Source organism: Pipistrellus hanaki (genome assembly GCF_964339955.1).
Source record: "Pipistrellus hanaki genome assembly, chromosome: 12".
Lineage (NCBI taxonomy): Eukaryota > Metazoa > Chordata > Mammalia > Chiroptera > Vespertilionidae > Pipistrellus > Pipistrellus hanaki.
Genome location: NC_140514.1, coordinates 8057129 through 8179024, shown reverse-complemented (window position 1 = coordinate 8179024; position 121896 = coordinate 8057129). Strand labels below are relative to the sequence as shown.

The window sequence follows — 121896 nt, the reverse complement described above, 5'->3', positions numbered from 1 at the left end:
TGTTGCTCTCTCACATCAATGTCTCTCTCTTTCTCCTGCTCCCTTTCTTTCTCTCTGAAATCAATAAAAAACATATTCTCAGGTGAGGAATACAAAAACAAAACAAAAAGAATTAAAAAACAGGGCAGACTTTGGGAGACTACAACAGTGCCTTCAACACTGAGACAGGTTTCCCAGAGAAAAACCTGCTTCCGTGAGCGCTGGCAGAGGAAGCTGTTGGCTAAGGAGTTTTGAGAGAGGGTAAGGAAGAAGCTCATCAGAGCCCATTATGAAGAACTCAGGGCCAGGAAAAGGCAGCCATGACCCCTTCACCCTCATGCTCACAAACACAAGTAGAGACGCTGGCTGATCTTGGTAGGACTCAATGGGTATTCAGGGTAGGTATTGAGCCTTGGGTCGACCCAATGTAGGCCTGGATGGCAAATTGGTGTGGTGCCTGAGCAGGGGCCACACTGACAGAAGTGAGGAGGCTGGACACACACTGACAGGGACCTGATGCTCCTGGAGCTAGGGTGGGTGGTATGCCTTGAGGAGCCTTCCGGACACTTCAGTAATACTTACAATGTTTTGCAGGAAATGATACTTTTTTTTTTTTCTTCTTCTCTCTGCTCAATGATCATAGCTAACTTTACAGAAAAGCCCAGGTCTGGTGCCATTACAAGATCTCCACTCCCAGGAGAAGCCAGACTTTTAAATTGTGGGTGGAGTCTAGAGAAGGGTGTGGTATGCAAATCAGTCTGCTTTCCTGGAACCCGCGCTGCTCCCCAAATGGAAAAGCTGTCCGTTCCCAGGGTCACTGGGAGGTTGGATGGCTAGAAAGCTCCAAGGCTGCAGCAGCTTGGCGATCTCTACAGGACTTTCCACGAGTCTTCAATTCTTCTTTAGTGCAGCAAACAGGATAGACTCTATCGCTAAGGTGCTGAGAATTTTTGAAATGAACATAATCACTACTTTACAGCAGAGCTTCCCCCCCAGTAATCCTGTGCTTTAATCTCTTCCTTTGGAAGTTAAATCACAACTTAAACCTCTTTGGGTTCAGCTTTTTGTGTTCTTCATTCTTGCGAGGGCAGGGCGGGCTGAGGCAGCGGTGAAGGAGGCGCTTAGTAGGACCAGTGCATTCTTTGTGACTCCGCCTTACCTCTGCCTGGGGGCGGGGCGGGGTGTAAATAGAAAAAGACTCTGCCGCTGAAACCGGTTTGGCTAGGTGGATAGAGCGTCTGCCTGCGGACTGAAGGGTCCGGGGTTCGATTTCCGGTCAAGGGCATGTATCTTGGTTGCGGGCACATCCTCAGTAGGGGGTGTGCAAGAGGCTGCTGATCGATGATTCTCATCGATGTTTCTAACTATCCCCCTCTCTTCCTCTCTGTAAGAAGAAAAGAAAAAGACCCTGCCTTGCGTTGTTTAAAGAGCAGGGTTCTAGTATTTCTTAAAAAAAAAAAAAAATCAATAAAATATATTTAAAAAAAAAAAAAAAGAAGAAAAGAAAAAGACCCTGCCTTGCGTTGTTTAAAGAGCAGGGTTCTAGTATTTGTTTTTCTTTCTTTCTTTCTTTTAAAGCTTACTGTGTGCCAGACACCGAACAGATCTGTTTGATCACACCTGTCACTCATTCTTACAGCCATGCGAAGTGTGACCCAAGTTCAGCGCGTCTCGCCCTCGGTATCTCTGACATTCTGACTCAGGTCACCGCGACCTCGTCCCCAGGCACCCTCCCGTCCACCCCCCGCCCGGGCTCCGCGCTCAGACCCGGCCGCCCGGGGCGATGGCGGGGTCGCCGGGGTGCTCGGCCCGGCGGGGGGCGAGGGCTCCACCCGCGCGCCTTCGCGGGGAAGGGGGTTTCCCATCCCCCTTCCTAGGGGGCTGGCCAGACCCGCCAACCATAGAGTCGACAGAGCCCAGAGCGCCCCTCCCCTGGCCGCCGAGCTGACGTCACGCCGTGAGGCGGGGCCTGCCGGGAGGGGCGGGGCCTCCGGAGAGCAGCCGGCTAGGGAAGGGGCTGCCCGTGCCTGCAGCGCCCCACAGCGGCCACGGCCGGAAGCGGCCTCGTCGGCCCTGCGGCGCCGGAGCCCCTGACGCACGGAGCTCGAGAGCGAGCACGGGAGAGAAAGGGGCAGACATGGCGGCTCCGCTCGGCTCCCGCTGAGGAGGGCGAAGCGGGTGGAGGGCTGAGCCGGCTGCCGGCCTGCCTGGCGCGCTGCTCCCGCCTCCTCGCCGCTCGCCTTCTCCCGTCGACTGCGCGTCGCCCGCGCTCCTGTCGCCTGTCGTCCTCGTCTGCGCTCCTGCGGCGTCCGGGCTCGTCTCCCGGGCCGGCTCCCGGGCCCTGACGCCCGGCCGCGGGCCGCCGTGCACGGCTCCCCGGGCGGCGGCGGCGGGCGCGCGGGGACCGTCCTGCTGGCCGGACCATGGTGAACACCCGGAAGAGCTCTCTGCGCCTTCTCGGGTCCAAGTCGCCCGGGCCCGGGCCCGGAGCCGGCGCCGAGGCCGGGGCGACGGGAGGCAGCAGCCATTTCATCTCCTCTCGGACCCGCTCCTCCAAGACCCGCGCCGCCAGCTGCCCGGCCGCCAAGGCCGGCGGGGGAGGCGGCGCCGGCGGCGCTGCGGACGAGGCCCGGGTAAGCGCGCGCGGCCGCGTCCTGGTCCCCGCGGCCCCGCGGCCCGGGCTGCGGGCGGGCGGGCGGGCGGGCGGGCGGGCGGCCGCGCTTTGTCTGCGGGGCGGGCGGGAGCCTCCGCGGAGCGGCCTCCCGGCGGCCGGAGCGCGGCGCGGGCGGCGGCGGCGGCACCGGCACCGGCGCGGGCAGGGCCGCGGCAGCCCCGCCGGCCGTGCCTTTGTGTGGGCGCCGCGCGGGGCCCCGGGCGGCTCCGGGGGGCCGGGGGCCGGGCCCTGTCCCGCCGGGAGGGGAGCGCGCGCCGGGGAGCGGGGCCGGGGGCCGGCGTCCCGGGGGCCGGGGCGAAGGGAAAGTTCTCCGCGGTGTCAGCCCCGCAGCGGCGGGCCGGCCCCGGGCCCCCGGCCCCGGCCCCGGCCCCCGGCCCGCCCGTTGGCGGTGGTTCCCGCCGGCGAGGCGGTGCTCGGACGCGGAGGAAAGTTTGCGGCTGCCGCCCGGACACCAACTTTCAACACACACCCCGCGCCGCCGCCGCCGCCTCTCCCGGCGGGAGGGGTCGGACCGGGTCCCGGAGCCGGAGGGTCCGCCTCTGCCCGCGGACCCGGGTTCGAGTTCGGGCTTTGAGTCCGAGAAGGGGGCCTGCCCGGCCCGAGGAAGGTAGTCCTCTGCGAAGCGGATGTTTTCTTGGATGTCTGCCTTTTATTTTTTATTCTTATTATTTTGGTCCGGGTTCGTTAGTTACCGTCCTTGTCACGGTTGCCAAAGTGGTTAGTTGAAGAAGGCCGTGAATTTAGTTTTTATGATTTTAAGTGGTTGACATTTTAATACGGTGTATACAACTCTAAGGTAGCACACTAGGTGGGATCGCTTTGGAGGAATCGGTACGTTTGTATGTGATGAGATTGGTCGGATTCAGGCAGGAGTCTTGTTTTTGTCCAGAAAGAGGTTGGTTTACCGAGGGTAATTTGGCTGGGAAGTGCTATTCACTTCAAATGTGCCTGTCCATCCACCCCCGTTTTTGTTAATTCTTCTTGGGAGAAAAGCAATGTTTTATTTTTTTCTACAAGACTCTCTACAGGATTGTGGCTTATATAGGTGCTTTTCCCCCTCTGTATCTCAGTGACTTTTCCCTCTGTATTTCACGCTCCCTCTCTGGCCCAAATCAGAATGAGCGGAGGTAAATACAACGCATAGTTTACGGTATAATTTTGAAGTATATTTACTATATCTTTGAAAATACTTTTGGCTTTTATTTTGCAAGAACCTGGAAGATATTTTCAAAATTGTCTTCAATAGACAATTCGGGGGCTTGCTGATCTCTTAGGTTGAAATAAAGCCAAGTCTGAAATTTGTGAAAAACTAGGCTTTCTGTAGAAATTATTCCAAACGTGTACAAACTTATTGACTTACTAAAGCTAAAATATACTTTAAAATGAAGATAAATTTAAGAAAGTCTTCACTTAAAGGGCAAATAAAATATTTAAAGTATGAGCATTTAATTGTATAATGCTATATGAGTGCCTCATCTATTAGAGCTGTGTCTAATTCATCTGATGCAATTACTGGCTCGTCTGTCTCTGATCAGTTTGTGGCTGCATTTTTGAATTCATGGATATCATGCTGTCCTTACCCCCTGAGGAATGAGGTGAGGTAATTTGTCAAGCAGCTGTTATGGAGATGTTAAAAGGCAAGCAATCAATAATCTAATGTAGAAATGACTATCGGGTAGCTTTTAAATTGCTAGAATGAAATAAATTAAAGCTCTTTCTAGAAGGATGCTAATGAAACTTTGTTTCAAGAATCCTTTTAAAATGTTTTAAAGATGATAGATAACAGGCTCATGAAGATTTACTTTGAAACTATTTGTTTTTCCGTTTTAAGAGGATTTGTATCCTGGCTGTAGTAGATGATGGAGTGATGGAATGACTCGCTCTGAGAAATTTTAAATAATCCTCTATGATTAGTCCTTCAGAAGAGGATACGTTGTGATTCTGATTTTCCAAGTTTATGGGTTATATATTTGGGGAGCAGGTTGTACACCTCTTCGTTGTGTATTTCTGAAGTGGATTGATTTGAGCATGGCAAGCTCTTCCTCCCTAGTTGGTTTTGTTTTACACGAGTTGAGCAGTCCTGGTTCACCCTTTCTGGTGCAGGACTTGCCAGAGGGCGGTGAGAGCACCTTCTGTGTCTGTGGCATCGAAAGCATTTGCTAGTGCCCGCAAAGACTCATTTGATGGGAATGGAGTTCCTCCTGTGTATTCTTCTTTATGAGATTCATAACTGAGGAGGTTCCCCTTTCTCTACTTTTGTGTTATGTTCTTCATACTTGATGCTGATTCCCCCCCTTCTTTCCCATCAGACTCTTTTTAGATTGCTTCATCCACTGTGTCTAGAAGACATTTCATTTGGTTTAAAAACCATCGGACCACGAGCTATGCCTATAGTTTTGCTTTTCCCCAAGTATGTGTAGGATGGGGAAATAAACATGATACTTTCCATAGGTTATTTTCTTGTGCCCACACTTCTTAAATGTGAGATTGACTTGTGTTTTGCAGTTACCTGTGATTACTTACATGTACTTGGTTTTTTTTGTTTTGTTTGTTTGTTCATTTAACGTGTATGAAGTTTGACCTCTTTTAGGCTAGTTAATCTGACCGTCAGTAATTAACACTTATTTGCTCCACCTCAGAGTCATTCTCAGCAGACTGCATTCACAGAGTTGGAAAGCAGTCTTTGAAAAATATTTCATCTCTTTCATCTTTCTGTCAGGTTTGTTTGCAGGTGCTTTTGGCTTTGTCACTAGCTTTTTGTACTTTTTGAGATGGTCATTGACTCTGAGTCCACATGTTAGTTGAGAGGATGGAAATATTTTGAGTAACTTTATAAGTAAGCTTGCTTCATTTTACTTTTACTTTTTTTTTTTTTTTACTTTTTAAATATATCTTACGGATCTCTTACAAAGAGAAGAGAGAGGGACAGAGAGTTAGAAACATCGATGAGAGAGAATCATCAATCAGCTGCCTCCTGCACACCTCCTGGGGATGTCCCTGTAACCAAGGTACATGCCCTTGACCGGAATTGAACCTGGGACCCTTAAGTCTGCAGGCCAATGCTCTATCCACTGAGCCAAACCGGTCAGGGCCATTTTACTTTTATTTAAAAAAATCTGTGGATCCTTCTTTAATATCACTCTACAATTATTATTCTTTTCCAGCACTCATACATTTGCCAACATAACACAGAGTGGTGGGAGTTGAGGATTAAACATGGAAAGGAAGCCTGAGAGGGAGATGTAATGTTTATTATTCCTTATGTCAAGGAATACCATATAGATGATATTGAGTAATATGGTAAGCAGTGTCCTCTGTCACAATTTTGAACCATAGTAGCAGTGGAGTTCCTAGGAGTTCGAACACTAGATACACGTAAGGTTTTTTTTTAGGTCGTGGCTGAAACAACACCTGTAGAAGTGAATGCATATTAATTCCTAAATTGTTTTTTCTGGCCCTCTTTTACCCATCCTTTGAAATGTCCTTGATTGCATGTTTCTTAAATACATAATCATAGATAAACCAGTAACCTCTGGAAACCAGCTAGACAGGTGGTGGGATTACAGCTTGTTATGAGAACTCAAGAGCCCAACCACTGCCTGCACCTGAACAGTGATCTTGTCTCTTCCAGGCTCACTTCAGAGAAGGGCTGCACGACTTTGGTTGTGTACTTAGCGTTTCTTTTTGGACATACACAATGGAGTTTCATTACTCAGTGTGTTATGGACTGATTTCTTGATATTTGGGTTTTTAGTTTTGTACCAGGAGTGTTTTATATTTCTGTTAATGTCCCTTCCCTGGGGGAGGATTTTTGTGAAAAATGAGTCACTGAGGCTTTTTGGATAAAAAGTTCTATGGAAGTGCAAAGTTAGGGAAAAAACCATACATAAAATGTGTTAACTTTATTTAAATATCAGCTAGAGATTTTCAGAGAGTTAAGTATTTTATGTGGTGTATATCAAACAATAGAAAAGATATCACATTAAAGTTAATAGGCTGTAATTTGTGTTATCTTTTAAATACTTTGAGTATATGTTATAAGATTACAAACTTCAGGTTCTTTTGAACTCTATTTTGGTATTAGTTTTTTTTTTTCATTTTTAAAAAATATCTCATTGATTTTTTTTTTTTTTTACAGAGATGAAGGGAGAGGGATAGAGCTAGAAACATCAAAGAGAGAGAAACATCCATCAGCTGCCTCCTGCACATACCCCACTGGGGATGTGCCCTCAACCATGTACATGCCCTTGACCGGAATTGAACCTGAGACCCTTCAGTCCACAGGCCGATGCTCTATCACTGAGCGAAGCGAAACGGGTTAGGACAGGTTTTTTTTTTTTTTTCTTTTCACTTTTATTTTATTTTAATTTTTATTATTATTATTTTTTATTTCTCCAATCTCTATTTTCTTCTTTTTTCTATTATTAAATTATTATCTGTGTACATATTTTAACATTGCCCCCCCCCCATACATACCCTCCCTCCCCAGAGTTTTGAGGACAGTTTTTTTTTTTCATTTTTAGATTGTTATTGTAGTTTTATCTGCAGGTAGTGTGTGTGTGTGTGTGTGTGTGTGTGTGTGTGTGTATATATATATATATATATATATATATATATATATATATCTATGGTATATCTTTGGTTAAATTCCCTCCCTCCCCCCAGTTCTTTTTATTACAGTAGGCTATAAGATCCATGAGAGCAGTCTCTGTCTTATTTTCACCCAATTGTTGTATTTCCAGGCTTGGTGCAGCATTTGACACATAGAAATAAATATCTGTTAAATGAATGAAATAGCATAGCAAGGAGCGTCTCTTTTGTGAAAATCAAGATGATCAAACTTTGAGAATAGAGGATAAATAAAACACAGTTCCTATTTTTAGGAATCTAAGTATGCACAGTGTTATATATATGATAAATTATTATTTTGTATTTTTGTTAATCCTCATCTGAGGATATATTTTTAAAAATAATGTTTTTATTGATTTTAGAGAGAGGTAGGGAGAGGAAGAGAGAGAAGCATCAATGAGAAACATCTATTTGCTGCCTCCTGTACGTCCCCTTCTGGGGATCTAGCCCACAACTCGGGAATGTGCTCTTTGATGTTCTTTAAGGACAGACAGTTTCCTGGCTGGCTTGGCTCAGTTGGTTGGGTTTGCTGGTCAGATTCCTGGTCTGGGCATATATGTGGGGGTTTCTTGGGGGAGGTGTTGTGCAGGAGGCAGCTGATTGATGTTTCACTCTCACATCGGAGTTGCTCTCTCCCTCTCCCTCTCTCTGAAAAAAAATCAGTAAAAAACAGAGAGGTTGTCATGATCACAGCTGTATCCTCAGGGCCTACAGTAGTGCCTGCTAGATATTGTTCAGTAGTTTTTGAGCGAATGAAGGACAAGTGTGCCTCATTTTAAATTATCTTTATATGGACAATCTTCATTTTTACTTACCGCATTTTGCCTGTCTGACCATTTGGTGGTAACCTAATAAGGAGAGGAGTAAATCATGCCAAGGTTAATGCTGTTTCATTTAATCCATGCAACAACTCTGTAAGACAGATGAATGGGTACTCCTATTTTGCAGCTAAGGAAACTGAGTTGCTGAAGAGATTAAATGGCCAGTAGAAGGTCAAATAGGTAATATCTAAATCTAGTTCTGGTTCAGTGGCCAGTAGAAGGCCAAGTAGTAGGGATAATACCTAAATCTAGTTCTGTCTTCTCCACTTGTATATCACGGTCTCATGTGTATTTGTCACTACTCTTTGATGCTGTCCAGTCAGTGGACAAATACTTGAAAAAGTGAAGAAGGCAGCTGTTGTATAGTCAGGGAATACTGTGCATGCTGTGCATAGACAGATTTTTACTAGACTATCTGGAGTTGTGTCTAGGATTGCATTGGGAGTGAAAGTGGGAACAGTAGCCTGTAGGGATATGAAATATAGAGCAGTGATTTTCAGTAATTGCTTGCTGCTTGATTTCAGGGGGTGGGTGTAGGGAGAGGAGCAGGCATATTGTGAGATCATTTAGCAATATCCTTGCTTCCCAATATTTTAAAAATGGCTTGGGGAAAAAAATCCCTCTAAAGAGACTAGTTTGGGGCTTGTGGTCTCCAATAGAGGTGTACTTTGCTACCATCTTTCCCTCTGCTTGGTGATACTGATTTATCAGTGTGTACATTTTCTTTTATGCTCTGGGAATTATTTATCTCTGGGCTATGCACATGTTTTCCATTTGAGAAAAATGTTCATACTTGAAACATCTTGAAAAGACATTATATGGCATATTTATGTATGAAGATAGATATTGGTGAATTAAACATCTTTAGTATTATTAGTTGGTGTCTGTATTCTTGGACCCATATCGGGATCTCTGAAGCAGTGGGGCTTCAGATACTCATAAAATATGTTCTCTAAACTTGCCAGACAGGTACTAGGGAGGCAATTAAGCCTAACTTTTGGTGGTGGTGTTGCTTTTTTACTTGGTTCTTATATTTAACAAATATTTATTGGGCAGCTACAATATTAAAATGTAAGTGCCATGTGGGCAAGTACTTTAGTCTCTTTGGTTCACTGTTCTAGGGCTGCCATGTTGCAACAGTCAAAGAGGCACCATTCATGCTCTAGTCTGTGCAACTCCTCTTGCAGTGCATTCCTTGTGTGTTATATGCTGCAGATAATATCCTCAGACAGTGTCCTTTGGGGACTTGGTTTGGGAATATGAGATACTCAGGAATGAAGTAGAGCATTCATGTACTTAAAATATATAAAGCCTCACCTTAGCCAGTTTGGCTCAGTGGATAGAGCATCGGCCTGCGGACCAAAGGGTCTCTGGTTCTATTACAGTGGAGGGCATGTACCTCTGTTGCAGGCTCCTCCCCGGCCCTGGCCCTGGCCAGGCTTATGCAGGAGGCAGTCAATTTTCTCTGACATTGATATTTATCTCTGTTGTTCCCTCTCTCTAAAAATCAATGGAGAAATATCCTCTGTGGGGATTAAAAAAAAAATAGCTCTAGTTTCTACTTCTAGGAGTAGTATATATAGGTTCCTATATCTTCAAACCCTGCAAGATTTGGAATTTTTTTTTTTTATTGATTTCAGAGAGGAAGGGAGAAGGAAAGAAAGATGGAAACATCAATGATGAGAGAGAATCATTGATTGGCTGCCTCCTGCACCCTCAACCTGGGCATGTGCCCTGACCAGGAATGGAACTGTGACCTCCTGGTTCCTAGGTGAAACTCAACCACTGAGCCACACTGGCTGGGCAAGATCAGTAACTTTTAAGCTTTCTTGTTTCATAGTAAGGGATACTGTTTATATTGTGGCCCTGTACACACATATAATTTTAAGTCACTGATAAAAAATACTTTTGGAAAATAAGAAAATATAGCAAAACCAGCACAAAATAGAAAAATGGGCAAAAAATATCAATAAGCATTTCAGAAGTGAGGAAATTAAAAAATACTAATTCTATTTTATTTATTTAAATTAGAAAATACTAATTTTTGTGGCAGTGCCATATTATTTCCATGATTGTGACATTAAGAGTTGTTTATATTCATTAGTAATCAAAGAAGAGCAATTAAAAATATACAAAATTCTGCCCTCGCTGGTTTGGCTCAATGGATAGAGTGTCAGTGGACTGAAAGGTCCCAGGTTCAATTCCAGCCAAGGGCACATGCCTGGGTTGCAGGCTTGACCCCCAATAGGGGATGTGCAAAAGGCAGCAGATAAATGATTCTCTCTCATAATTGATGTTTCTATCTCTCTCTTCCTCTCGCTTCCTCTCTGAAATCAATAAAATATGTATTAAAAAAATATATATATATATATAGAATTGCAGGCTCGATTCTGGTCAAGGGCATGTACCTTGGTTGCAGGCACATCCCCAGTGGGGGGTGTGCAGGAGGCAACTGATCGATGTTTCTCTCTCATTGATGTTTCTGACTCTATTGCACTCCCTTTCTCTGTAAAAAATCAATAAAATATATTTAAACAAAATAAATATTTCAAACAATATGGACGTTCATAAAAAAAAAAAAGGATGTTCCCCTGTTCCCTTAATTCCTCCAGTTTGTTCTTCCTAGGGATAAACACTGTTAAAACTGGTGTATATCTTTTTAGACTATTGCACACATGTCTGTATTTATATGTGTATATTTTTGACAGAAAAAGAATCATACTCATATTATATACTACTTAAGTTAGTTAATTAAAAATATATATCTTATTGATTTCAGAGAGGAAGGGAGAAGGAGAAAGAGATAGAAACATCAGTGATGAGAGAGAATCATTGATCAGCTGTCTCCTGCACACCTCCGAAATCCAGGCATGTGCCCTTGGCCGGAATCGAGCCTGGGACCCTTCAGTCCATAGGCTGATGCTCTATCCACTGAGCCAAACCGGTTTCGGTGTGTTATATACATTCTTAAGTATCCATTTTTCTTCTTTAAAAAAAAAAAATATTTTATTGATTTTTACAGAGAGGAAGGGAGAGAGATAGAGCTAGAAACGTTGATGAGAGAGAAACATGGACCAGCTGCCTCTTGCACACCCCCTACCAGGGATGTGCCCGCAACCAACGTACATGCCCCTGACCAGAATCGACCCGGGACCCTTCAGTCCGCAGACAGACGCTCTACCACTGAGCCAAACTGGTTTCGGCAGTATCCATTTTTCTTAATGGCTTTCTAATATTTTGTCATATCGTTCTGTGATCCAGTCTTTTGGCCGTTCTCTGTATAGGTTGCCCCCATATTTTTTTTTATTTTTTATCTTCACCCAAGGATATGTTTTTTGATTTTAGAGTCAGAGAGAAACATTGACTGGTTGCCTCCTGTACCCACAACCTAGGTGTGTGCCCTGACTGGGAATCAAACCTGCAACCTTTTGTGTATAGGACCATCTGGCCAGGGCACCTCTCTGTTTTTAATATTATAGTGTAGTAGGAAGTGATCTTTCTCTTTAAGGTGAAGTGGAATTATTGGATTAATGATATATGTATTTTAAATTTTTACAGGTTTTACCAAATTATACTATTAAACAGGCTAAAGCAGTATGTACCCTACTCCCCAATACTCTAAGCACCCTAAGTTTTTATAACTTTTACTGGTTGATTTAAGGAGTTAGGCTTTAACTATCTTACACAATAATAGATGCTTAATGCATTTTCTTTGTGGAAGGAATGAATCACTAAAGATAATTAATAAACTTATGAGGTACTATTAATCCTACAAAGCCTTGAAACAAGTTTCTTTATTTGAGGTTATCTATTTATAACTTGTACTACATCACCTGGTTCTTCTAACAATTTTATGAGGTAAATTTTTGAATTACAATGGTAGTGCTGTAGTATAAGACTGGTTTTGTCAAACTTTTAAGCCTGGCATTTTTCAGTGCTCACATTGTGTCTGTCTGCCTGTCTGTCTCTCATTTTAACTATGTGATATTTTCAGATTAAAAAAATTATCAGGAAGAAAAATGCATTTTAAATTATAATGGTCTATTTTTACCTTTTTACAATGCCTAAGCTTATTTCTTTGTATTTTTTCCCTTTCTATATTCTTTAATAATGATTGTTTAGATATATTAAACTAGTAAGCCAGTACTCTTGTGATATTTGAGGAAAATTGAGGACATTGTGTGTCCTTGAGTTTTAGGACTTTGTAGAATAGTACTGGCCCTGAGTAAATAAGTAGCAGTGAGAGTTTCGTTTTCTGCAGTCATGGTAACTGCTGCCTCTGTGCATTCGTTTTACAAATGAAAGAAAAAGAAATTGACTCTACTTCTGAGCTTTCAACAAGAATGCTTATTTTTTTTTAAAAAGGCTGTTCTATAAAGGAAATTGGGAAACATTGATTGCACCCATATACTTTCTGATCTAGCCTAGGGGATAGTGTTCCGCATTCTTTTTCCTGTCTCTCCTAGGATCTTTTTTGCATCAGTTATCTTTCTCTTTAAAATTTAATTTTATTTTAATCTCTTTTTTGATTCATTTTCTTCTGTTTACAAGAAACCAGGCCATCTTATCTTTTCCAAAAGGAAATCCTTTTCTGACTTCTTTGACTTTGTGACCTCCTTAGACCTTTTTTTATTGTCTTAATTCTGAGACTTCCTCTAAAACGAACTCTGTGGTCATCACCTATACTTTCTTACCACCCAGTTCTTCATCTAGTGATTTCCAGTCATCATTTTGCAGAAATTGTCATATCATAAGGTACAGTGACTAATTTACTTAGTAGATTACCAGTGCACAGGTTTATAGTTCTTCTGTTTGGTCTTTTTGGAGCAAATTTCTCTTCTCCCTGTTTTAGTGAGACACTATTTTTCTTTATATGAGATCCTTTTTGCTCATCCCTTTAATGTAAGCATTTTAAAAGATTTTGCCTTTTTGTTTTTTCATTCTTATATTACCTATGATTCTTTTATTACCATTTCATATCTCTAGTCCTCATCTTACTCAGAGCTGCATTTCCTATAACCTGATAGACATCTCCCTAGATTTTGGGCTAGAATTCTAAACCTAACTTTAAAAATCAGAATTCAGCCTTACACTTCTTCCTTAAACATTTGTCCCCTGCCTTCTCCCTACACCCACTAAAAATCATCAACCACTTTTTATACTTGCCTTATTGTCTTAATTTGAATAGAGGTTTCACCAAAATCTTAGTTATTTTGCTTTCTGGAATCAATTTCTTATTTTCTCCTTTTATAATTCTAGATGAGGCCACCATCAAGTCTTGAATTAATTTAGTGGCCTGCTAATTTATTTGTTTCTTTCAGTTTCTTATTTTTTAATACTATGTTTGGAAATATTCTTTTAGTCTTTCATTAAAGTCCGGGCTCTGGATTTCTGACAAATTCTGATCTGGACCTGAAGCCTTCCCTGAAAACCTACGTACAGTGGTGCCTCGCATAACGAACGCCTCGCACAGCGAACTTTGGACAGGTTTTTCATGAAACCATCGGCCAAAAAGCAGAAAATGGATGAAGATGTGCAAGATTCGGTAGACTCTACTTAGTCTGTCTTAAAATTAAAAAAATGTGTGTTTTTTTTAAAAAAAAATTATGTTTTTGATGTATCTAAATAAAAATATGTCATCTTAGCATATTTTTTTTATGTCATCTTAGCATATTTTATGCTACAGAACGAATTATTTTTTTAACATGTATTGTTATGGGAAAACGATTTTCACATAACGAACTTTTCGCATAACAAGCTTGCTCCTGGAACGAATTAAGTTCGTTGTGTGAGGCACCACTGTAGCATAAAATTTCCTGTTTCATTGTTTTCAAGGTCTTTTGTCTAATTGTATGTGATTTGTGGTAGAATAGTGGTCAGTATTTGTGATAGTTGATGAGACTTGAGGAGAAAATGATTTTTTCAAGTTGGAGAAATTATCTATTTTAGAAGATTAGAGTTTAGAGAAAAAAGTCACTTAGGTTGGATGACTATCTTTTCATTGTACTTTTACTTTCGTAGCGTTTGACACTGTTACTAGTGGTATAGTACTATCTATTGTTTCTCTGACCATTCGCTCCATTATTATGTTGTTATGAAATAAAGTCCACATTATTTATGGTGTTTTCCTTCATCTCTACTAGCAGTTCTTATTTTTAATTTTTTGCTTTCAGAGAATTGTATAGTTTTAGTACTTAATATAATATGCTATATATCATCACTGTGACTTTTTGTGAACCCCATAAATTGTATATTGATTTCAGATAGGTTTTAAAACTATTTCCCCACTGGTCCCATGTCTTATATACACAGTAGGTTCTCAATAAACGTTTGTTAAGTGAAATTATTCCCTTAGTCTGAGATGCCTTTTTTATTCATGGATTGAAATGACTCTGACAGATTGCTAAATGACTGTGGGTAGATTGCAAAATCTCTCTTAAACTTTTTGGCTTGAAACTAGTAACGCCTTTCCTCAAAGGATTAGGTTATAATTAACTAGTAAAATTCTTTGAAGATGAAAAAGTTAAAGTTGAATCTATGATTATCCTATTAAAGGTAAGCTTTTAGTATCAGTTTTGTAGGTAAAAGCTTTCCCAAAGCTTGAAGTTAATAAAATGGTGCTGAAGTAATCACTTTGCACATATGTACATCTTGTTAATTTGCTTTACTTAAATCTCTAGATATCCTTGGAGGGATCTCTTTGTAATGCTATTTATTCTGAGGTTTCTGTTACAGAGCCAAGTAAAGATTGAAACCCTTCCATAAGAGAAGCACTATAGTCAGTACAGCGGTTAGGATGATGTGCCTCATACTTAAAACTGCATTATATGCCAGAGGTCCTCAACTTTTGTATACTAAGAATCATTTGGAGGCCCTCATTAAAAATCTCACCTCAAGAAATTCTAGTTTAACAGGTTATGTCTCTTCAGTGAGCAATTCAGGTGACTTCTGGTTCAGGTAGTATGTGGACAACACTATGAGAGATGCTCTGAATGGAACTGAAAAAAGCCAGTAGAATGAGAGACTGGCCAATAAACATAAACTCCTAAAATAGATAATCAGAGTCATGTAATCACTCAAATTGTTTCAAATTATATAATAAATATTTTATTAATTTTTATTTGGGAAAATCTTGCCTTTTTTTTTTTTTTTTTTTGGCTTGCTGTTGTGTGGAATTAAAAGGAAATAGGATGGCCTGGCCGAGTTTGCTCAGTGGATAGAGTTTCGGCTTGCGGATTGAAAGGTCCCTGGTTGGATTCTGGTTAAGGGCGTGTACCTTGGTTGCGGGCACATCCCTAGTAGGAGATGTGCAGGGGGCAGTTGATCGATGTTTCTTAACTCTATTCCTCTCCCTTCCTCTCTGTAAAAAAATCAATAAAATATATTAAAAAAGAAAAGAAAAAAGAAATAGGATGCTTAACTGGCAAGGGAGATACCGTCTATGATCATGAAGGTGGTTTTCCCAGGGTGAAGCTTATCCATAGCACTCTGGATGTGCTACCCCTGCGATTTCCCCGAATGTGAGAGACTCGATTGCATAATTTGTAGTAGTGGGGGACTGCATTCCTGCTCTCCCCTGGGTGGGGGGAGGGGAGGAAAGTAATTTAAAAAAAAATTAACTTAAAATCTTGCTAGAATCTCAAGACTTGGATCTTGAATACCACTTAAATACCAGGTAAGCTGTTAGTATCAGTTAAAATTTTTTTCTTATATTCTATTTTTATTGGTTTCAGAGAGGAAGGGAGAGGGAGAGTTAGAAACATCAATGAGAGAGGATCATTAATCAGCTGCCTCCTGCACGCCCATACTGGGGATCGAGCCCGAAACCCAGGCTTATGCCTTTGGGACCCTCTATCCACTGAGCCAAACCAGCCAGGGCTGTTAGAATCAGTTTTGAATACATAATGCTAATTGAATATAATTATTTGCCAAAATGTATTGTACAGTTATAGCTAATAGAGGGGAAAGGTCAATTAGTAGATTCTTCAGATAAGTTTCAGGGTAGAGATGGATCTTAAAGAGTAAGTGGTGGAATTTGATTAAAAGGAGTAATGCTGGCTTGGATATCTTAAGTTGGTAAAGTAGTTTTATAGGTATGAGTTTTTGTGTTCACAAACATGCCTTAGCTCAGAGCAGATGGCATTGCTTCCTCACCTCGTGCTGGTTGAATATGTTACAGCACTGCTTTTCAAATCCTAACGTGGGGAAGCATCATCTGGGGATCTTGCCAAAAATGGTTTCTGATTGGGGTGGAGCACATTTGGAGTGACAGATGTAGTCTATTGAGGATAGTTTGGAAGTAGCTACCCAGTTTTTCTTGGGAACTTAACTGATAGGTTGTGATGCATGTGGCACAACTAACATGTTTATTATTCTTAAATAGATACTCTGATATTTGAATTTTTAGTTTTTCTCTTTGTGCCTTTTAGGAAGTGTGTGGTCTTGTGGCTTTAAAACTAGATCATTATAAATGTATTAAATCACAGAATTATAAATTGGTCTTTCTGTAAAAATTTTTTAGTAAGTGAATTAATTCTATAGGCTGTAGTTGGGTACTTTTAAATAAACATTGTATTATGTTTGTTTGCTAGAGGCTGTATTTTTACTAATTATTTGAGTAATATAGTTGTCTTGCTTTAGGATAGTATGATATAGAAGTCTGCATTTATGAAATGGATAGTTTTTATATATATTTTAAAAAGAAAATTGTAGCATAAAAGGAGACCAAACTCATATCTTTATATGGTGCTATATTGAAAATGATCATATGTTCCTTTGAAATACTGATCTAAAATGTCAAGTGATAAAGTTTTAGCATATGAACTAAATTGTCTCCAAAGGAAAGATCCTTCCCTCCACTCTCTTTCCCATCTGCCTAGTATCCACGGAATGGCCTGGTGAAGAGAGCTGCTGTGCAGATAGTGATTTTCTGGTAGTTTGAGCACATGCAGCTGGGGAGGCAATAATGGAAGTATGGTAGATGGAGGTTTCAAAACATTGAAAGGGAACATAAAAATAAATACATGACCTGGCCCAGTGTGGCTCAGTTTTTTGAACATCATCCCATGCACCAGGAAGTTGTTGGTTAGATTCCTGGTGAGGGCACAAGCCTGGATTTTGGCTTGATCCCCAGTAGAGGCATGCAGGAGGCAGCTGATTGATCTTTCTCATCCATGTTTCTATCTCTCTCTCCCTCTCCCTTCCTCTCTTTGAAATCAATAAAAACATATTAAAAATAAATAAGTAAATAAATATATGTGTTAAAGATAATGGAAATGAGGTTTCTCTCTGAGAAGGGCTTAGAAACAGAAAAGGAAAGGTGTGGAATTAGAAGCATTAGTGTACACACATTTGTTGTTATTTATGCACAGATAAATAAATAAGCATAGATGTGCGTGTGTGTACATTTTTTTGTATATCTTTTAGTCTCTCTGCTAAGAGGACTCAGTAGAAGTGAAACCCCCAGTAACAGAGAGTGCACCTGTGGCTCAGATGTTGGTTTCTAGGTACCATCATTGACTGAAAGGAACCAGGGCTCCTTGCAGAAATAGCTAATTCTAGGGTCATGAAAGGAAAGTACAAGATTAGATATTTCTTTTGTGGCAGAAATAAGGAAATATTCAAAATGATGGGGACAAGTCAAAAGGATACAGGAATCACTTTAAAAGGGCTCCAAATGACCAAAACTTTTATAAATTGAGTAATTAGAGGCCTGGTGCATGAATTCGTGCGTGGGTGGGGTCTGGCCAGCCTGGCTAGGGTTAGGGGACATGGGTGGTTGGCTGGCCGGCCTACTGGTTGAACTCCTGGTCAAGGGGATAATTTGCATATTAGCCTTTTATTATATAAGATATAAATTGAGTGGCCAGATTATTATGGGTTCAGAGATCATAATAATCTGGCCACTCAGTATAGATTCCACAGTGCCTATTGATATAAATACATGAGTAAATGAATTTGGCAAAGTGGGGAGGGGAAAGCTCTATAAAGAAGAATGCCAACTAAAAAAATGTAGAAGGAATGATGGGATTAGATAATCATTGTCATCAATGTATTGAATAAAGGCAAGAATAGTCAATGGATGCTAAGGCTGGTGGGTGGTGGATTGATGAAAAACAGGATATTGCTGAATTATCGGAATAATTCCACATACTCTAATAAAATACAAAGGGAAAAATAAGACTTTCTAGTGGAGAAACCTGGTGGTCACCAACTTGACCAGCTGATCAAGGTGATAATGATGGGTAGATACAGTATTAGTATACACAATATAATTCTGTATATTCTTTCCAAGAAAATATGGCCTGAATCTGGTTATGAGGAACATCAAATAGACCCAGATTGAAGTTCATCCTTGGGAATGAAAGGCTTTGTACTCTTTACACTCAAGGTCATAAAAGATGGGGAAAGATTAAAGAACTGTTTCATATTGAAGGAGACAGATATCTGATAACTAAATACAATATGTATTCCTGGATAGGATCCTGAACCAGAAGGGAACGAGAGACATGTTGGGACATTTGATAAAATTCATGTGTCTGGATTCGCTCTGTGTTATGTTAGTGTTAATTTCCTGATTGGGTGGGTTGTATGATGCTAACGTAACAAAGTGTCCTTGTTTTGGGAGGCACATGATGGAGTATTTAGGAGAAGAATGAGGAATCATATCATGAAATGATATACACACATCTTTTCTGTAGGCTTGAAACTGCTTTAAAATATAAACAACTGAACATACTTCTCTAATTTTTGTTTCTGTAGTTACAGATTATTACATTTTGTTATACTTGTAGAGTGATTCATTAGTAAATATTTATTGATTGAATACTGTACTTTATGCAATTTAACAATTCTGTGTGCTGTAATAGTAAATGCATTTTTCACTGTCTTTCAGAAATCTGAAGTTGATGGTAGTTTAAGTGATAGCCACGTGTCTCCTCCAGCCAAACGCACTTTGAAACAACCTGATTCTGTTTGCAAAGACAAATCAAAATCACGAAGTACTGGTCAGCGAGAGGAATGGAACATAACTGGACAGGCCAGGTGAGAAGCAAGAACTCATCGATTATTTTTTGAAGAATGATTGGATGTGATTTAGAGTTGATGTTAATGTTAGTTTTCTTAAATTGTAAAGCTGCTAGTATTTAAAACTTCTTAGAAATTGTATTAAATTTACCTTATAATTTCTGTATATATATTTTTTCTAAATATGCCATAAAATATATGTTTTGTAGTATATAATAGTAACTTATTACGAAAACAGTTGGATTTTGATAGGTCTTAAATATGCATATATATATATATATATATATATATATATATATATATATATATATATATGTATAGGCCTGAAAAAAAATTAAAATATGTTTTTATTGAGTTTAGAGAGAAAGGGAGGGAGGGAGAGAGAGATAGAAACATTGATCAGCTGTCTCCTGCATGTCCCCTATTGGGGATTGAACCCACAACCTGGATATGTGTCCTGACCAGGAATCAAACTGGCAACCTCTTAGTGCATGGGACAACACTCAGTCAACTGAATCATGCCAGCTGGGCTAGTCCTGAAAGTTTAAGAAAGAACATATGGTTAGAATTACTTTTTTATTTGAAAATAGGTAAATGTCCCCTTTATAAAATTATTAAAGACTAGAGGCACGGTAGGATCCCTCAGCCTGGCCTGCGGGGATCCGGCCAAAACTGGCCTGATGCCTGGATTTGTCCAGGGTGTGTATAATTTAACCATTTAATTTTTCTAAAATATATTTTTATTGATTTCAGACAGGAAGAAAGAGGGAGAGAGAGATAGAAACATGTACGATGAGAGAGATCATTGATCGGCTGCCTCCTGCACATGCCCAACTGGGGTTTGAGCCTGCAACCCAGGCACGTGCCCTTGACAGGGAATCGAACCCATGACCCTTCAGTCTGCAGGCCAAGGGATAACTGCTTAGTTTTGCATGCAACTAAAATTCATTTGGAGCCAAGATTTGTGATTAAATTGATCAGGTTGAGGTAATGTTATGTTGGGTTCAAAGCCAAAGTATATTTATGAATAAAATAGATTAAAAAAAATTTTTAAATTTAAATTTAAAGTTAAATTTTTTAAACTTTAAAAACAAGGTTTTAAGTGGATTTTGAGGTTGATTCTAGAGAATTCCACATGTATAATCTAAAGAATGTCTTGTTAGTACATCAGTTTCATTACTTTATACTCAGATTCATATGCCAGGAAAATTGTGTACTTGGTATACAAAGGTGCTAAAAATGAAATACTTTATAAGAGGTATATTAGAAAAATAGAATTTTGTGTTTTCTGGGGGAAAGGAGGGCTGGAGTTTTTGTTTTTGTTTTGACTGTCAGAAGGCAGATAGTAGTTTGAGTTTTTGTTCATATCTTTTAATATCCTAGCTGTGACCTTTATTGGGCAGGGATATTTATGATTAACAATTATAACACTTAACATTTATGATTTAACACAAAGAGCTACGGAGTAACTAGAAACATGAGAATATTTTAGTTAAAAAATTATGCAAACCACATAAATAGTAGAAGATAGTTATACTATATATTAACTATTTTCTAAATATCCTCCCTTTGTTTTTATTTCTTTTCCTTTGAAAATAATTATTGTTGGATTAAAAAAATACTTTGATAACTTTATACTGACAGCTCTTTTATTTGTAACAATTTAGTTTTTGAGCTTTCTACATATAGTTAGGTATATGATGACTGTTTTCTTAAGTCTTTATGTTTTGATGACCACTTAAGTATCTTTAACATTTTTCTTCCTCCACCCAAGAGAGAGAATTACACAATGACTGTTTTGAGAAATTAATTTTTATTGTCAGTTTAGAATGTGTAATAAAATATTTTAATAAATTATTATATGGTATTGGTATTCAGTATTGTTTTTTCCTTACAAATTATTGTTTGAATAAATTTGTTATTGCTTCAGTTTTATTTTGTAAACCAAATCAATAGTAAATGTGTGACAATTGCTATTAATGGCCTCAGTTAATTTATGGCACATGTTAGACTTAAGCCTTTTATTTGGATTTTAATTTACAGTTGAAGAGACAATAAATTCTATTATTTATTTATTTTTTAAAAATATATTTTATTGATTTTATACAGAGAGGAAGGGAGAGAGATAGAGAGTTAGAAACATCGATGAGAGAGAGTCATCGATCAGCTGCCTCTTGCACATCCCCTACTGGGGATATGCCCGCAACCAAGGTACATGCCCTTGACCGGAATCGAACCCGGGACCCTTCAGTCCCCAAGCTGATGCTCTATCCATTGAGCCAAACCGGTCCCTGCAATAAATTCTATTATTAAAGCTGTTCTTAAAGTAACGAAATGACTCCGTATACTTTATTAATTGGTATATTATCAATGTTAGAGTAAAAAAGTTCTTTACACTTTAAAAAGTAATATTATATTACTGACATTTTAAAAATTAAAATGATTCCAGCAGTATTGCATTTCTTGCTTCTTTAAATAAATATTGATATGTTTGCGTATTAAATATAATTGTGTTCTAGGTTAACTTCTCAGCCTGGTGCTACGTTATCAAACGGACATAGTAGTCTATGTGAGTATTCTATTATGAAACTGGGTAGTATTGAAAATTTTTTAATGTTGTTAGAACTAAAGCATTTAATGTGGGTGAATAGATTGATTTACTAGTATGCTCAGCATACAGTAATATTGACTGGATTTCAGTCACAGTAAATACATACGTAATTGTTAAGTGTTGAAAAATCCGTACGAAGGAAATAATTTAAATTATTAAGACACAGTGTAAACATTTATAGAAGTGTTAGATTATTGGATAGTAAAGCTATTTAAGAGGTTATATTAAACCTCTTGTGATCTTTTATTTTTTACTTTTTTTTGTCCCATAAAATTGAATGCTTTTTAGTGTTTAAAATAGCATTCTTGTGATCTTTTAAAAGTAATGTTTTGATTCTCCCCCCCCCCCCCCTTTTATACTCTGTGCTTTGAAATGAAAATCCTCTCTCTTTTTGTAGCACTTCGAAGCCATCCCCTTCGAGGGGAAAAGAAGGGGGATGGAGACCTTTCTTGTATGAATGGTGACATGGAAGTCAGAAAAAGTTGCCGTTCCAGGAAAAACAGATTTGAAAGCGTGAACCAGAGTTTGTTATTTGACCAACTAGTAAATAGGTATGAATGCTTATGTAATAAGCAGTTTCCTTTAATTATTGGATTAAAAAATAATTTTTAAAATTGATTTCAGAGTGAAAGGGAGAGGGAGAAAGAGATTGGAACATCAGTGATGAGAGAGAATCGTCAATCGGCTGCCTACTGCACACCTCCCACTGGGGATAGAGCCTGAATTCTGGGAATATACCCTGATTTAAACTCTTGGTTTATAAGTCAACATTCAACTACTGAGCCACACTGGCTGATTTTTAAGACAGTTAAGGTTTTAAAAACAATTTAGGCACTGACTTAGTAATAAATAAAATTATAACAATTTGAATTAACAGTGGATAGCAGTGATTGTAATTTTCTAGTCAGTCTACTAGATTTAATACAATTTATGTAATAGTTAAAAATTTTCCCATCGTTTTTAAGCTCGCTCATAATTAGATACTATAAAATAATTTTATTCTGTATTATAGTCACTTAGTATTTTCTCATTTAACATTTGTATCTTTGACAATTTTCAAACATCATTAAGTTCCATTATTAATATATAATTTGCTTAGTTAAGATTTTGAATTGAAGGTCCTTTTGAGTCTGGGTATTTGGAATGTAGCTAGTGAGCCAACCTAGCTGATTGCTCGGTATCAACATACGATGAAACGTTATTCTTCTCAGGTAATAGGTTATCATACTTAATTCTGGCAAATGCCTGGAGAAGGGAGATCAGTATAATCTCTATTTGATCGGAGAGGAAATTATATTCTGTAGTGGTAATGTCAAATTTGAGTATTAGTTATTTTTTTTCTATTTTTTACATTTTTCTTTTTTTTCTTTTTTAAAAAAATATATATTTTATTGATTTTTTTACAGAGAGGAAGGGAGAGGGATAGAGAGTTAGAAATATCGATGAGAGAGAATCATCGATAAGCTGCCTCTTGCACACCCCCTACTGGGGATGTGCCCGCAACCAAGGTACATGCCCTTGACTGGAATCGAACCAGGGACCCTTCAGTCCGCAGGCCAGCGCTCTATCCACTGAGCCAAACCGGTTTCGGCTCTTTTTTACATTTTTCTATTACAGTTTACACTCAGTATTATTTGTATTAGTTTCAGTGTACTTTTGTTAAATACTTAGACCAGTGTCTGGAAACATAACGTTTGAAAAGTGAAATGTTCTAATGTCAGCATGTATTTTGTGGATGTGTCAGTATTCTCTAATTTCTAGAAAGACCTGATCTATTACCTTATTAACTTTAAACTTTTTACAAATCCTATTCTCTATATAGAATAAAATAAAAAGATTAAATTAGTTACTTTTTTCAGTGCTTTGGATCTGGTAGTCAATATTTTTTAGTGGCATTGTGGATTTGAATATTTGGAGCCTTATAAACAAAAATCTTCTATTTTGTAAGTTTTACTTTAATAAGTATATTAAAGTAGAAGGTCTTTTGGTTTTATCTTTTTTGGGCGCATTATCTTCTGATGGATGTCAGTTCAAAGAGGGATGTACTGTTACATACCATCAGAGATGATTTAGTTATGCTTTGGTGAAGATCTCTTTTATGTGGATGACTCAGTGTATGGTCCCACAATTGTCTAAACCCTAGTTTTATTTTATGATTATAGTACTGCTGAAGCTGTACTGCAAGAAATGGACAACATTAACATTAGACGGAATCGTCGATCAGGAGAAGTGGAACGACTTCGAATGTGGACAGATACAGAATTTGTGAGTATACTTTAACAACCATTGCAATTTTTATTTATATTGAGGAATAAAAAGGGAGAGTGAACAGCATTTGGACTTTGGATTAATAGAATTGCTCCTTCTTCATTTTTAGCTTGGGACTTTTTTGCTTTCTTGCTTCTTTTATCCCATCCCCTACTTGCCACAATTCCCCTAAACATCCGCTCTCTACTTTTGCCAGAATAGTCATCTGAAAATGCAGTTCTGATTTTGTTACTTTTCTGATGTGAAACTTCAATGTTTTTTTTTTTTTTTTTTTTAATAAATATATTTTATTGATTTTGTACAGAGAGAAAGAGAGAGAGATAGAGAGTTAGAAACATCAATGAGAGAGAGTCATCGATCAGCTGCCTCTTGCACACCCCCCACCGGGGATATGCCCACAACCAAGGTACATGCCCTTGACCGGAATCAAACCCGGGACCTTTCAGTTCCCAAGCCGACGCTCTACCCATTGAGCCAAACCGGTTTCGGCTTCAATGGTTTTTTAATGTGTTCTGAAATAATTAAAAATATTTTGGCTTTCATAATTTGTTTTCAACTTTTATCTTCTCAATACTATTGCCCAAATATAAACAAGTCATTCTTGTTCATCTATCTTACTTTTCTTAATCCTTCTGGTTAGGGACTGATGTAATCCTTCCTTGTTTCAAGGCTCATTTCAAATGTTGCCTTGCTTCCCTGCCCTTATCAAGAAGATGTTGTCTCTTTGAATTCTACTTTGTACCTTTCTTTATGGTGTTTAACTTTGTTTACTTCCCTTTATAGTTACCTGTGATTTATTTTCATCCTACTAGTTTGTAATTTGCTTGCATGAGACAATATTCCATGGCATTATATTTTACAATTTTCAAATATTTTATAAGTTTTATTTGTTTATTTTTTTGTCCTTTAAATTTATTGAATTCAGGAAGCTGTTTTCATGAATCTGTGCCTTGTAAATAGGCGCTCAGTGAATTTTGTTGAGTAGACATGTCCCAGTGGATTATACTATTTATTGCCAATAATAAATTCCATGTTAATATTTGACAGATTTCTTTCTTTAAAAGGAAAACATGGATATGTATTCAAGAGTGAAAAGGCGAAGAAAGTCACTGAGAAGAAATAGTTATGGGATTCAAAATCATCATGAAGTCTCTACTGAAGGTGAAGAAGAAGGTTTGTATAACACTTTATGAAATAAATACTAGAAAGTTTAGGTGGAAGAAAAAAATATTCAGCTGAAACCGGTTTGGCTCAGTGGTAGAGCGTCGGTCTGCGGACTGAAAGGTCCCAGGTTTGATTCCGGTCAAGGGCATGTACATTGGTTGCGGGCACATCCCCGGTAGGGGGTGTGCAAGAGGCAGCTGGTCGATGTTTCTCTCTCATCGATGTTTCTAGCTCTCTATCTCTCCTCCTTCCTCTCTGTAAAAAAATCAATAAAATATGTTTAAAAAAAAAAAAAGAAAAAAAGAAAAAGAAAAAAATATTCAAGTAACATGTAATATTGCCAATTAGGTGAATTTTGGTTGTAGGGGTCTATATTTTGTATAATTTGAAGTAATTTTTATTCAACTGGCATTCTGAGTTTTTATTTTCTGCATTGGAAAAATGCCTTTACTATACTCTCTACATTGTTGTAATGTATCTAATTTGTAGCTATTGATAGTCCTTAATGACCTAATTTACATTTGCCATGAGCTGATTTGCTTGCTAGGTCAGGCCTTTTTTTATATTTAGATACCTTCCAATCAGAAGCCTCTAAACAGAATCACTTTCTGTCCATAGTCTCTAAATCTCTAATTACTGTATTTGGGCCCCAAATTTAGTTACGGACTGAGGAGTATACTAGTTTACTACTGTTTTTTTCTGAGGCATGTCTAGGTTCTGAACTGTAGAACCCCAAATTGTACAGCTGAAGCTGGAACATGATGAAAGTACGTTTGCCCCAAGGATTATAAATTAATGACTAGCACATCTATAGGAATTAATTCTTTGGGAGTTCATCTTCTTTATTGTATTGAATTGGATTTTCAGATGATTTGGTGTATTGTAAATACAGGGTACTTGTATTTTACTAGACAGTTTTACTTGTTCCCATGGTTTGTATAGCTTAGAAGAATAGGTTTATTACTTTTATTCTGTAATTAATATACTAGCAAGTTATGAAGAACTGATATTTCTAATGAAGGTACTTTATTGAGCAAATATTGTTACAGCTAGCACCTCTATATTGCTTTGTTTTGGAGAAAAGCAGTATATGTAGGTGAGACAGATTTATAATATGGTTTTTGCCTTTTTATTAACTGAACATCTTTGTGGAGTTTTCAAAGTAGATTGGACACATACAGCATTTCCTCCCATAGTAAATAGTATTATTGTATAGGCGTGTTTTTTTTTTTAATTTTTTAAGGTTTTGGAAATGTAATTTGGCATAAGTAATTAATAGTATTATTTAGATAAGTTATATTTTATTTGCTGATTTTCTCTTTTCCCTAATAATAAAAAATTTAAAAACTTAGAATAAGCTTTCAGATGTTACCAGTAAAATGTAAAGTCCTTTTCATTTTTTGTCTCCTATTTCACTCAGCATCACTGGCAATTAAAAATTTTTCCTGTGCCTTAATATGATTGTATTGTATTGGCAGTTCTTGTGGTTAAAAACTTAATCCTAAAGTATATTGTACTTAAGGACCATAAGCCTATAAATTTTCATTAGATTTTTATTTCAAACTGTAAATAGATGCCACATCTTAGCTATAGCCAAAAAGTTTTTATTTTTATTTTTTTATTTTTTTTTTATTTTTATTTTTTTTGTTTTTTGTTTTTTGTTTTTTTTTAAATCAATCTTTATTGTTCATATTATTACAAAGGTTCCTCATTTCTTCCTCCCTCCACCAGGTTCCCACCCCACCCTCTGCCCCCTCCCCATCCCCCATTGTCCTCATCCATAGGTGCACAGTTTATGTTCAGTCTCTTCCTCCCTCCCTTTCCCCGATAGTAAATCTCTTTTCAGATAGTAAATCTGTTACTTAGCATTTTCTCATATCAATAATACCTCCACATGCCCAATGATACACTTCACACAGAAGACATTTTCAAATAGGTCAACCAGCCTCATCCAGGCCCCACCCAAGGCACTCACAGATCAACACCCCAGCGCTATACTAACTCAACACATCCAGATCTAAGCCTTCATCACTTGATTCAGCAGACCCTCAAGTTCCCGCAAAAGTTTCCAGCCATGTCTGAGAGGCAGCCGTGGGCAGGTACAGGCGAGGAGCAAGCTGTTTCGGGCCTGGCTGCTCCGGGCCTGGCCTCTGTTGCTCTGGTTCGTTCCACAACCAGCTGCTCCGGGTCTGGTCACTGCCGCTCCCGACCTAGTTGCTCTGGACTTGGCTGTTAGCCAAAAAGTTTTTAAAACAATTTAAAAAAACAAACTTTTGTGTTTGTGTATATTTTAATTTAGTTTTTTACATTTATAGTTAGGTGAATTATCATAAAACAATCACTAATGTCAACAAATAACCTATAGTATTATCAATACCCTAGAAGCCTGTTTCATGGTCCCTCCCAATACCTACTGCATTTTCTTACCAAGTATAATTAATCCTTACCTGTTGTCAACAGGCCTCACAAACTGTTACACTGCCAACAATAATTGCTTTTGCTGTAACATTAATAATTGTCTTGTAAACATATTTTTTGAACTACCAAGTAGTATTTGAATACTAACCTAATCCAGAGGTTACATAATTGGACATTGAATGAAGTTTGCTATAGTAAAATGCTGAATCATAAGCAAATCAAGAGATCAAATATGATCATATTGACTTATTTAGCAGGTAACTATATTGATTATTTATTTGTAGGAAAGGCATTTATTTGTAGAAAAGAATATCACCTGAGGATATTCTTCCATTGATTTTGAGGGAGAGTGGAAGAGAGAGGGAAAAGCAGAGAGAAACATGGATGTGAAAGAAACCCATTGGTTGGTTGCCTCCTGCACGAGCCCTGACCAGGGTTTGGCCGGGGAGGAATCTGCAGCCGAGGTACTTGGCCCTTGATTGGAATTGAACCTTTGGTCTGCAGGTTGTTGCTCTACCCACTGGGCCAAACCTGCTAGGGCTATTGATTTATGCTCTATGATACAGAATTGATACTTTTATTTATTTTATTTTTATTTTAAATCAATTTATTATTTATTTATTTATTTATTTATTTATTTATTTATTTATTTATTTTTGTTGATTTCAGAGAGGAAGAGAGAGGGAGAGAGAGAGAGAAACATCAGTGATGAGAGAGAATAATTGATCAACTGCCTCCTTCACACCCCCTACTAGGAATCAAGCCCACAACCCAAGCATGTGCCCTTGACCAGAATTGAACCCGGACCTGTCAGTCGCAGGCCAACGTTCTATCCACTAAGCCAAACCAGCTAGGGACAGAACTGATACTTTTAAGTGTCACCTGTGCAAAGTAAAAGATAAAATGTAGCCCCTGCTAGGCCTGTGTTGCTCAGTGATTGAGCATTGACCTATGAACCAGTAGGTCATAGTTCGATTCTGGGTCAGGGTGCATGCAGTTGCAGGCTTGATTCCCCCAGTGTAGGGTGTGCAGGAGGCAGCTGATCCATGATTCTCATCATTGATGTTTTTAATTGAAAGTGCTCGATAAACTACAAAGTAACTCCCTCTTCCTTCCTCTCTGAAATCAACAACAATATATTTTTAAAAAATGTAATTCCTGGCTGGTGCAGCACAGTTGATTGAAAGTTACTGGCTCATGAAACCTGCTCGATTCCTGGTCAGAGCATGTGCCCAGATTTCAGGCTTGATCCCCATTTGGGGTGTGAGCAGGAGGCAGTCAATCACTATTTCTTACACTGATGTTTTTCTCTTTTTCTCTCCCTCTCCCCCCTCTCTAAAAAACCAACAAAAATATATTTTAAAAAATGAAATATAAATATTGCGTTCTAGAGCGGACCAATCCTGTGGATTAAAACTTTTGTTTTTTTCTCTTGTGTGTGTGGGGAAATTAGAATCTCAAGAGGAGGATGGAGATATAGAAGTTGAAGAGGCAGAAGGAGAAGAAAATGACAGACCATATAATTTGAGACAAAGAAAAACAGTGGATCGATACCAAGCACCTCCAATAGGTAGGAGACACTAAATAACTTCTTTGTTTTTATAGTTGGTAGCTTGTTCTGCTTCATCTGTTTAAAAAATTGGTGCTGCTGAATTTAAAAGAATTAACTCTCTTGTAGGTTCCACATAACTTTTCCTATATGTGCTTCTGTTTATTATAGAATGGAAAGAAAATTTAAGTATGTAGTTGCAATATAGAATTACATAGAACATGTACATTTTAGTTAAAGAAGCTAAACTTAATAGTTAATACTGCTTTGGTTTTGTATTTCTTTGTAGCTTGTTAAGCACTTTCAATTACAGCAGTTCTTTAGGGCAAGAATCTCTATGTTCCCAGTAGTTGAGTAATTTAGTCACAGAAGTGGTACATGGCTGCAGCTTGGCCAGTAATATAGGGGTTTGTTTTTTATTTTTATTGGAAAGAAAAATGTTTAAATCTAATGGACATGTAATAAATTCTACAGATACTATTTTATTGACTTTTTCCAGCTCTTGGGAAATTCTGCCACTATTGATTCCCTTTAAAGTTTTAAAAATTGAGATATAATTCACATATCATGAAATTCACCTTTTTTTCTGGTTTTTAATATGTACACTTCATTGGTTTTTCATATATTCCCTAGAGTGTGCAGTCATCAACACTATATAATTTTAGAACATTTTATTACTTTCATACTCTCCTCTTCCCCCCACACCCAGCCCTTGGCAACTACTAATGTACTTTCTTTCTCTAAAGATTTGCCTGTATGTGAACTTTTGTGTTTAATTTCTTTCACTTAGCATAATGCTTTAAAGGAAGAATCTAGATCTTTTTACTCAAACCCTTTATTTTCTAAAACAGTGATCGTTCTCTGAAAGGTGTCTATCAGAGTTATCTTATTAGAAGCTTGCCCAAGTACGAGGATACTTATCTACCACAGTTAAGAGTCACTGTTACAGATAGTCCTGTTAATAATGGGGGAGATGTATTGGGACAGAAAAAAGACTGTGAGCTATTTGTCTAGATTAAAAAAAAAATAATTAAAGACCATTGCCATTACACATATTTATGAAGCTATCACAGTTAAGACAATGAACATGTTTATCGACCCCCCAAATTTCATCCTGCCTGTTTATAATCTACTCCTACTCTTCTGTGCCTCTCTGCTTCCAATCTGATCTGATCTTCTTTCTTTCACTATAGATTAGTTTATATTTTATTACATAAAGAACATAGTATTGTACATATGCTTTTTTTGTCTTTTACTCAGCATAATTATTATAAGACTCATACATGTTGAACATAACAATAGTGTGCTTTTATTGCTGAGTAACATTCCATTATATGAATATATCACAATTTTGTTTATCTGTTCATTTGTTTTATGGACATTGGGATTGTTGACATTTCTAGTATTGGCTATTATAAATGAACTTGTTAATGAACATTCATGTGCAAATAATTGTTTAAACATAAGCTTTGGTTTTTCTTATAATTATTCTTTTTTATGGCTGGAATGTCTAGGTTTTATTGTTAGGATAAGGATACATTTAATTTTCTAAGAAATTTCTCACTGTTTTCCAAAGTGATTGCATCACTTACCTCTTGCTCAGAGAGTATATGAGATTTCTAGTTGGTCTATATTTTTGCCAGCACTTGGTATGGTCATTTTAAAAATTAGCTTTAATATATATATTTTATTGATTTTTTTTTTTTTTTTTTTTACAGAGAGGAAAGGAGAGGGCTAGAGAGTTAGAAACATCGATCAGCTGCCTCCTGCACACCCCCTACTGGGATGTGCCTGTAACCAAGGTACATGCCCTTGACCGGAATCGAACCCGGGACCTTTCAGTCCGCAGGCCGACGCTGAGCCAAACTGGTTTCGGCTTAAAAATTAGCTTTAATATGCATTTATTTTAGTTCTAATTTATATTTCCCTAGTGAGCAATGATTTTGAGTGTCATTTTATGTGATGATTTGCCAATGTTATCTCTGGTGAAGTGTCTGTTCAAATCTCAGGCATTTTTTCAGTTGAGTTGTTTATTTTCTTATTAAGTTTTGAGAGTTCCTCATGCATTTTGGATATCAGTCCTTTATCAGATATGTGATTTGCAAATATTTTCTCTGTCTATAACTTTTCCCCCCTCTTAATAGTGTCTTTCAAAGAGCAGAATTTTGTTAATTTTTAAGAACTCCAATTTATCAATTTAGTAGAAGTTTTCTCTACTCCTTTAATATATCAATTTATCATTTTATTATTAGTTATTTCTATATTATCCTATTTTTTTTTTTTTTTTTTTAAGTACCTGCTCATCAAAAAAAGAGGGAAAACACGCTGTTTGATATTCACAGATCTCCAGCAAGAAGAAGCCATATCAGGTATGTTGTATTGGTTTTTGAAAGGAAGAAATATTTACATCTGTCATTTATACACTAGAGGGCTGATGCATGAAGATTTGTGGAACAATGGGCCTTCCTCTCCCTGGCTGCAGGCACTACCTTTGCTCCTGCTCAGAGCCGCCTTTCTGCCTTTGCTCAGCCTAGAGGTGCCTTTCCATGCTGCCCAGAGGCCCAGAGTAGCTGGGGCGGTGCTGAATACCTGTGTCATCGCCATGGTGATATAAGTGCCCTACCCCCTGGCCACTTGGTGCCTGTGTATGCAAATTAACCCACCATCTTTGTTGGGTTAAATTGCATAATCATTCCTGATTGGCTGGTGGTTGTTGCAAAGGTACGGTCAATTTGCATCTTTCTCTTTTATTAGTGTAGATATCCTTTAAATCATACATAATGTATTGCCTTATAATTATAGTATAGTTATTGATAGTGTAAATGATAATGCCAGTGAGGGACTAAATAGCACTTTTCTTTTTCAATTTTATTTCTCTATTATAGTTGATATTTGATATATTTTATGTTAGTTTTGGTATACAGCATAGTGGTTAGACAGTTATATAATTTATAAATAACCTCCTCCCTCCGCCCTGATAACTCAAATACTTATTTGTCATCACACACAGTTATTACAGTACTAGTGGCCTGGTGGACAGATTCATGCACAATGAAAGGAAATCGAAACCTGCTCTCTGACATCCCCAGAGGTGCCCTGGAGTGTGGGAGGGCACTCTGCAAAGTTGCTGTTGTATAAATAGGGTGTAGAATGCAAATGCAAGTGTGCAGTAAACCAGATTCAGGGCAACAGTGCCCCAGCAACAACAGAACCCGCGGTTGAGGGGAAATCACATGGCCCTGCGAGGAATCGGGCTCCTTCCTCATTAGAGAGGTCTTTGAAGATGAGTAGTTTTATTTTTAGCAAGATGGGGCTCTCCCACACTACCATTGTGATTTAAGATCCTACCTTGATGAGATCTTGCCAAACACGTGAATTGGATGAAGGGGTCTTGTAGAATACCCTCATTCACCAGACCTCACACCTCTAGATTTTTTAAAATGGGGATACTTAATAAAGTCTACACTACAAAATAAGCAACTGTCACTGAATTGAGACTAGCCATTAAAGGAGAATGCACTCAACTACCAAATGAAATCTTTCTGGAGTGCCTGGACCAGAATGAACAGTTTGAAAACAGGCATTGACAAAACAAACAATGTCTGTATATTCGATTACATTTTGAAAATGAAATGTATTTTAATAAACACTGCCTTTATAATTATTCACAGTGTACCTCTAATTTTTGGGACACCCTGTACATGCAAATACGCATATCAATTGCTACCCGTTCTTTTTACATAAAATGTAATGTATACATTATCCTGCACCTTGTTATTTCATTTAATTCATTTTAACTGTCTTTTCAGTATTGTGAAACTTCACATTTATGTTATAGTTGCATAATATTGTATTTGTAGATATAGTATAATTTAAAAACTAGTCCTTTATTGAGAGTCAGGTTGCTTTCACTCTTTTGCTATTGTAAAATATGATGTAATGAATATGCTGGAGTAATTGTCATTTTATATGTATACATATGTCTTCCTGAACTACTCTATTTAAAAGTTGTGGGCTCCCTTGCCAAGACTGGTTTGGCTCAGTGGATAGAGCGTCGGCCTGCGGACTGAAAGGTTCCGGGTTCGATTCTGGTCAAAGGCATGTACCTTGGTTGCGGGCACATCCCTAGTAGGGGTGATGCAAGAGGCAGCTGATCGATGATTCTCTCTCATCGATGTTTCTAACTTTTATCCCTTTCTCTTCCTCTCTGTAAAAAATCAATAAATTATATATTTTTAAAAAAAAAAAAGTTGTGGGCTCCCTATCCTCCTTCTCTTTTCTTTTTCTCTGGGAATTTACTATGTTTATACCTCATTAGATATATACTGCATGAGTGCAAGGAGCTTGGTAACTATTTCTGAGTGAATGGATGAATGTGTGTGTTTTCTACTAAGCTAATTGTAAATGTGATGCTTATAATATGTATTTAAAATCCATTTGCTACTGTAATGATTTTAAAGACTTTACTCTCTTTTTTCTTTTTTTTGAACTTTACTCTCTTTAAATAGGAGAAAGAAGCATGCTATTCATAGTAGTGATACAACTTCTTCTGATGAAGAACGTTTTGAAAGAAGGAAATCAAAGAGCATGGCAAGAGCGAGAAATAGGTTAGTAAATTTTTTTACCATTGTTTTCTCTGACAGAAAAAAGAAAGAACAGTTTTTATATTTTGAATGGGATTCTTATCTGTACTAGCATTTTGCTACCGTTGATACTCAACACAATATTTTAGCCTAATGTGCTGATTGGCTTTTGCTTATAATTCTTAGAGGAGACATCTGACTCTGGGTTATTTACTGTATAAGTATTCAGTAAAATGGTGTGTGCAAAGTAAAGAAAGAAGAGCCACAGGGAAGAGGCCAACCTCTATGACAATATTTTTCTCCATACTTTTCTTCTATCCCGAATTCATATAGTGAGGCTGCTTTTTGATGCTTATAATGATTGCACTCAGAGTAAGACTTGGCTTCTAATAAAATTAGGTCAGGAGCCCTTGGCTTTTTATTGGAAATTTTGTTTTAATTTTGGTTGAATGTGTGCCTCTGGTGGTGTTTGCCTAACTAGGTTAAATGACTGATTACTACATAGCTTCCTGAAACCTCAAAATTTTTGAAGTTTTGAAGGGGAAGAAAATCAGTATTTTGTTTAGTAAATAATTAGCTTCAAATTAATAATTTATTCTTTAAAATTTGAGTTAATGTTCTAGCTTATTTTATAATACTAAAGATAGATTATATTTTAAAAGTTTACATTTGGCAAAGCATTTCTATAATTTATTGTTATATATTTGTTATAGAAATACCAAGTTTTTATTTAGCAGGTGTTGGAAACTAGTTTGGAAAGGTGTAGATTGTATGCAGACAATAAATTCCTTATGTAGTAGATGATGGAAAGAAAATGTAAGAGAAAGTCTAAGTTTAAATAAAAGAATTTAATGCCTATTTGATCTGTACTATTCTGATATCTGCTTTGGAAATATGTTTTTGAGAGAAGGTAGCACTCAGAAATGTTATCAAAGTTACATTCATTATAAAAGTCATACTTTTTTGAGGCTGTTTGTAATTTTTTGGTGTTTACCCAAGGTTAAAAGAGAAAGTAGATTATATTTTCTAAGGGCAGTAAAATTAAATAATACAATATATGGTTTTAGGTAGTTAAAGATTTATTTTAAGTTATACAAAAGATTAAGCTTAGTCTCAAAATGTGGTCTAAACTTGGTTTCCTTAGAATAAAAGGGCAAAAACATTTTCTTCAGTCATGTAAATTGAGTAGACATATTCACATAATATCTAAGGATAAGTTTAAATATCATAGTGAAACTTGAGTTCAGTTAGTGCTCTATATTATAGTTCATATGTGTCCCTCAGCCCGGCCTGCACCCTCTCACAATCTGGGACCCCTCAGGGGACATCCCTCTCGCAATTCGGGATCGCTGGCTCCTAGTCGCTGGCCTGCCTACCTGTGTGATTGCCCCTACCGCCTCTGTCTGCTTGCCTGATCGCCCCTAACCACTCTGCCTGCCTGATCGCCCCTAACCACTCTGCCTACCTGATCGCCCCTAACTGCCTCTGCCTTGGTCTCCGTCTCCATGGCTTCATCTGAAATGACATCCAGAAGGTCGTTCAACTGTCTGGTTTAATTAGCATATTATGCTTTTATTATTATAGATAATGTGGAACATCAGATAGGTTAAGTTTTCTGAGTTGGAATAGATTGGCCTTTTTGGACAAATAGATTATTGGCCTTTGCTTTATCTAGTGAATATGTTTATTTTTGGTTTGTTGAAAAGTTTTTAGAAAAGGTAGTTTAAAAATACGGAGTCTTTTGATGTTATTTTCTGGTTTATGATAAAAAGGTGAAAATGTGTTAGATATTTATACTTATTTTGACATTAAAAATGTGAAACTTGAATTTTTTATGAATTTCAGGTGTTTGCCTATGAATTTAAGAACAGAAGATTTAGCCAGTGGTATTCTCCGAGAACGTGTTAAAGTGGGCGCAAGTTTGGCTGATGTTGATCCAATGAACATTGATAAATCAGTAAGTTTTGGAGATGTTTTTCTAGAAGTACCTTTTTTTTTTTTTTTTTTTTTTTTTTAAAAAAAAAGGTCATGTCTTGTTTCTAAACCAACACACAATAAATACAGAAAAATCTAGATATCACCATTGTGTGTGTGTGTGTGTGTGTTGAAAGTTAGCACTCTTAATCATATATGATGTCTACTCAAGTTTTCCCCCCCCTTTTTTTTTTCATTTCACTGTTGCTAGAGCATATAGTGAAAAAATGGTTAGGAAGTGAGGCTGATCCCCATAAACCATGATTAGGCAATTGGTTATTATTGAAGCTGCTGTTTAGGTTTCCAGATCAGATTTGCATTTTAGATATATCGCTCTGTCTATGATTTAGTTAATGAATTTGAGGGCAGCAAGATTGGCTTTAGGGAGACTGGTTCAGGAGTAGTTGTAATCTAGTAATCTGGAGTAATGGTCACAGTAGAAAGAAAGGAGGGTAACGATGGAAGGAGGTGGCATATGGATTTGACATAATTCAGTAGAGAATTTGGTATGACAGAATTTGATGAATTAATTGCTTTTGGGGAATGAGGGAGAGAAACAAGTTGAATATTTTACCCAGGTTTCTGGCTTAAGAGATTGGATGAAGTAATGCATGGCTTAATTCTCTGAGGTAGGAGGCATAATAGAAGAAATACGTATTTGAGGTGTGAAGATTGATTTAGTTATAGGCATGTTTAGGTATCTGTGGCATATCATAAATTGAAGTAACTTGTAGGAAATTGGTTATTTAGTTTTGGCATTAAGGCAAAATATCTGGGCTAGAATTTCAGATATGGATCAACCACATAAAGATAGCTGAGGTTACGATGGTATATGGATAATAAGCACCCAGGAAAGTATAATATATGGTGTGCAAAGAGAAACAAGACTTAGAAAACATGGTAGATTCTTACTGTTAGTAGAATCTTTTCTATGAGGATACTTGGGAATAAGGTTATTATAGAATATATGTGATTATTCCCATAAACATTTCTATTCAACATAATTTAACCAATTCTCACATGATAGACTTAAGTTATCAAATGAAGTTGTGTATGTATTTGAACAGGAAATATTACCTACCTCCAATCTGAAATCATAGGGGAAAATCTTTATTTTATTTGTGAGGACCTAAGGACATTTCAGAGAGTCAAGTCTAGTATCGATAGTTCACATTCTCAGAGGATTTTACTTAATGACCTTTGCTTATTTGGTTTACCAGCACCTTGCTCTCTTGAATCTAGTTAATTTTAGGCATTGCTGCCAGTTAGAGTCAACTTACTTCTTTAAAGTATGATATCATATGCAAGAAAATTTAGCTACTTTTAGAGTTTTTTATTTACACTCTATTTTTCTAGATTACTTAAGTATTGTTTTTCATAGTAAAATATTCATTGTAGAACATTTTCAAGTACCATAACAGAATAAAAAACCAAGGAAAGAAATCTCCCAGTACCCACTGGTCAAAGGCAATCACTGCTAACATTTTGACACTATTTTCTTCAAGCACTTTCTTCTTTTTTTTAATTTTTAAATTTATTTTTTATTTTTTTATTTTTTAAAAAATTTCTCTGTTGATTAAAGTATCACATATTTATCTTCAACCCCCCCATTCCACCCCCCCCCAACACTTTCTTTTATCTAGTTTTTAAATTTACAAACTGTTTTAGATATTTAAACTGTTAGGGGTGGGAGGAATAATCTTTGTTGCATCTTGCGGGAGATTGGTGTTTCTCAAACGTTTTTTTTTTCATTGTTTTTTCGTAATGACAAAATTAAATTTCTCTTTAGGAAAGTTTGTGTTAAAGATTAAGATTTTTGTCAGGTAAAGTTGAGTTTTGGTGGGTTACAAGCCATTGTAATAGCAAAGATTTTTGTTACCCTACTCCTGGATCAACTTTTGCCCCCTTGGGGGTAAAGTTGCCCTTGCTGAGAATGCATGTGATAGGTGGTATTTTGAAAGGCATTTAAATTATTAGCATACATATATAACATAGTATTTCTTATAGATAACCATTAAAGTGTTAGACTAGGCATTGCTCTTGTCCTTAGTTACTATGAGATTAAAGACTGAGAGCTTTATTTGGCTGGACTGACATGTACACTTGAGTTTTACTGCCAACTTTATTTTTCTAACTTATTTCAAAAGTGTGATTATTTTTAACTTCACGTTCAACAATTTCTGCTCAGACATGTATTTCTGAATCATAAAACTGTCTCATGTTAAAAAAAACTATAAATAGTTAAAATTATTTTATGTTAAACTTTTCCCCTTCTTTCCAAGGTACGGTTTGATAGCATAGGTGGATTGAGCCATCATATTCATGCACTAAAGGAAATGGTGGTATTTCCACTATTATATCCAGAAATTTTTGAAAAATTTAAAATTCAGCCTCCAAGGTAAGTATTGTTATTACTGTTAATTTATAAAATTTCAATTAGTAAATGATTATAAGTATAAATATTTCACATGTATTTATTTAGTGTGTTCTAGCAATAAGAATTAAGAAAGAAAATTTGTTTTTGAGTGCTCTAAGGCTGTGGTACTATGTTCTTGAAATTTACACCTTAGCATTTAACTGTCAGGCACAAATCAGGTCTTTAACATATAAGTGAATTGTCCAGATATTTTCCTTGATTTGGCTTTCTAATAGCATTGAGTTTGATGCTCTGTATTGTTTCATCTTTGAAAGTACAATTTCAATGATGTCTTTATTTGACATGATGGGATATTTTTGAGATTGTAAGCTTGGTAATTTATTTTCATGATCATTTTAAGCGTGGTTGATCATGAGGTGATTAAATATTAGAAAAAGGCTAAGAAATTGTTTTAAAGGAGATTGAGCAGAATAAAATATTCTGAAGATGTATATTTATAGATTGTTAGATTTAAACTGCTAAATGTTCCTTTTTATTTAGTAGGAGGTTTTTATTCAGATTTGGTTCTAATTTACTTTCCATGTGTTTAAGGATGTAGAAAATCTATAATATTAAAAAGTCATCTTCAGGAGACATCTGTAATATTTTCAACAATAAAGATAAAGTTAGAAAAAGAGTCTTCTATTTGAGTCATTTAAAAAGTTAGCCTATAATTCTACATTTTCTTTTAAAAACCATGATAGCAGTTTATTTGTTTTTTATATGATATAAATTGAACTTAAAAAATAATTATTACTTTTAGTATAGCCTTGGGATAAACAAAACAGAGAGTTAAAGGGAACAAGTGTCACAAACAGAAAATAATTCTACTCTTTAGGGATGAAAATTTTGTATATTTGTTATAGATTTCTTTTATACATTTGTGCATATGTTAAATTTATGTTTTATTATGCACATGTAAACTTTTAATATAAACGATATTACTTAACAATACTCTTAAATAACTTTGTTTTTTACTGTATAATATATTCCAGACACCTTCCATATTAATTATGTACATATTATTTGATACTATACTAGTGTTTTATTTTATAAATGTAACAGTATATCTGTCCCTTATTACTAAATGGCATTTTTTTTTTTTTAGTTTTTCACAATTAGAATCTAGTCTGTTGAACATCCATTTAAAAATTTTTAACCTGGCCGGCTTAGCTCAGTGATTAATCATTGACCAGGCCAGGCCATATGTCCAGGTTGTAGTCTTGATCCTCAGTGGGGGGGCGTGCAGGAGGCAGCTGATCAATGATACTCTCTTAACATTGACGTTCCTGTTTCTCTCTTCCTCTGCCTTCATTTCTGAAATAAATAAAAATACATTTAAATTAAAAAAAATATATTCTTTTATTTTTTTAAATATATTTTATTGATTTTTTATAGAGAGGAAGAGAGAGGGATAAATAGAAACATCGATGAGAGAGAATCATCGATCAGCTGCCTCTTGCACACCCCCTACTGGGGATGTGCCCACAAGTAAGGTACATGCCCTTGACCGGAATTGAACCTGGGACCTTTCAGTCCGCAGGCTGACGCTCTATCCACTGAGCCAAACCAGTTTCGGCTAAAAATAACATTCTTTTGAGTATTTCTATATGACGTATTCTAAGATGTGAAATTGGTGGGTCACAGGGAAAAACATTTAAAATTTTGATGTATCTTGCCCAATTACTCTCTATTTTGACTTAACTGTATTTTTTGGCCTGTCAAAGCTTGGTGCTTTGAGAACATCCTTGAGGACATTCAGTGAAGGGAAACATTTGTCTGTGTACTAAAAAGGTTTTATTTGTGTCTAATAATTATAATATTAATACAAAATTATACAAGAGATGTATCCTTTTGTATTGGTTATTAGTGGTGGTGATAACATTTATTAATTTTTTATTCCTCTAGGGGCTGTTTGTTTTATGGACCTCCTGGCACAGGTAAAACCTTGGTTGCCAGAGCACTAGCTAATGAGTGCAGTCAAGGAGACAAAAAGGTGGCTTTTTTTATGCGAAAAGGAGCAGACTGTCTGAGCAAGTGGGTGGGTGAATCAGAAAGGCAACTTAGGCTTCTTTTTGATCAGGTAAGTAAAATCAGAGAATATCTTCTTTAACATAGTTGATGCACTTAGACTGTAAATACAGACTGTTCTCGAGGAGGCATATTCTCGAGTCAGTATATGAAATTTAAGATCAGTAATCTAACTATGAATGGTTAAGAAGTATTTAATAGCAATTTTACTAGTATTAGTTTAAGTTGACTCACAACACATTTATTGAGGTGGCTACGAGGCTCCTAATACCATGTTAGATGCTTTTGGAAACCTTGGTTATAACATATTTATCATTAGATTGTAGTCTAATTCAGGAAATAGCATAAAAAGCTTAACATGAAATTACACAAAATAGTACAGTAATTATTTTCATCAGTTGTAAATGTGGTGCTGAAAGAATTTAGCAGTAAGTGAATACTTTTAAAAAATAAGGTGAGCACTGATCAGTATGGTTCAGTTGGTTGGAGTGTTGTCCCATTCACTGAAGGGTGGCAGGTTCAGATTCCGTCAGGGCCCATGCCTTGGTTGTGGGTTTGATTTCCAGTTGAGGTGTATGTGAGAGGCTACTGATTGAGGTTTCTCTCTCTCTCCCCCTTTCTCTAAAAATCAATGAAATTTATTTAAAAAATAAAATGTTAAGGTGAATGAATATTGTGTAGGCTTTCTTTACTATTTATATATAACTAGAGGCCCGGTGCACGATCTACCGGGATTTGGGCCTAAACAGGCAGTTGGACATCCCTCTCACAATCCAGGACTGCTGGCTTCTAACTACTGTCCTGCCTTTCTTCCTAATTGCCCTTAACTGCTTCTGCCTGCCAGCCTGCTCAACCCCTAACCACTCACCTGCCAGCCTGATTGATGCCTAACTGCTCCCCTGACAGTCTGATTGCTCCTAACTACCCTCCCCTACAGCCCTGGTCACCCCCAACTTCCCTCCCCTGCAGGCCAGGTCTCCCCAACTGCTCTTCCCTGCAGGCCTGGGTCCCTCCCAACTGCCCTCCCCTGCTGGCTTGATTGCTCACAACTGCACTCCCTTGCAGACCTGGTCCCTCCCAACTGCCCTCCCCTGCTGCCCATCTTTTGGTGGCCATCTTGTGTCCACATGGGGGCAGTCATCTTGTGTGTTGGAGTGATGGTCAATCTGCATATTACTCTTTTATTAGATAGGATAAGTTCTTATAAATATTATTTTCTAACACTTGTAATAAGAGTCCTCCTGTAAGTTCACTTTGGATTGTTTGAGTTAATGAATGAAGTCATTCATATTTGGCAATGTAACTTATATATCATTGTTTTTAAAGAAATTCAAATGAAATAAAAACAATGCTTTCAATAAGCATTCATTGAATGCCCATGTGTGTCAAAGTTGTTTGTAATTATTAAAACAATTCAAATATGACATTAGTATTAAAAACTGCTGTGTTTAAGATAATGGATCTAGAAAGAGGAATATAGAAAAATTCTTACCTTCATGGTGCTCAGTGTTTATTGGGAAGTCAAACATTTGCAGCCTGTATGCTTTAAGAGAATCCTATATAATAAAAGTGTAGTATGTAAATTGCCCCCTCGCCTGGGAGTTTGACCAAGGGGCGGGGCCGTGGGAAGGAAGGGAAGCTCTGGCCTGCTGCAGTTGCTAGGGACCCTACCAGTGCACGAATTTCATGCATTGGGCCTCTAGTTTAATAATAATTGAAATATATAAATATAAAATAACATTAGTGGATGAGGGAGGAATTAAATGCATGAAATAAAACAAAAATAGTATGTTTAAAAAGACTTTTTATTGTGTATGTGAATAAATAATACATACCAAAGAATAAAACTGAAAACAGTAGATATCTGTAGACCTGTGGTTGGATATTACATAAGTAAAAAGGAAAAGGAGATTTCCTTTTTACTTCTGTAATCTTTTTTACCTGATGTATGTTGTATCATTTGCTTATATTAGCTATTAAGAGAAAACAGTAATAATAAAAAATGGACATTAATACAATAAATAACTCTTTTCTTTTTATACTAGGCATATTTGATGAGACCTTCTATAATATTTTTTGATGAAATAGATGGATTAGCTCCAGTTCGCTCTAGCAGACAAGATCAGATTCACAGGTAATTTTTCTAATCTGATTATGTTAGATTCTTTTCACTCATTGACACAGTATTTAGCCTTAGCCCTTGGATGAGTGCTATGAGGCTTATAACATGTCATCTGTGTCCTTAAGGAAGATCTTTTTCAGTTCGCACAGGGGTCAGCAAACCATGCATGACCTGTGGGGCAAATCTAGCCTCCTGCCCGTTTTTGTAAGTGATGTTTTATTGGAATACAGCTTGTGTTTATCCCTTTTCCCATTATATATGGCTGCTCCTGCACTACAAGAGCAGAGTTGTGGCTGAGGTGGTTGGATGTCGTACTGTGCACCATAAGGTCACCCTTTCAATTCCCATTCAGGGCACAGGCTGTGGGCTTGATCCTCAGTACCTCAGCAGCGGGTATGCAGGAGTCAGCCAGGGATTGACTTTTTTTCTCCCCATACCAATGTTTCTCTGTCCTTATCTCTCTAAAATCAATAAAAATGTATTTAAATTAAATGTGTATACAATAAAATAGGCAGTTCAGTGCTCTTGGGAAAGAATGGGCTTTTCAATGAATAATGCTGGGAAAATTGTGTATCTAGTTGGTGAAAAAATAAAACTGATTCTTCTTCACATGCTATAAAACAATTCCAATTGGATTTTAAGTCCATATTTGAAAGATGATACAAATTCTTTTAGAAGATAATATGAAGGGTTAAGGCTTAGCCCTCAAATATAGTATTTAATTCACTTAGACTTTATTTTAAACATAATAAGGATTATTAGAGAATTTTGATCCAGGAGCTCGTAATTAAAAATTTTAAATTAAAGGTAACTTCTGGTAGAATTTAAGGTAGGGTGTAATTCTGTTTTTGGTCATGTTTAAAACTTTGTTTTTTGATAATCCTGTACAAAACACTTAAAAATGTTGATAAATCCTAACAAGCAGGTCTGGCCAGTGTGGCTTAGTTGGTTGGGCGCCTCCCGTGCATGGAAAGGTTGCTGGTTCATTCCTGGTCAGGGCACATGCCTGGGTTGTAGCCTCGATCCCTAGTAAGGGGCATTCAGGAGGTAGCTGATTGCTATACTGCCCTCACATCGATGTTTCTTTTTTCCCCTTCCCCCTCCTCTTTCTCTAAAAATCAATTAAAGAATCTTTAAAAAATAATTCTAATAAACTTTTCAAATGCTCCCGGTGATTGGAATATACTAAGGAAAAGTTTGAGATTAAATATGAACTTATACTTAAGGATGCTTATTTCTCACCTCTTTTATCTTGAGTGAGGCACTTATGTCATTAATTTTTAGTTATTCAATAGATAAGAATAAGCACAGATCCTCTGCTTGCATGCATATTGGGTCTCTAGCATTTTGGTCTCATTTATGGATTTGGGAAACAAGTGGAACAGTTTATTTAGGAGCAAGAAGGATTTCTTTAACATGTTGAGCATATTGGAGAAGTTATTTCACACTAGTGTTAGCAGTAAGAATAGAAGTGAGAACAGTTGGAAAACACTAAGAAGATCATTGTTACTAGAATTATGGTTTATCTTATAATTAGACATGAAACATTTCTATTCAGTAATGTTAAAGCATAGTTTAAAAACCTAAAATAATTTTGAGTTGAATTTAGTTACAATGATAGCCATTCTAAAGAAAATGTCTAAAATTATAATAATGCAAAATGTAATTCTGTAGGGACTCTAAACAGAATATAAGTTGGCAGACATTGCCCCTACCCAAGATTGCTATTAAAAGACTAATATATTTCTTATTCTTTTTTTCCCAGAAACAGCTTTATTGAGATAAACATAAAGTTCACTCATTTAAACTGGATGATTCAGATATGTTCATATATACAGTTTACTCATTTAAACTATATGTTTCAGTGGCTTCCAGTGCATTTACAGTGTGTAACCATTACCACAACCAATTATTGAACATTTTCATTTCCCCAGAAAGAATCCTTATATCTTTTATTTTTAATTTTTATATATTTTATTGATTTTTTTTTTTTTTTTTTTTTTACAGAGAGGAAGGGAGAGAGATAGAGAGTTAGAAACATCCATGAAAGAGAAACATTGACCAGCTGCCTCCTGCACACTCCCCACTGGGGATGTGCCTGCAACCAAGGTACATGCCCTTGACCACAATCGAACCTGGGACCTTTCAGTCCACAGGCCGACGCTCTATCCACTGAGCCAAACCAGTTTTGGCAAATCCTTATATCTTTTAGCCATCACTCTCCAACCTCTCCCTTATCCCCCACCAAGTCCTAGGCAATCACTAACATACTTTGACTTGCTCTAGATATGCCCATTTTAGACTTTTCATAAAAATGTAATCATATCATTTAGCACAGTGTTTTCAAGGTTCATGTTGTAGCTTCTGTCAGTACTTCATTTATTTTTATTGACAATCTATTGTATGGACATGACACATTTTGTCCATTTATCCCATTGATAGACATTGAGCTGCTTCGACTTTTTGGCTGTTATGAATAAAGCTACTATGAACGTTATTTTTTGTGTGGATATTGTTGGATCATATGGTAACTCTATGTTTAGTAGTTGAAAGAACTCTCAGGCTGTTTTCCAAAGAGGCACATTTCACAAGTGAAGGAGAGAGGGAGGGAGAGAAACATTGATTTATTGTTTCACTTATTTATACATTCATTGGTTGCTTTTTGTATATGCCCTGACCAATATCAAACCTGTGACCGAGATCAAACCTGCAACCTTGGTGTATGGTGATGATGTTCTAACCAACTGAGCTACCCAGCTAGGGTCGCTACCTCATTTGGTTTTGATTTGGATATTGCTAATGACTAAGGATGGGCCCTTTGTATGTTTTGTATGGAAAAATGTCTATTTACATCTTTTGACTCTTTTTATATTAGGCTACTTTTTTTGTTGTTGAGTTGTGATTGTTTTTATGTATTCTGAGTCCTAAACCCTTATTAAATATATAATTTGTAAATATTTTCTCTCCTGTTTTTTTTTTTTTTCCTCTCCCGTTCTTTAGGTTGCCTTTTAACTTTCTTGATAGTTAAAGGCAGAATAACTTTTATGTTTTTTGTTGCTGTGTGTGTGTTTATTTTTTTAATTATTTAAAAAATATATATATTATTGATTTTTTACAGAGAGGAAGAGAGAGGGATAGAGAGTTAGAAACATCGATGAGAGAGAATCATCCATCAGCTGCCTCTTGCACACCCCCTACCGGGGATGTGCCCGCAACCAAGGTACATGCCCTTGACTGGAATCGAACCTGGGACCTTTCAATCCGCAGGCTGATGCTCTATCCATTGAGCCAAACCTGTTTCGGCTGTGTTTTTGTTTTAAAATATACTTTTTATTGATTTCAGAGAGGAAGGGAGAGGTAGAGTGAGAAATATCAATGATGAGAAAGATTCATTGATTGGCTGCCTCCTGCATGCCCCACACTGGGGATTGAGCCTGCAACCTGGGCATTTGCCCTGATTGGGAATTGAACTGTGACCTGCTGCATCATAGTTCGAGGCTCAACCACTGAACCATGTGGGCTGGGCTTTGTTGCTGTGTTTTTGGTGTCTATTAATGTTTGAATACTTTTGAAAATGATTTCTGTATATTTCTTGATCTTGCATGAAGATAATTATACTGTACTTTTATTTGCATTTTAAGATTGATAAAAGTTAGTATAAAAAGCATTTTTTACAACTTTTCTTTATTTTTTTCCCAATTTTCTCTAAAAATTTTGTTACAGCTCTATAGTGTCAACCCTCCTTGCTCTTATGGATGGATTAGATAATAGGGGTGAAATTGTTGTTATTGGTGCTACAAATAGACTTGACTCTATAGATCCTGCTCTCAGGAGACCTGGTCGTTTTGACAGAGAATTCCTTTTCAACTTGCCTGATCAAAAGGTAAGAGTTTCTGGTTTTGATCTATTAAAATTTATTTGTGATTCAGTTATGCGACATATATGTATTTTGAGAATGGTATTTCATGAATTTTCATTTTTAAATTATATTTTATTGAGTTTTTACAGAGAGGAAGGGAGAAGGATAGAGATTTAGAAACATTGATGGGAGAGAAACATTAATCCTGCACACCACCTACTGGGGATGTGCCCACAACCAAGGTACATGCCCTTGACCAGAATAGAACCTGGGACCTTTCAGTCCGCAGGCCGATGCTCTACCCACTGAGCCAAACCGGTTTCTGCTTAATGGGAATATTTATAAAGATAGCCATACAAATGTAAACGGAAGAAAGCAGAGAAGATACTGCATATGAATATATGTAGATGCACACTCATGTTGTTATAGGGCTTTGATTTCAGAATTCTATATAAAATGCTTGGCTTATATATACATAGATAGGCAAATCTAAGTTGGTAAGTTTAGAAGACTATAGGGCAGGGGTGGGGAACCTTTTTTTCTGCCAAGGGCCATTTGGATATTTACAATATCTTTCATAGGCCATACAAAATTATCATCTTAAAAATATTTGGTCAAACATTTAATTAACTCACCCATAATGCCTTGGCAGGGCCAGACCAAATGGTTTTGCAGGCCTTCTACAGCCTGGGGGCCTGACATTTCCCACTGCTGATACAGGGAAATTAAGGCAATGGCTCGACTGTACAGAGCAGTTAATACCTCAATTTGACATCTGTTTGCACAGCCACTAGAATGTGTCTCATTTTTGAATTGACAACCCAATTCATAGGCTTTAATTTGGTATCATAATCCCACTCTGGTTTATATAGTTTTGTCAGAGTAAGAAACATAGCACATTCAGAAACATTTTCATTATCTAAGTGCAACTTCCAAGACTGTGCCAATGCACAGAAGCTTGCTTAGTTGTAGGAGACAAAGCTGAAGTGGGTGCAGTCTACTTCAGCCTGGGGAACATCAGCTATCTTGTATATCTTACAACAGTCCAAGCATCTTTTAGGCTCTTAACAGAATATGGGAAATGTGCTAGTTCTAGGAGACACAGCCAGTATTCATTTTAGCACAGGAAAGCCATTACCTTGATTTCTCAGTTATCTTCTATTTTGTCTAGTCATGTAGGCCTCAGAGTCTGTATGCCAATCACAATTAAGAGACTTAATAATGAACAAGGTTTAGAACAGCATTGTCTAATTCAGTTATCTGCAGTAATGGAAATGTTCTTTATTTACATTGTCCACTGAGCAATGTTCAGTATGATAGCCTCTAGCCACATGGGGCTGCTGGGCATTTGAAATGTCATTAGTGTAGTGAAGGAACTGAATTTTAAATTTTATTTAATTAAAAAACTTAAATAAAATACCATCACATAGCTAGTGGCTTACTGTATTGTGTAGCATAGATCTTGAATGTCGTTTTCCACATTAATTTAAACTATATTTTAAGGAAACTGTGCTGTGAGATCTAAACCTAAGGCCATTTTTTTTTTTTTCCTGTGGAAAAGACCTGGACGGGCTGTTCACTTTTTTCCCTTAGATAATATTTAAAGTTATGAGACTAGATGAGAGCAATAACTCCTTTGTCTTAAGGAGCAGTCAGTAAGGTAAGAGGGAAAAGGAGGCCAAGTGAAGAAAGTGCATCAGTGAGGAGGTTGTGATTTAATAGTGTTGCTAAGTTAAATCAGATGATGACAGAAAATTAGCTGTCCTGTTTAATTAATATTTATTTATTTACTTTAGAGAGAGAGAGAGGAAGGGAGAGAAACATCAGTTTTTTGTTTCACCTATTTATGCATTCATTGGTTGATTCTTATATGTGCCCTCGAACCCGCAACCTGGGTATGTGTCCTGCCTGGGAATCAAACCTAGGGTCTTTCAGGGTATGGGACGATGCTCCAACCAATTAAGCCAGAGAAGCCAGGGCTGACTTCAAACTTTTAAAAATTTTAAATTACTTGTCATTTAGCTCATTGTTAGGCATAGTACTACTTTATAACTGATAGAACCAAAGGTTCTATGAAACCTAAATCTAAAGTTTGTCTAAAAGTTATGATTATTATAACATTAAGCTTTTTGTGTATATGTTTTTCCAATTATAAAAATGATGTGGCGGAAAATTGAAATTTAGTTTTGAAATCTAGTCCTAAGTCAGTATTGTAATCATATGTGCCACTAGTTACGTTCCCTTACCTCTCTGTATATTGAATGTCTTAGTGTATGAAACAGAGACAAGATCTCACTGCCCATGCTGCAGGGTTATTATGGGAACCAGAGTTGATGCGGATGCCAACATGATTAAATTCTTTAAAAATAAACATTTACTTTTCTGGAGTATTGTTAGTCCATAAATTTGTTCCAGCAAATGCATTTAAGGGGCTGATATATTTTATTTAACTGTGTTTTTCTTTTTAGGCAAGAAAACACATATTACAGATTCATACCAGGGATTGGAATCCAAAATTATCAGATGCTTTTTTAGGTGAATTGGCTGAAAAATGTGTTGGTGAGTGCTACTATTTGAATTCTTTGATTATCATTGTTTATTCTACTCAGTCTTCCTTTACCCTTATATTTGGAATATGAATGAGTATAGTTATGTCTTTGTGCAATACATGGTTCTACCTTTAAATGTAAAAAATTATTTTAAACATTGCACTTGAAGTTTGAACACTTCTAAATTAGAATTTTAACTGCCATTAGATGGTTGATTAACAAAGCTCTGTAGTAATATTCCTTTCATTGAGTGCTGGCTTTCCATAATGTTATTACAGTGTTTCTTTTAGGAATTGTCCCCTCTCAGAAATTTTACTAAGAAAAGTAAGTGTAAATTTGACAGATGAAGATTCATGTCAAAGGCAGGACTGTGTAGTCTTTCACTTTGCAGATTACATGGACTCATCTTCATGAAGTTGAGTGAGAGGAGTCTTCAAAGAACACACTGATGGCATCTGCTAGTATTTTCCCAAATATAAAACTTTCCAATTTAATGTTGTCATTCACAGAATGGAAGATCTCCCACAGAATGAATGACAGCTACAATCCTAAAAGCACGTTGTCAGAGTATTTTACATACATACATGACCATACAAAGGAGAAGGAATTCAGGGGTTTTTGCTCTAATCAGGTCTGAAATAAAATGAGTACATATTTAAGCAATCAAGTATACACATAGATATTTTTCCTTTATTCTTTTTCCATCTTTTGTCTGCTTTCCTAAAAAATCTGTATTAAAAGGTCTTTCTCCATGCACTTTTCAAGCATTATGTAGAAATCCCCCAAATAAGTCCACTAACCATCAACAGCTTACTTGGGAAAACTTTAAAGTTACCAAAACCAAAAAGAACAATTTAGTTTAAAAAAAAATCATTGTGATCCACCATCAAATAATTAAAACTTAAATAGAGCATTAGTCCATTCAGTTAGCTACATCCGAATTATCCTCTTCATCCACAGGGACCTCCATCTCCGAAGCAGCATCTCTCAGCTTTTGAGCCTCAAAGACCTCGACATCTTCTGGTGAGGAGAAAACGTAAATCTCTCCAGCACTACTCCAGTTTAAGCTTTGCCTGGTATCAGAGAGCATGCGCCAAATCCATTTCATGTACATTTAGCTTGACCTTCGCCAAGCCCTATGCTGCTTTATGGGAGAGGGCGGTATTTGGTGCAGAAGCCAGTCTTTTCCCAGTTTGAGATTTGACCCCTCTTATATACTGCTATTTTTACGATGTTGTATGAGAGTACAGGTCAGAATGGGGATTTTTATAGTTTCTTCTGTGAATTTGTCACAGAATGATCCTTAACTGAAATAGGAAGTCTTCAGAAAATTTTGGCAACTCCCTAAAACATAGGTACTTTTTAAATTACTTTCTATTACCCTACCTACCAAGTGAAATATACTCTAATTCTTCATCCTAAATGTTAGAATCTTAGTTTCCTTTTTCATTTCTAAAGAGCACTACATATTTTTTCAAGTGATTAATTTTAATTTTCAGATAGTTTCTTAAATTAAAAAAAATTTAAAACATAATTTCTTATAGGACTGAAAAACTTCTCTTGCCTTCTTTGGGTGGTGGTGGTTTAGAATCTGCTTTATATATATTCATAATTTTCTTTTGGAGAAAGACATATAAGTCCATTATAGTTTTTATTATGATTTTGGTGGTGACATTTTAATGTGAAAACAGTTCATATTAAAAAAATCAAATGTAGGTCTTCAAACAGGAATGAAATAGTAATAAATTTTAAATTCATTATGAACTTACCATTTTATGTATCCCAAACATGTTTTAACAAGTATGAGTTCATTTCATGCTTAACAAAGACTTGATGAACAACTGCAAAAATAGCTTATCTCTTTTTAGAGGTTATGGATTTGGTAACTTTTACCTTGAAATAAATTCCCAAGTACTTGGAGGTGTTTGCATGCATACTAGGTATGTTTTTTTCAGTAGTACTCAAATAATTTGGTATGCAAAACATGTACACAAATAGTAGGAGCTTAAGGTTAATGAAGAGCTTAAACCTAATCATATTTCTCTATTCATTTTTACTAAGAGGGCCAAAACAGTGAAAGTGTATCATTGAGGCATCTATCTTGTGATCCTTATTATGTTTGATGCTTTACTTAAAAAATAAATTAAAATTTATTATTGCCTATTTCTAGTCTATAATCTCTTTGAATAGCTTCTATTTTCAGTGTTTCAGACCAATTTCCATCTTAATACCAGTATTAAAAAATGCTTTTTCTTTGATATCTAGATATTTGGGTTCTTCAAAGCATTATAATTGTAATGGTGGAATTAGTATGCTTATGGAATTCATATGAAAAAGGATGTTGTTTTTCCCCCCCTTAATATCAACTTTTAACTTTCAAAAGGCTTAGTATATTTTCAGTATGTTTAGAATGATTATATCATCTATTTTTCTAAAGTAGGACCCTTAAGTCCACAGACTGACGCTCTATCCACTGAGCCAAACCAGCTAGGGCTGTATATACTTTTAAAGAAGAAAAAGAAAAGTGGTTGTTTATATTGTTTCAAGAGGGTAGTTTATTCTTCCTCAGAAACGGATTATTTCATTAAGTATTTATGAGCTGATGTTTTACAGTTATTTTGTTGAAGTAATTTAACAAATATGTATGACATAGGGAATGATACTTTTTTTTTTTTTTCACTGAGAAATAGAAAATAAAATGAGAGAATAATGGTAAATTTTTTTATTCTGGAGAATTATGTGGGAGATTGATTGCTGTCATGGGACAGTGTTAATCCTTAATCTGCTTATAATTTTCTAATTAAATTTCTGAATTAAATTCTCATAGGTCATATTAAGTTTTCCCCAAACTCTGTGTAAATGTTTCTTTAGGAATGCAATACTTTCTATGTTTTTTCATAATTTTCATTGAAATTATTAAGTTGGCTTTAATAATAAAATTGTTTAGATTTCTTAAAAAAAACAAGAAAAGAAAAACTTAGTAAGTATAATTTATCCACTTCTTATGGTAGTACATAGTAACCTTAGAGTTTTACCTTCCCAAACTACATATAAGCCTGGAGTTAACTCTTTTTCTCTTTTTATTCATTCTTTTACTCAAGAAATATTTATTGGATATCTACTGAATGCCAGGCCAGGCATCATTCTCAGAATTTGAGAATCCTTAGTGATCAAAACAAATACCCCCACTCTCACAGAGCTCACATTGCAGTTGGGGAAGACAGAAGTAAAGATAATAGGTAAATGATTTAGTAGTGAGTGCTATGGATAGAAGAGAGCAAAATAAAGATTATCTCTCCCCCCCACCCCCCAATTATTTGTAAGACTTGATTAACAGAATTATTTGCCCTAGCAGTTTGAATTATATGGGTTTGTCCCTTAATGTATTTTTTCTACCAGTTAGTCTAGGGCCATTTTTTCTCTCCTCATTGGTAGTTTTCCTAACCACCATTTTTGTTTCAGTATTTAAGTGTTCAGTGAGACCATTGTAAGGTATAAAAAAATAAATAAACCTGATTCCACTCTTTGAAGAGCTGAGAGACCAATGTTGTATAACTAGGTGAGGTGACTCCCCCTGCTGGTGTAATTGATAAAGGTGTCCAAATGCAAATTTAATTACTAATACAAAAAACAACATGGTTAGTTTGAGTTTTCTTTATTTTTGTGTTAAAAACCTAAGAAATAGTGTATTTTTGTATTTGTTGCTTAAATGAATGAAATGACTTAAAAGCATCCATCGGGGGTTTGATCTGTTGTTAATTATAATAAATCATTTAAATATGGGTAATGGATCATACTCTGGTTGGTCTATTCGTTAGAACTAAATCATCAGTCATTTTAAGCTAAATATATATATACATACATATATATATATATATATATATATATATATATATATATATATATATATAACATATGAGGTTAATGTGAAAAATTAATGCATTTTTATTCCCTTTAATGTTTTGGAACTATCAGAGATGATCACAACTTTAAAATATAGTTTTTGGGATAATTAGAAATCAACTTCTCAGTTGCACTCAGAGTTGGTAGTTGAATAAGCTCTGTTTTTGAAGTTTCTGCTTATGTGCTATTTTGTATTACTCTATGTGTTTGGAAATTAGTAATATTGAAAAGATTGATAGGTAACTAATTTCATGATTGATGAAGGTTTGAGATGAAACTATTTTTTAAAAACCTCTTTTGGAGAAAAATTGTCAGTTATCTGTGGTATTGGCACAAAATACATGACTTATTTTAATATTGTTAGTTCATGTGTTTGTTAATATAAATATTCAAAACATTTTAGTCTTAATGAGTAAACAACTAGGTGATTTTAAATGGTCAACTTTTATTTTGCTGATAAAATTACAAATAATTATTGATTTTTGTATTGTTTCCTCAGGTAAAGATGTGTATATTTGTGAAACATGGTTGGCCTTAGAATAAACCTACCTTTGTTGTCCTTTTCCTTTTGTGCATTAGGGTATTGTGGAGCTGATATCAAGGCCCTGTGCACTGAAGCTGCCCTGATTGCCCTGCGGAGGCGTTACCCCCAGATCTATGCCAGCAGCCACAAACTGCAGCTAGATGTGTCCTCCATAGTGCTCAGCGCTCAAGATTTCTACCATGCAATGCAGAACATTGTGCCTGCTTCCCAGCGTGCTGTCATGTCTTCAGGACATGCACTGTCCCCCATCATAAGGCCACTGCTAGAAAGAAGCTTCAACAATATCCTCGCAGTCTTGCAAAAAGTGTTTCCTCATGCTGAAATTAGCCAGAGTGACAAGAAAGAAGGTACTATAATTATTTTTTCGTATTGTTAAAATGAAACAAGTACAGGCATAAATAAATTAATTTTGAATTTTCTCATAAGCTTATTTATTTATATGTTACTCTTTTATATTTGCCACGAGTATAGAAAATATACCTTTTTTATTCACAATTGTGTATTCCTGGCCTGGCATGTTGCCTAGTATATGGTAGTTGACTAGTGAATGTTTATTAAAAATATACACGTGAATGTTTGTTTATTTGCTCTTGGGACATTCTGATTGTCTTAATGTAGGAGTATTATGGTCTTTTGAGGAGTTGACTATAGTAATAATGGCTTACAATTATGTTATTATTATAAAGACCTTACACAAATTGTGTCGTTTATTAATTCTCATAATAATTGTGTGGCTAGGGTACTCTTTATTTTATAAATGAGGAAACTGGAAGATTGAGGAAGGTATTTACTTATATAGGGTCACTCAGTAAGTTCTAGGGCTAACTCAAGCCCAGGGACTCTGACTACAGAATCTATGCTCTTAATTATGGTACTATTAATACCTATTAATACCCTCTGGATTCTATTCATCATGTGTTTTTATTGGCAGAGCATTCTAGTTTACTGTACTAATGGAGTATAAATTTTTAGTGAGGAAGTAGACTAGAATTATTAGGTTGGTTATAAAATACCCTGGATTCTAGCCTCAAGATTGTAGTTTGGACTTGAGGTAAAGATAGAAAGCTACCTTTAAAAACAGAAAGCTACCTTTCCTGTTCATTTACAGGAAAACTTTAAGTTCATAAGCTAATCAGAGTAAGGCCGATGAACTTTGAAGAGAAAGTAATATGTTTTAATTATCTTAATTTCCCCAGTTCCGTGGTCGGCCAACTGTGGCTCACTAGCCACATGCGGCTCTTGAGTATGGCTCTTCCACAAAATACCACGGCCTGGGCAAGTCTATTTTGAAGAAGTGGCATTAGAAGAAGTTTAAGTTTAAAAAATTTGGCTCTCAAAGATATTTCAATCGTTGTACTGTTGGTATTTGGCTCTGTTGACTAATGATTTTGCTGACCACTGCCCAGTTTATAGTATCTTGTTTAGCAAGTCATCTGTATCAAATAGAAAATTGTTCAGTGAATTACACTAACATTGAAAATATCATATGTAGTAAAACCCATTAATATTTAAATGAATTTTGCTGTTCTAACTATTTATCAGGAACTTTTATTTTTTAGGGATGGATTCTCATGAAATGTCATATGGATTATTCTGTTTCTTTAATTAAATATGGAAGGGAATAAATATTTTATTATCTTTGAGCCAGGTATTCTGCCACAAATAATACATTTCTTATCTAACTTTCATAACTAAGGATATGTACTAGTATTTCCCACCCAACTTTTTAAAACTTAAAACAAACATTTTTATTGACTTATAGAGAGAGAGGAAGGGAGAGGGAGAGAGAAACATTGATGTGGGAGCATAATATCTATTGGCTGCCTCTTGCACACCCCCTTTCTGGGATTGAGCCTGCAACCTGGGCATGTGTCCTGACCAGGAATTAAATTAGCAACTTTTCAGTGCATGGCATGATGTCCAACCAACTGAGCTACACTGACCACGGCTTCCCAAATGTTTTAATTTGTTGCTTTTATAAGAACTGGCTGTAGCTCAAGATTTCTGGGGATTTCTCCTCTTCCTTCATATGGGGCACTTTTATTTTTTTCTTCATTTTGGTTGCCTCTCTGTATTTGTTTCTGTGCATTAGGTAGATCTGCTGTGTCTCCCAGTCTTAGGGTGACTTTGTGTAATAGGTGTCCTTGTGGCTCAGTGGCTCAATGTCCTCGATCACCTGAGCGAGGTGCTCCAGGAATATCCCTGGTGTGGATTATGTGAGCCCTTCTATGGTAACTGAGTCTTGATTACTGCTGGTCCATGCCTGGATGGGATTGACCCGCAGGCTGGCTGACTCTGAGGAGGGACCCCCACCACAATGTAGAGCTCTGTGCAGGTGCTGACCACACGAAGCAGAATTTGCTCCAATAGGTTCTGGTGCCCACTGAAGTCACCCTGTAAAGTGTGCTGTTTGAGGGACTAATTGGGTCGTGCTCTGATGTGGTCTGAAGCCAACCACTAGGTGTGTTGGTTCTGGGTCAAGTGCTCTATTTTATACCAAATATCTTAGATGAGATGAACTGGCTTTCATCAAAATTAACTCAGATAAATATTACATGATCTCACTCATTTGTGGAATATAAAGAACATCATAATCTAATGAACAAAAATAGATACAAAGACAAAGAAGCATCGAACAGACTGTTAACTTCAGCGGGAAGACAGGGGAGGGTTGGGGGGCGATAAGAGATCAACCAAAGGACTTGTATGTATGCATATAAGCACAACCAATGGACACAGACACGGGGGTGAGGGCAAGTGCCGGGGGTTGGGGGAGGCAAGGGGAAGGTCAGTGGGGGAAAAGGAGACATATGTACTACTATTTGTAATACTTTAAACCAGTGGTCGCCAACCTTTTGGATTTTTAACAAATAGGATGGGTATTTTATGTGAGTGCTGTTTCATCTCAGTCTTCTTGTAGTCAATGAAGACTCCTAAATTATATCTTACAACACGTAAATAGTCTGTAAAGGTGAAAGAATTACATTATTTCACTTATAAATTATTCAAAATAGTGCAGTTTGTCAATTAGCCTGCTCAATCTATATTATTTGATAACTTAGTCATTTTTTTAAATACATTTTTTATTGTTGATAGTATTACAGATACCTCCCATTTCCTTCCCCTTTACCCCTCCTCCCAACCCTTTCTCCCCTTCTCCCAGGTCTTCACTACCCTATTGCTTGTGTCCATGGCTATGCATATCTATATATAAGAGCCTAATATGCAATGTGTCCCCTCGTGAGTTCAACTGACTGGAAGTTCAGTCATTTGCTATGACATGCGTTGACCACAAGGGGGTGGCGTGGAACAAAGGGAGGCTCTGGCTGGCGGCCAGTGGCTGGCACCTGGGGAAGGGAGGCCCTGCCTGGCAGCCGGCAGTCGCTAGGGACCCTGCCTGTGCATGAATTTTGTATATAAGTCCTTTGGTTTATCTTTTCTTGTCCCCCCAATCCACACCAAGGTATGTCAGTCTGTTCCATGTCTTCATGGTTCTGGTTAATTCGATTTTTAAACCAATTTTTTTTTAGCTTTTGTGAACACTAATATTAAATGACTTTATAAGCCTCAATCTTGTGGGTTTGTTTTGTTTTGTTTTTGAACAGATATAGATACTCTAGTTTTAGATGATAGTGAAGATGAGAATGCTCTATCAATTTTTGAGACCAGTTGTCACTCAGGATCACCAAAGAAACAGTCATCAGCTGCTGCTGTACATAAATCCTACCTTCATTTTACAATGTAAGTAATGTAAATCACATTTCTTTCTATTTAACATGATTTTTATTACTGTATGGTTAGAATTATGGTATATTTTTACTTATGGTTATACCCTTGAGGACTTTGATTTTCTGTTGTTTGGACACAGTTCTGGTATGCTTACTCTGTATATTGTTTTTGTGTGGTACTAAATTGGTTTATTGGTTAATTGTAAAAACTTTTTTTCTAAACAGATTATGACTTTTATTTAAACCAAAGTGGAAGGAAAGGTTATCTTTAGAAAATCAACTCATGTTCCTAATTTTATTGCTTTTTATTTCAACTAAATGAACAGAAGTGAATTATTTACCATGGTTAGGATATTTTAATTTACCATAAGTTTCAGATGGTAATTTAGGGACTCTAGGGTACTAAAAAGATTTTGAATTAGAAATTGCTCAGTAATTAAACAAGTAACTTTTCAGTTCTCCAAAATAACATTAGTTTATACTTTCTTAATTTAGATTTCTATTTATATTCACCTTTATCTATATTAAAGCAGCTTTTGCTGTGCACTTTAATTAGTGCTAATCTAATTTGAAATTAAGGGACCAAATAGTTTCAAATACTAATAGCATCATCACTTACATTTACATAATTATTATGAGAGTTAAAGGACCATAATGCTCCATTCAGGTAAGTCTAATTGCACTTTTTTTGGAAGATGTTGGGTTATGTGTTACATTTAAGTAGTTTTCCTTTTGACATATTTTGAACAAATCTAAGTCTTCAACTTGAATTGAAGTTTCTTCCATTTGGATTTTGGTAAAATGTTATTTTAATTACTTGCATTGATAACTCTTGCTTGTTTTGCATTTTTAAAAATGAGAATAAATTACCTTCATTTACTCTTATTTTCTTTTAACAGCAAGCTCTTCTATTAGAAACTTTTTTTCTTTTACTCTTGGGTCATTACTTGTATGCCCTCAGGGATGTTTTCTTAGACTATTTCATTAATTGTACAGATCTGCTTTATTCATGGCTAAGGGAAAGCTAAACAGTCCTCCTCTATCCCACTTAGCTAGCCTGTGTGTGTGTGTGTGTGTGTGTGTGTGTGTGTGTGTGTGTGTAAATTGTTTTGACAATTTTAGTTATTTGGATTTGAAATACATGATAGCAGAGCTAAGAAACTGTCAAAAAATAATGTGTTCCAATTGTATAAGATAGTTCTGTTGTCAGTAAAGTGATACAGAAATAGATTTTGATATGATAAATTTTTTTATAATTTTTAAAATTGATTTCAGAAAGGAAGGGAGAGGGAGAGAGAGAGAGAAACATAAATGCTGAGAGAGAATCATTAATCGGCTGCCTCTGGCACGCCCCACATTGAGGATCAAGTTCACAACCCGGTCGTGTGCCCTTGACTGGAATTGAACCTGGGACCTTTCAGTACACAACCCGATGCTCTGTCTACTGAGCCAAAACCAGCTAGGGCTAGTTTAGCCTTTTTGAAATTGGTTTAATTTTAGCTTCCTTTAAATAAGCTTTTCTAGTTCTGATTTAACTTTAATAGTGAGACAGCTGTATATTCTAGAATAAGCTTTTTTTTTTTTTTTTTTTTTTTTTGTTATAGATGTTTGAACTACGTAGATTAGCATGCCAGGCCAATAAAAACAAGGTGCTAGACATAGAAAGATGACTTCAATTCTGGTCTCCAATAACATTAGTTTGAGCATCGCTGGTGGGTTTCTGTTTCTGGGAATAGTTTCCTAAAACAATGTTGAAACCTTTAACTTAGGTTTAAGATGAAATGTAAGTAAAGATATTTAAGGTCTGTCAATCTGGTAGAAAACCCTTATGATGAAAATAAGTTTACTTTTTACAATATTTTGTCATAAGGGGATGAGAAACACAGCTTTCTGAGGTTTCCCAAATGAAAATAGCTTTGTTTTTTCTAATTAGAAAGAGGATATACTCTGTAGAAAATTCAAGTAATAAAGAAGAGCATAAAGAAGAAGGTAAAAATTAAAGCCCAGGCATCTGCAGGTAATATTTGTTAGTATTGGTGACCGCCCTTGCTGCGCATATAGACAGACCCACATAATATCCTCTATAATCTATATCCTCCCTGTAAGGTTTTTAATATATCTTGCTGTTTTATCCATTATGTTGGGAATGTTATTTCATGTCAGTATATTTAATGCCATTCTTTTAAAATAGCTGCACAGTACTTTATTTTTAGGTGTTCCTTAGTTTATATAATCTTACTGGTAAAAATTAAAGTTTCCAATTTTTTTTTTTTTTAAATATATTTTATTGATTTTACACAGAGAGGAATTGAGAGGGACAGAGAGTTAGAAACGTCGACGAGAGAGAAACACCGACCAGCTGCCTCTTGCACACACCCCACTGGGGATGTGCCCGCAACCAAGGTACATGCCCTTGACCGGAATCGAACCCGGGACCTTTCAGTCCGCAGGCCGACGCTCTATCCACTGAGCCAAACTGGTCCCGGCTAAAGTTTCCAATTTTCCTCTTTTATAAATAGTGCTGTGGTAGTCAAATTTCTAAGTATACATCTTTGTACCATTATGTGATTCAGAACTTAGGGTAAATTTTAAAAACTATCTTCAGAAAGATAGTACCAATTTTATTTTTATCACTAATGGTATTTTCCCTATATCCTTATCAATTTTGAGTACAATTTGCCTTTTTAAATCTTTGTCAACCAAATAGATGAAATAACATCTTGTTTATTTGAATCATTCATTCACTCATTAATTCATTCAGAGTGCCCATCATGTGTTACATGCTGTCCTAGAATATGTCAGTGAGCAAAATGGACTATAATCCTTGCTCTCATTCAGCTTACGTTTTAAATGGAGACAGACGAACAATAAGTGTAATAGATGAATAAAATGTTAGAAGATAAATAATATGAAAAAATAAGGAGAATGCTATGAGGTAAGGGCGTTTTTTGGGCGTGAGATAAGTTACCATACTTGCCAAATTGCACTTTTTCCCACTCCAACTCTCTCAGCCTTGGTTTCTTCATCTGATTAAAAGTTAAAACTTTTTTCATTATTTATGTTTTTGTAATGTTTTCACCTATTAATAACCACTACGTCTTTCTCAAAGCTAGATCACCCTTAATCCTTAGACCCTTTCCACTGCCTGTCTTCCTTTCTTGTGCCATAGATATTTAATTTCATTTATTGATTTGAGAGGAAGGGGAAAGAGAGAGAGACATTGATTTGTTGTTCCACTTACTTATGCATTCATTGGTTGTTTCTCGGATTGAACCTGCATCCTGGTATCGGGATGACAGTAACTGAGCTACCCCTCCGGACTGGGCCATAGGTCTTTCAGTACATACTGGGCTATGTCTCCCTACCTCTTCCTTTGAGTCCTGTGAGCTACCGCTTATTTAGTTGTCCAACTAGAATTGGATGTCATTTTCAGCTTCCTCCTCTTTCCTTCTGTATCTAGTCAAGGACAAAATTCTAACCAAATAAGTCTCATCTTAGGGTGTCCTTTCTCACCTCTCTAACACTATTCTTGTCTAGACTGTCATTAAGATCTCATGCTCGGTTATTATAGCAAACCACTAACAGGCCATAATTCCTCCTGTTTTGCCTTCTTTAAAAATCCTTTCCTATACTGACATTCTGGGCTAAAGTCATCTTCCAAAATCGTGTGTGAGATTATGTCACTTCCCCTGCTTAAGTACCTTAATGCTTTCTCTATGTCTTCAGTGACCATTCCAAACTTATCACGTGGTTTTCAAAACCCTTCATAGCATTTCTCCTTTTCCCTTCCCTTCCCTAAGCTTCCCATCCCCCAGTACGTTTACACCTGCATTGCCCTAAGCCTTAAGAGAAGCTGCTGTATGAACTGTATTCATTAGCTCAAAGGGCCAAGGCCTTTTAGCCTCTGGTCCTTTGCACATCCTGTTGTTATCTCTCGGTGTTCATCTTTTCTGCCTCCTGTCTGTTGGGCTTATGCTTTGGTAACGCTTTTCCAGGAAAGCCTTCTCTGCGCCTTTAATTGGGGTCTCTCTATGAGTCTTAAACAGTGCTGCTTGTTAAGCACACTGTATTATAATAATTTATGTATATCCCTTTTTCACTAAGTACTGTTCAGTTATGAGCTCTGTGATAACAGTAGTATTATTGGAATGTGTAGGGCCAACACATTCAGCTTAGGAAGCATTCTCCAAGTGTTAAATGAATGAACATTTAAAACATTATCTATTTGCATCTTTTTTGAATGATCTGCTTATATTCTGTGCCCATGAAAGTATTCTTTTAAAAAATATATTTTATTTTTTATTTTATTTTTTAAATTAACGTATATGTGTACATATCTTACCCTTGTTACCCCCCCCCCCACACACTCCCATACATGCCCTCACCCCCCAGAGTTTTGTGTCCATTGGTTATGCTTATATGTATGCATACAAGTCCTTCGGTTGACCTCTTATCTCCCCCATATCTTCCTACCCTTCCTGCTATAATTTGACAGTCTGTTTGTTGCTTTACAGTCTCTATCTATCTTTTTGTTCATCAGTTTATAATGTTCTTTATTATCCATAATGAGTTAGATCATGTGGTGTTTTTTTTTCATTGACTGGCTTATTTCACTCAGCTTAATGTTCTCCAATTCCATCCAGGTTGCTGCAAATGATAAGAATTCCTTCTTTTTTATGGCAGCATAGTATTCCATTGTGTAAATGGACCATAGTTTTCTGATCCAATCATCTGCTGGCCGGCACCTAGGCTGTTTCCAAATCTTAGCTATTGTACATTGTGCTGCTATGAACATAGGGGTGCATATATCCTTTCTGACTGGTGTTTCTAGTTTCTTAGGATATATTCCTAGGAGTGGAATTACTGGGTCAAATGGGAGTTCCGTTTTCGTTTTTTGAGGAAACTCCGTACTGTCTTCCACAGTGGCTGCACCAGTCTGCATTCCCGCCAGCAGTGCACGAGTGTTCCTTTTTCTCCGCATCCTCGCCGACACTTGTCATTTGTTGATATTTTATTTTTTTTACAGAGATGAAAGGAGAGGGATAGAGAGTTAGAAACATCGATGAGAAAGAATCATCGATCAGCTGCCTCCTGCACGCCCCCTACTGGGGATGTGCCTGCAACCAATGTACATGCCCTTGACCGGAATCAAACCTGGGACCTTTCAGTCCGCAGACCGACGCTCTACCACTGAGCCAAACCGGTTTTGGCAAAAAGCATTCTTTATTAACTCTATGCACATCGTCTCTTTATGCATTGAGAACCATTTTTGTTAATGGCAAATTTTTGGTCTTATTTGGTTGTTTGCCATTTGGTTCAGGTTGTAATTTTTGAATTATAAAAGTTTAAAAATTTGTGTGAAATAGATAAATGTACCTTTTGGTTTTTCTTAGTTGTTTTTCTGTGAGAATTCACTTTACTTATTCCTTTAAATGAGAATTTGAATCCTCCTTATTTTAAACATTTATTTTGTAATTCACCCCTGTCCCATTAATTTTTTTATGCCTTATCTTATGTAAAATTCTTTCAGTTACTATGATTTGTTTCTTGGGTTGCCTATTATCTTCCACTGATCTGTGTTACTTTTCCTTGGTGTAGTCTACATTCTGTTTTGTTATTATGTTCTGTAATATGTTTCAGTATAAAGTAGGGCACATCTTAACATAGTGGTTGGGAGCCTTTGCGATTACTATATGGGCCTGAATGAGAATTTGAAATCTGTCACCACTGTGTTGTACAATCTTATACCTAACCTCTCTGAACTTTGGTTTCTTCATCTATTTAATAGATGGAAACTATGTATTTCACAGAATTGTTAAGAAAGTTAAATGATAAATTTGTATGAAGTGTTTGTTACTAAAACAGGTTTAAATGTAAAATTGGACCTAACATCTTTTTTCAAAAATTTCTTGATTATTTTTTTCAGATAATGTGGTGAATAAGCTTGAAATCTCCCTCTCTCAAATTCTTTTGGGATTTTGATTAGAATTTTTAAATGTATAAAATAAAATAAAATACATACACACATATGTATTGACATCTTTATAAAATCAGACTCATGATGTATTCTGTATTTCTTCCTTTTTAATAATATTATTTGTTTTGCCATTTGTGTTTTTGCAGTTGTAAATAGGATCTTATTTCTTTTTTTTTTTTATATTGGTTCTTGATGGTATTTAGGAAATCTTTTTGCCTTTCTGTTTCCATCTTTTATCTTAATCCTTTGCTGGTAGAATATGAAAACTATTAGATGATTCTCTTGGATTTTCTAGTACATAAAAATCCTTTTCAAGTAACAGTGTTTTCTCTATTTCTTCCCATTAGTTGTTTATTTGTTTATTGCATTTCTTAGAATTTACTTTATTATCTATAGTGATTGTATATGAATTTGTTTTATTTATTTGAATTTCATTAATATATTTACGTAAACCTACCTTCTCTAGTGTAAGGCTTTAGATGTCATATTTGAGGGTAAAAACAGTTTCTATTAGCCTAGAAACAAAATTTGCAGCCACAGAAAAAGTCCTACTTCTCTCCCCCACCCCCCATTTAAAAAATTGTGGTTAAAAGTACATACAATTTAATATTTTAACCATTAAAAAAAAGTCCTGTATTTTGGGTAATCTTCAGATGTACCCCCTTGTTGAAGTGGGATTCTTAACATTTGACCATGGATCGATAATAACTAAATCACACATTGTGTCTGAAACACTTTCCAAGTTAATATATTTTTATTTTTTTTAGAAGGGGTTTTTATACTTTTACCTCTTGGTTATTATTATGGTCAGAGAGATCAACGTTTTAAAACTAATTAATGAAAAATGATTCACTTTACTTAAAAAATAAGAAAGATAGGGAAGTTCTATTAATTTGGAGTTATATTCTTTTAATGTAAATATATTGCCTAATATTTCATATTGATCTTCAGAGTATATGGTTTCAAAATAATTATTATGTCTTACATGTATTGCAGGTCACCATATCATCAGCCAACCTCTTACAGGCCAAGATTATTGCTGTCTGGAGAACGAGGCTCAGGTCAAACTTCTCACCTTGCTCCAGCACTTTTGCACACTCTAGAAAAATTCTCTGTGCACAGACTAGATCTCCCAGCACTTTATTCAGTTAGTGCCAAAACACCTGAAGAATCATGTGCACAGGTAGGTGTGTACCTTGTTAGAGCAGTTGCAACTTTCTTGGTAGTGTTAATAGATAAAATTTTTCAAAGAAGAATAATATGAATATTAACTTTTTGTTGCTTATTTGTTAACATAATATTAAGGTAGAGAATCCTTTGGATGTGTAACGTTTTTCAAAGTGAGCTTGTTTTTACAATGATACTTCATTCATTTCTGAAATTTTAATATCCTGTTTCTTGTTTAATTAAATGGTATAGAAAGGGAGTTTCTTTTGGCTTTTTCTCAGCTTCTTTTCAAAGCTATGGTTTCAGAGCCTTTCTAGACTTTAATCTCTGTACTTATAGGAAGGGAAATGATACTCAATTTTAAATGCCTGTGTCCTCTTACAAAACTGGACCCCTCAGGGGATGTCGGACTGCTGGTTTCAGCCGGATCCATGTAGGCCAGGCCGCATGATTGGGGCGGGGGAGAGACGTGGGAGGTTGGCTAGCTGAGGAGGGACCACGGGAGCACTCCAGGATGTGTCTATTCCATTTTGCTCATTCCAAATCTGGCGGACCCCAGTAGCAAGCTTATCTACCCGTTGGAGCATCTGCCCCCTGGTGGTCAGGGCACGTCATAGCGACTGGTTGACCGGTTGACTGCCCCCCCCCGTGATCAGTGCATGTCATAGTGAGTGATTGAGCGTCCTTAGCATATCATTAGCATATTATACTTTGATTGGTTGATTTGTTGATCAGACGACTGGACACTTAGCATATTAGGCTTTTATTACATAGGATTAGAGAGAGGAGTGCCACTTTCTTCTTTGATATTTATCCTACTTTTAGAGATTAGATGACTGGAGTAGTAACAGAGCATTGCAAACAACTTTACTGTTTTATTTCAGTAACATTTTATAAATATTTAATACATATACTATGTTACTGAAAACCATTCTGTACCTTTGTAGCAAGAAACATTTTTTAAACATTCTAATAGTATTATTTTAAAAGTTCATAGGGTTGATTTTATTTCTCTTTTACTTAGTTCTTTGAGTATGAGCACCCTAGCTGCACTTCACTACTTAAAAAGCCCTATTTAAAGGGTTCCCTCCCCCAAAACACTCATGTTCTGAATAAAAAATGGTATACCAGTAATTTGCTCCAAGTTTTATACATTTAATTCATTCTTGCTGTGTTTTCCAATAATGTTGATTTATATATTTGCTCATATTTTTTATTTAGTAAGATAAAATTATTGTAGCTTTGTATGCAAGTGAGAAAATTACTCAGTACCATATAAAATAAATCCGAGTAATTAATAGGAGAATATAAATTAACAAAATTGACCCCAGAGAAGAGAGAAGCCAAACAGTCAAAACACTATTTGTGGAAGAAGAAATTGGGTGTAAAAAAATAAAGTACTAAGTCCAGGTAGTTTCACAGGTGAATTTTTAAAAAATATATATATTTTTATTGATTTCAGAGGGAGGGAGGGAGGGAGGAAGGGAGGGAGGGAGGGAGGGAGAGAGAGAGAGAAAGAATATGAATATGAATCATTGATCAACTACCTCCTGCATTTGGGATCAAGCCCACAACCCCGGGCATGTGCCCTGACCTGGAACCGAACCGTGACCTCCTGGTTCTTAAACCACTGGGCTATGCTGGTCAGGCACAGGTGAATTCTTTTAATCTTAAAGGATAAGTTAATTTTTATGATAGTTAAACTGTCCCTAAGTATAGTAAAAGAAGGAAAGCTGTGAAACCAATAAAAATGGTGATAATACACCTAACTGAAGATATCTAAAATTCAGTTGAGGAGGACAGTTGAAATAATGACAGACACACTTTGTTTTTAATATATACTATGATTCAAAGTGTAGAATGAACTCAAATTGCAGATAAAAATCTCAGCTACTTTGCTTATTAGTTGTGGTCTTGTACAAGTTGTTTAACCTCTTTGAGTCTTACTTTTCTTATCTGTAAAATGAAAATAACGATACCACCTAAGTTGTAATATTTTTTGGGGTGGGGGGTTGCTTGTGATTATTAAAGTAAGCTTATTCAGTAAGCTTAGCATATAGTACCCAACAGATGTTGACAGCTCTTTTCACAGCTAATGAAAGGCTGGGCAGACTCCAAAGAGATGTATTAGAGTAGTAAAGATGTAATAGAACTAATAGATGTATTAGAGTAGTAAAGATGTAATAGAAGTAATAGGTGTGTTAGAGTAGTAAAGAATTTGAACCCATGTAGGGATAGGTAGAAAAGTAATAGAACAAAAGAGAGAATTCATTTATGCCTGTGTAGTAATCATGATACTATTTAACATCAGTAGGTAGAATAGGTGGATTATTTAATAAATGGTCTTGGAAAACTGGCTGGCTAATTAAGGGAATTAATTTCCCACCTTTTTCTGTAACCCAAATACAAATTCTAGATTGTCAGTGGGACTGTTAATAAGCATTCACAAGGTCATACATTTATTATCTTGGATATGGGAAAATGATTTCTAAGCAATGAACAAAATCCAGAACACATAAAGATATGAACAAATTTGACTTTATAAAAATTTAAAATTACATATGGCCAAAAAATCATTTAAATAAAATTAATAGACATAATCTGGTAGGTATATTTTTAACACACACGTCAAGGACAAGTTTCCTAAACATAAAAAAATGTTAATGTCAGTAAGAAGAAATATTAACCTAATATAAAAATTGGCAAAATTGGAGCATGCCATTTATAGGGAGGGGGAAAAAATAGAAAAAGCAACCAATAAAAATTTGGAAAGATTCTTAGTCTCACTTGTGAGTAAAAAAAATATGCAAATTAAAGCAATGAGATACCATTTTAAAACAACTGTTAGGTTTGTAATTATAAAGAGCTTGATAACACCAAGCATTGGAGATGTGGGACACTCAAACATGGCTAGTAGAAATGTAAACTTATTTAACGATTTTGGAGTGTAGTTTGGCACTGTCTTTTAAAATGTCCAGTACATATATCATTTGACCCAGGAATTTTACATTAAAGAATTTTCCCTAGCCGAAACCAGTTTGACTCAATGGATAGACCGTCTACCTGCTGACTGAAAGGTCCCAGGTTCTATTCTGGTCAAGGGCATGTACCTTGGTTGTGGGCACATCCCTAGTAAGGGGGTGTGCAAGAGGCAGCTGATCGATGATTCTCTCTCATCTATGTTTCTAACTCTCTATTCCTCTCTCTTCCTCTATGTAAAAAATCAATAAAATATATTTAAAAAAAAAGAAAAAAGAATTTTCCTTAAAGGTATATTAGCAGTAAGTATTCACAGCTGAGTGAACAAGGATATTCATGATGGCATTGTGTAAAATTGCCAAACAAAATAAGACCAAAAGAAACAAACTGAATGTCCTTTAATGGTGGACTGGCTAAAATAAGTCATAGTACATTCTCACATGCAGAGAGTTACGGTGAAGCCATTAACAAAGCTGAGGTAATCTTACATAGGCTGATGTAGAAAGATGAAGGAGATATTGGTGAAAAAAGCAAGTTTTAGATCACTCTAAGTATTATATTCTTTATGTAAAAAAAGCCTTAGAAATGCTGTATCCATGCTTATATATAAGCGGAGTGTTTATCTACGAATACCGCCGTCCCCTTCCCCTCAAACAACAACCACCACCTGTTAATAATAATTGCTTTGGCATGGGGGAAGGAATTTGAAGGACTGGAGAAATGGATAAATTTGGTCATTTAGTTTATACTCTGCTGCATTGCTTGGACTATTATTTTTCTTTTTATATGTATATCTGACAGTATCAATCAAACAAGATAGAATCACGTTGAAAGGGGAACATTTTCACACTGACCGGTGTGTCTCAGTTTCTTGGAGTGTTGTTCTGTAAACCAAAAGGTGGCGGGTTCAGTTCCCAGTCAGGGTACATGCCCAGTTTGCGGGTTTGATTCTCTGTGGGGGCGCTTATGGAGGCAAGGGATCTCTCTCTCTCTCTCTCTCTCTCTCTCTCTCTCTCTCTCTCTCTCTCTATATATATATATATATATATATATATATATATATATATATATCCCTTCCTCTCAAAGAAAAAAGAAAAAGAAAAAAGCACAAATTTTCAGTTATAAAATAAATAATAATAGATCCAGGCATATAATGTACCACATAGGGAATATAGTCAACAATATTGTAAGAACATTGCACATTGATTGATGGTTACTAGACTTAAAGTGGAGATCACTTCATAAGATGTACAGATAAATGTTGAATCACTGTTTTGTACACCTGACACTAATTTTGTATGCCAACTATATTTTAAGAAAAAATAAAGTATGTTCATTAAAAAAAATCAATAAGAAAAGAAAGAGGAACATTTTCAAAATGAGAGGGTAGTCTCTCTGTTGTTCCTTATGGCTAGTATGTGTACATATTTACAAACATTTCTGGCTTAATATTTAAGTAAGGAAATACTTAGGAAATATTGTAGTATAAACTACATGTTGATATTACTGGGATCCTAGAACTATTTTTCCTGAATCCTAGTTGGCATCATTAGGCTAAATTGGAATTCTAACTGCATGCTCTTTGGTCTCTTTCACATTTCTTGGCTCTTACTACTTTTTTTTTCTTTGTCATGTGAGTGGAGAGATAAAGAGCGGTGTCAGAAAACAACAAAAAGCCAGTATTTATTGTTTAGATTGTATTACATTGCACCTAATACACCAAGACATCTCATCTCTGCTTTTACCTGAAGTCTCCTGGGTTAGAAGGAGAGCTTATTTTTGAGTGACCAACAACTGGATGGCCCAGTCTGCCAAGGAACTGAGCCAGAATTTTGTAGTCATGGTAGTAGAAGCTCAGACTTCCTCTGAACACTGGCCAGAGACCAGATTAACTGTCCTGGTTAATCTCTATTTGTATCTTAAGTGCTTATTTAAAATTATTTTAAATTCATGAACATAATACTGTTTTTAAAAAAATCATTATATGATGAAACTGAGGAACTTATTCTTAACTTGTAGAGATTGGCGAACCTGAGTATAAATTAGGTACAAGTCTTTGGGAAGAAAGAGCATGAGTCGGGTGCTGAAATACTGGAAAGATTAAATACCCCTTCTCTCTATACTTCTGTCCTATTTTTCCTTTCTTCTCTCTTATAAAAAAAAAATAAAAAATAATATATATATATATATATATATATATATATATATATATATATATATAAAATTTATTTTTTACAGAGAGGAAGGGAGAAGGGATAGAGAGCTAGAAACATCAATGAGAGAGAAACATCGACCAGCTGCCTCCTGCACACCCCCACTGGGGATGTGCCTTTAACCAGTGAACATGCCCTTGACCGGAATCGAACCTGGGACCTTTCAGTCCGCAGGCCGATGCTCTATCCACTGAGCAAAACCGGTTTTGGCTCTTTTCTTCTCTTTTGCCTTGCTTTTCTTGGGAGCTAGTCCTCCTATAGGCAAGATTATCTCTAAATAAATGTGGAAAAGGGTTCAGTGTGTAGCTAATCATTATTCTGTGCTTTTCCCCAGCCTCTAACATACCTAATATAAAATTGGTTACTAAAGCCCGGCTGGTGTGGCTCAGCAGTCGAGCATCAACCCAGGAACCAAGTGGTCCCCAGTTTGATTCCCAGTCAGGGCATATGTCTGAGTATTGGCTCAATCCCTGATAGGGGGTGTGCAGAAGGCAGCCAATTGATGATGTTCCTTTTTCATTGATGTTTCTCTATCTTCTCCCTTTCTCTCTCTCTGAAAATCAGTAAAAACATTTAAAAAATAAAATTGGTTACTAAATACTGTACTTGAACATGAAAGGTAATCGTAAAGGAAAGAAGTTCTAAATCACCTTTAAAGGGCTGTATATGTATGATAAGATGGAAAGGGGAAGAGTTCTACTTGATATTTCCTTTTTTACATTTTTTTATTTTAAAGAGAGAGAGGAAGGAGAATTAGAGAGACAGAAACATCCATTTGTTGTCCCCCTTATTCATGCATTCATTGGTTGATTGTGCCCTGACCAGGCATCAAACCTGCAACCATGGCTCACCCTACGATGCTCTGATCAACTGAGCTACTCGGCCAGGGCCTTGATATTTCTTTATACAGTGGGATTCATGTTTTATTCTCTGTTCTTAAAATATAACCACATGCACGCATATGTATGACAAAACTTTTCCTCCTCTGACTGTCTCAACGATTGATTGATATTATTAACTGGGTGAAAAATAGTAGAGGAGTCAGTGTCTGCTGTAGAGTTTTCTCATTGTTTCTCAAGATTTAGTGAGCTTAAGAATTTTCTGGGCATGCTTATTAAATTTTCTGATTCCCTGGCTCCACACCCATGGATTCTGATTCATTAAATTTGGGGTGAACCCTAGGAATCTGCACTTTAAATATCCCAGGTGTTACTATTCTAGGTTTTCAGTAGACCTTTGGGAAATGTACTTTTGCTGATCACTGGATACTAGTTAGACATTTATTACTGAAACATTTGCCAGAGTTCTCAAAGTGGAAGTGTGTGTGTATGTGTGTACATGTTAACAGTAATCCATAGTCTCCCAAGGCTCTAGAAAGAGAATGGGAAAGCTTGGTGTAGTCTGGAAGGTTTATAGTTGTTTCATTAAGTTCATGATTGATTATTGAATTCTACAACAAGTTCGGAGGTGTTAGTATCTGTAGTAAAAGACTTGCCTGTATTAACACTCTTAAAAACAACAACCATGCTTTCCCTTTTCTGACATCTTCAAATATATTTTGTTGCCTTTTGTATTATTTCTATTGTTGATTTAGGCAAAAAAGTGATTGATGAATCTGCTGTATTTTATCTTTTTCATTAATACAGAAGTATGATTGAATTGATATGTTTATATATGGTCTGTCAAAGCTTTGGCGTTTGAGTCCTATACGATGTTGCATATCATTTTAAATGGTTAATAAGGTCTTTTCTTTAGGTGAAAACTTTAGTTTTCTTTCCTCAGAAAGAAAAGGTATCCGGAAATGCTCAGAGGAAATCCTTTTTGAATAAGTAGCATTAAGGAACTAATATACTTACCTATGTGTTTACTTTGGATTCTCATGTGTTTGTGCATAAGGGTTTCTGGATTTTTCCTAGCAGACTCTGTATACTTTGGAAACTCTTGTGCTTGTGTACATGCCTTTCTGTGTTTTGAATTGTAAATAAATTAAATCATACCGGTCCAGAATGTACCACATTTATAAACATTCTTGAAGTTTTTAGGCAATGAAAATATCAGAAAAGAAATTTGGGCAATTTAATTTTCATAACAAGTTTATTTGTATTATAACTGTTATTCAGAAATCCTAGTATAGTTGTGTTTTATAACAAGTTGATTTTTGTATGCTTGGAAAGAAACTGGTACTTTATTTCTTCATTCCTGAATTTTCATATCCAAAACAGTGCCTTATTTTTACAGAGGTGCTCAATAAATCTTAGGTAAATAGAATATAAATGGAATAAAATGATATATCTGGAGTAAAAATATCAGCAACATAGATAACTATTTTAATATTTTGTGATAACATGGTATAAGGCATTAATTTATTTTAGTAATGCTTTTAAATTTTTATAAAAATTGAGAATATTTTAGCCCCTAAGACTTTTCTTTTACTTACATTGTATTAATTTAGCACATTCATAATACTGTAAATGTGATCAAAACAAATTCTGAAAGTTTATTGATGACAAAAAGTTGTTTCCTCTCTCTTATACAGCTCCTTTTAAGAAAGAGAAAGCTGTACTGGCTTGGAGCGCTCTGCTTCATTTATATTTGTTTTTCAATTATTCTAGTTTTCACATTCTGAAGGAAATGGCATGGGCTGTATATTCTTTTTATGTATTATATTTTTATTTATTTCAGAGAGAAAGGGAGAGGAAGAGAGAGATAGAAACATCTATGATGAGAGAGAATTATTGATCAGCTGCTTCCTGCACTCCCCACACAGGATCGAGCCCACAATCTGGGCATGTACCCTGACCTGTGATAATCTAGTTCATAGGTTGATGTGCAACCACTTAGCCATGCCAGCTGGGCTGTCTATTCTTAATTTTTAAAATATAGTACATTTTTGTGCCCTGAACGTTTTATTTTGGCAGCTAAAGTACTGACTTGAAAGTCTAGCTTTTGAGATGATAAGGACTATAGATGCAGTTTATGTTACTAGTGTTTCCTTACATGGGTACTTCTAACTTCAGTGGCCTGATTTTTGCCTTTCATATCTTTAATATTCAGAGGAAATAGTTAGTGATTTATAAAAAAAACACACACAAAGAAACAAAACTATGTTATATAAGGGAACATGCTATCTGAGGGCAAGAAGAGGCCAGAAGGAACTGGAGTTTAAAGATTGTTTAAAGAATCAAAATGAACAGTTCCCATACACTGATGTTTGTTCATTTTATTTGTGCAAGAGTGCTGGTCATGTCAGAGGTGTTTTGAAACGGTTGGTTCAGTAATTTGGCCTACTGTCTTTTTTTCTCTATAACAGTTTTTCTGTTTTCTACTACACCTTGCACATCCACCAATCCAAGACACCCTGTAGGTGAGTATTTTTCTAGTTATCAAATGGCATCACTTATTCCCAAGGCAGTTGCCGCTTCACTAAAACGAGGCTTTATTTTTCTACTTGGAATTATCTGTTTAATTGGTTTCACAGAATGTATCTTATTCCACAACTTTACCAGCAAATTGCTGAAGAGCTGTTTTTACATTATAGAAAAGTCACAATAGGATTACACTTTTTTTTCTGAAATTTTAAATACTATTCTCAGAGTTTGTCCTTTCTGAATTTTCATTATGAAAATGGAGTATTAGGACAGATTGAATATATATTTAAAGAAAATATGATAGTTTATTTTAATACTCTGAGATACCACGGAGCAAAGAATTTAAAAGAAAACTTGCTTTAGTAGTGATGTTCAATTTTTCTAGAAATTAAAGATGTTTCTCCTCTAAAGTCTTAAGAGAAAAATTTTTGAAAAACCCTCCACTCTGTTAGTGTTGGTGATGCTTATATATATCTAGTTTAGCGCTGCAAATAAGTTTAAAACACTACAGTACAGCATTATTGAACTCCTGGCTCTGTAAAGCATTCATTATCCCTTAACCTGGAGTTCTTTGCCCATACTCTTTAACACTTGTTAGCTGTTAGGTGTGCTCAACACATCTTCCAAGAAAACCTAACCTACAAGTACTAGAATGAAAGGCAAAATTTCATTTTTTAAAAAGGCTTTGTTTTCTCATCCTCCTGCGCACGTGGTACTTGCATGATTGAATTAGGATCTAGTTTGGTGAGTTTCTCAGTAAGCTATATAGCTCGTTAGTCTTTTCCATATAATCATCTTTCTCTCCCAGTTGACTCTCCCTAGTTACCAGCACAGAGCGGGAGTTGGAAAGTGACAAAAGATGTCGGTCACTGTCTTCACACTTCATGCCAAATTTGGGTGGCATGTAATTATTCTTTATTAAATCCAATGCCTCACTTGCCTTTGTGCTGCTGTGTGGTTCCTTTATTTTGCCGATATTTATGCTTGTTTTTCTCTTATGAATCTTCTACAAGAACTTTGGAAAACAATAATCCTTGGATTTTCAGGATCCAGGATAAGAGGGTGCGTGTTTGCAGAAAAGGTCAAAATTTGAGTCCTGGAGGAGTTGTACTGTACAACTGTTCTGGATTGGTGGATATGCAAATGTTAAAGGAAGGGAAGGAGCAAATATTACTTTTGATGTGAGTGATCATAACATCTACATTTCCAATTTGGGGGAAGCATTTTATTTGAGCATCTTTCATCTGGTTTATTATTAAATTGGCAATATATTTTATTTTATACAGGAGGTTTAAAACTGTACAAAATGTAATATTTGAAAAATTTATGCAACTGGTAGGCTTCCTTATTAAGAAAAATAATCCTTTTGATTCTTAGAAACGTTTTTATTAATCCTAAGCATTTTAAATACTAAATTCTTATTTCTGTATCTTGAACATTACATAGGTTAATTGAAATGTGCGTTTTAAAATAAGGAAAAACAGAAAATTTTAGAAATAGAATTCTCTAAATTGAAGAGAGATTTTTGCACTTATTTCTACACTTGTTAAAAATCTTAAAGAGATGTCATATTAACCTGTGAGAATTTATTGATGGGCTCTTAAGCTGTTGTTGACGTATATGTAAATGGTTGTAGTTATGCTTGGCAGCTTACTGATAGCCAACCCGTTCTTTATTGGTGTTTTTTGGCGGCTGAAGCTACAATAGGACTCTTTTTAATACCTAAGGAAACTTTATCTTGTATTTTCTGACAGAGTGTATCAGAGTTTTGTGCTAATATATAGTATTCATTGCTCGTTAGAGATGCCAGGGTATTTTGTGACCATTTTGAATTGAAGATTGAATTAAGGTGAATTAGGGAGGTGAAGAAGTGGTTCTGCAGTAGTACATTAATTTTAAGTCTAGGGTGGTACATTTTGTTTAAAATGTTTATTTCACGTGCTTAGTGATTTTAGCCAATGTGCACAAACATGTAAACTATGTCTTCCTTTTTTTGTACTTACTGGTATCATTCTGACATCCTTCTCTCTTCATTTGCAGCATATTTTATAGATAAGTGGAACAGTTTGACACCTTTATATTAATATCTACTGAATAGGAATAATACAATAAAATGGCGAAAAATACTTTAGGTGGGGCAAGGGTAGATAGAGACTGTATGGCTTGTGCATCAGACCTCGTACAGCTTAAATATTTGGGCTGAAAAGAATTACTATAACAGGTCTGATGCATTTTTGTATTTGGGGGTTTACTGGGTAGAATTTAGATATTTGGGATCAATATCAGTTTGAATTTTTAATTCCATTCTTTTCCTTAATTAGATTTTTCGTGAAGCTCGGAGAACAGTACCTAGTATTGTTTACATGCCTCACATTGGTGATTGGTGGGAAGCTGTTAGTGAAACTGTGAGAGCAACTTTTCTGACCTTGCTACAAGATATACCATCATTTTCACCTATATTTCTATTGTCTACCTCTGAAACCATGTACAGTGAACTTCCTGAAGAGGTAAGAACTGCTTGAATGTTTATCATTGTTATATTGTTTTGAAATAGTTCACCTCACCCTGGCTTGTGTGGCTCAGGGATGAAGCATTGTACTGTGCACCAAGAAAGTGGCAGGTTTGATTTCTGATTAGTGCACATACTAAGGTTCTCTCACACCAGTGTTTCTTTCTCTCTCTAATTACTATGAAATCAACTGTCATGATTCATGCCTAGGTTATATCACTTACTAGCTCTGTGACTTAAACAAGTTAACATCTAAGTTTGTTTCTTTTTTGTGATAAGTAGTGATAGATTCCAGACTATTGTAGTGAAAGATTGAGATAATTCATGCTTAGACCAGTATATATATCACCTCCAAAAAACTTTAGCTGTATTGTTATCAATTCCATTATAATTATCCTTCTCATCTGTTAGATTATTTGGTGGGATTTGACCTTCCAGCTTTTTCATTGACAGCATCATGCTAAGTTGAATATTATGATGATGATGTATATTTTTCAAATCAGATATTTAGCTTTTGAGTTCAAATTCAATTTATATTTAATATATTAAAATCAAAGGCAAGATCACAGTTTTAGAAAAAAATTAGTATATCAACTCGTGTGAATGAAATTGATTTAAAAAATTATTTTAATACCCAAGTATTTATGAATTAGTGATTAATGAAACAAAATATTATATATACATGTGATGAAGTTCTAGCCAGCACTAAATGAATAAACTACTGATAAAATCTACAGTGTGGATGAACCTCAGTATATGATGCCAAGTGAGAGAAGCTGGACACAAAAGACTACTTAGTGGCTGATATACAGTTTGTAGAAGAGGCAACTCTCTAGAGACAGAAAGCAGTTCTCTAGTTGTCGGTCTGGGAGTCTAAATGTGGGGGGGATTGATTGCAAATGGGCATGAGTTTTGGAGGGGATGCAAATGTTCTAAACTGACTTGTGATGGTCGTATAACTGAATTTACTAAGAATCGTTGCGCTTGCACAAGGATTAATGAGAGATATTGGAAGGCATGCATAAGTATCCCTGGGAAAGTCAGAGAAAGTGTCATCCAGAAAGCACCAGCTTGAGTGGAGAGTTAAAAACCGGTTTAGGGAAGAGTGATTTGCAGTGTGAACCATGGTAAGAGACAGATGATTTTTACAGGGAATTATACAAGACTTGTCTTCTTGCAGCATGATGTTTAAGGCTGAGAATGCCAGAAAATAAGTTAGGAGTAAATTGAAAGGAAAGTAATTTAGCCTACTTACAAGATGATGGATTCTGAGATGGTTGTAATAACCTGGCAGGAATATCACAGGATTATTGTAGATTTACTTTTGGTATGTTTTATATTCGCTAAGTTTAACAGTGTTGAAAAATGTTGAGAAGGGAGAATATTTAAAACTGAAAATAAATGTCTTGCTATCTTTGAACAAAATTCTGGTACTTCTAATTCTGTATTATTTTGTCAAGACAGAATTAATGTTAGCTATTTTGGCTATGTTTTGTCTAATGCCTCTTCACTCTTACAGGGTCTCCTCTATGTCTCTACCTTTATGGTATCAGAATACTTTCTTAGGAGACTCTTTAAGATCTTGATAGCAGGAAGTAAGCCTATTTTCTTCAAGTTTATAACTGCAGTATCTGGCACATAATGGTATTCTGTGGTAAATATGCACCCCAGAATTTCTGAAGAAGGGCCGGCAAAGCATAGACCGAAGGGTTGGAGGGAATTCTAAGAAATACTGGAAGGTAGTCTAAGAAATACTGGAAGGATACTAGGTGAAATTTTATAAACTCTTAAAGGATTTGGCTTTGGGTTGAGGTAAATAAATCCCATTCAGATTTTGAATTCTAGTGTTTACTTTTCATTGATTGTTTCTTCTCTGTCTTAGAATTTTAGAGCTAGGAAAGTCCTTTATAGATTATGTAATCTAATGTTCTCTATTTATTCATGCTGGGACCTTAACCTAATTACTTAAATCTTTACATGTCCAAGTTTCATCTTTTAAATGGGATGCCTTCATACCTCATTGTTATATAGATTAAAATAATATTTATGAAGTTCACAGTCTTCAGCAAGTGGTTAGGTGTAACAAATTGAGTGGATTGTCTAACATTTACCACAAATATGTGGCTACGTTTGGGCTAAAATCTGATGTCTTGAATTTTAATCCAGTATTTCCATATTATCATGGTTGGTACACTCTCATATTAGTGACTGGTTCCCTTTTCAATTACGCTTTCCAGTTTGATGTGGGCTGGGGAACAGAAGAATGGGCTTTACTCACTGAGTACATGCTTGTGCATTGCTGTGTGCCAGGCCCTGTGGTGAGGTATAGAAAACAGACGACTAAGAAATGGGCTGTTCTTCGGGAGTTTGGTGTCTAGTAGAAATAGACCCTCTAGAAAAACATATAAATGAAGTGAGCAGTCAAATGTGGATGACATAAAGAGGATTTTAAAAGCATGCCTTGCAAGGGGGATAGTTGGGGTTAAAGCCTTAATAGAGCAGACGAACACAGGAGAGGCCTAGGTAATCCAGCTGGAAGAAACTGACTTCATTTTGCTTGTGAGTTTTGCATGAAAGTTGGTGTCCTTGTGGAGCATTCCGTGAAAAGACGAGGTGTAGTTCGTCTGCAGTGATACCAGGATTCTAGACAGTACAGTGGAACAGACTTGGTTAGGAAAGAGTCCAGAAAGGGAAGCCAGAGAAGAGGAAATGCAGAGAAATAGTGGAAGCGCAGGCAGTGTTGGCAACGTGGCAGCTGTCTGTTGAAGGCGCTAGGTAATTACTTTGCAGCTCCTATGCAAAAAGCCCTCTGAGATTGTTGCCACCTGACTGTTACATTCAACTATCCTTTTTACTGTTATCTCTGACTCTTCCAGCTATGATTTATTAATGACTTGGGCAACTAAATCATTCTTCCATTCTTGTTTAATCCATGAGGTTGAACTTTCAATAGGATAGCCTGGGACTAGGTTAATTCTAACCCCACATGAATCTTAAATGAAGAAATTGTAATTGCATATAATAGGTAAGGTTTTGATTCTCTACATATTTAATATTTTTTGTGTTTGTTTATAGGTTAAATATATCTTTAGAATACAGTATGAAGAGGTCTTGTATATTCAAAGGCCTACTGAAGAAGACAGAAGAAAATTTTTCCAAGAATTGATTCTTAATCAGGCATCAGTAGCTCCACCACGAAGGAAACACGCTGGTAAAGTGCCTAAAGCTTTTAGGAAAAGGGGCGTGGGGAGTGGGTTAAGAGATGCCTTTCTTGGAGTCATTTTAAAATCCATTTCTTTGTCGAAGTGAAGATAGTTTTCAGGTTCTTTTTATCTTTAGATGGACTTATGTAGAGGTGACATTGTGTTCACCTGATTTGAGATTGGGAAGTACAGCCTCATTGTTAAAGCTTTACTATTAGATGACGGCTACTAAAGCGTTCTCCTTATCACTTCAACCCAGATGCTCTTGGTAGATTTCACATTCTGAGGCTCAAAAAGTCAAAGAAAAAGAAATCTTTGGTTCTGTTCTGTTTTAGTCACTTTAAGTACTGAGAACTCGAATTGTCTGTTTGTGAAACACCAGGTGTTGTGCTGATTACTTTGAGGGCCAGGAGCTGATGAGAACATTTGCCTTTTCTGGTTTATTTTATTTATTGATTACATTTTCAAATATTTATTGAGCACCTATTAGACTAGAGGCCTGAAGCACAAAATTTGTGCTTCCCCCAGCTGCAGGCTCCGGCTTCCCTCTGGCACCTGGGACCGGGCTTCCCGCTGGCCACCAGCAGGCACCCAGGACTGGGCTTCCCGCTGGCCACCAGCAGGCACCCAGGACTGGGCTTCCCGCTGGCCACCAGCAGGCACCCAGGACTGGGCTTCCCTTGCAGCCTCGGCCTCGTCTGGAAGGACATCGGTCTAAACAGCATATTATGCTTTGATTATTATAGATACCTTATTCTACCTAGGCACTTGGAAATCTATCATGGCTTTGTTTTGAGGATTAGAGTTTTCTTAGATTTGGGCTCATAGCATTAAGGGAGGCCTCAAAATTTTTCAGATTTCAGTCCCCTGATTTAAATAAGGACTGCATCCCAAGTATTTCAAATGAGTTTCTTTTCCTAATCTTAAAGATGTGTAAAAGATGCCGAAACCGGTTTGGCTCAGTGGATAAGAGCATCGGCCAGCGAACTGAGGGGTCCTAGGTTTGATTCTGGTCAAGAGCATGTACCTTGGTTGTGGGCACATCCCCAGTGTGGGTTATGCGGGAGGCAGCTGATCGATGTTTCTCTCCATCGATGTTTCTAACTCTCTATCTCTCTCCGTTCCTCTCTGTAAAAAAATCAACTATATATATATATATATGTATATATAGATGCATAAAAGATAAGAATCCTTACTCAATCTTTCACTCTCTTGGAAAATAATAATCCCATTAGTTAAAAAAAAAAAAATCTAAGCCTGTTTTCCCTTGTTTTTTAAAAAAACCTTTATTGTTGAGATTATTATAGATGTCCCTCATTTTCCCACCATACCATACCCTTCCCCCCCAACCTGGTTCCCACCCTGCCTCAGGCCTTTACCACCCTATTGTTTTTTTCTATAGGTAATGCACATAAACATACAATAAGATCTTTGTTTAATCTCTTCCCACCCTCTTTCCTTCTGAGAATTCTCAGTTCAGTTTCTATTTTTATTTTGCTCCCAGCAAGTGCCATTTATATCCGTACTATGTTATACTAAGAATATGAAGATAGAAGACTAAACTTAGAATTCTTTGGGAACAGGAAGGATCGATTAATTGTTACTTGCTCATTTGACTTTCATGCATATAAGACAACCCCATTTTGATAAGCAGGTTTTAAACAAGCAAATCAGTATAGAATACTTAACTGATGTTGGTTTGAAATATCTTTCATAAGTTGTATATAAATAATGTTTCAAAATCAAATTCTTTAAAACCATATCATTTGTCCTTTAAAGGAGTCCTGTTGTGATTTATTTTGTAAAGTAAAACTATTCCTTAACATATCTGGTTTCCATTCAGATTTTTACATGTTGGATTTGTGTGGCTCACCTATGTTTGGAATTCTCTTTTTCTTAAAAGAACATTGTGAGAGAATGCCAAAAAAGTAATTGAGGTCCTGGCCTTGCCATGTAGGAATCAACATTTTCTTTAATTTTCTTTAGGTCTTTGTGCTATGGAAGTGCTTCCTCTTGCACTACCTTCTCCACCTCGTCAGTTATCAGAATCAGAAAAAATTCGGATGGAGGACCAGGAGGAAAATACTTTAAGAGAGTTGCGGTTGTTTCTCAGGGATGTAACCAAGAGGCTGGCCACAGATAAACGCTTTAACATCTTCAGCAAACCGGTGGATATTGAAGAGGTCTTGTTTCAGTAGTGTGCAAACAGTGAAGTTGAACTGGCTAAAAGAAAAAAAAAAAAAATTGACATCTTTTTTTGGAAGGAAAAAAAGCAAAGGCATGGATGAATAAATTACCCGTAGCCTGTAAATTTTTAATCCATGTGATAACTACCAATGTCATCAGCAAATATTTGGTGACTTTTGTCCAATTTGTATATGTCCTCTTAATTAGCATTGATATTTGTGATCTCTTATTTTTCAATTTAAGAAGAGGATTGAAAGTTACTTCAGTGAAATGTCCATACTAGACTATTTTTATTCCAGGATAAATTCTACAAGCATAATTGATATTAACCAAATAATACCAGTTGATATAGGCATTTCTCAAATTATGTATACTTTATTGAAAGATGTAGCTGAGAAACCTGAAATGTGTCTTTAATGTTTTAGAAATGCCTGTGACTAACATGCTACTTGAAGTTAAGCATATCCTGTGCAGCTAAAATTATTTTTCTAAGGATTTTTTCTGCTCCTGATGGAAAATTTCTCACTTTCTATGTGCATTGTTTTGTGTCCTTGTGGGAGCATGGTTTGTGATGATGAGAAAAGAAATTTTCCATTTGGAATCAACTAAAATACTTAGATTAATATTTTTTTAATTTTTATTTTTTTTATCCTGGGATAATATAGTGTATGGTTCAACACAATATGATCTTTACTGGCCTCCTTCTTATAGTTCAGACTCCATGTTTGAACAGTTTTGGTGTTTTAATTTTTTCATCTCTTTTAAAAATTTGAATTATGAAATGATTCAAAGTTTAATGTTGCATACTCATTATGAAATCTGATCAGATTCATTTGGAAGTATTACCTCATCTATAACTGTGAAAATGAACTATGTTTGCATCCCCTCCATTCCTGGCAAGTCTGAAAATACCTATTCTTTTTTTTTTTTTTTACCCCCTAAATAAAGGCACTATCTATAATTTTATTTACATACTAAAGGCCTGGTGCATGAAATTCGTGCACTGGGGTAGAGGGGAGGGTTCCTCAGCCTGGCTTGTGCTCTCTTGCAGTTTGAGGAGCCCGCAAGGGATGTCTGACTGGTTGCTTAGGCCCTCTTTCCCAGGAGGAGCGGACCTAAGCCATCAGTCGGACATCCTTGGCACTGCCGTTGCGCTCGCCAGCTGTGAGCCCGGCTTCTGGCTAAGCAGCGTCCCCCTGTGGGAGCACACTGACCCCTGTGGGAGCACTCCTGCATTGAGTGTCTGCCCCCTGGTGGTCAGTGCTTGTCATAGCGACTGGTCATTCTGCCATTCGGTCTATTTGCATATTAGCCTTTTATTATACAGTATAGAATTTATCTACAATACATAGTTTTATCCATTTAATCCTTTCAGCAGCCTTGCAAAGGTTCTTATATTGCAAATGAGGAAACTGTGGCACTTTGGCAAGTGATACTAGGCAAGACTCAAAGTTTTAAAAAACTTTAAAGCCCCCATTCTTTACATAACCTTACAGCTACCATTTTAATCTTTTCCCACTGGAATGACAGTACTTGCCAGACTTGCTTTTGTAATTAATGCATACCATTTTATATTTGTGGAGCAGTTTTTTTTTTTTTTCTCTCCTTCTAGTGTTTTCAGATAATTTTAAATTCTATCAGTCCACTTTAATGTTGTTTTAAGTATTTTTATTTCAAATTGGATATGGGACTCTGACGCATAATTTTTTCCCCTGACAATTGATAAGGGATTGCCCCAAGTTAGCTTACCATGCTAGAAGTAAACAATTTTGCCTTTGCCAGGGAAAACTTTCTCTTCCTAACCAGAAGAGATTATCAGATTTCAAATGTTATCTATGCTAGAATAAAGTTTATAAATGATGGTTTGGCAATGAAAAGGGGATAGCAAATGCTAGTCAGATGAAACTTTTATTTAAATGCTATATTTTCTTTTATGTTCTTTCTTCTCACTTTCATTCTACTACTGGTTCTTTGTCTGCTTTTAAAGCTGAAAATGTAGGGATCTCTTGGAAGAATAGAGAGGAGAACCAAGATAGCTTTTAGACATAAAAACAAATTTCTATTCAAATAATGAGTGTGAGATATCTAAAACTTTCAAAGCAAACGGTAGAAAACACAAGAGTTTAGAAAATGAATGTTGAATTTAAAATTAAGCATAGGAAAAAATACAAGCATAGGTAGTAATATGAATTTGTATAGTGCTTTATAGTTTACAAAACATTTCTGTCATGCACAAAAGAAAGGTATGCCAAGTGCCAATGCCAGGAACCCAATTAATATCTTCTGAACCTATTGCTTGTTCAGTATAGCTTTACTACCTCCCCTAGAAGGCATTTACCTCATTGAGGGTGAAAAATAAATTAAAACATGCACATACACCTACCTAAAATTTAAAAAATATTTATAAATCATGTGTATGTGTATATATACGGGTATATATGCATATATATGTGCATATATATGTTTTTTTTAAATCAAGGCATCAATGACATCTGCAATGGAGGAAACTTGCTTATAGTTTCTGAGAGCAGAAATCACTCTGTTCCAGAATGTGGTCCTGGAATAATTAGCCATTTGCAAGACTGCTTTTGTAATAGACCTAATTACTTGATTTGAGATTGGGGAAGGCAATAGATTTGTAAGTTGGTAGAACTTTCTTATTGGTCAAGAGATATAAAACATATAATTTATTGGGTACATAGAGCAAGATGTGTGTTTTTACTTGTAGATTTATTTATATTTAGAGACAAGTGCAGCAAATCTTTTACTAGTCATGAAAACATTGCTTTTTTGTTGTTGTTATATAATTAAGTCAAAGTGTTTGTAATGACTCCAAAGGAGCAGAAAACACTTTCCATGAAACGATTCACCCTTCAGAAAGAATTTTTTTGTTTTGTTTAAAAAACAACAAATTATTTCTTTTTATTTTCCTTTAAAATTTTTTTTTTGAGGTAACATTTACCAATGCTTTATCAGTGCTTTTACTTGTACATTCTCTTCTCAGGAATGGCCAAAGGATTAAAAAAAAGCTGACACAATTGGTTTCATAGTTCAAGATGAGAACATTTCAGAGTTGATTTAGATATGACTTGAAACTGAAGCTTTCATGGAAAGTATGACATAGTAACTTTAGAAACATAAAGTGCTCTATACTTTTATCCTTATCTAATTATTTCTTAGACATGTAGATTTAATTTTTAAATAATTACTTGATTTTCTTTTGTGTTTTTATGAGTAGATATATGACATACCATAAGTAATTTTTATTAAAATATTCTATTTGTTTTAGGTTTCAGATTATCTTGAAGTAATCAAGGAACCAATGGATTTATCAACAATAATAACTAAAATTGATAAGCATAATTACCTGACTTCAAAAGATTTCCTGAAAGATATTGACCTCATCTGTAGTAATGCTTTAGAATACAATCCAGATAAGGACCCAGGAGGTAAGGACACTTTGGGCTGGATTCACTTTGGTGATAGAGAAGGTAGTTTAACCCTTTGCACTCGGATGTCCCCTCTCAGGGGACATTGCAGTTTATTAGTGATTACGGGGAATTGAGTTAATTCAACGCACGTTTCGCAAAGTAGCGTCGAGTAGCTGGTAGCCAATGTCCAGAATGGTTCGGAGTGCAAAGGGTTAAAGTTTAAATACTAATGTTTCAAACAGATTAGTTCATTTTGATGTCATTATTGTATTTAGTTCCTTTTGGTAAGGAATTAATATTAACTTATTGAATTAAATGTACTTACTAATTTAGATGATTTTATTATCCTATGTGTTATGTTAAGGGTTTAGTTTCATCATTTACCTTTCATTTTCTATACTTAGATTTCTATTTTGTTTAGATAAAATGGAAAACTGAGAATTTCATTAAAAATGTATTATTTAGTGCTCGCTTCGGCAGCACATATACTAAAAATGTATTATTTAGTCAACATCACAAGGGCTGATAAACACTGAGAATTTTGAATTTGTGGGAACTCATTATACGATATGTTTACATATTCTATCAAAAGACTTCTTTAGGTCGACATTATCTGTTCTATAGATTGTAGATATTTTTATGTAATTTTATTATTTTACTCCAAATCCAACCCTGTACTCCAGTCAGTAGTCAGTCCCAACTCTCTCAGTGCCCTTCAGGGAAGACTGCCAGGAACATACTATCTTAGTTATACAAGATGAATGTCAAAGGGAAATTATGTCATGGTGAACCTTGTAGGATTTGCCACTTGGTTAGTGACTTAGGGGAGGAATTAAAGAAGGACTTTGCGGTGGATTGAATGCTTCTAGGAAGTGGGGATAATTTTGTAATTCGATATTTTAAGAACCTGTAGGCAAGAAGAATGGAGCAAGGCTAACGCTGTGATAGGTAAAGAAGCAGCAGTCATTCATACTATTCAGGATATGATTTTTTTGGGTTATTTTTGTGATTAGAGCAATATGCTTTTGTCCTAATCACAAAAAAAGTGTGATTAGGACAAAAATAAGCATGAATTATGTTGTATCCAAACTATAAGGTACCAAGAATTACTGAAAATGATGGGCTATATAAAATCTACCAAAGGTTGTCTGGCCTAAAACACAGAACATCACCCACATGGACAGGTAAAACCAAGTCCATTTCCTGATCTAGAGTATAGCACTATGTGCCTCTGTGTTCACACTAACATAGACAGGTTCTTCAGGGAACAGGGTTTAGTTTATTTTTTAAAATTTTTATTTTTGAGGGCTTAAGATACCATACTTTACACTGCCAAAATACTACTTGTTTTTGAGTAAAGAGCTAGAGTTAAGAGATGGTTTTTAAAAAAATTAAAATCTTTTTGCCAAACCTATAAAATTCCTCCATTAGAAATAAATAATATTAGCAGTTTGTTGACTATATTTCATTATTAATCAAACAGAAATAAGCAAGTGTAGAATATGGATATTATCTTGTATGTGTTTAAGAATTCTACATTATATATAAATCTGCAAACCAAAGGGTGGCCTCTTTGTTTAGACATCATTATGGGATGGTCCATCGTGGTCTCGGAGCAGCCTTTCCTGATATTGGTTACATTTATTTATGTTTGACTTGAGTAGACCAAGGCGTAGCTGTTAGCACCAGGCCAGCTCCCAGCCGACAAGGGCCAATATTCTTTTTTCTTCACTCTAGTGAGAATTCTGTTTCTTTAACAGATGATATACGTGTAAGATGCTTTCTATTTTTTAAAAATTCATTTTTGTTTCAGTTATCTAAAGATATTTAGATATCTTTATACAGTTTTGCTCTCTCTGTGTACTTAAGGGCAGTGGTTCTCAACTCGGGCCACATGTTAGAATGACCTGGATTTCTCATTTCCACATGACATTGTTTTTTTGGGGGGAGGTGGGGGGCCGAAATTTAGATTATAATAAAGCACATATTCTAATTCTAAGAGGCAGAATAAAATTTTACATAGCTGCACCTGGTATCTAATCGTTCTTAAGCTTTCTATTGTTTGTTTAGTTTCTTTTTTACTTTCAATTAAATATATCACATAAAATTTTATGAAGATAAAAGCAAGAAAATTAAAGTTATCTCTCCCCTTCCCTGCCTCCCTCTCCCTCACTCTCTTTTTCACACTCATTATATATGGAATGCATGCATGCATGCATATTTTTACTAAAATGAAAATATAATTTTTACAAACTTAGTCATTCATATAATATTTGGTGAAAAGTTTATGAATTTTATATATTTTTACTGCATTATTTAAATCATACAGACCTGCTATAATAGCTAATACCCTATTGTTGGAAATACTAGATTCTTTTAGATTTTTCCTGTCATTATAAGATTGATAGATATCTTTACATTATAATTTTGTACACATCCCTAATTATTTTCTTAGAATAAATTTCTTAAAGTGAAATTTTAAAATTAAAAGATGTATCTTTTGTAGGTCATTTAATCTGGAATCTTAAATTTTTTCTCATAATTTCTCACTTCTACAAGCAATATCACGGCAACTATTAGCCAAAATAGCAATTTTCTTTAGTGTAGATGGCATCTGCAACAGGCTGCAGTCTGGGTAGTGAAGAATGGGCTGATGTCAGCCTCACTTGATTCCCTTGCTGGGTCCTTGGTGAGGGTACAGCCTTCACAATTGCTGTACGGTTGGTTGCCTTGAGCATTATGTGAGAGCACGGGAGTGCCTACACCCTTATAGCCTGTCAGTTTTTGAAGACACAAGGGTTGCTGAAACTGTGTAGCAGGTAATGAGAGCTTGTGCTTTAGGCTTTAATCCCAGATCTATTGCCTAGCTCTTTAACTTGATCAAGTTAAGAAATTGTTTCTTATCTGCAAAATAGGGATAATTATAGTACTTTATGAAATCACCATTTTTATATGGTTCAACCTAAATATGCTAAGCCCTTAGCATAATGCCTGGGATGTGGTAAGTGTTCCATAAAGTTGGTTCATATTTTTATCCTCATTATCATCATTGTTGTTTAAATTGGACTTTAATTTTTATAAATTGTTTTCTTAGTGGATATTGCATATTTGCATTAGAGTGACCCTTTATACTTTATTCTCATTCCATTCCTTGAACCACATTTAAAATTCATTTTTATTTTGGAACAAAACTTTGGGACTGATAGTGAAAAATGAATCTGAGTGGTTACAGAAAGGCAGTTGAGAAGATCAATCCAAATATTTTCCCTTGTGTAACTTAATTATAACCACATTGAAATAATATTCTTTTTAAGAAAGAAGCAATGGTTTCTGGTGCATAACATCCTTTTACTACAGAATGCAGATGTATAATGAAAAAATATGGCTCTCTCAGAGTTGATATGGTACAATTGTAACTTTACTCCTTCACTATTTTAGATGCAAAAATTCAAAAAGCATGATTTGGTTCTGTTCAGATTATTTCATATCTATAGTCAAGAGGGCCCCCCCCCCCCATAGCAATAGAACCACTAGTTATGTATTAGAAAAACAACCTCAGGGTCTGTTGTATAGCAAGTGGAAATTACATGAATGTTGTATTACTTTTACAAGCTCCCAAGAGTATTTGAAATCTTACCGTGTTCTGTTTTGCTGAATAGTTAGCCATTTGGGAAAACAACAAGCATATACATAGAAGACAAAAGCCAACCTTTTGAAAGCTATCTATGTTACCTAAGTGTTCACCCAGATTCTCTCCCTTGAGGATGATGTGGACAGAAATGAAATGTGTTGGCCAGAGAATTTTAATTCCTATGTTCTAAGTGTGACCAGAACATACAAACGAAATATTAGGCCATAATTATCCTATGTAATAAAGGGGTAATATGTAATTGACCCTCAGACCTTTGCACAAGATGGCCACCTCCATGGTCAAAAATGGCTGCTACAAGATGGTAGTTTTGAGTGATCAGGCCAGCAGGGGAGGGCAATTAGGGGTGACCGAACCAGCAGGAGAGGGCAGTTGGGGGTGACCAGGCCTATAGTTGAGGGCAGTTGGGGGTTACTGGGCCAGCATGGGAGGGCAGTTGGGGACAATGGGGCTAGCAGGGGAATGATTAGGAGGTAATCAGGCTGGCAGGCAGGGTGAGCGGTTGGGAACCAGCAGTCCCTGATTGTGAGTGGGACATCTCCTGAGGGGTCCCAGATTGGAGGGGATGCAGGCTGGGCTGAGGGACACCCCCTCCCTAGTGTACAAATTTTGTGCACCAGGCCTCTAGTTATGTTATATTAGTAACCATGATATATGATGTTTAACTATTTTTCATTCTTTGTTTTTATGTCATCCCTTCTCTAACCCTCAAGCACATATCATTATTTAGCTAATTTTGCTGGAATTTTAGCCCTAATCTTGTAGTCTTCTCAAAATATAATAATAGAGATGAAAAGGCAGATGTTATTTTGAGATTTTGGGTTCTAGGTTTTGATACTGTTACAAGATAAGTGTCTTTGCTATACTTACTTGGCTTTTTATATCACAGAGCTACAAGCTCTAGGTGGCACTGTTTACATTGTTTTGCTTATGAATGAGGATTTCCAGATTAGTGTAAAACTGAGAACCTTCTTTTAGTTTTAGGTATAGCTTACCTACAAGGTAGTATGTACTTCTCTCCTGGATCCACCTACAATTTTTATACCATCTTACATTCTTCAGCTTAGAGTGTCTTGCTGTATTTGTCTATTTCTGTCACAGTTTTTAAAGGTCACCCTTACTTAGGGTTGTTATATTCTCCAGCACAGTTTTGACCAGTTTTCACTTATGAAGAAAATTATGTAAGAATATCTGAATTTTCAGTATCCATCCATAGCAGGGGTGGGAAATGATTTTTCTGCCAAAGGCCATTTGGCTATTTACAACAACATTCTTGGGCCATACAAAATTATCAGTTAAAAAATTAGCCTGCTATATTTGCTCAAACATTTGATTAACTTACCCGAATGCCTCAGCAGGGCCAGACCAAGTGATTTTGCAAGTCTTACATGGCCTGCAGGTCAGATGTTCCCCACTCCTGATAAGGGAGTGCTGGTGCTGGGCATATGGTGAATACCCTAAATCTTTTAAAAATGTTTACTGAAAATCATACATTTAAAAGTCAAATATGTAAAATGAAGCCTTTTATCTTTGAGGCAATGAGTTGTTAAACAGACTTAATACTTTGAAATTCTAAAAGTATAGTTTTCAGAGAATTGTCAACTTGATTGAGTAGCTTATTATGTTTATATTTAATTTAATTTAAATAAGTTCATTATTTAAATAAACTTATCGCCTGGAAATGCTTTTTACACTGTTATTTAAATGTTCGTATTTCTTCTCTTTTTAAAATGCCCTTTTTTAATGTTATTTCATTTGTACGTGTAATAAATGTATACCAACCGTTTCAACAGATAAAATAATTAGACACCGGGCTTGTACCCTGAAGGACACTGCACATGCCATCATTGCAGCTGAACTGGATCCAGAATTTAATAAACTCTGTGAAGAAATTAAGGAAGCAAGAATAAAAAGAGGTAAGCTATAAAAATGAACTTTCTGCTAAAGATGAGTTATTGACTATTACACAATGTTGTTTCTTTAGGCTTCCTGATATTGTCGGGGGGGGAATGTATTTTGAGGCACAGTTTTTACTTAATTTCTGATACTGATATGTGTCATGCAAATTCTCAGATATTTAAAAACTTCCTGTGAAAGTGTTAGCACAACAGCACAAATTGCTGAAATAAAGTGCTTTGTATTGAAATTTCTTTTGCAGGAATTTATCTTTGTTAATTATTAATTTTTGTTCTTAATGGTTTTCATACCTGAAGAACGTTTATTTTTTATGAGTTTATACCCAATACTGGTACTTTTTGTCCTATTGAAATTTATGGACAATTTTGTTACTATATTAAAATATATTTTATTGATTTTTTTACAGAGAGGAAGGGAGAGAGATAGAGAGCTAGAAACGTCGATGAGAGAGAAACATCGACAAGCTGCCTCTTGCACACTCCCCACTGGGTATGCGCCCGCAACCAACGTACATGCCCTTGGCCGGAATCGAACCTGGGACCTTTCAGTCCGCAGACCGACGCTCTACTGCTGAGCCAAACCGGTTTCGGCCAATTTTGTTAATATAAACAAGAATTAGCGAATGTGGTTTGTTCATTCACTAAAAAAAATCCTGTCTTTGAGGAACTCACACTTCAGTCGGAGACAGAGTGAAATGTAAAACAAATGAAGTGCATTGTGGTGTATGCACTTGTTGAAGTGTGTTCACAGCACAGGGCCGAGACCTCTGGGTAGGGCGGACCAGGCATTTTGCTCAGAGTTTGGGGGAGGAAATAGGAGTGTTCTGCAGTGGAGTAGGGAAAGATGGCAGTGACAGAGGAGGAGGAGATATTTTTAAGCACAGCAAACAGTAGCTTGTATGAAGGTACAGAGATGTGAAATCATGTGGTATGTTAGAAGAACTGCAAACTGTTTGGTATTACTGAATATGTACAGAATTGTGAGAATTAGAGCTCAAGAGGTGGGCTGGGTCCAGAGCACTGAAATAATGAAGCAGCTTTTCTTCTACTTCCTTAGAGGCCTTTCCTGGCCTCCTCATCTCATTAGGCCGTGGTCATCATTAGCACTTGGCATTTTGTTGTTGTTGTCTCTCCCTTCCTTATTTAGTGCTGGGAATGTCATGCTTACAGCTCTCCTGCAGTCCCCAGAGCTGTGTCTGATATGCAGCAGGTTATAAATACTTCAGTGAATCCATGCCATGCTGAGGAGCTTGGACTTTATCCTATAGACCAGTGTTTTTCAAAATGGTGTGTCTGTTGCCTACATTGGCTTGGTCCTAGTAAATTAAATTCTCAGGGAGTAGTAAGGTTGATAGCTCAGCACTTGAACAACTATTCAAGAGATTTCTTTATACACTAATGTTTGAGAACCATTGCCTTAGTCAGTAGTAGTCATTGAAGTATTTTAAGCAGCGGAACGAATTGGTAAATTGCTTTGGCAGCAGGAAATAGCAAGGGCTCAGTGTGGAGGGTAGGGAGATGAGAGACCAGTTAAGAAACTGTTGGAGCCAGTTTAGAAAACAGTTTGGCAGTTCTAAAAAGTTAAACATAACATTTACCATATGACCCAGTGATTCTACTCCTAGGATCTACTCTAGAGCAATGAAAACATATGTCCACATAAATACTTATACACGAATGTTCATAGCAGCATTATTCATAGCAACTAAAATTGGAAACAACCCAAATGTCTGTCAGCTGGTGAATGGGTAAGCAAAATAGGGTGTGTCATACAATGGCATACTGCTCAGCCATAAAAAGGAACAAAGTGCTGATATGTGCTACAACATAGGTGAACTACAGAAGCATTCGTTAAGTGAAACAGTCCAGCCAGAAAAGACCACATATTGTATGATTCCATTTAAATGAAATGCTCAAAAAAAGCAAGCCATAGAGACCAAATGTGGATTAGTGGTTGTCTGGGATAGTTAGCTAAAATTGGGTTGCTGTGGTGATTGCAAAATGGTGTGTATATTTACCACAACAGTGCTGTATATTACTAAAAATCATTTAATTGTATGCTTAAAATGAGTGGTTTTTATGTTATATAAATTGAACCTTAAATCTTTTGTGGATAAAATCTTTAGGAATAGTTCAGAGTTTTAATTAGTGAAATGGAGATGAGGATAGAATTAATATTAGAGATTGGCTGCTGGGGTGAAGGGCAGGAAGAGTCAAAATTGGCCATGTTACTGGTTTAATGACTCAGTACGTGCTAATACCACCAATAGAGATATAAGAAGGAACAGGTGTTTTTGTTGGGAAAGATATTTGACATGTCTTTAGAATATCCAGTTGGAGATATCAAATAGGCCGTTGGATATACGAATTAAAAAAGCTCGAGAGATGTTTGGGCTAAAGATGTGGATTTGGGAATCTATACATATATCAATAAAAGGCTAATGTGCAAAATGTCCCCTTGGAAGTTCAACTGGGAGTCTTTGAGTTCAATCACTTGCTGTGATGTACGCTTACCACTAGGGGGAGTCATGGAATGAAGGAAGGACCAGCCAGGGAAGGGAGGCCCCAGCTGGCAGCTGGCAGCTGGGGAAGGAAAGCCCCAGGGACCCTACCTGTGCATGAATTTTGTGCACTGAGCCTCTAGTTATATAATGGCAGTAGAAGCTGAAGGTGGAAGGTGTTGTGGTGGAAGGTGTTGATTAGAGTGAGAATTCCAGAGACAACCCTGGCAAACATCAACATTTAAGGATCATATCGAACAAAGAGATCCAGTGAAAGTTGAGATGGAATGGTTACTCTTATGAAGATCACTGCAGTGTGATAGGCAGCTAATGTCAGATGGTAACAGTTCATGTGAATGGGTTTTACTGGCCCCAAAACACACATTCTAAGATGGCAGAAATCATAACTTTTAGACATTATATAATCTTATTGCCCCAAGGTCATAAAAATGTGAAATGTGTCGCTTTTTAAGAGTAAGAATCCCCTGCCAAGTTATTTTATTTTTATGATTTTATATTGAGTTTCCTTCCCATCTTAAAACAAAAGATAGTATTTTCATCCAAATTACAAACTGTCCAAGTATAATTAATGACTTTAAAACTCGGTTCTGTATTTCAGATGATTTTTTTTAAAAACCCTGTTGGTTTATGTAGCTAGGAATATTTAAATAGGTGTTGCTTATCTTCTGCTTGCAGGCTTATCGGTAACAGCAGAACAAATAAATCCTCATGGTACTGGAACTCGGAAGACAGAAACTAGAGTTGAAGAGGCATTTCGGCACAAACAAAGAAATCCAATGGATGCCTGGCACAACTCTGCAAATAAATGTGCGTGTGTTTGAGATCATGTTATCCAGTAGTGGGAACAACTGAGAATGATTTGGGTTTCTTAGGCACTGGGTACACAAAGTAGAGCGCTGCTGTTTTCCCACGGCTCTTAATCGTCTCTTTTCAGAGGTGAAGAGCTTGTGGGGTAAGAGGCTAAATCAGAAGTGTATTTCTTCAGTCTTATTTGCTTTTTGCTGTCCCCATTCAGTACTTACTGTTGTAATTGGACTAGGTTTGAATATTTTTAGTTCTAAACTTTGGTATTTGGATAGAAATGTGGAGCCAATAGATTTTCTATACATCTATCTGCAACCCCAGCCCCTTGCTGTATACTAAGCAGGATGTCTTTATGGTGGAAAATGGAAACTGGCTGAAGAGAGTGGCTGATTTGACAGCAGGAAGTTTGTGCTCAGTTTGAAAAATTGGTACAACCTTTTTTTTTTTTTTTTAAATATATATTTTTTATTGATTTTTTTTTTACAGAGAAGGGAGAGAGATAGAGAGCTAGAAACATTAATAAGAGAAACATTTGATCAGCTGCCTCCTGCACACCCTCCACCAGGGATGTGCCCACAACCAAGGTACGTGCCCTTGACCGGAATCGAATCCGGCACTTTTCGGTCTGCAGGCTGATGCTCTATCCACTGAGCCAAACCGGTTTCGGCGGTACAACCTCCTTTATCTAGTTTTGTTCGTGATATATTTTTAGAGATGGAATAGTCAGTGTTTAGGTTTTCATTTTTTCTTATTCATGGTGATAAAAAGAAAATTCTAAATGATATGTTAATCAACATAGCATATTTCTAATACAGTCCTGATGTTACATACTTCTAATACAGTCCTGAAGCTAGCCATCGTGGACGACCTATGCTGTTCTTCTGGTGTAAAGGTGTAATTCTGCTCCATCCGTCAGTAAAGCTGGCCATAATACGTTCTTTCACGAGCGGCCTTGCATTTGAATGAATGGGCCATACCTATCTTTCAGCTTGTCCTCTTTGAGATAAGGCTTTCATATGTGAGAAAATTTGAAGGACTTAGTGGTGCATTTAGTTTCATGAATATGATTGAAGTTATTTGGCCTAGTTATACCTGAATTATGTAACACAACATTCCAATTTAAAACTTAAAATCCTTTACATTCTCTGCACCTAATACAAATATTTATTAACTGAAACAGTTTTAAGTTCCTTTGGATATTAAAATGTTACTTTAAGCCAATGGCTGCCAACCTTTTTTACCTCCTGGACCACCAGTGGTCCGCAGACCACTCACTGGTTGGCGACCGCTGCTTTAAGCTGCAATCGAGTTTTGTTTTCTTTCACCAGTAGATGGCATATGTGACTCACCATTTGTCTGTTTTACATTAACTTACTTACCTAAGTCATAAATCTAAATGTCCAAGGCAGAGTTGCTTTCCTAAGGTCTTAGTTTTGGAAACGAGCTCAGAGATGCTATAAAAATTGACTTTAAAGATTGTGCCTCTAAATGCGCTTTTCACACAAAACATCCCTGAAAAAGGAAGTAGTATAAATGTATACGCCTACCACATGCCAGGGGCAATGGAGATTAGCAGTGACTAAAACAAAAATCACTATTCTTGTAGAGCTTATATTTCTCTTATTTTACTAAAGCCATGTTAACTGTTAGAAGTAATTATGTAAGGAAGGGGAAATTTTCTCTAGTTTGACCTCTCCCCAAATGAGAACCTTTTCTCTGTTCTTTGCTGAGATGAAAGCGCTAGCAGTGAACTTCCTTCCATAGGGCTTCTGGCCTTTGCTCGGTGTACCTCATACATATCAGGTAATTGGGCTGGCTCTTGATTGAGCAGAGGTCAGCTTCTTGGTCTGGAGTTCCATGGCTTAATGAGGAAAGAAGAGGGGAAACGTTAGTATTTTTGGTTACATGGTTGGAGAATAAGTGAGGCCACATTGTCAGGAGTAACTTGTTATTATAGATAATAAAGACCTAACAGTTTAGAGCAGGGGAGGAGAACCTTTTATAGCCTGGGGGGGGGGGGGGTTAATTATTTTTACCCTGATGGCTTTCAACCAACTAATATTTAGAATTTGGTGTTAGACACCAGAAGGTATGGTGTCTAGTTTAACTAGTTTATATTTAATAACGTTTATATTTAATTTTTTAATGCATCTGTCCCAAATTGCAAAATAAGAGTTAACTTTTTGCTTATTTAAGGGATAGTGGGATAGACTTGCATATATGGGAAATGAAAGATTCCTGGGTCCATCATTACTTGGAAGTACCAGCTGTCTACTCAGAAAGCCATGATAGTTTCTAGCATCTAAGTATAGCCCCTACAACTTTGGTAGGTCTTTCTCTTCACATAACTGACCAAACATTTATTTTCAGTGTTTTGTTAGTGGTGGTGTTGCCACCTTGATAGTAGAAGGCTTAATTTTTCTACATATTTTCAGACAACTTTGCAAGAAATTGGTGCTGCTAGGAGAACCGTTTGTGGGAGAAGAGGCTAATAGTTGGCAATCTGGATTGATCATATAACCTTCATGGGCTTCTCTCCATGACCGTTATTAACTGTGGGGTTTTTTTTGCAGGGGGGGGGGCGGGGTGTTTCTGTCTTTTGAAGTAGAGGCAGTGGAGAGGGTTTTTTGGAGATACCTATAACGATTCTGTCTTGACACACTGGATCATGCTTTATTTCTTTTCATGGCAAAGCACGCACCTTCCTGGTTGAAATCTAAAACTGGCGCCCAAATCTTACAGGCAGACTGGGAGTGTGGTCTGTTCCTAAATGTGTATATCATATTCTGGCCTCCTGGATGTTAGGAATTAGGAACGGCTGTTAAGTGGAATCAGAGTAATAGAAAAAAAATTAATGCTGGGTGGTAAATAAGAAATAAGTTTAACAGATTTTTATTTCTCAGAGTTCATCCCTGACTTCATATCCATTCTACTTGTAGTTCTGAGGATTAGTCAGCGAGAGTGTCAGGTAGTTTTTGCTTGTGTGTCACACTGGTATGGGTTTACTTTCTTTTGGGTCTTAGTTAATATGCATTTATAAAACAAGTATTGCATTCCAAGTTCTACAAATATATTTTTTCTTCCTTGTAAAATAGTTCGAGTTCGGAGAAAATCGAGGCGGCGATCACAGTGGGGTAAAGGAATTATTAAGAAAAGGAAAGTCAATAATTTAAAAAAAGATGAAGAGGACACCAAATTTGCAGACTATGAGAATCATACGGAGGGCAGGAAATTGCTAGAGAACGGAGAATTTGAGGTAAGCACTGACTGCCATGAAGAAAACGGAGAGGAGGCTGGAGACTTGTCTATGACTAATGATGAGTCATCATGTGACGTCATGGACATGGACCAGGGGCAGAGGCTTAACAGTGGAGCGGGCACAAAAGAGAACTTTGCATCCACCGAAGAGGAAAGTTCCAACGAGTCTCTCCTCGTCCACAGCAGCAGTTCTGTAAACCCGGGACAGACTTCTGGGAAAGAGCCTTTCCTCAAAGGGAGCTGTCTCAATGGCGAGGCCTCCACCGACAGTTTTGAAGGAGTCCCAGCTCTGGAGTGCCAGAACGGCAAAGCAGAAGTAGTTCCCCTCTGTAGCAATGGGGATAGATGTAGCTCTGAACAGAAGATTCTTCTGGAGGACCAGTCAAAAGAGAAGCCAGAAGCCTCTAATGAAGATCTTGGAGATGATCCTGAGAAGCTAGAAGCCCGGGAATGTAGCAATGATGAGAAATTAGAACCTGGCCCTGATGTGGAGGCCAAAGACCCGGAGCTGGATAAAGAAGGTAGAGACAATATTTTAATAACTTCTGAAGTTTTAAACTCCAGAGTTAATTAGTTGCATATTTTGCCTAGCCCTCAGTAAAAATGGTTGCCAAATAACTATACTCCTTTGAAAATCTGTTAAAGTTTTCTAGTTTCTAGTTGCCCTACAAAAGTATGCACATACATACTAAATTTTGGTGAACATATCAAAAGGTTTGTGTTCTAGAATGCTTTGTTTTCCTAGCCGCTTACACTCCTGGCTTCCACCTGATTATCATCCCTATTCTCATTTATGACTGAAAGTTGAGTACATCCACAGGTGTTAAGAAGATGGCGTTCTAACAAAACAATTACTGGGATGGGGTGTGGGTGGTTGGTCTGAGATGACTTAGGTACTAAAGCAGTGTGGTATATTCAGTCATGTAGACCATATTAAATTACCCCTCCTGTTTATTATAATCATGTGACTGAGCTAGATACTTATACTCTCCAACCCTGTTTTTTCACTTTTTAAATGAAACTTGAGAATGGTGTCACTACAGCAACCACAGATGTCATGTATATTAATTGCCTCTCCTGGTACCTGGCATGTTCTGAGGAGTGTTCATTCCAGGTAGTATTCAGTCATCACTGGTAGTTGAATCTGAGGGATGTTTAGCCTAAGAGATTCCATTGCTTTGTAAGGCCAGTGGTAGAGGAAGGCGGCAGAACTCTCGCTGTCATATTTGCCTTGTTCTCCCAGTGAGAGCGTTGTGCCAGCTCCTGGCCTCCTATGGCTGTGGAACTCTTTTAAGAAGAAGCAGAAATGGGGAGTTGAAGATCTCTAGCCCTACTTTGTTTATTATTATTCTTTAGCCCATTGTGGGATGGGATGAGTTAGAGATCTATACAATCCCATATACATTTTCTTTTTTATGAGGCTATCTTGAAATTTTGTCTAAAAAATTGTGCTAAGTTGTGTGGAATATACACTTTAGCCTGGGATTTGTATTAAGTGGAAAAGGTTTTGCTGACAGTTTTTTGAGCCCTCTAGCAGAATCAGGAAGTAGGGAGTTATTACTCAAAAGTCTTAGAATTCTTTTAATGGATAAAGAGAGATGTACTGTTCTTAAATATTATTCTTAAATAATTTTTCTTCTATATTTAATAATAGGAAATGGTTTTAAAAGCTATATTTATTCTAGGCTGTCATATAGACAACTTAAAAAAATCTGTTAAGCTAAGGTTAAGTAATGAATGGGACAGAAAAAAGGGAAGACTTACATGATGCGGCAGAACGGGTTTGAGGGGAGGAGTCCTTTTTAATACTACTTCGCTATGAGATTTTGGTAAGCTTGCAGAAAAGACTTAAAAGGTTCAGTTGGTAATCTAAAAGTGTTAAAGATATTTGTTTTGTACAGCTTTACCTGAAGTTCTCATTTGTAACTGTCGGGGCAGTGTTACCTAACAGTGGTTTCTAATCGAAGTTCTCAGGCCTCTAGAAGGCAATGGATGTAATAATGAGTACCAGTGTGGTCTTAACAAAATTCCTAGCAAGTGTTAATTGAACTATAAATCAAGTATTTCATTCTAAAGGCTGTCTGAAATATAAAATGTCTCTGATGTATTGTGGAATATGCTTTTGAAGGCAACATTTTGATTCATTACTTACCTATATAGCAGGCACTGATGAGAAGGATTTGTTTAAAAATTTGGGGATAAGGAAGGAGAAGGAAAGCTCTTCTTAGTCTCATTGACATGGACCAGGCCCTGTATAAAATTCTGAAATAGTCTAAGTTCCTCTTTGTGTTCCTTCCCCTCAGCCTCCTCTTAGAGTACTCCGACTTAAGGGAGCACAGGGCATGATGGTCTACCTACCTCTTCTCACATAAGTGCCTGGTGCTGTCAAATTATGCTCAGCCACCTCAACCCCCCCCAGTACTTTTTATCTCAGCAAGATTTGGGAGGAAAGTAATTAGGTTATACTAATTCACTCTAAGCTAGGAAAGATCACTAGCCCTATTATAGCTTTAATGGATCTTTATTTTTTAAGAAATAAATCTTATAACCCAGATCAATTTAGAATAGAATTCTAGGCACTGTAATAGAGAAAAATAAGAACTTTCAGGCAATGTTCAGGAAGATGTTTTACATTAGGAGGCAGATAGGTAGCAGGTTGGCCTCATTTTGTTAGTGTCTGATTTTGTAGGTAGCTTCTCCCTTCCAATTCTGAAAGCTCCAAATTTATCACAAAGAGAGTGAAAGCTGTTTACTAGTTAGTGATTAGAGATGAAGATTGCTTTTATGTTCCTTTTAGTGGATATATTTATTTGATGATTGGTTTTCATAGTTGAGTTTTAGTTCTCTTTAATTTGGGTTACTTATCCTTACCCCCCCCCCCCCCCCAAAAAAAAAAAACAACAACAAAAAAACAAAAAAAACACACACACACACACAAAACACCAAAAAACAAAAAAACAACCACAACAATACCATTTATTGCTGACACTGTTATTCCAAAATGAATACATTCTTATTCCAAAAAGGATTTATGGTGGACAAATGAGTTTATAGTTGGCTAAGCCTAATTCTTCTTAACTTTTACTTGCTGCAGTGCATTCTTTTTTTTTTCTCAATTGTAGGTGCTTCTAAAGTAAAGAAATATCGTAAATTAATTTTAGAACAGGCAAAAGCAACAACCCTGGAGCTGGTTCCAGAAGAGCCATCTGAGCCTGTGCCACCTCTTATAGTTGATCATGAGAGATTGAAGGTAAGTTTAGCTATTCCCAGGCAGTTTTAAATGAATGGAAGGCGAATTGAATGTTTTGTAGGCTACTGAATAAAACTAGTTTTGATAATTTTTTTCTCTCTTTATTGAGTAAGGTGGTGCATATGTGTCCTTATTCCCCATTTCCTCCCCACCCCCACTCATGCCCCCCCCCCCCCCCCCCCCCCCCCGGTGTCTTTGTCCATTTTTTAATAATTTTTTGCTTTAACTAGGAACATATGTGCTTTAGGCTTCTAGTAAAGAGTTATGGCCCTGGCTGGGTTGCTCAGTTGGTTGGAGCATTGTCCTGTACACCAAAAGGTTGTGGGTTTGATTTCTAGTCGGACACATACAGGAGGCAATCGATATTTCTCTCACATCTATGTTTCCCCTCCCTCCCTCCTTCCTTCCCATTTCTCTCTCTAAGAGTCAATAAAAAACATACACATATCCTTGGATGAGAATTAAAAAGAAAAGAGTTATATATACTTTGTGGGGTTTAGAAAAATTAGAATTATCTTGGTTATAATCTAAGCCCTAGAATCTTCTAAACTCAATGTTAGCATCACACCTGTGTTTATTACCTAGCATTGAATATATAATTGTTTCAGTTTGAATAGTGAAATCAAATTAATTTTTTTTCTAATTTTTCTTAGAAATTGCTTGATTTGTTGGTAGATAAAAGCAACAATCTGGCAGTTGATCAACTTGAGAGATTATATTCTCTTCTAAGTCAGTGCATCTATCGTCACCGCAAAGATTATGACAAATCACAACTTATTGAGGTAAGTGCGTGGTTCATCTGTTGAGCAAACAGATAAGTGCTTTTATGTGTCCAAAGGAAATGTCTAGATCTTTGTCAAGTAACTGAAGAATGTTTTGAAGAATTAAGATTAGGAGAGTCAGTAAAAGTTATAATTTTTGTTTTGTTTTGTTTTTTAAATATCTTTTATTGATTTTGTACAGAGAGGAAGGGAGAGAGATAGAGAGTTAGAAACATCGATGAGAGAGAGTCATCGATCAGCTGCCTCTTGCACACCCCCTACTGGGGATATGCCCGCAACCAAGGTACATGCCCTTGACTGGAATCGAACCCGGGACCTTTCAGTCCCCAAGCCGACGCTCTATCCATTAAGCCAAACCGGTTTCGGCTGTAAAAGTTATAATTTGAACTATCTTGTCTCAGGACAGAAATAATCTGGGATTTTTTTTTTGTTTATCGAAACACAGAAATTCATGGTTCTGGGCTGACACAAAATAGCAGGTGACAATTCTCCCCTCCCTTGCTTATCACTGAGTAGGTGTATCATGCAGGCTTGTTGAATGTGCGTGTGGCCATTCAGTGTCTCCAATGCTCCTCTAGGCAACTGCTGCTGATTAAAAGGAGTTGACATGGGGGAAAAAAGAAAAAGAGGTTAACATGGGCACTGGGACCTAATGACCATCCAGTTAATGGTTAGAAAGAAACTTAAAAGTCATTTCATTTAATAGATTTAGTTCTGTAAAATAGCCATGTGAAGGAGTAGTTGTCCTTTGCTTAGATACTTTAGCAGTAAACTTCCATTTCTAACCAACTTTCGGCCTTAAGAAAGTTCTTCCTTATAAATATGAACTTATATCTTTGTTCATATAAATTACATCATGAAGCCACACTTCTGCTTTTTGAGTTCATCTGAGCAAATGTAATCCCTCATCTACTTATTAACTAAGTGACTTAATTAGACTATTTTTTGTTCATTTGCCTGTTAGTTTGTTTATCTGGTGATCTAGTTATTAAATATTTATTAAGGATCTACAGTTCCAGATATTGTGCTTGGTTTTGGGGATGCTTTTCTAAAAGAGTAAGGATTTATATGTAAAGGAAGTGATTATTTTAAATATGTAACAAAGAATACTGATTGCACTTGAATCAAGTAAGAGGGCATTTAAAGATTGTAATCACATTGTCACATTTTTATGAATTTATACTGTCATTACACAATATCCTTCCTATCTAATAAAAGGGTAATACGCAAATTAACCATCACTCCATCACAAAGAAGGCAGTATCCATAGCCACAAAATGGCGGTGCCCAGTGCACTCAGCCCCGCTGGAGTCCCCCCGTCCTGGGGGGGTAGGTGGGTGGCTGCTGAGAACAGGCAGCGTGAGTGGTCTGGTAGAATGCTTGCTTCGTCATCACAGCGACGAGGCAAGAATCCCCACCTTGGCCGCGGAGGGCCTCTGGGCAGTGGGTGTGGAATGGCCAGCCCCACAGAGAGCAGAGAACCACGGAGAGTGGGCCTAAGCCATCAGGGCTCCCAGATTGGAGAGGGCTCCCCTGAGGGTTCCCAGATTGGAGAGGGTGCAGGTCGGGCTGAGGGCCCCACCCCCCATGTACGAATTTTGTGCACTGGGCCTCTAGTCTATATATATAAAAGGCTAAGCGACCTGCCGACCAGCTGGTAGGTATGATGTGCACTGATCACCAGGGAGCAGATGCTCAATGCAGGAGCTGCCAAGTGACAGCAACTTTGCAGAGTGCCCTCTTACACTCTGGGACCCCTCGGGAGATGTTGGACTGCCGGAGGGACCCTGCTCACTCGCAGACACTCTGAGCCGTGGCCCCAGGTGTAGCCAGCCGGGAAGGAACCGCAGGAGGATAGCTCCAGGATGTGTCCGGCCCATCCTCCCCTGCTGGCCACCTTCTAATTAATTTCCTCTCAATGTGCACGAATCTGTGCACCAGGCTTCTAGTATAGAAATAATAGGAAAGCACAAATGAGAAAATAAAAAAATCACCCAAATTATCCCACCTAGAAGAAACTTAGTGGTAATCTTTTGGAATAATTTCCATCCTTTAAAAAAAAAATATCTAGATGTACATGACATGTGTAAGCATGTGCATGTAGATTTTGAAATTGGGAGCATAGTGTATATTCTATTTTATGGCCTGGCTTTTTTCCTACCCAGGTAAAAAAACATTTAGCAGGAGTTAACTTTTTGATCAGATTATAATCTGTTCGTTTAGCCTATTCTACTGAACATAGACTATAATATCTTCAGAGGTGAAAACTAAATGTATTAGATATATTTGATAATTGCCCATCAGATTGAAATGTGTGGGGTAGAGTTTTTTACCTTTTTTCCTTATTCCAGACTTCTTTGTTCACATTGAAACTTGATTAGCTTGAAAGGATTGGATGCTCTTCAGCAATGAAATGTCCTTCAGTGTGGCACTCGGAGCCCTGTTATGTAGAGGCCTTGGTCAGAGAGAGAAGGGATCTATGACACAGTCACCAGTCAGTGGCGTTCTTGGTGGTGGTGATGGCGGTACTCCTGGCTTTCCCCCCCAGCTCTGGTTAAGTGAATAGCAGAGGGATCAGGGTGTGTTCTGTTGTACTTCGGGTACACGTTTTACTATACTTCACGCATCCATTTTGCTTTGGGCGCTAGTTTAATGTAATGCGTAAGAAAGGCCCTGGAGTGAGGCTACCTGCATTCATATCCTGACTCTGCTACTTATTAGTTGACAAATTATCTGTACATACCAACTTCTTAGCACAATATCTGTAGTAAGGACTCATGAGTATTAACGAGTGTCATTCTCATCAGCCTACCTGTAAAATGGGAGGCATTTGGAGGTGTCTGGGGCAGATAGTCTTACAGAGTAGCTTGGTATTGTAATCAGAAAAATGCTTAAAGCTTAACTTGTATCTAAAATTCTTTAAAATGTTAAAGTAAATTTCCCCATAATAATGTGTCCTTCCTTTAATAGATGACATGCGCTTTTTTTTTTTCTCTTATAGGAGATGGAAAGAACAGTTCATACATTTGAGACATTCCTATGAACTTTGCAAGATGAGTGGTTTATCCTCTCCAATCTGCTCCTGACAGAGCAGTCTTCTGAGCCATTCAATTTCAAATTGCACCAATCACGGGCAGAGCCTAGGTGTAAAGTGCTCTCTCTCTCATTCTTTCTCTGTTGAATTTGGTGCTATTGTCTCAGGTACCTGAAACCAACCAGCCTACAAGAACCAAACAGAACTTCAGAAACGTGTTGTATTTTCCACAAGTAAAAAATACAACCCACAGATCGGAGACTTTGGTGCTACAGAAACTGCTCTCACTTCTGCTCCTCTGTTCGCGCGCGCTCTTTCGGAGACTGCTCTCGTAGGGAGCAGGCCAGAAACGGGAAACTGGATCCAGGGGCAGTTCTAACTGTTGAATTGTTTAAACAGTGGGCAACCTGTTCTATTTTTTCTCTTTTCTACCCCTTTTATCATATTTGTTTCTATTTTTTCCTCTGGGTAATGGACTGAAACCTGCTCAAGAGTTGGTTATGGTATATTCTGATGGGAAACTGAAGAAACTGGATGAAATTAGATTCGGCTCTTTAGAACTGCCTTTAATGTGCCTTTTTATTCATTTGAGAAAGATAAGGCTAAACAAAAGGATGGGCTTGTTTGTAGCAAATGAATTAGAATGTTTTCTTTGGTCACAACCTTAAAAATGTTTGATACTCTGTGTCAGTAAGAGGCAACCAGTGTTTTGGTATAAAATGCCTATCTTGTTTTCAGAACTCAGTCAAGATACTTGGTATGCCACATAATATATTAAAAAGGTAAGTTTTCCCGAATGGCCTGTTCCTGTTTTAAAAACACATAATAAAACAAGTACAAAAAGAATCCACAGTCCACTAAAACACACACATACACACACACACACACACTTTTCGGTATTGCTGACAATGATGACCAGAAATAAGTAGATAGCAGACATTCTTTCTTCTGTCAGCGGCAATTTACTAGTTATTCATGTTTGAGTTCCCAGAGAATGATTTTCATGTACAATAAATTGGTACTGTTTTGTTTTAAAGCCAGGGCTTGCCAAATGGACAGAAAAGAGAGGAATTTGTCAGAAGCTTCATAAAATTCATTTTCTATATGCATAGTTGCAAGTGAGCTCTGGTGTGGTTCTTGGAATAACAGTATTAAATGTTTAAATCCCTTACCCTAAGCCTAACCTTTTCACAACTGTTTATTTTGATTGGAACCCATTTTGGATCTTGTTGAACGATTTCTGTGAGTTGTACTTACCTAAAATTAATTATGGGTCACTAGTTTTACAAAACTTTCTATAAAATTGGGAGACACAGTCTAGGCAGGTGCAAAGAGGCAAAAGGGAGCGCAGTGACATTTTTTTATCAGATGATTTTTAAACAAAAAAAGTAGAAAATTTTGACAAGTTGGCTTGATATCTTCATTCATTGTAGCTGTTAGCTGCAGGCCTGTCTTTCCAGTATATGCAACACATGCAGTTTGCGTTTTAATTAGAGCGAATGGTCTCGGACTGCTGCAGAGATCCTGAGCTACCTCAGCTTTTTGTATTTTAGTTACCAACGGTGTTTACAGAGTCCTGTAATCACTTTGCCACCGTTTACACGCTGAAGCTAAGGTACTTGTCTCCTGTCCGGCTGTGCCGTGTGCTGGATGCCAGCACAGCAAGCCGGCCGTGGCCGTGGCCGCCGCAGTGATCCCAGTGCTTCTTTGCATTAGCAGAAACATTTTACGCCTTCTAGTTCTCGCTTTGTTTTTTGAAAAATGCCACTTGTTTTCTATATACCTAGTCTAAATTTTCATAATATTCAGTTAGTCATGTAATTCAAGATGCTACCCATGTAGACACACTGTATTTTTAAGGTGGGCAAGTGCGATTAACGATGAACCATTTTAAAGGGGAGGTTATTTGAAACCTCTAATTTGATTATTGGGAGGATTAACATGCTTTCTTTAGTATTTATTACCATCATGCCAGTTCAGACTATTTTGCTGTCTAATACATTAGCATTTTGTATTTTGATGGAAATTGTTACAGAATTTAAAGATTTGATGAAGAAATAAGATGTAGCAGATTTTTTGTAGCAAGTTTCTGGTAAAAGGGTTTTTTGCAAGTCTCAGGTTCTTGCTGCACTATTTTTTTTTTAAATATTTATTCCAGTTACTCTAATTCAGAAACATTCTGTTCAAGTAACAGCAGCACTTGTGAAAGGAAAAGTAAAAACGCACATGTTGTTAGTAAGTTACTAAATTTGTAAAAGTTTATTAAGATTTTAGCCATCAGTGAGTTTGACAAGGAAATTTATGTTCAGCATTAAAATGCTTCCAAAAGATCAAATTTTTAAAAACCTTAACCTTAATATAGATTGAGAAATAGGAGGCAACCTCATTATGATAGGAACTGCCACTTTGAACAGGTTAGGTCTTAAAGAGACAGCCAATCAAATGCCAAGGGGAGAAAAAGGAGCTTCAGCTCCCTTCTTCCCCAAAAGAAACACACTCTATCAGTGTCGCTTATTTTACAGACATCTGGTGGTTCTGTAGTTCAAAGCAGCTTGTGAAATTATCCAAGTGGACTCGATTTTGTTTACCTTTCTGTAAATTCTCAATTTTTGCATTGGCAAAAATATGTACAAATTGACCTCTGTTCCTATTTCCTATTGTGAGCATTATAAATGATGAGCTCCCATGTAAAACCTTGCGCTCAGATCAATAAAATGTGTGCTGCAGCACAGCCCAACAACAGCTAACGCTCAGCTGTGGGGACCGCGGGTGCTGTTGGGAGAGACGGAACCGCACTAGGATTGAAACTGATGGCTGTGGAATTAATTGTGTTTTTGAGCTTGAATCTCACCTGTGATTAATTTGTTTTGTTTCGCTTTATGTCCTTTCATGACTTGATTTTTCTCATATGCCAATGTATTTGTAGGTTTACTGGATTTTGTTTTAGGGAGTGGGATCATAATATCCTCCCACTTTTTGATTAAGTTGGTTCAGCTATGGTGCTATTCAGTATCGTCAGTGTCAGGTCCCGTAGCTGAATGCCATTGTTGTTATAATTATCATTTGTAATCACATTGTAAGCTTGAATTTGGGCTTGTACCTGCATCTTTTGTATTTTGTACATTCGGTTGTTAAAACTTTGGGAGTCATTTTTGGTTTCAGTCATGTGTGTCTACTTTGTAGATTTAAGTAGACTTCATCACGAGGGTCTATTTTGGGTTTGTAGTTTATTTAGAATTGTGCTAAATTGATGTTTTGCATTTGACTTCATTTTACATTAGTTTGAAGTAAATTATTTAATTTTTGAATTCTGGAATTTTGAACATTTACTGTAATTTGTAATATAACTGCTGTGAAATACTTGAATAAAGATGACAAGAAAAACACGTCTTTCTGTAGCTTAATCATGATTCCTGTTGGCTGCAAATACACTCGTACTTTTCTAGCTGAGTCCATGTATTTTGCAACTAGGGCATCCAGACATTTTTGTTGTTTCTCTTAGGTTTTAGTAGCCCTCAGTATATCTTGGCAGCCTTCAGTATATTTTAGCCAAAGGATTTTGTATTAAGAAAGTGTGGTTTTAATTTAAGTTGAAGATTGTCTAAAATTTGTTGTATAGAAGCAAATGGATTACTTTTAAAATCTGTTCTTTTCCAGTTGAAAGACGATGCCCCAGTAGATGATTGGGTGGTATGGCTTACTTATTTTATAGTGTTTTCCCTTTGAGCGTCACACAGTTGTCAGTATACGCTGAGCAGTACATGGAATCTAACTATGGAGGGAGATTCACACCAGAATCTGAAGGGCTTGTTGCTTCCAGTGAATAGACCGTTCTGGCATTACACGCCCATGTTTCTGCTGTCTGCTGTGAAACCTTTCTACCTTCCAAGATTAGTACACTGATCTTCCTCCATACAAATGTCTCTATATATATTTTTTAATCACAGTCAAAAGGAGCTGGTTGAATCTGAATAAGACTTTCTTTTTCCCCCCAGATTATATAATTTTTACTTCTGGCTATGTGTATATAGGGGTATCTCGGAGATATTGGGGTTCCATTCCAGACCACTGTGATAAAGCCAGTATTAAAGGAAAATGAAGCTTATGAATTTTTTGGTTTCTCAGTGCATATAAAGTTTTGTTTATACTATATATACTATAGTATATTAAGTATACAATAGCATTATGTCTAAAAAAAACAGTGTAGATACCTTAACTTAAGAATATTTATTGGTGCCCTGGCTGGTGTTGCTCAGTTGGTTGAACATTGTCCCGTGCATTGAAAGGGCTCCGGTTTGATTCCAGGTCAGAGCACATGCCCAGATTTCAGGCTCGATTCTTGGTAGGGGACATGCGGGAGGCAACCAATCTATGTTTCTCTTTCACATTCATGGTTCGTCTGTTCCCCCCTCCTCTCTCTCTCCCTCTCCCTCTCCCTCTCCCTCCCTTTCTCTCTTCCTCTCCCCCCCTCCTCTCCCCCTCTCCCCCTCTACCCCCTCCCTCCCTCCCTCTGTGTTTCTCCTCTCCTCCCCCCCACTTCCCTCCCCCAAATCAATAAAAACTTATTAAAAATGCTTTAGTGCTAAAAATGCTATCCCTCATCTGAGCCTTTAGTGAAGTGTAATCTTTTTGCTGGTGGAGGGTCTTAACATTCAATTTGTAGAAAATACAATATCTGCAAAGCACAATAAAGTGACCTCAATAGAATGAGGTATGCCTGAATATCAAACGACTGATAACTATAAACCTGGGAAACATATTTGAAAAATTGTATTTAAATGTTCAGATAAGGAATTTATAGCTGCATTTGAATCTCAATCTAATTTTGAAGGGCTCTGCAGATGAAGTTGGATTTGTTTGTCCAGCTTTAGTTTCCATTGGACTCAACACTATAGTCATGAAGCAGATATTTAAAGGGTAATCTTTAAATGTCTACTTCATGTTATCCCTGTGCCCTCGCACCTGCAAAGTTACCTGCTGGCTTTTTGAAAATACATTAATTCCCTCTGTCACACATACAGTCATAGGGCTTTTCTGTCCTAGGCACTGTGCTAGGCACATACGATACATATATTCTCTGTCTTCAGCTCAGTCTACTACGGGAGGCTGGTGCATGGGACAGCAGCAAGGACTCGGTGGGTAATGGGCTGAGAGAGGAGCACAGTGGTGCTCAGAGTTCTGAGAAGGGAGCCGAGTTATTCTAGGAATGGGGAGAATGAGGGAAGGTTTTAGGAAAGAGCTGACATTTTATTTGTCCTTTGCCTCTTTTTGGCTTTCCTAGCATCTAGCCCCACCTTACCAAACTTCTCCTTGTTTTATTGGGGACCCCTCCTATTACATCATGCCACTTTATTCATACCAGCCCACTCTGGAATATCTTTATCTTGACTTGTTCAGATCTCGTTAATGGCTGGACCTAGATTCACTGCCTGCTTCACTATGTTCTAGAGCTCCGAGAGAATTGCTCAGTGTCTTTTGTGCAGGACTTCCGGTTGCAGTCAGTAGGGGAGAGAGGATACACTCCCTCAGTCTTAACCAGAACCAGGCGTTTCTTCATTTCTTGGTTCCTTTGTAAAAATGTCCCGTCTTTCCTCCTGTTTGTCAGAACGCATTGCCTGTTTTGTTTATTGACTTCTATATTCTTTCTAGTTTAGTGCACATTTGTAAGGTGATTTTATCTAGTTCTTTCCTGAGTTATTTCACATCCTTCATGAGTTTTCCTAATTCTGGTTTATATTGTTCTTTCATTCTCCTATCACTGTTTTGTGTCCTTTTGCTTGTTTTGAACTGGCAGGTCATACTTTTCAATGTTTGTAGGCATATCTTCTGCAGGCCTGCGACTGCTCACAGGGGCAGATTTTGTTTTCTCCTCGTAATGTGTTTATGTGGAATTTCCCCTCAGTCCTCCACTGCTCGTTTTTCTATGAAAGTAGAGGCCTGGTACATGAAATTCGTGCACAGTGGGGGTGGGTGGCACCCTCTCCAATCTGGGGCCCCTCGGGGGATGTTCGGCTGCTGGGCCTAAACAGGCAGTTGGACAAACCTCTCACAATCCTGGACTGCTGGCCCCCAACTGCTTGCCTGATTGCCCCTAACCACTTCTGCCTGCCAGCATGATCACCCCCTAACCACTCCCCACCAGTCTGATTGACACCTAACTGCTCTCCTGTCTGCCTGATCATCCCCAACTGCCCTCCCCTGACAGCCCAGTCACCCCCAAATGCCCTCTCCTGCATATTCCCTCTTTATTAGATAGGGTTTTTTCTTTAACATATTGGACAGCCCTAACTGGTTTGGATCAGTGGATGGAGCAATGGCCTGCAGACTCAAGGGTCCCAGGTTCGATTCCAGTCAAGGCCATGTACCTTGGTTGGGGGCACATACCCAGTGGGGACTGTGCAGAAGGCAGCTGATCGATGTTTCTCTCTCATAGATGTTTCTGGCTCTCTTTCCCTTCCTCTCTGTAAAGCATCAATAAAATATATATATAAAAAGAAACATTTAAGATTTGGCTGGTGTGACTCAGTGGCTGAGAACCCAGGCTGGACTGGGAGGGGATCTCGACGTGGATACAGGCTAGGAGCAGCCTGGGTCCCGAGGATGTTCCTGTTGCCTGGGAAACCCAAGCCTCCCTCCTGCTCTCTGTGGCCATAGCCATCTTGGGTTTATTTGCATATTTGATCTGAGTGGCTGGTGGGCATGGCTTGTTGAGTGTAGCAGAGTGATGATTAATTTGCATACTACTCTTTTATTAGGTAGGATTCCTTGTTTTCAGAAGGAAGCCTGAAGTTCATGGCTCTAGAGTGCTCTCCTCTGTTATTTTTGTGAAGAGTTTAAATGCCTGACTGCTTACTTTCAGAAATCTGACTCTGTTCCCCTCCCTACTTTATTCAGCATCTCCCTTTTGTCCCTGTGCTGTTCAGTTTAGAGTCTGTCCCTAGCAGTCTGGTCTTCGTGTGGGGCTTGGTCCTGAAGGGCAGCTCTGGCTGGTTATTCTTGAGAATCCACAAGACTCGTGCTTCCCACAGAACTCCTGCCCTCACTCGCCTGAGAGCTGGAGTCCGCTCAGGGCCGGATGCTTTTCTCCACTGGCCCCCACCTCACCCCAGCTTTCCCGGGAGTCCCTGGGCGGTGTGTGTGTGTGTGTGTGTGTGTGTGTGTGTGTGTGTGCTTAGTTCCATTGGATGCTGAAGACTCTCCTCTGCTTCCTCCTTACAGTGGCTGCGCGGGCTCATAGGTGTCCGTGGTTGGCTCCTGCCCACTTGGGATTTGGCATTCTGGAGATTCCTTGCTATTTAGACGGTACCTGTGAGCCTTTGAATTTCTCATGCTAATTTCTCTTTTTAATGGGGCATTCTTAGTTACTTTGATGAGAGGTGTGCCCTTCTGTGAAGAGTGAAGGCTTCTGGGTAGGAAGTTTAAAGGAAAGAATGAGGTTTAGAATATTCATGGGATTGGGAAGGGTGCTCTGGGAGCAGGTGAGAAGGAAGGAAGGCATGGGGAGGGGGACCATGTATTAGCTGCGGGCCAGCCTTTGTGAGTGTACCCTGCAGGTGTCCGCCACACCGCAGAGGAAGATGGCAGCTGGACCAGAACTACAGTTAGGAGTGTAGGTGTGCCTTGTTGGTGTTATAGGTGTTTGAGATCACAGGTTAAGAAAAGTGTCAGGGTCAGATGCAATGTAGTGGATTTGGTCCCTACAAGTTATTAAATGCTTTGGAATTTCCAGTTCCCCCGCAAATGGAAGTCAGTGAGCAGTACTCTAAGGTTGTATATTGTCACGAGATCTCAAGAGCCACAGTAAAACCAAAGGCTTAAGAAACTTTGGAACGAGTTTTCTTAAAAAGCACATGACTAGCCCCCGCCGGGTGCGTATGGCTCTCTCATACAGCACTTTCCTAACGCGCTCGCGATGGCGGTGAACTTAATTTTGATACGAGACAGCATTATTTGTAAACACTGTGTGTAGTTCCTTTCCTGATCGCTTAACATTTTTTGAGAAAGTGTTGGAAATTAATTGCAAATTTTTATTTTAGCACTTTAATGAGTGCAAAGCTTTTTAAACAAGATTTTGCTAACAATGTGTGTGTGGGTGTGTTTTTAAAGCAAATGTTGCCCACCTGGTTTGGCCCAATGGATAGAGCGTTGGCCTGTGGACTGAAGGGTCGGGGTTTGATTCTAGTTAAGGGCACATGCCCAGGTTGCAGGCTTGATCCCCAGCAGGGGGCATGCAGGAGGCAGCTGATCAATGATTCTCTCGCATTACTGATGTTTCTTTCTCCCTCTCCCTTCCTCTCTAAAATCAATAAAAAATGTATTTAAAAAAATGAAAAAAGATAAAGGAAATATGACACCCTACAAGTAACATTATACGTGATCTGTTACTGAAATAAAGGCTATTTGTGGTGGGAAGTCTCAAGTTCCTTCAAGTGGTTAAAGGCGACAGGAAGCTGTCCGCTCTGTAGCTCACCACAGCTCAATAAAGAAATGTCTTTAATAAGATGCTTTAAAATGGAGATTGTAGCAAAGAAAGGAATAATTGCCTGTCATGCTCTAAGAAAAACCACTTCACATCTTTAGGATGTTTCTTGACACCAATTTCCACATTTTTTGAACTTATATTTCCAGAAACAAAACAGCAAAAGATCTTTTTATTAAAAAGCGTGTTTTTTTTTTCTCTTCTCTCCACATAGTCGAGATTTGATAGTTGGAATTGATGAAATGTCATCTCACTATTAACACAAATATTAAATAGAATATCTTTGTTTTACTACGATAGTTTCGTAAGAGTATTGGAACGTGAAAGTTTTTGCATTTTGGATATCGATGGGAGAGTCATTGGTTTCGCTGTTCTTCACTACAGCTTTCTTGCTGAGGAGATCGTCATGTTAAAAATTCAGTACCGAATGCCAGGAGCCTTTCCAGAAAATGGCAGGCCCCCCTTGTGCAGCCCCCATTGGTAGCTGGTTTGTTATTTTAGTTGTTGTGTAGAGCAGTTATTAGGTAATACTTTATTTAAGTAGAGAGGCTAAGGACTTGGGGGGGGGGGACTTAGAAAGTTATAGTGAAACCTATTTTTCTATACTCAGAAGAAGGATTTAGGTGACTCTGAAGAATACTGATTTTATTTCTTCTGCTACAATGTGAAAACGTAATAATTTTTTCTTAAATATTGTGGCAGTTCTGAAGATGAGGTCAGATGTATTGACCCCAGAATCCCATGTGATTATTTGAGCTTGTATCCTAATCTAGGAGAGAAGTTTCCGAATAGGTTTGGCAAAACACTGCCTCGCGCATCCACTCTGGTGAGGTCAGGATGAGTGGTAGTCTGGTTTTGACTCTGAGAAATCCTACAGTAAAGAAACCTGTTTAATTTTGTTAAATCCAGTATGCCCCAATTTTACTTAGTCTCAAGACGTATACAAATGTTTATTGCAGCATTATTTCTAACAGTTAAAGTGTGGCAGTAACCCACTGTCCATCGACTGAGAATGGATATCCTAAATGTATCCATTTTGATATCTATCCATTTTATATACTGATGCAGTGGAATGTTATTTGGCCATAAAAAGAAGCGAAGCGTTGATACGTGATACAACAGAGATGAAGCTTGAGAACACTCTGCTAAGTGAAAGAAGTCAGAGATAAGAGACCATTAGCTGCATGGTTCCATGTGTAGCACCTGTCCATGCAGGCAGTCTACAGGGACAGAAAGGAGATCAGTGTTTGCTGAGAGCTGGGGCTGGGGAGGTGGGGTGTGACTGCTGATGGGCACAGGTTTCTTTTTGAGATGATGATGAAAGCATTCTGAAATTAGACAGTGGTGATGGCTGCTCAAACCCGATGAATTGTACACTTTAAAAAGATGAATTTTATCCTGTGTGAATTATGTATCGTTAAAGCTGCTATTTTTAAAACTAGAGGCCCGGTGCACAAAGTTTGTGCATGGGTGCAGTCCCGAGGCCTGGCCGCGGATCGAAGTGTGAGCGTCTGGCATGGAAGGGCAGGTCCCAACTGACCTCTGGGCCCTGGGCAGCACCTGGGCCCCTGCTCGCACTCACCTTGGCCTGGTGCCACCTGCTCACCTGCTCCACCATCCCGCTGCGGTCCTGCTCTTATTGGAGCCCATCAGGGCCGGCAGCACCTTCACTGCCGCCTGCTGTCAGCACCGCATTGCTGATGCCCACCACGTCCCGCGCCGCCCCCTTGTGGTCAGAACATGTCATTGCGAGCGGTCCAACTCCTGGTCTCCCGGTCGAATGACTGCCCGAGGGGACAATTGGCATATTAGGCTTTTATTACATAGGATAACCATCTGAGAGAGACTATGGCGACAGCCACGGTGAGGAGTAATAAGGGCTTGAAACGAGGCACTGTCAATGGAAAAGCGCTTAGAGAAAGCAGGAGGTGAAATCCAAATAACAACTGGATTTTTATTAACAGGATGCCTAGTCCCCAAGGCTCCTCTGCCGCACAGGTTTGCACTGGAGCAGTGGCCGGCGTCTCGGAGATGGAGGAATTCCGCGTGCATAGCAGGCGAAGCCCTGGTGACAAGAAGGAGCTGCTGAGCCACCTGGAGGCGGCGGGGATGGCCAGAGCATGTGCGGAGCGGGGGCCTCGTCTTTCCACGTCTCACACGGTCGTACGTCCAGGCTGCCAGTGGAGTGCGGGAGGCCTGTCCCTACTCATCAGGGTGCGTGCTCCGTGGGCACAGGAGGACGTGGCCCTGGGCTGCAGGGAACGTGGCCTTATCCGTCCGGTCTGATCCGCTCAGAGGCTGTGCCCTCCGCTTTCCTGAGGAAGGACCCCCCGAGGCCTGCCGGATGCCAGAGGGCAGCAGAGCGCACGGATGATGAGCGTGGGAAGGTGAGTACCGACCTCTGGGTGACCTGATTCCTGCTCTCCCGTGGGGAAGGCAGACTTCTGGGAGTTGGGTCCTTCCCCGTTTGGCTTGGCTCCTTGGCCCAGGTGGGAAAACACTTCTTTCTTTTATCGGAGATCAACAACTCCTAAATATGTTATTAGTAAGCAGTAAATGTCATGGAACAAAAAGAGCCCCCTTCACCGTAGGAACAAAAACTGTACAATGACAGGATTAAGCTTCAAAAAGAATAGATAACACCTATCTTAAAAACAGACTGACTTAGATGTTAATACCTCCATCTAGAGATTTTGGGAGTTTTTTAAAAAAATAGCATTTAAAAAGTGACAGGAAGAGAGTTGCCATAGAAAAACATCAAGATTTATCCTGAAATTACTAGAGGCCCGATGCATGAAATTTGTGCAAGAGTAGGCCTTCCTTCCCCAGCCTGCCGGCCCCGGCTTCCGTCTGGCTCCCGGGCCCAGGCTTTCGTCTGGAAGGACATCTGGTCTAATGAGCACATTACACTTTCATTATTATAGATATCAGGATAAAAAGAGAGAGAAGCAATAAGACCATAGAAGAATAGACCCCGTACAGGTCTGAACCTATGGGAATAATACAGAGGAAGTTGGTGTTTCAGATCTCAGAGATTAATTAGGAAGAGCAATTGAGGTGTGTGTGTGTGGTGTGTGTGTGTGTGTGTGTGTGTGTGTGTGTGTGTGTGGTGTAGGGGGAATGTTAGAGCTCTACTTGATATCCTCCACAAAAGTATTTCAGGACAGTGGGTTTAAGAAGGAAACATGAAAAATAAAAAGATCGGTTAAATATAAATATAAAAGAATGAAAAACTATATACTCAGGATAAAGGAAGCCTTTCAAAACTATCAAAGCTAGGCTTGATTACATAGTACTTTAAGGTTCTCTTCAATGAAGGACAAAATTTACAAGACAAATGATAAACTGGGAGTGGATATTTACCGTATATATAACTGAGAAAGGGTTATTAAAGGCCATAAGATATAAAGAGATCCCATCAATAAAACACAACTCAGTAATAAAACACAACAAGCTAGCAAAGGATGTAAACGGGAAATTTACAGGTAGAAGTACAAGAGGCCTAAACGTACTTTTTATCTGCTGCAATAAGCAAAAACATTTTAAAGTTTGCCAGTATTTAGTATTGGTGAGGGTGCGGGGGACTGGAACTCCCCTCGCACTGATTATGGCAGGATGGTCAGTACAAATGCTTGTAGAGCAAGTTGGTGGTACCTCTTACAGCGGAGCACGCTCAGTGCGGTGGGGGTGGTACCCCTTACAGCGGAGTGCGGTGGGGAGGCACTTTAGCCTCCTGTCTCCCAGGGTGCCGAGGGCGTGATGTGCCCTTCGGGGCGGAGATGGCGCAGCCAGGGCCTGGGTGTTCTCCCCTTTGCTCTCCCAAGCCGGGTTACGTCAGATGGGAACTCCCTAAGAGTTCGTTGCATTGGAAGGCTCACAGTAGCTTCAAGAGAGACAGCAATGGGTGGGCTGGCGTTTCCGTGGGCTCCCATCCCCCCACGTTTCGCTGAGACTCTTACCAGGCATTCCTAACCTGGCTTTGGAGGAGGACGGTGTCTGACCCAGCTGACGGTACCCCATCCCAGAACTCTCTTGAGTACAGACTTCTGGGGGGGGGGGGGGAGGGAAGGAGCCTTAGTCTTGGGGTCCTAAGAGCTGAGGGATGTGGAGAGGCTGTGTGATGCCCCGCAGGCCCTCCGAGGCTCACCGAGTGGGGCCTGACCTCTGACGGGCCTCAGGCCCACGCACTGCCTCCTCTGAGCCTCGCCTGTGCAGGGGGTACCACCCTCTGAGGATGGTTCGGAGGATTAAGTGTGATGATGCCTGGAGGACACGGGCCTGGTGTAGCCATGACTGCGAAGTCACTTAACTTTTCCGACAGCGTTTCCTTTGAAAGAGTGAAGACGGTGACCTGTGCCCTTTAGGGTAATTGAAGGGGTGCGGTGAGATCCTGTGTGCGATTGTGTCCTATAAATACCTGGAGGCCTCATTGGAGAAGACCTCCCGAAGGATCTTGGCCACTCGTTCAGAGTTTTACACTCACACAAGCATCCTTATGTTGAAAGAGTTTTCCCTCCTTCGTTTTTTCCTTTTCATCTTATTTGATCTGAGATTAAGTGTTGATGTTCTTTTTTCCCCTTGCACTGAAAGATGTAATTCACTCCCAAGCCTTTAGGGTTTTTTTTTTGTTTTGTTTTTTTTAAATCTTGTTTATTACTGACGATCATTTTCTTATATGTCATTCTTTGTTTTTTTATTCTGAGCCCTAACTTTGCTTATGGCGCCCAGAGTAGGAAATAATATTTGCCAGTGTCTTAGGCTGTAGGGGAAAGATCCCTTTCTGCCCCTCATTCCCCATTCAAAAAGAATATATCTTTATTATAAAAGTAACGCCATCACTTTATGTTTTAGAAGGAAGGAAGAAAAATTGCCCACAGTCCCGCTGGGGCAACTAATGGTAGTTTATGACTGTGAACCTGTCACTTTTCTCTAAATATTTTATGTATCTTTACATACATACCTTTCATATCCGCAATCATACACTGTGGGCCTTGCTTTTCTTCCTCGGCTAATGTTTTCTAGGTGGCTGCATGTCTTTGGGACCCGTCTCGCAGATTGTGAGCGTTCTAGCTTTAAGTGCTCAGCACAGTGTCTGGCAGGTGGGAGCGTCGGCCATTCTCCTGTGACTTCTCCAGAGCTTGTACTATCTCCTATGGATGCCTAGATGGGAATTTCCCCGGTCAGGTGTTCTTCAGGTTTTTGAGAACTGGCACTTGCCACGTTGCTTCTGAAAAAGGCCATTTCCACTCACAAAGCCCTTGGCGCACCTTGAAGTTTCACCAGTCCTCCAGGTCCCCTCCCACCATTTAAAAAAAATATATATATTTCTTTATTGATTTCAGAAAGGAAGGAAGAGGTAGAGAGAAAGAGAGAAACATCAATGATGAGAGAGAATCAGTGATCTGCTGTCTCCTATCACGCCCCTCACTGGGAATCAAGCCCGCAACCTGGGCATGATTCAGTCCGCAGGCCGACACTCTCTCCACTGAGCCACACTGGCCTGGGCGCCTTTAGGTTTGGTAAGAGGACTTAGCAGGCCCAGGTGTTTCCTGGTTATTTTAAGTGTCATCATGTAAAAGGCTGCCAGTGTTGAACTTTTTTGTTGAGTGTTTCCTAGCAATGTTTTCTCCTCGTGGGGTTTCTTTATGACCTATTTAACAGTTGGAACCACTTAAAATTTTCTTATTGAATTTCATGGGCCCTTAAAAAAAGACATTAGTCTTTTGTCACAGGAACTGCAAGTATTTTTCCTGACTTAGTTTTGTTTTGGCTGTGGGGTTTATTTTGTTTGTTTGTTTGTTTTTTTTTTTTTTTAAATTTTAGCACAATGCATTTTCTTTTTTCTCTTTTTAAAAAAATATATTTTATTGATTTTACACAGAGAGGAATTGAGAGGGACAGAGAGTTAGAAACGTCAATGAGAGAGAAACACCGACCAGCTGCCTCCTGCACACCCCCCACTGGGGATGTGCCCGCAATCAAGGTGCATGCCCTTGACCGGAATCGAACCCGGGACCTTTCAGTCCGCAGGCCGATGCTCTATCCATTGAGCCAAACCGGTCCCGGCTTGGCTGTGTTTTTAAAAACTCTCTCTCTCTCTCTCTCTCTCACACACACACACACACACACACACACACACACAAGCCACCTCCTGTCTGTGATTGTCACAGCCACCTGCTCCCCATCCACTCTGTCGGACGGTAGCACCCCGAGTCCAGCAGGAGAGACTCCCAGCCTCGCGGGCTCCTAGCAGAGTGGACACGGGTCTGTCACGGGACATGGGATGTGCTTTACCACCGGGAGGGCCGTCTGAAGGACACAGGGAGCGTGTTTCCCGTGGTTTCGGGGAGTAGCGCAGACAGGAAGGAGCTGACAGGACTACTGCTTGGATTTGATGACAGGCTGTAACCGCAGCTCTTCCCAGCGGGGGCCCTCCAGCCCCCAGCCTTTCCTCCAGGCCCAGGTCTCTGGGGACGTCCCGGCAGATGCTCATGGGCATCGCGAGGCCTCGGCCAGGCTCTCTGGCTCCCACGCTCACCTGCCCCCGCCCAGCTTTTCTCAGATAGTTTTCCTGCAAAGAGACCCTAGGACTCGGGGTTGGTTTGCCGATTAAGAAGTGCTGCTAACCCTACCTTCTCCTCCGAAACTTCTTTCCCTGCAGGAGGCTGCGATCCTGCCTGGGGGCTCCATGTTCACCTTGGGGAGCCTCGCGTGGGCTGCCTTAGCTAAGTCCCTCTACGTGACGTGTCAGCCACCAGCCTGGGGCGTGGCGGGAGGCGGGGAGGCCGCCGTGTCTGGATCTCAGGGTGGAGGCCACGCTGTGCAGTTCTTCTGGAGGAAGTGTGTGGTGTTTCTTCTCAGGCTGACGAGCTGGAGTTGCCATGGGGCCTTGGCAGCCCCTCAAGACGGATGCCAGACGCGGAGTCAGACCCGGGGGAAGCTGACTTTGGGGCTTCTGGTGGCACTGGTATTATAAGAGCACTTATGCCCAGCCGGTGTGGCTCAGTGGGTGCGCACTGACCCATGCACCGAGAGGTTGCTGGTTCCATTCCCAGTTGGAACACATGCCCTGGGTTCAGGCTTGATCCCTGGTATGTGTGTGTGTGTGTTGGGGGGTGGTTTGGGAGGCAGCCAGCCGATGTTTCTCACTTATAGTTCTCTCTCTCCCTCTCCCTTCCTCTTTAAAATCAATAAAAACACATTGTTTTTTTTTTTTTAAGAGAACTGACAACTAAAGGGAGATCCTCAGAGTCATTCCAGACTGTTTGCCAACTCCCTTTCCATTTAAAAAATATATATATTATTGATATTTTTTTTTACAGAGAGGAAGGGAGAGGGATAGAGAACCAGAAACATCGATGAGAGAGAGACATCCATCAGCTGCCTCCTGCACACCTCCCCACTGAGAATGTGCCCGCAACCAAGGTACATGCCCTTGACCTTTCAGTCTACAGGCCGACGCTCTATCCACTGAGCCAAACCGGTTTAGGCAGTCTCTTTCCATTTTAACCTTCAATTGCCCTTGATTCTTGGCGGCCCTTCCAGCTCTGTCCCTTGCCAAGGAGCCCTGTCCTCCTCCCTCATCTGCGTGCAGGTGCGTGACGGAGCCCGGACGGCTGATGCCCGAGGGGGAAGGACCCACACTGGCGTTTCTCATCACTGCGGCCAGGACGAAGGCACACGGAGACACTGCACGGACGTCCGGGTCTAGATCTATAAATATATTTATTATAATATAACAAGAACTTAACAATAAACATATACTATGTACAATACCGTTACAGAGAACCCTGTTTATGTCATTCACAGAAATCGCCAGCTTTGCTCCAGTGTGATGGGCGAGGAGAGAGACGGAGTTCCGCTGCCACCGGTGCCGGGCCCCGCCGACCGCTAACACCTCCTTTGGAGGCAGACGCACAGCCCACGCGGACGCAGCCCCGCCCCGGGCAGTTAGAGATTTGTGCTCCAGTCCTTGGGTTCACACTTGCACCCTGTTCGACATAAATACTTTGAAGGACATACAACGTATGTAGTTTTGTGCTTATTACTTTTTTAAAAGAATAAATAATAGTAGAAACTGCATAACGAAGCCCGGCAGCGAGTCCCCGTGGGAGGCCCCCCCTCCCCCACCCCCAGCCGCGCGGGCCCTGGAGCTCGGTCGCCAGCGCAGAGACACGGGGGGTGTGGCCTGTCCTGTCCTCCTCGTAAGTGGCTTTTTAAAAACTTTTTTAAGTCATGAAATGCAAGTTGACGTCCCAGATATAAAAATGGTAAATGTGTATTTGGTACCAACTTCAGCTACACAGGCCATGGCCGCGGCACTTATCCCGCCCCGGAATGGACACTGACCTTTCCCTCTGAGCCACCACGGGTGGTCTCCCTCCTGGTTTCTCTCTCTCTCTCTCTGATTTAGAAGCTGCTAGAAGATTCTGCCCGCACCCCACAGCTCGGCTAAGAAGGCTGCCCCATCCAGGCGCCCTCCTCCGGAGCTGCGCCTGTCACACACAGGCCCTGTGCTTCGTGGACACTCCGCCCGGCCTCAGCCTCCCCCGGGAGGGAGTGGCGGCCTCCTGCTACAACAGCCTCTTCACCGGACACGTCCCCAGCCCTTAGGGGGCTGTCTGGGCGTTACTTTTTCTAAAAATGAAACGGGTGCCTCTGTGCCACCCAGAAGAGATCCATCCTCTCCTCTGCGCGTAGGAAAACCGGAGCCCGGGCCGCCCCGGCAGGACCTCCCCGAGCTCCCCGCGCCTGGCCGCCGCCTCTCCGCTTAAAAAATAGCCTTTTGTTTATCAAGAAAATGCCTCGGAAAGCTAAATACTTCGTATTGGATAAGAGAAAGCTAGCACAATCATCTTGTCCTTCTGCAGCAAAAACGTGGTAGAAAGACCTGGGAAGGACAGACGCTCTCCCAACTGTCCCTACGGCTGCCCCGCAGCGGCCCCGGCCACGGTGGGCCACCGCGGGCCACGCTGGCCACGGCGGGCCCTGAGCGGGGACCAGCAGCCCCGGCCGCGCACACCGCCCCTGCGTTCCCTCGGCCGCCGGGAGTGCAGACTGGTTAAACACACAACAGGAATCAAAGTGGTAAGGACACTTTGATCTCACTCCCAGGGCGCCTGACGCCTCCCATCGGGACAGGAGAGCCGATCCTCCGTGGTGGCCCAGGGGTCCGGCTTGCTCTGCAGGAAGGAAAAAACAGCCGCTCTCTCCCAGTTGAAAAATAAGTGAGACTCTATTGCACCGGGCAGAGGGGGCGCCTCCGGCAGAGCAAGGCCCCCCGCGGAGCCCGAGGCTGGCCGGCGGGCGGGTCCCTGTGCTCCGGGCTCAGCCCGGCTCCCCGAAGGCCAGGGTGACTCCCGACCCGTCGGATCCGGACGCCGGGCGCCTCGGGTCCCGGCTGTGCGTGCCGGCCTCGGTGCTGCTGCTGAAAACCGGCCCTGTGGGCAGCGCGTGCCTCACCGGACTCGCCCACGGCCCCTGTGGCCTCGCCGCCGCCGTCAGCCGCTCTGGATGTACTTCTTGATCACCACGCAGCCGTGCCTGAACACGGGGCAGGGCATGTGCGGGAGGAGCGTCCAGGAGTTGGTGGCGGGCTCGTAGGCCTCCATGTTGCCCAGCGCCGGCCCCTCGCTGCTCACGATGCCCCCCGTCGCGTAGATCTTGCCGTCCAGCACCACGGCGCTGCCGGGGGAAGCGGGAGGGCGTCAGCCTCGGACCCGGAGACACACACACAGCCTCCTGCCCGGTGAGCGGCAGCCGCCGCCGCTCTTGTGCAAAAGCCACGGGGGACCTGGCTGCTCTCCTCTGCCCTCCGACCTCAGCTGTCTAAGGAAGGCCTCTTTCCCCGCAGCCCAGTGGGACGCCACGCCGCGCGGCCCTTGGGGCTGTGGGTGACACGTGCATCCTGGTGCCTAAGGCCTGCGGGGCCGACGAAAGAGGAACAGCCTCCCGGACGGGCTCTCGGCTCAGCTCACCGAGTCCCATGTCCCGATGCCCAAGCCGAGCCCTCCTGCCGCTCAGATCCCCAGGCCCGGGGGTGTGTGTGTGGCGGGGAGCACACCGCTCACTAGGAGGCGCGAAGGCAGCCGGGCCATGGCTGAGCACAGCCTGATGGTGCCGTCTGCACCATGGCCGGGCTCCGTCCCAGCTTCCTGCTGCGGCTCCGTACCCGCGGCCTTACCACCTGTGACCGCGGCCGGTGCTCTCCGCGGGGGACCACGGGGTCCCCGCGCCCCCCACACTGGCGTGGTCGCTCCTGGGAGCTCCCCACGCTGTCCTGTCTGCATTTCCCAAACCCGCCCTCTTCTCGGCCGCCCCT

General features: G+C 38.2%; 2 protein-coding genes across 5 annotated transcripts in view; one reads left to right on the top strand and one right to left on the bottom strand.

The window, feature by feature from the left end:
- Nucleotides 1-2279: 2279 nt before the first annotated feature.
- Nucleotides 2280-103915, top strand: ATAD2B (ATPase family AAA domain containing 2B). 3 transcript variants are annotated; one of them, XM_084900581.1, is made up of 28 exons: nt 2280-2612; nt 18998-19146; nt 21648-21697; nt 22137-22290; nt 23902-24004; nt 25072-25180; nt 29043-29159; nt 31432-31507; nt 33647-33745; nt 35567-35678; nt 37978-38093; nt 40020-40194; nt 42188-42276; nt 45988-46147; nt 48592-48682; nt 53155-53466; nt 56725-56860; nt 63821-64007; nt 74873-75058; nt 78136-78271; nt 80250-80431; nt 83740-83899; nt 89324-89446; nt 92644-92775; nt 95868-96551; nt 99153-99280; nt 99934-100062; nt 103064-103915. In XM_084900581.1, the coding sequence occupies exons 1-28, from the start codon at nt 2403-2405 to the stop codon at nt 103103-103105; spliced, it is 4347 nt and encodes a 1448-aa protein (XP_084756707.1). In that variant the 5' UTR covers nt 2280-2402; the 3' UTR covers nt 103106-103915. The 3 variants fall into 3 exon arrangements, with proteins under 3 accessions (XP_084756707.1, XP_084756706.1, XP_084756708.1); XM_084900580.1 differs by having other exon boundaries at nt 80250-80446; XM_084900582.1 differs by lacking the exon at nt 95868-96551 and having other exon boundaries at nt 80250-80446.
- Nucleotides 103916-119283: 15368 nt separating this feature from the next.
- KLHL29 (kelch like family member 29) overlaps nt 119284-121896 on the bottom strand; it is a 235018-nt gene continuing 232405 nt past the window's right edge. For both annotated transcript variants that reach the window (XM_084900535.1, XM_084900534.1), the window contains one exon: nt 119284-121259. In XM_084900535.1, the coding sequence (XP_084756661.1) occupies nt 121076-121259 (184 nt within the window). In that variant the 3' untranslated portion in view covers nt 119284-121075. The remainder of the gene's footprint in view (nt 121260-121896) is intronic.

Coding starts and splice junctions, on each gene's coding strand:
- ATAD2B (XM_084900580.1), top strand. CDS start 2,403: ATGGTGAACACCCGGAAGAGCTCTCTGCGCCTTCTCGGGTCCAAGTCG. Junction 48,683..53,154: donor ATTGGCTGAAAAATGTGTTG/GTGAGTGCTACT, acceptor TTTGTGCATTAG/GGTATTGTGGAGCTGATATC. Junction 83,900..89,323: donor TCCAGATAAGGACCCAGGAG/GTAAGGACACTT, acceptor CCGTTTCAACAG/ATAAAATAATTAGACACCGG.